At 43.9% G+C, this 105,948-nt stretch overlaps 2 protein-coding genes across 5 annotated transcripts; both read right to left on the bottom strand.

Moving 5' to 3' along the window:
* Positions 1–24,777: 24,777 nt before the first annotated feature.
* On the bottom strand, positions 24,778–33,092 carry si:ch211-218d20.15. 3 transcript variants are annotated; one of them, XM_041868138.2, is made up of 9 exons: positions 33,001–33,092; positions 32,499–32,616; positions 32,130–32,248; positions 31,859–31,919; positions 31,659–31,726; positions 29,298–29,400; positions 27,433–27,551; positions 27,102–27,247; positions 24,778–26,903 (listed from the first exon to the last, which is right to left on the bottom strand). In XM_041868138.2, exons 2-9 carry the CDS (start codon positions 32,560–32,562, stop codon positions 26,801–26,803), a joined length of 783 nt encoding a protein of 260 aa, XP_041724072.1. In that variant the 5' UTR covers positions 32,563–32,616; positions 33,001–33,092; the 3' UTR covers positions 24,778–26,800. The 3 variants fall into 3 exon arrangements, with proteins under 3 accessions (XP_041724072.1, XP_041724078.1, XP_041724066.1); XM_041868144.2 differs by having other exon boundaries at positions 31,859–31,913; positions 32,949–33,020; XM_041868132.2 differs by having other exon boundaries at positions 32,949–33,020.
* Positions 33,093–33,826: 734 nt separating this feature from the next.
* med14 (mediator complex subunit 14) lies at positions 33,827–93,156 on the bottom strand. Of its 2 annotated transcripts, XM_045210736.1 has the most exons (29): positions 92,743–93,156; positions 92,599–92,625; positions 92,372–92,477; positions 91,952–92,125; positions 91,428–91,557; positions 91,214–91,342; positions 87,103–87,210; positions 86,384–86,516; positions 86,047–86,197; positions 85,835–85,946; positions 85,568–85,693; positions 85,388–85,466; positions 83,160–83,319; positions 82,757–82,951; positions 80,777–80,911; positions 80,381–80,457; positions 75,447–75,607; positions 75,085–75,323; positions 60,721–60,873; positions 60,282–60,551; positions 59,946–60,192; positions 56,821–56,943; positions 56,024–56,203; positions 55,596–55,834; positions 50,624–50,803; positions 42,477–42,584; positions 34,891–35,016; positions 34,513–34,702; positions 33,827–34,344 (listed from the first exon to the last, which is right to left on the bottom strand). In XM_045210736.1, the coding sequence occupies exons 1-29, from the start codon at positions 92,913–92,915 to the stop codon at positions 34,271–34,273; spliced, it is 4,305 nt and encodes a 1,434-aa protein (XP_045066671.1). In that variant the 5' UTR covers positions 92,916–93,156; the 3' UTR covers positions 33,827–34,270. The 2 variants fall into 2 exon arrangements, with proteins under 2 accessions (XP_045066671.1, XP_045066672.1); XM_045210737.1 differs by lacking the exon at positions 56,821–56,943.
* Between the last annotated feature and the right edge of the window lie 12,792 nt (positions 93,157–105,948).

Consider the following 105,948-nt stretch of genomic DNA (forward strand, 5'->3'; position numbering starts at 1 on the left):
AAATACATTTGATTGATTGATTAACAATCCGCTATACAGTGCATTCGGAAAGTATTCAAACCCCTTGACTTTTTCCACTTTTTGTTATGTTACAGCCTTATTCTAAGATTGGTTAAAAAAAAAAATTCCCCACATCTCTCACACAATAGTGACGTCACCGATTGAAATGCTACTAGCGCGCACCGTTAACTAATGACAAAGCAAAAACAGATTTTTACATAAGTATTCAGACCCTTTACTCTGTACTTTGTTGAAGCACCTTTGGCAGCGATTACAGCCTCGCGTCTTCTTGGGTATGACGCTACAAGCTTGGCACACCTGTATTTGGGGAGTTTCTCCCATTCTTCTCTGCAGATCCTCTCAAGCTCTGTCAGGTTGGATGGAGAGCGTCACTGCACAGCTATTTTCAGGTCTCTCCAGAGATGTTCGATCGGGTTCAAGTCCGGGCTCTGGCTGGGCCACTCAAGGACATTCAGAGACTTGTCCCAAAGCCACTCCTCCATTGTCTTGGCTGTGTGCTTAGGGTCGTTGTCCTGTTGGAAGGTGAACCTTCGCCCCAGTCTGAGGTCCTGAGTGCTCTGGAGCAGATTTTCATCAAGGATCTCTCTGTACTTTGTTCCATTCATCTTTCCCTCGATCCTGACTAGTCTCCCAGTCCCTGCTGCTGAAAAACATCCCCACAGAATGATGCTGCCACCACCATGCTTCACCGTCGGGATGGTGCCAGGTTTCCTCCAGACGTGACGCTTGACATTCAGGCCAAAGAGTTCAATCTTGGTTTCATCAGACCAGACCTTTAGGTGCCTTGTGGCAAACTCCAAGCGGGCTGTCATGTGCCTTTTACTGAGGAGTGGCTTCCGTCTGGCCTCTCTATCATAAAGGCCTGATTGGTGCAGTGCTGCAGAGATGGTTGTCCTTCTGGAAGTTTCTCCATTCTCCACAGAGGAACTCTGGAGCTCTGTCAGAGTGACCATCGGATTCTTGGTCACCTCCCTGACCAAGGCCCTTCTCCCCCGATTGCTCAGTTTGGCCGGGCGGCCAGCTCTAGAAAGAGTCTTGGTGGTTCCAAACTTCTTCCATTTAAGATTGATGGAGGCCACTGTGTTCTTGGGGACCTTCAATGCTGCAGAAATGTAGAAAGGTGTGTGCCTTTCCAAATCATGTCCAATCAATTGAAATTACCACAGGTGGACTCCAATCAAGTTGTAGAAACAACAAGGATGATCAATGGAAACAGGATGTACCTGAGCTCAATTTCGAGTCTCATAGCAAATTTCCAAAAACCTGTTTTCGCTTTGTAATTATGGGGTAGTGTGTGTACATTGATGTGCAAAAAAATTTTTTTTTAAATCCATTTTAGAATAAGGCTGCAACGTCATTTTTTTTGTAAAAAAGGAAGGGGTCTGAATACCTTCCGAATGCACTGTAGATACTAATGGAGGAAGTTACTGTATTTCTCATTTCGGGTTGAGCAATCGGCCCGGGTATGGTAGGGCCTGAACTTTTCCAGCATGGGTAAGGCTCGCGCTAAAAGGTCATGCTCGTGCAGGACTAGCTAGAATGTAACATTGGTCGCATGTTGCGTTTGTCCATTAGCCCAGGGCTTTGGGATACAAGTGTGAATCCTTAGCCCAGGGCTAAAGCTTAGCCCAGGGTTAACAATTGCTTGTGTGAACACGGGATAAGCTAGCTCGGTGCCAGTCTTAAACTGATGATACACTAGCAATATTTTGAGGCAATGTTGCTGGCAACGGAGTGGGTTATGAGACACTGGAGCAATAATGATTTAATATGAAGCATATATGAACTTAACTCAATTTACCCATTTATTTACTCATCTCCTATAGCTTGTTGTTGCCTGTTGACTGCCACATCTGTACTGGAATTTATCAGCTAACAGAGGTGTTGCCCTTGACCTGGGCATCTACTCAACCTACTGCCAGTCAAGTCAATGGCAATGCAGATGTAAAGGACGTCACGCTGTTGGCTTAGCGAGTACCAGTTCCTCCTGTTTTGTCCCACACGAGGCTAGAACCCAGGACCTCTGCATTGCTAGCACAAGTGACTGCCCTCCTATAGCGTCTTACCTGTCGGAGCTACGCGAAAAGCTAGCTATTCGCTGGCACAAGTCGGGACACTTCAGGCTGAGGAGTATTTTTACATTTACATTTTAGTCATTTAGCAGACGCTCTTATCCAGAGCGACTTACAGTTAGTGAATACATATATATATATTTTTTTATTATATACTGGCCCCCCGTGGGAATCAAACCCACAACCCTGGCTTTGCGAACGCCATGCTCTATCAACTGAGCTACATCCCTGCCGGCCATTCCCTCCCCTACCCTGGACGACGCTGGGCCAATTGTGCGCCGCCCATGAGTCTCCCGGTCGCGGCCGGCTGCGACAGAGCCTGGATTCGAACCAGGATCTCTAGTGGCACAGTTAGCACTGCGATGCAGTGCCTTAGACCACTGCGCCACTCAGGAGCTCATTGGCGTAAGTTGGAGTAAGTTTCACACATCCCCATGTGTTATATTCATGCCTCAAACTTACTCAACAGCGACCCCAGCGCTGAGCTGAGCGCAACTGTAGCTCCAAGTCACTACTGTAAAGGACGTAACGCAGCCACTTCAGCTGAGGAGTAAGTTTCACACATCCCCATGTGCTACACAGACATAAGGATAACTACACTACCGTTCATAAGTTTGGGGTCACTTAGAAATGTCCTTGTTTTCGAAAGAAAAGCAATTTTTTTGTCCATTAAAATAACATCAAATTGATCAGAAATACAGTGTAGACATTGTTAATGTTGTAAATGGCTATTGTAGCTGGAAACGGCTGAATTTTAATGGAATATCTACATAGGCGTACAGAGGCCCATTATCAGCAACCATCAGTCTTGTGTTCCAATATGCAGGTTGTGTTTGCTAATCCAAGTTTATCATTTTAAAAGGCTAATTGATCATTAGAAAACCCTTTTGCAATTATGTTAGCACAGCTGAAAACTGTTGTGCTGATTAAATAAGCAATAAAACTGGCCTTCTTGAGACTAGTTGAGTTTCTGGAGCATCAGCAATTGTGGGTTCGATTACAGGCTCAAAATGGCCAGAAACAAAAAACGTTCTTCTGAAACTCGCCAGTCTATCCTTGTTCTGAGAAATGAAGGCTATTCCATGCGAGAAATTGCCAAGAAACTGAAGATCTCATACAATGCTGTGTACTACTCCCTTCAAAGAACAGCACAAACTGGCTCTAACCAAAATAGAAAGAGGAGTGGGAGGCCCCGGTGCACAACTGAGCAAGAGGACAAATACATTAGAGTGTCTAGTTTGAGAAACAGACACCTCACAGGTCCTCAACTGGCAGCTTCATTAAATAGTACCCGCAAAACACCAGTCTCAACGTCAACAGTGAAGAGGCGACTCCGGGATGCTGACCTTCTAGGCAGAGTTGCAAAGAAAAAGCCATATCTCAGACTGGCCAATAAAAAGAAAAGATTAAGATGGGCAAAAGAAGAAGAGGAAGATTGGAAAAAAGTGTTATGGACAGACGAATCGAAGTTTGAGGTGTTCGGATCACAAAGAAGAACATTTGTGAGACGCAGACCAAATGAAAAGATGCTGGAGGAGTGCTTGATGCCATCTGTCAAGCATGGTGGAGGCAATGTGATGGTCTGGGGGTGCTTTGGTGGTGGTAAATTGGGAGATGTGTACAGGGTAAAAGGGATCTTGAAGAAAGAAGGCTATCACTCCATTTTGCAACGCCATGCCATATCCTGTGGACGGCACTTGATTGGAGCCAATTTCCTCCTACAACAGGACAATGACCCAAAGCACAGCTCGAAACTATGCAAGAACTATTTAGGGAAGAAGCAGTCCACTGGTATTCTGTCTATAATGGAGTGGCCAGCACAGTCACCGGATCTCAACCCTATTGAGCTGTTGTGGGAGCAGCTTGACCATATGGTATGTAAGAAGTGCCCATCAAGCCAATCCAACTTGTGGGAGGTGCTTCAGGAAGCATGGGGTGAAATCTCTTCAGATTACCGCAACAAATTGACAACTAGAATGCCAAAGGTCTGCAAGGCTGTAATTGCTGCAAATGGAGGATTATTTGACGAAAGCAAAGTTTGAAGGACACAATTATTATTACTATTAAAAATCATTATTTCTAACCTTGTCAATGACTACATTTCCTATGCATTTGGCTATATTTCTTATTCAAACTCATTTAATGTATGTTTTCATGGAAAACAAGGACATTTCTAAGTGACCCCAAACTTTTGAACGGTAGTGTATATTTAGCAAACTTTTTACTTCACAATTCTAAGCTAGGAAGTGTAAATGGTATTCATCCAGCTAGCCATCTAGTTTAACATACAAAAACAATCAATTTAAAATGAAAAACGAAAAGTAAAATCTACATGGCTAGCTAACTAGCGAATTAGCCTGTTTGAACCATTGGTTAGCATGCTAATCAATTAGCATGCACCCCAGCATGTATATTTTTGTCAGTTAAACATGACAAACTGAACACAGTATGCATGTACTGTATGTATTATTGTGTGTGTATTAACTAGCTTGCTAGGGTGTACTAACTAGCAAGGTAGTGTGTACTAGCTAGCGTGCATGTAGTGACATAATTCTTGTAGTTACGTAATGCTAGTGGACGAGGCATGTAGTGACGTAATGCTAATGGTCGTCGTACTGTTACAAGTAACCTCAATGGCAGTGGGTGCGGCGTGTAGTGGGCGCAGCGTGTAGTTACTGCAGTCCGCAGATAGATATTAATGCTGAAAATTGCCTTCGAATGGATCATGTGACAAAAGTATTCATTTTGATTAGCTGTTGCTTGCGACTAGTTGCACAAAGTTAAAAAGTTTCGACTGGATGCAACCAAGTTGCAGATTAGTTGCTTATTAGTTGCAGGGGGGTGTTTCACGTAGCAATCAAGAAGCAACTCAGTTGCAAGCAACTAAAATTGCGTGCAAGTTGCGCCGTGTAACGGCAGCCTAAATTCTCAAAGTAAAACATACTGCAATTCCAACCACAAAACATCTTATACAACAACTTGCCAACTAACTGATAAATATTTTTTTTTTGACTATTTGTTCTAAATGTTCTATTTTTGAGGCTCCACATGTTGTCAAGAAGGCTCCACATGTTGTCATGAAAAATATGAATGTTACTTCCAACAACCAATTAGCAACTCTGTTGTAAATCCAGCACATATTGAACGTTGAACAATGATAAGGAGTGGCATGGGGTGACAGAGGGGCCACCTACTAATTACGTTTAGTAATTAGTAGGATTCTCTGTGTTTTCCCATGCAAAAGTGATTGCTTTGATAAAAATGCTTTATCTGCCCAATGAAAACTAGTTAGAAAATTCAAATATTTATTTCATTGAAAATAGATATGTTTATGGATGATGCACCATGCCTTGTCAACAAAATGACAGAGCGGTGCAGATTACTGTTTATTTGAGAAGGGCGTTCCTCCCTCTCCGTTTTCGCCCGATGGCGTGATGGGCTTTGTGGGCCTTTGAACAGGCACAACTCCGATATAAAGGGTTTTTTCTCAAAGTTGCCAGGATGTCATGTGTAGGGCTGTTACGGTGACAGTATTACCGCCACACCGGCGGTCATGAGTCATGAAGGCAGTCAAATTCCACGTGACTGTTTAGTCTCCAAGCTCCGATGCTGCTAATGGTCATTAGTAGCCTACCAAACTTGATAACTGCCTGGTACTTAGCACTCTATTGTCCCTCTAATCACTCTGACATCAATGCAAATGTCATCGTAAATCTAATCAAACACTTCATGAGAGCCCATGAGCTCATGTTGCACAACATTTATATAGGCTATGCATTTGCGTGAGAAAACAGAGTGATGGCCTCTATTAAAAAGAGGTGGATCCCATCAGCTTTCTATAGGCTAGGCCTACTATATTTATTTCATAACCGCCTAATATTAAGCACATTGCTTCTCTTTACAACAGGAGTATAACCTACCTGGCTGGCATGAAAATGAACCACAGGAAAAGCGTACTCCATTCGCTGTTTAAGTGCATACAGTGCATTCGGAAAGTATTCAGATCCCTTCCATTTTTCCACATTTTGTTACGTTACAGCCTTATTCTAAAATGTATTATATCGTTTCTACACACAATACCCCATAATAACAAAGTGAAAACAGGTTTTTCAACATTTTTGCACGTTTATTAAAAATAAAAAACAGAAATACCTTATTTACATAAGTATTCAGACCCTTTGCTATGAGACTCGAAATTGAGCTCAAGTGCATCTTGTTTCAATTGATCATCTCTGAGATGTTTCTACAACTTGATTGGAGTCCACCTGTGGTAAATTCAATTGATTGGTCATGATTTGGAAAGGCACACACCTGTCTATATAGGGTCCCACAGTTGACAGTGCATGTCAGAGCAAAAACCAAGCCATGAGGTCGAATAAATTGTCCGTAGAGCTCCGAGACAGGACTGTGTTGAGGCACAGATCTGGGGAATGATACCAAAAAATGTCTGCAGCATTGAAGCATTGAAAAGTTTGGAACCACAAAGACTCTTCCTAGAGCTGGCCGCCCGGCCAAACTGAGCAATCGGGGGAGAAGGGCCTTGGTCAGGGAGGTAGTCATGCTGACAGAGCTCCAGAGATCCTCTGTGGAGATGGGAGAACTTTCCAGAAGGACAACCATCTCTGCAGCACTCCACCAATCAGGCCTTTAGAGTAGAGTGGCCAGACGGAAGCCACTCCTCAGTAAAAGGCACATGACAGCCGACTTGGAGTTTGCCAAAAGGCAACTAAAGACTCTCAGACCATGAGAAACAAGATTCTCTGGTCTGATGAAACCAAGATTTAAATCTTTGGCCTGAATGCCAAGCATCACATCTGGACGAAACCTGGCACCATCCCTACGGTGAAGCATGTTAGTGGCAGCAACATGCTGTGGGGATGTTTTTCAGCGGCAGGGACTGAGAGACTAGTCAGGATTGAGGGAAAGATGAACGGAGCAAAGTACAGAGAGATCCTTGATGAAAACCTGCTCCAGAGCGCTCAGGACCTCAGACTGGGGTGAAGGTTCGTCTTCCAACAGGACAATGACCCTAAGCACACAGCCAAGACAATGCAGGAGTTGCTTTGGGACAAGTCTCTGAATGTTCTTGAGTTGCCCAGCCAGAGCTCGGACTTGAACCCGATCGAACATCTCTGGAGAGACCTGAAAATAGCTGTCCAGCGACGGGCCCCATCCAACCTGACAGAGCTTGAGAGGATCTGCAGAGAAGAATGGGAGAAACTCTCCAAATACAGGTGTGCCAAGCTTGTAGCGTCATACCCAATAAGACTCGAGGCTGTAATCACTGCCAAAGGTGCTTCAACAAAGTACTGAGTAAAGGGTCTGAATACTTATCTAAATGTAATATTTAAGTTTTGATTTTTTAAAATAAATTTGCTAAAATGTGCAAACTGTTTTTGCTTTGTCATTGTGGTGTATTGTGTGTGTATAATGATGAGGGGGAAAAACACAATGTAATCATTTTTAGAATAAGGTTGTACGTAACAAAATGTGGAAAAAGTCAAGGGGTCTGAATACTTTCCGAATGCACTGTAATACCCACCAACAATAATTATAACTTTTCATCTACCTACTTGTTCAACTATAACCAGTCACCACCATTAACTACTACTGCAGACACTACCACTACTATAACATATTTCAAAACCATACATACTTTAAAACAAGGTAGCAAACACACCTCTTTTTCTTCAGGAAATTTAATTTTTAGTGATCACTGTTAACCTAAAGAGTGTATTTATTAGATATAACTACAGCTAGCTATCAGTAGGTCTACATACAAACCTATTCTACATAGTTCTGCAACTATCACAACAAATCATTTTAAAGAGCTGTCATCACTAGATGCACCATCATATTTCTCTCCCAGCTAATAGCCTAAAACTTTCTAATCATGACATCATCATTCAACTAAAATCAATTTACACTGAACATATTACAAAGGTAACTCATGCATCGATTTATCTAAAACCCACAGCATGAATGATTCAGAGTTGCTTTGCTCTCCTAAGAGTGTTGTCCACAAGATTCTGCCTTTTATTCCTATCTTCTGACAGGAGATCTCTTTGTCCTATGTGTTTCTTCTTTCAGTTTTCACATGCAACAACTGTAGTTTAGAAATGTTTGTGCTCTAACTGCCCCACAATCCAAAGTAATAAGGTTGATATAGTAGTTTATCAAAGTTATTAGACCAATTATTTTACTAAATTTAACTTAGACTATATGTAACTGCTTTGCTTTAAATTGTAAAGTATTAAACTTCTCCCATTAATACAAAAATAAGTTTAAAAAGATTAAGCAAGCCCCACGACTGTATTTGTAAAGTTACCATCTAGTTATTATTTGATTTATTCCCCTCATGCTTAAACGACTTAAGCTATTAACACAAACCAACTTCCAAATGTGCAGAATGCCCCAACTTAGATTGCTTGAGAAAATATTTTTTATAGTATTTATACTTTTTGACTACAACAATACTTAAATGAGCTCCCAATGCATTTCAAATGGGAATAAAAGTGCCAGAAACCTACATGGGGAAATTTTGGGAGTGTATCTCCTTGTACACTATTTAAGCTATCAACGCCAAACCAACTTTGAGATGTTCAGAATGACCCAACTTAGATTGCTTGTATTCAGAATTTTTATTACATTTATACTTTTTTTAAATATAACCATTTTAATTATTAATAAAAGCTCCATAGGCAAGTATTTGGATTTGCCACTGCTCTTACACCGTTTAAGCTATCAATGCCAAGCTAACGTTGAGATGTTCAGACTGACCCAACTTAGATGGCTTGCATTCAGATTTTTTATACTATTTATACTTTTTGAACTATAACCATTTAAAATGTGCATACATGAACATGGGTTTGAATGAGTTTTTGAATCATAAAACAACCCACCAGGAGTAACTCTTGAATCGTTCAAGCTATAGACACCAAACCAACTTTCACATGTTCAAGCTATCCTAACTTCAAATTCTTTAAAACCTTTATAAACTATAAACAGTGGTAATTAGCATATCTTAGCATAAAACTTCATGGATTCAATGCCAAAAATAAGAACACAGTGGTAGACATTTTAAATGCTACCGCTCTTTAGTCATTTCAGCCATTTCAGCTACAAACAGCTAAAACAACATTAACATTTTCTAAACTTTTCTAAACCATAAATAATTTAAAACAAGCTAGCAAGCACATCACATTTTCTTCAGGAAATGTACTTTTCAAGTTCACATGTGTTTATGAACAACTATAAACATCATCAACAAATCATTGGTCTGTATCAGCTATACTAGGTCATGTGGACAACTGGAGATGGTTTTCTTGTGCTACATACTGATCATTTATGTTCATAATTTTGGATATCTAATTATATATATATATATATATATAATATCACTACTGCAATAATTTTTGTTTTTTTTAGAGAAGATGTTGATGAAATTAATTGCAATGGGCCTGCATCGTTGGCTTTGGCCTTGAAGTTGCCAAATGTTAACCAGTTTACAGACCAGATTGAAGCTTTGATTAGGGCCAGACGTTTTTCGAGGGCCAGGAGTTTTTCAGGTCTGGTCATGTGGTCAAGAACAACTGACGCTAATACAGTGAATTTAGAAAGTAGCCACATTGCACAATGTAAAAAATGTTTTTGCCTTACACTTCATAAACAAATTGCACACAAAACCTACACTGAAATGGCAAAAAATTATAATCTACACATAAAATAATAGGAAATGTCAATGATGGACTCCATCTGTGTGAAATGATTACCATCTAAATTCTGTACAGCATATAAATAACCCCCATCTGTAAGGTTTAGGTATGGTCCCTCAGCTGAAAATGAGAGCAATCTAAAAATATAAGGTTTATTTTTAAATGTACACATTTGCAGCTGAAAGCTGGATTGCAGAACAGCTAGCTAACTACGTTCATAGTCATGTAATTTTGAATTCAGTTACTGATACAGTGTTTTAACAATGGAGCCAGAAGTCGTCTAGTTGCACATTGTAGCGTCTCCTGTGGAGTAGTGTAATCTCTAGCCTTTCACCATATTGTGGCATCAAGCATAGCTAGCTAGCTACAATATGTGTTGCATTTTAACCAGCAAATATTAAGGTTAGCTAGTTATTTATTTTAATCAAATTGATCATCTAGACGAGAAACTCAATTTTATTAATCGGCTCCAGCTGAATTTCACACTAGCCTCAGCCTGCTAGCTTGTAAAATCGATCGAGAATGGCTAGCTAGCTAGTAACTGGCGAAGCCAAACCCTAGTCAGTAGTCGGACCATCATGTCTGAAAAACAATAAAAAAACTTCTAGGCACTTCAGAGTTGACCGGTGCGGTGAGTCAATTGTTTTACTTCATTAATAACCGTTTGGGGTTATAATGCGTTTGATTGTACTAAGTTGAAGATTGTTGCTTGTGTTGGTCAGTCAACCTGTCACCAGGCTGTGCCCCCCTCCCTCCAGGTTTCAGGTGGGCAATTTTGTCCAGATTACTAGAGGCAGTGTTGCATTATTTTATCACAATCGACAGCAAATGCAATTGCCTATGTATTGATACTGTATTTTGTTGAATTTGCTCAGTTGCTTAGGCATAGGAAAATAGATTTGAATGTCTGCATGAGAATGCATAACCAGAATATTTATTTTGCATAAATGAGGTATTTTGTGATTACAGCATATGCATTACATACAGTTACACTGCAAAGAGTAGGTTTCTCCTAGTTTTAAACTACTAGCTAATGTCTACCACTCAGGGTTTCCGTTAGAAAAATGTGGCGCAGGACAATTTGACCGGGAAATTTACAGAAATTTACAGAACCCAGAGCAATGAGTGCATAACCCATTAGGGCGCCCACCCACGGTGCTTAGAATGACAGAAATCACATTTAGAATATGGTAATTCTTCTTAACAGAAAATGCAACTCCTGTAATGAAGCAGCCAATAAAATATAATTTTCAAACATTTGCCAAAATGCAATTCGAGGGAAAACTCCATTCTAAAATCTTGATGACAGCTTTGCACACTCTTGGCATTCTCTCAACCAGCTTCATGAGGTAGTCACCTGGAATGGATTTCAATTAACAGGTGTGCCTTCTTAAAAGTTAATGTGTGGATATCTTTCCTTCTTAATGCATTTAAGCCAATCAGTTGTGTTGTGACAAGGTAGGGGGGATATGCAGAAGATAGCCCTATTTGGTAAAAGACCAAGTCCATATTATGTCAAGAACAGCTCAAATAAGCAAAGAGAAATGACAGTCCATCATTACTTTAAGACATGAAGGTCAGTCAATATGGAAAATTTGAAGAACTTTGAAAGTTTCTTCAAGTTCAGTCGCAAAAACCATCAAGCGATATGATGAAACCGGCTCTCATGAGGACCACCACAGGAATGGAAGACCAAGAGTTACCTCTGCTGCAGAGGATAAGTTCATTAGAGTTACCAGCCTCAGAAACTGCAGCCCAAATAAATGCTTCACAGAGTTCAAGTAACAGACACATCTCAACATCAACTGTTCAGAGGGGACTGTGTGAATCAGGCCTTCATGGTCGAATTGCTGCAAAGAAACCACTACTAAAGGACACCAGTAATAAGAAGAGACCTGCTTGGGCCAAGAAACACGAGCAATGGACATTAGACCGGTGGAAATGTGTCCTTTGGTCTGGAGTCCAAATTTGAGATTTTTGGTTCAAACCGCCGTGTCTTTGTGAGATGCGGTGTGGGTGAAGGGATGATCTCTGCATGTGTAGTTCACACCGTAAAGCATGGAGGAGGAGGTGTTATGGTGTGGGGGTGCTTTGCTGGTGACACTGTCTGTGATTTATTTAGTATTCAAGGCACACTTAACCAGCATGGCTACCACAGCATTCTGCAGCGATACGCCATCCCATCTGGTTTGGGCTTAGTGGGACTATCATTTGTTTTTCAACAGGACAATGACCCAACATACCTCCAGGCTGTGTAAGGGCTATTTTACCAATATTTACAGTGGGGGGAAAAAGTATTTAGTCAGCCACCAATTGTGCATGTTCTCCCACTTAAAAAGATGAGAGAGGCCTGTAATTTTCATCATAGGTACACGTCAACTATGACAGACAAAATGAGAAAAAAAATCCAGAAAATCACATTGTAGGATTTTATATGAATTTATTTGCAAATTATGGTGGAAAATAAGTATTTGGTCAATAACAAAAGTTTCTCAATACTTTTATATACCCTTTGTTGGCAATGACACAGGTCAAACATTTTCTGTAAGTCTTCACAAGGTTTTCACACACTGTTGCTGGTATTTTGGCCCATTCCTCCATGCAGATCTCCTCTAGAGCAGTGATGTTTTGGGGCTGTCGCTGGGCAACACGGACTTTACATTTACATTTAAGTCATTTAGCAGACGCTCTTATCCAGAGCGACTTACAAATTGGTGCATTCACCCTATAGCCAGTGGGTTAACCACTTTACAACAATGTTTTTTTTTGTTTTTTTTTGGGGGGCTAGAAGGATTACTTCATCCTATCCCAGGTATTCCTTAAAGAGGTGGGGTTTCAAATGTCTCCGGAAGGTGGTGAGTGACTCCGCTGTCCTGGCGTCGTGAGGGAGCTTGTTCCACCATTGGGGTGCCAGAGCAGCGAACAGTTTTGACTGGGCTGAGCGGGAACTATGCTTCCGCAGAGGAAGGGAGCCAGCAGGCCAGAGGTGGATGAACGCAATGCCCCTCGTTTGGGTGTAGGGACTGATCAGAGCCTGAAGGTACGGAGGTGCCGTTCCCCTCACTGCTCCATAGGCAAGCACCATGGTCTTGTAACGGATGCGAGCTTCAACTGGAAGCCAGTGGAGTGTGCGGAGGAGGGGGTGACGTGAGAGAACTTGGGAAGGTTGAACACCAGACGGGCTGCGGCATTCTGGATGAGTTGTAGGGGTTTAATGGCACAGGCAGGGAGCCCAGCCAACAGCGAGTTGCAGTAATCCAGACGGGAGATGACAAGTGCCTGGATTAGGACCTGTGCCGCTTCCTGTGTAAGGCAGGGTCGTACTCTCGAATGTTGTAGAGCATGAACCTGCAGGATCGGGTCACCGCCTTGATGTTAGCGGAGAACGACAGGGTGTTGTCCAGGGTCACGCCAAGGCTCTTCGCACTCTGGGAGGAGGACACAACGGAGTTGTCAACCGTGATGGCGAGATCATGGAACAGGCAGTCCTTCCCGGGAGGAAGAGCAGCTCCGTCTTGCCAGGGTTCAGCTTGAGGTGGTGATCCGTCATCCATACTGATATGTCGGCCAGACATGCAGAGATGCGATTCGCCACCTGGTTATCAGAAGGGGAAAGGAGAAGATTAGTTGTGTATCGTCAGCGTAGCAATGATAGGAGAGGCCATGTGAGGATATGACAGAGCCAAGTGACTTGGTGTATAGGGAGAAAAGGAGAGGGCCTAGAACTGAGCCCTGGGGGACACCAGTGGTGAGAGCACGTGGTGCGGAGACAGCTTCTCGCCACGCCACTTGGTAGGAGCGACCGGTCAGGTAGGACGCAATCCAGGAGTGAGCCGCGCCGGAGATGCCCAGCTCGGAGAGGGTGGAGAGGGAGGATCTGATGGTTCACAGTATCAAAGGCAGCAGACAGGTCTAGAAGGACAAGAGCAGAGGAGAGAGAGTTAGCTTTAGCAGTGCGGAGAGCCTCCGTGACACAGAGAAGAGCAGTCTCAGTTGAATGACCAGTCCTGAAACCTGACTGGTTTGGATCAAGAAGGTCATTCTGAGAGAGATAGCAAGAGAGTTGGCTAAAGACGGCACGCTCAATAGTTTTGGAAAGAAAAGAAAGAAGGGATACTGGTCTGTAGTTGTTGACATCAGTGGGATCGAGTGTTGGTTTTTTGAGAAGGGGTGCAACTCTCGCTCTCTTGAAGACGGAAGGGACATGGCCAGCGGTCAAGGATGAGTTGATCAGCGAGGTGAGGTAGGGGAGAAGGTCACCGGAGATGGTCTGGAGAAGAGAGGAGGGGATGGGGTCAAGCGGGCAGGTTGTTGGGCGGCCTGCAGTCACTAGTCGCAAGATTTTATCTGGAGAGAGAGGGGGAGAAAGAAGTCAAAGCATAGGGTAGGGCAGTGTGAGCAGGACCAGCAGTGTCATTAGACTTAACAAACGAGGATCGGATGTCGTCAACCTTCTTTTCAAAGTGGTTGACGAAGTCATCCACAGAGAGGGAGGAGGGGGTGGGGGGGAGGATTCAGCAGTGAGGAGAATGTGGCAAAGAGCTTCCTAGGGTTAGAGGCAGATGCTTGGAATTTAGAGTGGTAGAAAGTGGCCTTAGCAGCAGAAACAGATGAAGAAAATGTAGAGAGGAGGGAGTGAAAAGATGCCAGGTCGGCAGGGAGTTTAGTTTTCTTCCATTTCCGCTCCGCTGCCCGGAGCTCTGTTCTGTGAGCTCGCAATGAGTCATCAAGCCACGGAGCTGGAGGGGAGGACCGAGCCGGCCGGGAGGATAGGGGACACAGGGAGTCAAAGGATGCAGAAAAGGGAGGAGAGGAGGGTTGAGGAGGCAGAATCAGGAGATTGGAGGGAGAAGGATTGAGCAGAGGGAAGAGATGATAGGATGGAAGAGGAGAGAGTAGTGGGAGAGAGAGAGCGAAGGTTGCGGCGGCGCGTTACCATCTGTGTAGGGGCAGAGTGAGTAGTGTTGGAGGAGAGCGAGAGAGAAAAGGATACAAAGTAGTGGTCGGAGACATGGAGGGGAGTTGCAGTGAGATTAGTAGAAGAGCAACATCTAGTAAAGATTAAGTCAAGCGTATTGCCTGCCTTGTGAGTAGGGGGAGACGGTGAGAGGGTGAGGTCAAAAGAGGAGAGGAGTGGAAAGAAGGAGGCAGAGAGAAATGAGTCAAATGTAGACGTAGGGAGGTTGAAATCCCCCAAAACTGTGAAGGGTGAGCCATCCTCAGGAAAGGAACTTATCAAGGCGTCAAGCTCATTGATGAACTCTCCAAGGGAACCTGGAGGGCGATAGATGACAAGGATATTAAACTTAAATGGGCTAGTGACTGTGACAGCGTGGAATTCAAATGAGGAGATAGACAGATGGGTTAGGGGAAAAATTGAGAATGACCACTTGGGAGAGATGAGGATTCCTGTGCCACCACCCCTCTGACCAGATGCTCTCGGGGTATGCGAGAACACATGGTCAGACGAGGAGAGAGCAGTAGGAGTAGCAGTGTTTTCAGTGGTAATCCATGTTTCCGTCAGCGCCAGGAAGTCGAGGGACTGGAGGGTAGCATAGGCTGGGATGAAGTCAGCCTTGTTGGCGGCAGAACGGCAGTTCCAGAGGCTGCCTGAGACCTGGAACTCCAGGTGTGTGGTGCGTGCAGGGACCACCAGGTTAGAGAGGCAGCAGCCACGCGGTGTGAGGCATTTGTGTAGCCTGTGCGGAGAGGAGAGAACAGGGATAGGCAGAGGCATAGTTGACAGGCTGCAGCAGATGGCTACAATAATGCAGAGGAGATCGGAATGAAATGAACTAAACATCTGGGAAAGGAAAGAGCAGGCCTCCCTCACCAAAAAAAAATATATAACTCTCCCAACTTCCACCTCAGAAACTATAATTGTTTCACTGAACCACCCGAATAAAACTCTCCCAACTTCCACTTTAGAACTTAGAATTGTTGTAAACTACAGCAGACTGTTATCAGTAGCTGTAATTAAGTACAGCAGCTACCAACCACCTAACGTTAATGCCTCGGATAATGAGGTTAGAAAAACAGCTGAATGGTGGCAGCTAGCTGGCTCAATCACAGGTACTCTTAAGCATGAAATAACATTGGAAACAACTAACCACAGTTGCTAAAAGTTACCAGTAGCTACCCGCTAGCTAGCTAGCTAGCTTTGTTGGTCCAAGTAGTGGGTAAGCTAGCCTCGTGCTTCGCCGGGGTCCGCCGAATACAATACTTACCTACAATAATTATCTACAATATCCTACAATAACTTTCAACTCCCTCCAAAGATTTTCTATGGGGTTGAGATCTGGAGACTGGCTAGGCCACTCCAGGACCTTGAAATGCTTCTTACGAAGCCACTCCTTCGTTGCCCGGGCGGTGTGTTTGGGATCATTGTCATGCTGAAAGACCCAGCCACGTTTCAATCTTCAATGCCCTTGCTGATGGAAGGAGGTTTTCACTCAAAATCTCACGATACAAGGCCCCATTCATTCTTTCCTTTACACGGATCAGTCGTCCTGGTCCCTTTGCAGAAAAACAGCCCCAAAGCATGATGTTTCCACCCCCATGCTTCACAGTAGGTATAATGTTCTTTGGATGCAACTCAGCATTCTTTGTCCTCCAAACACGACGAGTTGAGTTTTTACCAAAAAGTTATATTTTGGTTTCATCTGACCATATGACATTCTCCCAATCCTCTTCTGGATCATCCAAATGCACTCTAGCAAACTTCAGACGGGCCTGGACATGTACTGGCTTAAGCAGGGGGACACGTCTTGCACTGCAGGATTTGAGTCCCTGGCGGCATAGTGTGTTACTGATGGTAGGCTTTGTTACTTTGGTCCCAGCTCTCTGCAGGTCATTCACTAGGTCCCCCCGTGTGGTTCTGGGATTTTTGCTCACCGTTCTTGTGATCATTTTGACCCCCACGGGGGTGAGATCTGGCGTGGAGCCCCAGATTGAGGGAGATTATCAGTGGTCTTGTATGTCTTCCATTTCCTAATAATTGCTCCCACAGTTGATTTCTTCAAACCAAGCTGCTTACCTATTGCAGATTCAGTCTTCCCAGCCTGGTGCAGGTCTACAATTTTGTTTCTGGTGTCCTTTGACAGCTCTTTGGTCTTGGCCATAGTGGAGTTTGGAGTGTGACTGTTTGAGGTTGTGGACAGGTGTCTTTTATACTGATAACAAGTTCAAATAGGTGCCATTAATACAGGTAACGAGTGGAGGACAGAGGAGCCTCTTAAAGAAGAAGTTACAGGTCTGTGAGAGCCAGAAATCTTGCTTGTTTGTAGGTGACCAAATACGTATTTTCCACCATAATTTGCAACTAAATTCATTAACAATCCTACAATGTGATTTTCTGGATTTTTTTCTCTCAATTTGTCTGTCATAGTTGACGTGTACCTATGATGAAAATTACAGGCCTCTCTCATCTTTTTAAGTGGGAGAACTTGCTCAATTGGTGGCTGACTATATACTTTTTCCCCCCACTGTACATACTAAAATTGCCACTGCTATTATATTCGGTTCTGTTATGTACAATACTGTGATCATGATGTGATCTTGCAGACACTGATTCAGCCAATGACTGTATATATGAATGGACAAAGCCATCGATCACGTGACACCATTCACTCCTATGAGAAGACTCAATAGCGCATTGAAGCCAAATGCAGTCGGTTAAGATGGCTTCTCATGGAGGGGTGAGGCTATACGGACACACCTGTTGCCCAAATGGATGACATATGTTGCGCAGCTGACCAAATAGATTATGTATGTCACGCAGCTGAGAGTCGAGTGTTTTGAGGAATGGATTTGGTTGAGTCAGTTGTCCTGAGAAGCCCTTTCCAGCTAGTTTGTGCTGGCTAGCTGGCAACAGCAGCAGCATGGCGCTAGTTAAAAGCTCTTGAGGATAGGACCCTTCATCTCAATTTCCGCCTAAAATGACATACCCAAATCTAACTGCCTGTAGCTCAGGACCTGAAGCAAGGATATGCATATTGTTGATACTATTTGAAAGGAAACACTTTGAAGTTTGTGGAGATGTGCAATTATTGTAGGAGAATATAACACAATAGATCTGGTAAAAGATAAAACAAACAAAAAAACATGCGTTTTTACTATTTTATTTTTGTTGCATCAACTTTGAAATGCTAAAGAACATACATACCATACATTGAGATAAGAAGCTGGGGATACTTTAGATGTGGTCCACAAGAGGGCAACAGTGTGTGTGCAAAGTTTCAGACTGATATGTTCAAGAATGAGAGAGCTACATAATTTTTTGTATGAAGTTTCCCAGGTGTCCCTCACGAGTTTGCCCAAATGTACCCAAGTGGCCGAATTGGTCAATTGATAAATGTTCAAGTACATAACTATAGAGAACATACAAAAATGCTATGGTAATAAACATTTTTAGTTTACACACTCCCAGGAAAGTCATACATGATTGATCATTAGCTTCCTTACATAAAAGTTACTTACCTCTACATAAAAGGTACTAACCTTCACACCTCTAGATGGCCGGGTTGGGGTGGGTGTGGAGCCAGAGACATCAGAGGGGTCAGACTGGAGGAACCAGTTCCTACGAAGAAGGATTACTTTATCCTATCCCAGGTATTCCTTAAAGAGGTGGGGTTTCAAATGTCTCCGGAAGGTGGTGAGTGACTCCGCTGTCCAGGCGTCGTGAGGGAGCTTGTTCCACCATTGGGGTGCCAGAGCAGCGAACAGTTTTGACTGGGCTGAGCGGGAACTATGCTTCCGCAGAGGTAGGGGAGCCAGCAGGCCAGAGGTGGATGAACGCAGTGCCCTCGTTTGGGTGTAGGGACTGATCAGAGCCTGAAGGTACGGAGGTGCCGTTCCCCTCACAGCTCCGTAGGCAAGCACCATGGTCTTGTAGCAGATGCGAGCTTCAACTGGAAGCCAGTGGAGTGTGCGGAGGAGCGGGGTGACGTGAGAGAACTTGGGAAGGTTGAACACCAGACGGACTGTGGCATTCTGGATGAATTGTAGGGGTTTAATGGCACAGGCAGGGAGCCCAGCCAACAGCGAGTTGCAGTAATCCAGACGGGAGATGACAAGTGCCTGGATTAGGACCTGTGCCGCTTCCTGTGTAAGGCAGGGTCGTACTCTCCGGATGTTGTAGAGCATGAACCTACAGGATCGGGTCACCGCCTTGATGTTAGCGGAGAACGACAGGGTGTTGTCCAGGGTCACGCCAAGGCTCTTCGCACTCTGGGAGGAGGACACAACGGAGTTGTCAACCGTGATGGCGAGATCATGGAACGGGCAGTCCTTCCCCGGGAGGAAGAGCAGCTCCGTCTTGCCGAGGTTCAGCTTGAGGTGGTGATCCGTCATCCATACTGATATGTCTGCCAGACATGCAGAGATGCGATTCGCCACCTGGTTATCAGAAGGTGGTCCCGGGGATCGAACCCACTACATTGGCGTTACAAGCGCCGTGCTCTACCAGCTGAGCTACAGAGGACCACATTTTAAATCAGTTAGAACTCATGTTCACTATTACTTATTTTATTTTACCTTTATTTTAGCAGGGGGTGAGCCCTGCATCAACACTTTTACAGATGAGCACTGCATCAATACATCAAATACACAACACATATCTATAAACATATATATTATATAGAGTATGGGGAACACAATAACTATAATGAAATATGTGGACCAATAGGCAATAAGACACTCAAAAACCACAACATGTCATAGCCAACATAACACATGCAAATGCATTAGCATGAGAAGCAAAAACCTATATTACTTTCTACTTTAAATGTATATGTTCTTTCCAAAAATCTTTATTGCGCGCTGGAATCAAAACTCCTCACTTAGACTCCTCATCCATTCATTCTGTGTCACTCTCCCGGTCAATTTCTGCAATAATCTCATCCAAATTTGTATACTTGGACTTTTCCACTCTTAGTAGCCATGTTGTACTTTTTCAGTTTTGAGAAAAGTTTGTGGAAGAAAGCGAATCGCTGCGTAACTTCCCTGCGTCCTGTTGATTTTCAACTGAGAATGAATCCTGTTACGCACAGCTCTAGCATAACAGCCGTTTGTCCTACAAAGAGCGATCACATACTCATGGAAAGCCCAGCTCATTGGCTATCTAGCTAGCTATTTTCAAAACGATAGGTGGTCATTGGACCAAGACACTGTCAATTAAGTGAACACCGCCCTTCTCATTGGTGCGTAATGATGGCTGACCTTCATAGGCTAATTGACGTGTTGTGTAGCCAATACGTAATGTAAAATGATGAAACAATGTTTGGTTGCCTTCTAGAGTGTCTGAGGATTGCACAAAAACCGAACTTGACCGGGTGAGACAAGGTTTAGCTGATTAGATTTCATTAATTGTTTTGTTGCAAGTTGAAAGAGTCGGAATTCATTCGAAACACTGTTTACAACATTGTACACACAGAGACGCTTACAAAGCTCTCCCTCGCCCTCCATTTGGCAAATCTGACCATAACTCTATCCTCCTGATTCCTGCTTACAAGCAAAAACTAAAGCAGGAAGCACCAGTGACTTGGTCAATAAAGAAGTGGTCAGATGAAGCAGATGCTAAGCTACAGGACTGTTTTGCTAGCACAGACTGGAATATGTTCCGGGATTCTTCCGATGGCATTGAGGAGTACACCACATCAGTCACTGGCTCCATCAATAAGTGCAACGATGACGTCGTCCCCACAGTGACCGTACATACATACCCCAACCAGAAGTCATGGATTACAGGCAACATCTGCACTGAGTTAAAGGGTAGCGCTGCTGATTTCAAGGAGCAGGACTCTAACCCGTACGCTTATAAGAAATCCCGCTATGCCCTCCGACGAACCATCAAACAGGCAAAGAGTCAATACAGGGCTAAGATTGAATCGTACTACACTGGCTCTGACGCTCGTCGGATGTGGCAGGGCTTGAAAACTATTACAGACTACAAAGGGAAGCACAGCCGCGAGCTGCCCAGTGACACAAGCCTACCAGACGAGCTAAACCACTTCTATGCTCGCTTCGAGGCAAGCAACACTGAAGCATGCATGAGAGCACCAGCTGTTCTGGATGACTATGTGATCACGCTCTCCATAGCCGATGTGAGTAAGACTTTTAAGCAGGTCAACATTCACAAGGCCGCAGGGCCAGACGGATTACCAGGACGTGTACTCCGAGCATGTGCTGACCAACTGGCAAGTGTCTTCACTGACATTTTCAACATGTCCCTGACTGAGTCTGTAATACCAACATGTTTCAAGCAGACCACCATAGCCCCCGTGCCCAAAGACTCTAAGATAACCTGCCTAAATGACTACCGACCCGTAGCACTGACGTCTGTAGCCATGAAGTGCTTTGAAAGGCTGGTCATGGCTCACATCAACAGCATTATCCCAGAAACCCTAGACCCACTCCAATTTGCATACCGCCCCAACAGATCCACAGATGATGCAATCTCTATTGCACTCCACACTGCCCTTTCCCACCTGGACAAGAGGAACACCTACGTGAGAATGCTATTCATTGACTACAGCTCAGCATTCAACACCATAGTGCCCTCTAAGCTCATCACTAAGCTAAGGATCCTGGGACTAAACACCACCCTCTGCAACTGGATCCTGGACTTCCTGACGGGCCGCCCCCAGGTGGTAAGGGTAGGTAACAACACATCTGCCACACTGATCCTCAACACGGGGGCCCCTCAGGGGTGCGTGCTCAGTCCCCTCCTGTACTCTCTGTTCACCCATGACTGCATGGCCAGGCACGACTCCAACATCATCATTAAGTTTGCCGACGACACAACAGTGGTAGGCCTGATCACCGACAACGATGAGACAGCCTATAGGGAGGAGGTCAGAGACCTGGCCGTGTGGTGCCAGGATAACAACCTCTCCCTCAACGTGACCAAGACAAAGGAGATGATTGTGGACTACAGGAAAAAAAAGAGGACTGAGCACGCCCCCATTCTCATCGACGGGGCTGTAGTGGAACAGGTTGAGAGCTTCAAGTTCCTTGGTGTCCACATCACCAACGAACTATCATGGTCCAAACACACCAAGACAGTCGTGAAGAGGGCACGACAAAGCCTATTCCCCCTCAGGAGACTGAAAAGATTTGGCATGGGTCATCAGATCCTCAAAAAATTCTACAGCTGCACCATCGAGAGCATCCTGACTGGTTGCATCACCGCCTGGTATGGCAACTGCTTGGCATCCGACCGCAAGGCACTACAGAGGGTAGTGCGTACGGCCCAGTACATCACTGGGGCCAAGCTTCCTGCCATCCTGGACCTCTATACCAGGCGGTGTCAGAGGAAGGCCCTCAATATTGTCAAAGACTCCAGCCACACTAGTCATAGACTGTTCTCCCTGCTACCGCACGGCAAGCGGTACCGGAGTGCCAAGTCTAGGTCCAAAAGACTTCTCAACAGCTTCTACCCCCAAGCCATAAGACTTCTGAACAGCTAATCATGGCTACCCGGACTATTTGCACTGCCCCCCCACCCCATCCTTTTTACGCTGCTGCTACTCTGTTAATTATTTATGCATAGTCACTTTAACTCTACCCACATGTACATATTACTTCAACTATCTCAACTAGCCGGTGCCCCCGCACATTGACTCTGCACCGGTACCCCCCTGTATATATAGCCTCCCTACTGTTATTTTATTTTACTTCTGCTCTTTTTTTTCTCAACACTTTTTTGTTGTTTTATTTTTACTTTTTTTGTTAAAAATAAATGCACTGTTGGTTAAGGGCTGTAAGTAAGCATTTCACTGTAATGTCTGCACCTGTTGTATTCGGCGCATGTGACCAATAAAATTTGATTTGATTTGATTTGATCAGCTGTTCCGGATGACTGTGTGATCACGCTCTCCATAGCCGATGTGAGTAAGACCTTTAAACAGGTCAACATTCACAAGGCCGCAGGGCCAGACGGATTACAATGACGTGTACTCCGAGCATGTGCTGACCAACTGGCAAGTGTCTTCACTGACATTTTCAACCTGTCCCTGACTGAGTCTGTAATACCAACATGTTTCAAGCAGACCACCATAGTCCCTGTGCCCAAGAACACTAAGATAACCTGCCTAAATGACTACCGACCCGTAGCACTCATGTCTGTAGCCATGAAGTGCTTTGAAAGGCTGGTCATGGCGCACATCAACACCATTATCCCAGAAACCCTAGACCCACTCCAATTTGCATACCGCCCCAACAGATCCACAGATGATGCAATCTCTATTGCACTCCACACTGCCCTTTCCCACCTGGACAAAAGGAACACATACGTGAGAATGCTATTCATTGACTACAGCTCAGTGTTCAACACCATAGTGCCCTCAAAGCTCATCACTAAGTTAAGGACCCTGGGACTAAACACCTCCCTCTGCAACTGGATCCTGGACTTCCTGCCCCCAGGTGGTAAGGGTAGGTAACAACACATCTGCCACGCTGATCCTCAACACGGGGGCCCCTCAGGGGTGCGTGCTCAGTCCCCTCCTGTACTCCCTGTTCACCCATTACTGCATGGCCAGGCACGACTCCAACACCATCATTATGTTTGCCGACGACACAACAGTGATAGGCCTGATCACCGACAACAATGAGACAGCCTATAGGGAGGAGGTCAGAGACCTGTCCGTGTGGTGCCAGGATAACAACCTCTCCCTCAACGTGATCAAGACAATGGAGATGATTGTGGACTACAGGAAAAGGAGGACCGAGCACGCCCCCATTCTCATCGACGGGGCTGTACTGGAGCAGGTTGAGGGAGTCAAGTTCCTTTGTGTCCACATTACCATCAAATTATCATGGTCCAAACACACCAAGAGAGTCGTGAAGAGGGCACGACAAAGCCTATTCCCCGTCAGGAGACTGAAAAGATTTGGCATGGGTGCTCAGAGCCTCAAAAAGTGCTACAGCTGCACCATCGAGAGCATGCTGACTGGTTGCATCGCTGCCTGGTGTGGCAACTGCTCGGCCTCCAACCGCAAGGCACTACAGAGGGTAGTGCGTATGGCCCAGTACATCACTGGGGCCAAGCTTCCTGCCATCCAGGACCTCTATACCAGGCGGTGTCAGAGGAAGGCCCTAAGTAAAATGCAAGATCCATTTATGGCCAGCTATGTAAACTCTAACAGGCGGTGTAAGAGGAAGGCCCTAACAATTGTCAAAGACTCCAGCCACCCTAGTCATAGACTGTTCTCTCTGCTACCGCACGGCAAGCGGTACCAGAGCGCCAAGTCTAGGTCCAAAAGGCTTCTTAACAGCTTCTACCCCAAAGCCATAAGACTCCTGAACAGCTAATCATGGCTACCCGGACTATTTGCATTGTCCCCCCCCCACCCCACCCCCTCTTTTACGCTGCTGCTACTCTCTGTTTATTATCTATGCATAGTCACTTTAACTCTACCTACATGTACATATTACCTAAATTACCTCGACTAACCTGTGCCCCCGCACATTGGCTTTGTGCCAGTACCCCCTGTATATAGCCTTGCTACTGTTATTATACTGCTGCTCTTTAATTATTTGTTATTGCTATTTTTTAGTTATCTATTTTTTACTCAACACTTATTTTTCTTAAAACTACATTGTTGGTTAAGGGCTTGTAAGTAAGCATTTCACTGTAAGGTCTACCGGCGCATGTGACAAATAACATTTGATTTGGATCGTGTCAGGACATAAAAATGGATTTTATCAAACAAAACTACGCTACATTTTATCTCTGGGACCCTCAGGACGACAAATCAGAGCAAGAATACTGAATGGAAGTACATTATTTACCGTCAGAGGTGAATGTATCAAACCAGTTGACTTGATAAAAGTGTTTTGTTGTTGTGAACTATCCTCAAACAATAGCATGGTATTTATTCGCTATAATAGCTACCGTAAATTGGACACTGCAGTTAGATTAACAATCGTTTAAGCTTTCTGACAATATAAGACATGTCTATGTCCCGGAAAGTTGGCTGTTGTTTACAACGCCATTCTAGTCAAATATCGCATATTGAGCAACAACTGTCCCGATTTCGGGACACTGATCCAGTAGAATGAATAAAACTTGTAAAATAAAGTGATGTTTATTTTGATCGGCAAGGGGGAAATAACTTATAGTATTTATTTTGAGTAGGAAAGCAGGCTTCACGATTGCCCAACCGGCCGCACATGGCACTATTATTCCTTGTACGTCATTTGTCATCTGTGTACAACTGGACTCTATGCAGCCAGTTATACACTTGTGTCCGGAGTTCCTCCTAAACTAGCTTTAAATGGTTAGCTGGCAGAAAAGACTGGGAAAATATGCGTACTGTCTAAATAAAACACAATTTTCCACCACCATGCTAGAGTGGCTAATGCTACTTCCTGATGTTCAGCCAACCACTATGCAGCAGTCTGTTGTTTACCCCTTGCTCATAAGCTTGTGCAACATCAGGAAGTAACCTGAATGGAGAATGTTTTATGTACAGGCCGGTCGCCGGGGGACACGAGTGTATACTCTTGGACGCAGACGAGAAAATATGTAAAATGCGTAATAGTGCCATCTGTGGCCGGTTGGGCTACATACATAAGAAATAACTTGGTATTTGTAGTAACCATCTGGATGTCCCCGTGATAGTATACACTGCTCGATGGGGAGCGTTTGCGCTGCAACCCGACAACACAACAACATGGTGCCCAGTATCCTTCGCTCCTGCTTGCCGCAGTAAGGAGAGGGAAGTAGCTAAATAGTGTAGCCAATATCAGAACAGGGTTCCAACTAAAGCACATTTATTGTAGTGATTTTCAACTAAAACGTCTAACTTTACATTTTTGTAAAAAATAAAGTTACTACGATAAAAATGGAATGATTCTGAACACTCCCAAATCCCAACTTCGGCAGACAAGTTTCAAATTCTCGCTGAAGTTTATAGCCACAAGCATAAACTAGCTAGCTCATCAGGACGACTGACTGAACCGAATCCGTTGGTCTCCACTCGACTCTCGCTGCTCGACAGACGTCATCAATTTGGGCACCATGCGTGTCCAGACAGCTCCTCACCTCAGGGATACATAACATGCGCAGTTTGAGGTACTCCAGGAAGAGACATTGCAGTGCTGAGTAACGCAAGTTGATAGCCAACTGGGGTACTTGCAGGCTGCCATTAGCAACTAAACTATCCTTATAACTTCTTCTGTCTGCGATTTTAAAATAATCGGTTCAATGACATACAGCTGGTGTATTAGAAGCAATTATTGGTACCATGATTGTCTTTCAAATGTGTATTTATTTAGACGAAGATTGACCATGAGGATTTCTATTTTTCCATACACTATAATGGGGGATCCTGTTTTTTTGCTAACAATGCCTGCTGTACCGCGGTCGGCCTTGAACTTCCGTGGCTTCAATGAGAGGGGGCAGTCGTTCTTCTCTGGATTCAGCTTCGATCTAACTTTATTAAACGACCACCATTCGCCTGGTTAGCCTGTTCTCTTTGCATAAAGTAGAGAATATACACATGCGTAGAACGTGATCCGCACATGCGCAGAAGCCCCAAAAAGTCGGATCCGCAGCCACATACTTATTTTTTTTTTTTTTTTTTTTTTTATAAAATCTATGACTCATGAGGTTGTCAATCTCTGTTATTGACATTCCGAATTCAGTAGATTTTCAGTCTATAGGCTTATCTCTCAATTTAATTTATTGGCCAATGTAAACATTAATTTGTTAAAATGCAATTTCATACAGTAACATTATTTAGCACCTCTTTTTAGACATTTGGCCTAACACATAACACATTAATCCGGTTAACCAATGAGCGCTCGGGACCCTATTCAATCAAATGACATTGATATGTCAAAACATCATTCTTGAATCACTGGGTGGGTCTGTCGGAAATTAATTTTTAAAAAAGTATAAAATGTTGACCCTCAGCTCCACGGGTTGGTAATAGTTAACACAGGCCCAATGTTAAGTGTTGTGAGGTCAGGTAGAGGTCAGGTCTGATGTCATAGCTGGGACACAAATGTCATGGCTGGACTCAGGTCTTCAGTGAGCTCCTCTGGTAGCGAGGAGACTGTCGACGTTATACTGCGAGTCAGCTCTAATATCCTGTAGGGACACACATTCCAAAAGAGTAGACTTTGATTATCACCGTAAAGTTATCACATTAAACCAATGAATAATAACTGGGTTTGGAGTTACGATTAGGTTGGCCTGATAGTGAAACATGGTGCACTCACTGCACTGCAAGCAAAGTGTGATAATTGAATGCAGTCCATAATGTAAAGCCCTAGCTCCTGCTCTCACCAGCTGATGTAGTATGCTGGGAGCTGAGGCTCCTGCCTGGAGCCCTCCTCTGTCACCAAAGACGTCTTCATCTGTCTGAAGTTGGCCTCAATCTCTTTCTTCAGGACTGACAGCGGCTGGATGCCTCGGAATGAGCTGAGCACTTGCTACAACACAGGTAAGATAAAGTGTCTAAATCACTGTGAAACCGTGTATGTGCAATGGGGGAAATTATTATTGTACTGTCGAGTTTGACCTATGAATATAATACACATAGAGAGCGGACTGATCGGCTACCAATAGAATATAATATACAGAATAGAAATGAGTAGAGTAGACCATATTCACTTACATATATGACTGACAGCTGGTGGGCGATGTATTTGTGGCTCCCGAGATGTTTCACATCCTCCTCTAGCTGCTGACTAAGTACTAGTAGCTGATTGAGCCTCCCGATGTGTGAGAAGTATTCTGCAACAGAGACACAATCTTAGGTATAAGCAGTTTATAAGGTGAAATGTCTGCTTATAAACTGCTTATAACCATTGCATACTACACTGAACAAAAATATAAACAATTTAAAATATTTTACTGAGTTACAGTTCATATAAGGAAATCAGTCAATTGAAATAAATACATTAGGTCCTAATCTATGGATTTCACATGACTGGGAATACAGATATGCATATGTTGGTCGCAGATACCTTTTAAAAAAAGGGTAGGGGCGTGGATCAGAAAACCAGTCAGTATCTGGTGTGACCACCATTTGCCTCATGCAGCGCGACACATCTCCTTCAAATAGAGTTGATCAGGCTGTTGATTGTGGCCGGTGGAATGTTGTCCCACTCCTCTTCAATGACTGTGTGAAGTTGCTGGATATTGGCGGGAAATGGAACACAGCATCCTGAACAGAGCATCCCAAACATGCTCAATGGGTGACATGTCTGTTGAGTATGCAGGCCATGGAAGAACTGGGACATTTTTAATGAATGGCATGACAATGGGCCTCAGGATCTCGTCACGGTATCTCTGTGCATTCAAATTGCCAACGATAAATTGCAATTGTGTTCATAGCTTATGCCTGCCCATACCATAACCCCACCGCCACCATGGGTCACTCTGTTCACAACGTTGACATCAGCAAACCGCTCGCCCACACAACGGCATACACACTGTCTGCCATCTGCCCGGTACAATTGAAACCGGGATTCATCCGTGAAGAGTACACTTCTCCAGCGTGCCAGTGGCCATCGAAGGTGAGCATTTGCCCACTGAAGTCGGTTATGACGCCGAACTGCAGTTAGGTCAAGACCCTGGTGAGGACGACTAGCATGCAGATTTCTGACAGTTTGTGCAGAAATTATTTGGTTGTGCAAACCCAAAGTTTCATCAGCTGTCCTGGAGGTGAAGAAGCCTGATGTGGAGGTCCTGGGATGGGGTGGTAACATGTGGCCTGCGGTTGTGAGGCCGGTTGGACGAACTATCAAATTCTGTAAAATGTTGTTGGAGGCGGCTTATGGTAGAGAAATTAACATTTACATTCTCTGGCAACAGCTCTGGTGGACATTCCTGCAATCAGCATGCCAACTGCACGCTGCCTCAAAACTTGAGACATCTGTGGCATTGTGTTGTGTGACAAAACTGCACATTTTAGAGTAGCCTTTCATTATCCCCAGCACAAGAGGCACCTGTGTAATGATCATTACGTTGAATCAGTTTCTTGAAATGCCACACCTGTCAATTGGATGGATTATCTTGGAAAAGGAGAAATGCTCACTAACGGATGTAAACAAATTTGTGCACAACATTTGAGGGAAATACACTTTTTGTGCGTATGGAACATTTCTGGGATCTTTTATTTAAGTTCATGAAACATGAGACCAACACTTTACATATTGCGTTTATATTTTTGTTCAGTGTAGATATAGTGTGGGCAATTCTAGTCCTGAAGGGCAGGTTTTTGTTCAAGACCAGTTTTTACACACCTGGTTCAAATAACTGTAGTTTAAATTCAAGACCATGATAAGTTGAATCAGGTGTCACTGCTTGATCTACTGCTTGATCTGTTAGGGCTCCCTAACCCCTGACTGGGACAATAATTATTGCTGAGTGGACTATCTTGTCAAAATAAAGATGAACTGAACTGACCCCTTAAACCCTGACTCAATACCATCAATAGGGGTGTCTCCACTGGGCTGCTCTAACCCCTGATCCTACCGTCCATTGGGGGTTTCTCCAGCATGTCTACTGGACTGCCCTGGATGAGGAAGACCTCCACGCGAGGGTACATGGTCGACAGACCCACCATGTCCAGATAGTCCTGAGAAAACCACACATCATTCACAATTCTGACAAATCACATTCATAATTTTTTTTAACATATCCTTAAAAATAATTGAGAATATCTATGGCATAGAAGATCAACAGATGAATTACATACTTATTAGGGGTTCAAGCAGCGAAGCTGGGTCAAACCCAATTAAATTTGTTAGCGTTCATTATTCCGGTTCTCCACAGATTTGGTGAAAAAAAGACAGAGGATGTAACCTTGCATGATGGTAAAGGGCCAAGGGCCACACCCTCTAATGCAATGCCATGCCAATTGGTCACATGGTGGGGCTATAACAAGTGACTGAAAATGCTAACTTTTAAAGCTCACACCCCTGACCCTGTGTGACCTAGAGTCATGGAATTCAGTATATAAGTTTCTCTCCTCACAAAGAACACATTTGCCTCAAGGAACCATAAGGTCCGCTACTCTGGCACCGAATGACCGATTGTCATGAAACTTGATATATAGTATCTATGAACCAAGGTCTCGCAATGTAATATTTTCCAGGCTAGTATCTTAAACAACATGGACCAATAAATATTCAAGTGGGCGTGATTTAAGACATAAATGCATGTAAATCATACACGGTTATTCATATCATAACTTGATGTACATGTTCTAAACACTGTAAAGACTAAACATATGCAAGCGCAGTCAGATCGACCACATTGTGGCGCTATAATGGGCACATATTTATCTCTTGATCTGTTTGACCCAGAGTCATGAAAATATGTTTTTTTTTTTTACATCATTATTTCTCAATTAAAATGTGTACAGACAGATGTAGCCTATTGAATATTAGTATAGAATGTGCATAAAATGCATCCTCCAATTTCAATGTCTGCCTATGCCCACACATATTATCTCAAGAAATGTTATATTTTAGATACCTTCAAACACCAAGTTAGCCATACCTCATTTCAAAAATAGGCTATCATCACTGACAATCGTGAATGATAATTCTTCACATTTTACCGGTGAAATGTCCAAACTGTGTCTGCATGCCAATCACTTGGTCTTAAGCGGTTTCATGGGAATATGGGAATATGCATTTAGATCTTCAATTACTGTTTCGTGAGCGAACTAGAGCAGATGGTGTTAACAAACTATTAGCCTTTCTTGTATTTTGTTTCAATCAAAGCATATATTCTGCCTAGTGGCGTGTGCTGTTGAGTTTTGGCCACATGAGAAAAGCAATGTGACTATTTAGCTTCAGCTCTTAAAATCTCAATAATAATAATAAATAATAATAATAATATGCCATTTAGCAGACGCTTTTATCCAAAGCGACTTACAGTCATACATTTTTGTGTATGGGTGGTCCCGGGGATCGAACCCACTACCTTGGCGTTACAAGCGCCATGCTCTACCAGCTGAGCTACAGAGGACCACCCATACAGCTGAGCTACAGAGGACCTACTCAATAGAAATGAGGAGGCGTTTTTGGTGCAACATTAACGTTATAGGCCTACTATGCTATGTTATTATATTCGGTTCTGTTATGTAAAATACTCATTCATCTATATGTGATCTTGCGGGACATTGATTCAGCTTCAGAAATAATTGTCCAGAAATATTTTTACCAGCTTCATGTATTCTCAAATCCAAAAAAGTTGCGCTCCGGCAGCACTACATCCCTGATGCCCAGGGATGTGAGTCTAGCTAACCTGTATAGTATGGTTCTGTTTGGCCGCATGGGGGCGCTGTTGGATAGGAAAAGCCATTCATAGAAGCTTATTGGCTTATAACGGCCATATTAATTGAGCTAGAGTCTTGCCGATTGGTCTAGACATTTAAAGTCGACATAATTTTTTTCTCCAAAATATATTAAAAGCATATTGCACAATCTGTTTGATTTTGAGTTCTGATATTTGGCAAGCGTGGTAAGGAGTACAGAAGTAGCTAATCCTAGGGCGATGTGTCCAATTTGTCCTGATGGTGGCACTGTATGGCCATAGCTTGAACCCCGCCCTTCCCCAAAACAAGTGTAAATATTGGACTATAAAATGTGCCTTCCTGTATTATACTTACGCTAAAATGTTTATTCTACGGAGCCATTTACTTCATGTTTGTATTCTTATCTTTAATTAGTTCTAATTGTTGTTTCATTGTCGAGAAGGAACCTGCAAGTAAGCATTTAGTTGGACGGTGTATACCATGTGTATCCCTTACATACGACTAATAAAACGTGAAACTTGCTGCCTCCCGCTATATTTATATGTTGTTATAGGTAGATGTGGTACTACCTCCAGGTGCGGCATAGGTTTTGGCAGGTGTTCTAAGCATTGGAGCATCTGGTCAATAATCTCTGCCCCTGGATAAATACAAAGGGGCATTAGACACTAGTAGGAATCACAGGTCTGTGGTACAGTAGGCAAGGTGACAAGAGCTGCAGTTAGTGTTAGGCCTACTTTAGAGCATCTGTTCTGTTCTGATTGAGACTCACCTTGCTCCTGGAAAGTGTTCGACTCCTCAGGGCTACAGTCCTGTCTCAGCTGCTCCTGGAACTGTTTTACAGGGGAATGGGAGTGAAAATACATTTCAAAAGAGGATGTGCACATCTACATAGAGTAGGTCTACTAAACATAATACAGTTTATCTCCAAATACACAATATCAAAATGTCTCAAGTTATCCATGACAGTACTCTCATACTCAAGTGTATCAGTAAGTTCTGGTGAGGAAGGGTATACTCAGATGGGGTGCATGAGTTCTCACCTGGTGTACCTGTGCCCTGATGAGAAGGTCCAGTTGTCCACAGAGATACAGCATCTCCAGGCCCACCTGCTCTGGACTCAGGTGGACAGGCATCAGGGGTCTCTTCACATTCAGCTCAACTGACCACAGGGGTTTCAGCACAGGTAAGGTTTATTTTTTTGAGGATTGCAACGTTTAGAATAGTACAGATAGCTAGGAATGTACTGTGTAGAACAGAGGAAACCTTATTGTACGCGAGAATATGTGTACAATGCGAAAATAAAATAAATCAAAGCAGTACGCCATTGTACGTCGTGTGATAACCTGTTAAATCGCACATGCAATACATTTAGAAAATAATGATGAATGGGTCAATGATGCTCGACTTACCTCTGAATTTCTCGTGATAAACGCACGGCTGACAGAGCGCCTCGGAGAAGCTGACTGCTGCCATATCTCGATTAGCGTTATCAACCTATTATCGATCTGACACACCGACCTTTATCATCTAGAAAAAAAAGATAATGAAAACATATAACGTTGGTGTGTGTTAGTGGCCGTGTATCGCTGCGGAGAACATTTGCCTTTCCCCTCATCACGGATCATTATTATATTTGTCGAACACAAGGGGTGCATTCAAGATCACGGAGGTATATTTGAACGGTTCAAAATCAATTAATCGTTCAGATCCAATCCATCAAAACATTCAGCAATGTGAAATATAGTACATCATGAGAAATGAAAACTAGCAAAAGCAAGTATGCATCGGAAATACATCACACACACATTACTAGAGAAAAGCTTGATATAATATACATCAGATTAGTAGATATTGCCTACCATTTTCACACCCATTTTCGATCGAGCAGCAGCTTTGATGTTTTGGACCTACCTCTATTTAAGACCAGTCGGCTTTCTGGATGATGTCATCATAAATCGATACACAGCGAGGCGAAAGTGACTGTTTTTATTTAGTCTCATTGTGAATCACCACAGAGACTGGACAAAACAGACAAATTGACACAAAACTCACGTTTTTGACTGGTTTATTAAATAGTAATCAAATACAGACAATGGGTCTTCGATTCTTCATTCAGTACTCAAAAGCAGTCATAATAAAATACAGCTGGCTTATGAAGTTTGTCACAGTTTCACAGTATTCAAACTGCACAGGAGGTTGGTGGCACCTTAATTTCGGAGAACGGGCTCGTGGTAATGACTGGAGCAGAATCGGTGGAATGGTATCAAATACATCAAACATGGTTTCCAGGTGTTTAATGCCATTTCATTTGCGCAGTTCCGGCCATTATTATGAGCCATTCTCCCCTCAGCAGCCTCCTGTGATTCAAAGTGACATATTTGAACTAAAAAGGGCCTAGGTCTTGACATCAATCAGGGAAAATGACATTTAAATAGTGTACTAAGAAATAATACATCCCCAATACCACAACAGTATTGATATCTTGCATTATAAAAAAAGAAAGAATGTGAAGTCACACTCTAGCAAAAGTCCTACTCATCCAACTGGCTTATTATTCTTTTCAATACTGAAATATACAACAATGTACATCTTTAGGTAAACACCCATATTCTTAATTTGTGAATCCTTTGATAAGAAGTGCATCTGGAGAAAGACATTTTTGGCTGCATTTACACAGGCAGCCCAATCATTAAAATATTTTTCACTAATTGGTCTTTTGATCAATCAGATCAGCTCTGAAAATGATCTGATGTGAAAAGCTCTGATGCAATTGGTCAAAAGACCAATTACTGGAAAAAATATCAGAATTGGGCAGCCTGTGTAAAAGCAGCCTTTTAAGTTCTTTTTACACTGAATACTTGTCTCTCTTTCAAGATACACTCCCACACCTGCAGTTGCTCATTAATTTGAGTCATATGTTCTTTATCAAGAATAAACCAACGTTCTGCATAATTCTGCTCCCTTTTTTCGACATTAAAAAAATTAGTTTTAAGTCGGTTGGCTGAGGCAGAGAGGAGATATGTTGCATTAGGAAATCCAGTGGGCACACTTCGTCTTCAGTTCACTAGACTCCAGAAAGGAACCTTGCCCTGTTCCAGAATGGAACCGCATTGAGGTGGGTTCTGGTTCTAGTTCCGTTTCTGACCAGGAAGTTCCGTTTCTGACCATGGAGGTGCGGTTGCTACTGGCGACCACCGGGGGGCAGGTTGAGGTTGGCCATGAGCTCGTGAACTGAGGCAAAGATTGTGCACTCACCTGTAAGGAGACAAAAACACACCCAATATTAGTATAATACCAACAAAAAAACAAAACAATATTGTTTTTCTTGCTTTTCTATCCAAGTGTTCCAATCAAATATTTCACTGTGCATCTTATTTCCTATGTTTCATATTCTCTTTTTTGTGTGTGGACAATCCCACTGACCCTGTCGTGCGGGGTGCAGCTCATTGAACCGCTTGAGGATGTTGGAGACCATGAGCGCTGCAGCCCCAGAGGAGGAGTGTTGTCTCGGGATGTCAGCCTGCTGGGTCAGGCCCATGGCCATGTCGTATACGATGGGAACAATGATGTTGACCGGCTCCTGGGGCACCGGCAGCCTCTGGGTCAACTGGAGCTTGGGGGGGGGGGGGATACAAGGAGAGAACAGGGTTAGCTATACTTTACACAACTTCAGTACACGTCACTGGAATTCAATTGTAAGGCATTAAAACAAATATATGGTAACACAAACCCTCTGTTATAAGACTTATGTAACAACACTTGTCAAAAGGTCATGGCAGGTGAGAATGGACCAGTACTTACGAAGAAGAGCATCTTGGACTTGAGCACCACTGCGATAGTTCCTGGGGGAGCAATGGGAGGGGCGCTGGGGGGGATGGTCAGACAGAACTGGACATTCCACTTCAACTGGGTGGCCTGGTCAGGGAACTGGACAGGAAAGGAGGAAGATAAGTTAGAGAGAGAGACCTACACAACCATAACCAGGGTTGGGGAGTAACGGATTACATGTAATGGATTACAAAAAAACTAACTGTTGTAATCAGATTACCGATACTTTTGAAAAAGTAGATAATTACTTCTAGGATTACCTTCAAATGTAGAAGGGATGTTTGCAGTTTTTTTTCTTTTTTAGATGAAACAATTGCCTGATTTCATAATAACGTCAGTCATTAACCAAAAAAGTTCAGCTTTGAGAAACATACACGGTCACAAAAGAAAAAAAGGTATGGCGCGCCAATGCAGTGCATTTCTTTGGATGGCGTTTCAAAGAACAATTTATGTTCAAAGATGAAATGGGCAGGAATGTAACAGTTCAATGCAAATTATATTTGGCCACGGTAAAGCGGCTGTCGACATCCAGAGACTTCGAACCTGAAGAAACACTTGACGGTAAGGATGACGATTGGCAGGTGTGGCACGTTAGCTTGCTTAGCTAGCTAGTCTCTAGAGACAGACAGGTTGTCTTCACAATGTTACCAATGTTCCAGCATAGGTCGGAGATGTCAGAGACTACTAGCTAGTTAGTCAGTCAGATTTCTAGCTAGCTATCCTGTTTAGTTTGCTAATTTGCTTGCCAACTCTCCTAAACTATGCGCTAGGCTGCTCACTTAAAGGTGTTCTGTCGGTCTACTGTAGTTAGCAAGATATAATAGCAAGTATGCTATTGTGCTAATTTGTTAACAATTTCGCTAATTAAATCTATTTTAACTAAGATAAATCAGTTGTAGATTGTTGGGTGCGATTTACTGGGCTACATAGCCTAGCTAGCTAGCTAAATCAAAAGTTTAAAAAAAGTTTTGAAAGCTAGTTGCACTCTGTAACCCAACATAACAAGATGCTCATTGTCAGGGTTGTTGCTAACAGAGTTAGCTAGCTAGCTATGGTTTCAGAGTAATGTGCTTTTCAACCCAAATAAATGCCTGTATTATTCAATCATAACTCAAAGTATAATACTCTATTAGTCCATCGTTTTTTGGGGGGTATTTCTAGACAAACAATATAAAGCACCATAGACATCCTTGCATCCACAGCTTTGTCCATGTGTAAGTGGTTACATGTTCCAACCCCAGCCCTGTGGTTATCAGACAGGGGCAGACTATACAAAGTGAAACATATGTTTCAAAAGGTGGACAAAAGTTGGGTAAAGCTACAATCCTTAATTGAAACAATAACAAGGTGCTCACTCCACTGTTATTTTACTTATCTTGTAGTGTCATAGTTAAGTAATTACATTTTGTTTTTTCAGAGGATGCATAACAATCAATGGAAGACCCTGAGCAGGAAAAGGGAGCCAGATGACATGGAGGAGAGCAGAGATGCACAGCCATCTACAGATGGCCAAAAAGGGACATCTTGTACACCATTGAAACAAGCAAAACTATAACCAGGAGAACCACACACCTCACAAAGCCAGGTTAGTCACCTGGTATTTGACTTCATCATAGAGGATGTGCAACCCTTTTCACTAGTAGAGGGGCCTTCATTCTGCAAGCTAGTAGAAGGAATCAGTGGTGGGAGAATGGTCATGTGTAGAAAGACTGATGCAGGAATTTGAGGTATGAAAGAAGCTCTCTCCACCAAACTCCAGAGCGTAAAGTCAGTCTGCACCACAGCAGACATCTGGTCTGCCCATAACAGAAGCTTATTCGGCATGACATGCCACTGGATCGAGGAGGACACCTTAGAGAGGAAGTCAGCTGCTTTGGCTTGTGCGAGACTGAGAGGGCGTCATACCTACGATGTGATTGCTGCCAAGTTAAGTGAAATACATGGACTTTAAAATTCAGTGCAAAGTGAGGGCCACAGTGACAGATAATGGAAGCAACTTTGTAAAGGCATTCCGGGAGTTCAGTGGAAATGAAGAAGAGCAAGATGAGACAGATGAAGGAGTGAGGTTTGCTGATGTGGGTGTGATTCTTGAGGAGGTTGAGCAAGAATTGAACTTCTTTCTCCCTCCACATCAACGTTGTGTGGCACACACCCTCAACCTCATCGCCACCAATGAGGTGGACAAAGCTGCATCCCAAGGTCCATCACAAAAATTGTACAGAAGTGCAATGTCAAAATGCTCCAGCATTTGGAACAAAGCACACAGGTCCACATTAGCTTAAGAGGCAATAGAGGACATTGCAAGCAAGATGGAGCTAAGAGTACCATGCCATCTCCAAACTCATAGCCCTCACAGATGACCAGCTGGGGCAAATCTGGGAGATTGCTTTTCTCAAGGAGTACAGTACAGTCCTACAGCCACTCGAATTCTCTATTGATCTTCTTCAGGGAGAGAATAAGTGTTTTCTTGGCTTTCTTATCCCAACAATCCTAAGCTTGAAGTCTAAACTCTGAGAAAATACCTCTTGCGACATTCTCTGCACAACCCTGGAAAGAGAGGAGATGCGGAGCACATTAGTTCAAGAAGTAGCTTCTATGGAGAACACATACTCTGAAGAGGTTGATGAGGGAGCACAGAACGAGTCTGATGAGTCAGAAGACAATTTGTTTGTGTTCGGAGGTGCAACAACAAGGGCCAGTGGCACTGCAGAGGAACCATCAAACAGCCAAAGCATCAGCTGTCCCGGACGACTGTGTGATCACGCTCTCCATAGCCGATGTGAGTAAGACCTTTAAACAGGTCAACATTCACAAGGCCGCAGGGCCAGACGGATTACAATGACATGTACTCCGAGCATGCGCTGACCAACTGGCAAGTGTCTTCACTGACATTTTCAACCTGTCCCTGACTGAGTCTGTAATACCAACATGTTTCAAGCAGACCACCATAGTCCCTGTGCTCAAGAACACTAAGATAACCTGCCTAAATGACTACCGACCCGTAGCACTCATGTCTGTAGCCATGAAGTGCTTTGAAAGGCTAGTCATGGCTCACATCAACACCATTATCCCAGAAATCCTAGACTCACTCCAATTTGCATACCGCCCCAACAGATCCACAGATGATGCACTCTATTGCACTCCACACTGCCCTTTCCCACCTGGACAAGAGGAACACCTATGTGAGAATGCTATTCATTGACTACAGCTCAGCGTTCAACACCATAGTGCCCTCAAAGCTCATCACTAAGCTAAGGACCCTGGGACTAAACACCTCCCTCTGCAACTGGATCCTGGACTTCCTGACAGGCCGCCCCCAGGTGGTAAGGGTAGGTAACAACACATCTGCCACGCTGATCCTCAAAATGGGGGCCCCTCAGGGGTGCGTGCTCAGTCCCCTCCTGTACTCCCTGTTCACCCATGACTGCATGGCCAGGCACGACTCCAACACCATCATTAAGTTTGCTGACAACACAACAGTGGTAGGCCTGATCACCGACAACGATGAGACAGCCTATAGGAAGGAGGTCAGAGACCTGGCCGTGTGGTGCCAGGATAACAACCTCTCCCTCAACGTGATCAAGACAAAGGAGATGATTGTGGACTACAAAAAAAAGAGGACTGAGCACGCCCCCATTCTCATCGACGGGGCTGTAGTGGAACAGGTTGAGAGCTTCAAGTTCCTTGGTGTCCACATCACCAACAAACTATCATGGTCCAAACACACCAAGACAGTCGTGAAGAGGGCACGACAAAGCCTATTCCCCCTCAGGAGACTGAAAAGATTTGGCATGGGTCCTCAGATCCTCAAAAAGTTATACAGCTGCACCATCGAGAGCATCCTGACTGGTTGCATCACCGCCTGGTATGGCAACTGCTCGGCCTCCGACTGCAAGACACTACAGAGGGTACTGCGTACGGCCCAGTACATCACTGGGGCCAAGCTTCCTGCCATCCAGGACCTCTATACCAGGCGGTGTTAGAGGAAGGTCCTAAAAATTATCAAAGACTCCAGCCACCCTAGTCATAGACTACTCTCTCTGCTACCGCACGGCAAGCGGTCCCGGAGCGCCAAGTCTAGGTCCAAAAGGCTTCTTAACAGCTTCTACCCCCAAGCCATAAGACTCCTGAACAGCTAATCATGGCTACCCGGACTATTTGCATTGCCCCCCTACCCCACCCCATCCCCCTCTTTTACGCTGCTGCTACTCTGTTTATTATTTATGCATAGTCACCTTAACTCTACCCACATGTACATATTACCTCAATTACTTGACTAACCAGTGCCCCCGCACATTGACTCTCTGTCCCGGTACCCCCCTGTATATATCCTCCCTACTGTTATTTAATTTTACTGCTTCTCTTTAATTATTATTATATATTTATTTTTTTACTTATCTATTTTTTACTTAACATTTTTTTTCTTCTTAAAAAACTGCATTGTTGGTTAAGGGCTTGTAAGTAAGCATTTCACTGTAATGTCTACACCTGTTGTATTCGGCGCATGTGGCAAATAATATATGATTTGATTTGATTTGATGAGGTGAGGAAGTACCTCGAAGACAAAGACAAGTCTTTGGACTCCTTGAAATCGTTCCCCATAGTCTGGAACTTGTTTCTGAAGTACAACACTACACTGCCCTCCAGTACCCCAGTTGAGCGCCTTTTCAGCTATGGTGGAAACTTGTTTACCCCTCAGCGAAACAGGATGTCTGACGCTCATCTAGAGCATGTCCTCTTGCTGTGATACAACAGCAATTTCTGCCTTCAATCATCTGTGTAGGCTAGCTTCAGAATAGGCCTACTGCAATGCCATGTCTGATATGTGGGTTTATTGCACCTAGCTGCACTTTTTTTTGCTTAAACTTAAAAAACTACTTGGTGGACTAAAAGTATGATTACACTCTTCATATTTATATTTCTCATTTTAGTCATTTAGCAGACGCTCTTATCCAGAGCGACTTACAGTAGTGAGTGCTTACATTTTCATAAATCTTTGTACTGGTGTCCCGTGTTTAGCGCCATCCATGTTGCTGTGTTACTTAAGCCCTTACTTATACCTGGTTTTAACATGTGCCCACATTTTTAGACAGGTGTACATGATTAAAAGACGCATTGTGGTCTGACTGTGATCAGATCTTATCAGTGGTGTAAAGTACTTAAGTAAAAATACTTTAAAGTACTACTTAAGTCGTTTTTTTGGGGTATCTGTACTTTACTATTTATATTTTGGGGAACTTTCACTTTTACTTCACTACATTCCTAAAGAAAATAATGTACTGTTTACTCCATACATTTTCCCTGACATCCAAAAGTATTTACATTTTGACAGGAAAATGGTCCAATTCACACACTTATCAAGAGAACATCCCTGGTCATCCCTACTGCCTCTGATCTGGCGGACTCACTAAATACAAATGCTTTGTTTGTAAATTATGTCGGAGTATGCCCCTGGTTAAAAAAACAAGAAAATTGTGCCATCTGGTTTGCTTAATATAAGGAAGTTGAAATGATTTATACTTTTACTTTTGATACTTAAATACATTTTAGCAATTCCATTTACTTTTGATATTTAAAACCAAATACTTTTAGACTTTTACTCAAGTAGTATTTTACTGGGTGACATTCACTTTTACTTCAGTCATTTTCTATTAAGGTATCTTTACTTTTACTCAAGTATGACAATTTAGTACTTTTTCCACCACTGGATCTTATAGGTGTAAATTTTAGACAGGTCACTAGCAACTAACAAATTACATTTAAAAAGTAACTTACCCAACGCTGACCATAACACGTGTGACTCATTTCAGGAAACTAGGCGTATGTCGCATGTCACTACTTCACAGGAGCGGTATTTGAACGTAAACATTTCTTTTTTATCAAAATGCGTTTTATTGGCAGAAATGCCTTCTGGAACATGTTAACTTTTATGTGCCTTTATAACAAACTTGTATTCCATCCAAAAATAAGAATACAATTGTTAAATTACGAGCCTAGTTGGTTTAGCCACGGAAAAAGACAGGAACCTTCCCGCAAGCCATGATTGGCTGAGATAATGGATGGGCTGGACATGCCGGGAGATTAGTTTGGATTGGTCTGCCATGTAGCATGCTTCTGTCTATAACGTGAGCTGTTCAGTGTGTGTTGACAGTCCTTTCTACCGAAAGAAAGATATAACGTCAGCCATCGACAACTACAAAAGTTTTGCTACTTTTCAACAACATTGATGCCCTGAATTTAACAGGCGCTATCGACAGATCAGTTGGAAAAAGTGATGGGCTACTTTCTGCACACGCCACGGTCAGTGTGAACCGCGGAGTGACTTGACACACCACTGGCCAACAAGATGTAGCTACAAACAAAACAGAGTTAAATGGTTCCAGTCTGCCGTGAAGCGTTCATCCATGTATATGGGTAAGAGTCTAGCTACATTTTCAGATATACGTTTCTAATTTTGTCAGAAAGTTATTTTTATTGCAAGTTAAAGTGTACTGTTAGTTAGCTAGCAAACATTAGCTTGCTGGCTCGATAGCTAACGTTACGTGTATGATCTGTGTAGTAATATTATTCTAATCAGAAAACCATTTGCATTGTTGGTTATAGCCTAATGTTAGCTAGCTAACATTGAACCTAGTCTGTTAGCTTACAGCTAGCTATGACAATGTTTGTATTGGTAGTAGTACGAGTTGGGATTATACCGGTTCATTGTTTAGCTAGCTAGCTAGCTACCTAGCTAGCTACATGTCTAAACAAAGACTCCACTACGGCCGGATTACTACATGACCCATCAAATTACCCATGTGTGTCTGGGGGTGATTACGGCCATCTATTGTATTTCATGAACATGTGTACATGTCTAGACAATAGTGACCCATCCACTTAGCTAGATGTGGTTATAGCATCTCCTTCACATGACCCATCAATTTTGACAAGTGTGTTGGGTAAGCGTCATCTAATAATGATAAAATATTTATAAAATATTTTTATCTGGACACCATCTCTTTTTGATATTGCTACTATGCAAGTAACCACTTCACTGTAGCGTTTACACCTTCTGTATCCTGTGCAAGTGACAAATAAACTTAGATTTTATTTGATATAGCGTCTATTTACCACATGGCCTCACATGTGAATCCTTAAAGAGATGGGTGGGGCTAAGGCTTAAGAGGGTGTGAACGATGCTGAATGGGTGTGGACAAAGAAGTGCTCTCCAGTAGGTGTACCAAAACATTCAAGGGCCATCTTCTCAAAAGTGGGGTTACAAGTTTATCAACTTTCAAAGCAGAATTACTTTCCCATTGTTCCTCAACTGCAGTGTATGATATACCATTTTCTAGCTCTGAGTCTACTTTTTTCAAATGTAAAAAACACAATTTCAAATTTTGCTACATACGACCGAATCGAGGCGGTCACTCATATATTTGTCTCTCACATACACAGGCAGAAACACAGCCAAACATATCACCTGCCCCTCACATTCATAATAGACACAAAGTTATCTATGGAGCAGCACCACCCACCCACCCAGCGACACCCACAGCCAGAGGAAAAGGCCTCACCAGTTCGAGCTTCATGATGCGGACACAGTCCCTGAGGATGTTGGTGGGGGCCCCAAGCAGCTTGGTGAAGGCATTCAACGTGTTGTACTTGAAGGGAGGGCCGGCCACCTGGAGTAAAGATGGGGGAGAGGGAGGAGAGGGGAGGATAAAGGGACAGGGCGAGGAAAAGTACATGAAGAGGAGAGAGACTTGACTTAGTAATTTTACTTTTTAGTCAAAGCCTACCACTACACGTGTATATTCTTGCACTTTATGAAGATAAAGAGAGAAATTCAAACAAATTACAGGTTCTGTTGTCCCACAGCCTTTTCCAGCTTCAGATTCAGATGACCTGCTATGAGGTCAGTTCCTCCAGTGTTTCTCTTTATCAGATCCTTGGCTTTAGTTCCACATTTTCTGTCAGAGACATATGTTATATTCCCATGCACTGGCTCACTTGGTTGTGTATGTGTGTATAAAGAAGGGGACTGAGCCTCATAGACCACATCATTTCTGAAGAGGTGTCATTTCAGAATGAGGTGTGCTGTAGCTCTGCTGGTGTTGCTGTTCTGTCTTTCTGGGGCATGGGCTTAGGGAGAGAGTGGAGGGGTCAAAGACAATGACATCATTCAACAGGGTTACAGTGAAGGGGGAGAGAGCAGTGTGAGCCAGACCACCACCCCTGACATCTGGGATGAGCTGAAACAGCTGAGAGAAATGGTGCACAACCTGGGAAACATCGTGATGGAACAGAGAGTGGAGCTGAGGAACATGGAGGCCAGAGTGGAGAGTGAGAGTGCAGGTATTCTACCACTACGCATGAATTACAGAAGTTAATCTGTTTTGTTTAGTGTTAAAAGGTTTGATAATGGATTTGTTCATATACAGTGCATTCGGAAAATATTCAGAACCCTTGAGTTTTTCCACATTTTGTTAAGTTACAGCCTTATTCTAAAATTGATTAAATAAATAAAATTCCTCAATCAATCTACACACAATACCCCATAATGGCAAAGCAAAAACAGGTTAAGACATTTTTCCTAATGTGTAAAAAGCAAAAAACAGAAATACCTTATTTACATAAGTATTCAGACCCTTTGCTATGAGACTCAAAAATGAGCTCAGGTGCATCCTGTTTCCATTGATCATCCTTGAGATGTTTCTACAACTTGATTGGAGTCCACCTGTGGTAAATTCAGTTGATTGGACATGATTTGGAAAGGCACATACATGTCTATATAAGGTCCCACAGTTGACAGTGCATGTCAGAGCAAAAACCAAGTCATGAGGTCGAAGGAATTGTCTGCAGAGCTCCGAGACAGGATTGTGTCGAGGCACATATTTGGGGAAAGGTACCAAAAAATGTCTGCAGCATTGAAGGTCCCCAAGAACACAGTGGCCTCCATCATTCTTAAATGGAAGAAGTTTGGTACCACCAAGACTCCTGCTAGAGCTGGCCACCCGGCCAAACTGAGCAATCGGGGGAGAAGGGCCTTATTCAGGGAGGTGACCAAGAACCAGATGGTCTCTCTGACAGAGCTCCAGAGTTCCTCTGTGGAGATGGGAGAACCTTCCAGAAGGACAACAATCTCTGCAGCACTCCACCAATCAGGTCTTTATGGTAGTGGCCAGACAGAAACCACTCCTCAGTAAAAAGGCACATGACAGCCCGCTTGGAGTTTACCAAAAGGCACGTAAAGGACTCTCAGACCATGAGAAACAAGATTTTCTGGTCTGATGAAACCAACATTGAATTCTTTGGTCTGAATGCCATGCGTCACGTCAAATCAAATCAAATGTTATTTGCCACATGCGCCGAATACATCAGGTATTTACAACAGAAAAATAGCAAATAATGAAAGAACAGCAGTAAAATAAAATAACAGTAGGGAGGTTGTATACAGGGGGTACCGGTACGGAGTCAATGTGCGGGGGCACCGGTTAGTCGAGGTAATTGAGGTAATATGTACATGTGGGTAGAGTTAAAGTGACTATGCATAAATAATAAACAGATTAGCAGCAGCATAAAAGAGGGGGTTGGGATGGGGTGGGGTGAGGGGGCAATGCAAATAGTCTGGGTAGCCATGATTAGCTGTTCAGGAGTCTTATGGCTTGAGGGTAGAAGTTGTTAAGAAGCCTTTTGGACCTAGACTTGGCGCTCCGGTACCGCTTGCCATGCGGTAGCAGAGAGAATAGTCTATGACTAGGGTGGCTGGAGTCTTTGGTAATTTTTAGGGCCTTCCTCTGACACCGCCTGGTAAAGAGGTCCTCGATGGCAGGAAGCTTGGCCCCAGTGATGTACTGGGCCGTACGAACTACCCTCTGTAGTGCCTTGCGGTCGGAGGCCGAGCAGTTGACATACCAGGCGGCGATGCAACCAGTCAGGATGCTCTCGATGGTGCAGCTGTAGAACTTTGAGGATCTGAGGACCCATGCCAAATCTTTTCAGTCTCCTGAGGGGGAATAGGCTTTGTCGTGCCCTCTTCACGACTGTCTTGGTGTGTTTGGACCATGATAGTTTGTTGGTGATGTGGACACCAAGGAACTTGAAGCTCTCAACTTGTTCCACTACAGCCCCGTCGATGAGAATGGGGGCGTGCTCAGTCCTCTTTTTTTTCCTGTAGTCCACAATCATCTCCTTTGTCTTGATCACGCTGAGGGAGAGATTGTTATCCTGGCACCACACGGCCAGGTCTCTAACCTCCCCCCTATAGGCTGTCTCATCACTATTGGTGATCAGGCCTACCACTGTTGTTGTCAGCAAACTTAATGATGGTGTTGGAGTCGTGCCTGGCCATGCAATCATGGGTGAACAGGGAGTACAGGAGGGGACTAAGCACGCACCCCTGAGGGGCCCCTGTGTTGTGGATCAGCGTGGCAGATGTGTTGTTACCTACCCTTACCACCTGGGGGCGAACCCGTCAGGAAGTCCAGGATCCAGTTGCAGAGGGAGGTGTTTAGTCCCAGGGTCCTTAGCTTAGTGATGAGCTTTGAAGCCACTATGGTGTTGAACGCTGAGCTGTAGTCAATGAATAGCATTCTCACGTAGGTGTTCCTCTTGTCCAGGTGGGAAAGGGCAGTGTGGAGTGCAATAGAGAATGCATAATCTGTGGATCTGTTGGAGTGGTATGCAAATTGGAGTGGGTCTAGGGTTTCTGGGATAATGGTGTTGATGTGAGCCATGACCAGCCTTTCAAAGCACTTCATGGCTACAGACGTGAGTGCTACGGGTCGGTAGTCATTTAGGCAGGTTACCTTAGTGTTCTTGGGCACAGGGACTATGGTGGTCTGCTTGAAACATGTTGGTATTACAGACTCAGTCAGGGACATGTTGAAAATGTCAGTGAAGACACTTGCCAGTTGGTCAGTGCATGCTCGGAGTACATGTCAAGGTAATCCGCCTGGCCCTGTGGCCTTGTGAATGTTGACCTGCTTAAAAGTCTTACTCACATCGGCTACAGAGAGCTTGGTCATCACATAGTCATCCGGAACAGCTGATGCTCTCATGCATGCTTCAGTGTTGCGTGCCTCGAAGCGAGCATAGAAGTGATTTAGCTCGTCTGGTAGGCTTGTATCACTGGGCAGCTCGCGGCTGTGCTTCCCTTTGTAGTCTGTAATAGTTTTCAAGCCCTGCCACATCCGACAAGCATCAGAGCCGGTGTAGTACGATTCAATCTTAGTCCTGTATTGACGCTTTGCCTGTTTGATGGTTCGTCGGAAGGAATAGGGGATTTCTTATAAGCGTCCGGGTTAGAGTCCCGTTCCTTGAAAGCGGCAGCTCTACCCTTTAGCTCAGTGTGGATGTTGCCAGTAATCCATGGCTTCTGGTTGGGGTATGTATGTACGGTCACTGTGGGGACGACGTCATCGATGCACTTATTGGTGGAGCCAGTGACTGATGTGGTGTACTCCTCAATGCCATCAGAAGAATCCCGGAACATATTCCAGTCTGTGCTAGCAAAACAGTCCTGTAGCTTAGCATCTGTGTCATCTGACCACTTCCTTATTAACCGAGTCACTGGTGCTTCCTGCTTAGTTTTGGCTTATAAGCAGGAATCAGGAGGATAGAGTTTGGTCAGATTTACCAAATGGAGGGCGAGGGAGAGCTTTGTACACGTCTCTGTGTGTGGAGTAAATGTGGTCTAGAGTTTTTTCCCCCTCTGGTTGCACATTTAACATGCTAGTAGAAATGAGGTAGAACAGATTTAAGTTTCCCTGCATTAAAGTCCCCGGCCACTAGGAGTGCTGCCTCTGGATGAGCGTTTTCCTGTTTACTTATGGCCTTATACAGCTCATTGAGTGCAATCTTAGTGCCAGCATCGGTTTGTGGTGGTAAATTGACAGCTACGAAAAATATAGATGAAAACTCTCTTGGTAAATAGTGTGGTCTACAGCTTATCATGAGATACTCTACCTCAGGCGAGCAAAACCTCGAGACTTCCTTAGTATTAGATTTTATGCACCAGCTGTTGTTTACAAATATACACAGACCGCCACCCCTTGTCTTACCGGAGTCAGCCGTTCTATCCTGGCGATGTAGCGTGTATCCCGCCAGCTGTATGTTATCCATGTTGTCGTTCAGCCACGACTCGGTGAAACATAAGATATTACAGTTTTTAATGTCCCGTTGGTAGGATAACCGTAATCTTAGGTCGTCTAATTTATTTTCAAATTATTGAACATTGGCTAATAGGATTGATGGAAGAGGCAGTTTACTCGCTCGCCGTCGGATCCTAACAAGGCACCCCGACCTACGTCCACGATATCTCTGTCTCTTTCTCATGCGAGTTACAGGGATTTGGGCCTTGTCGGGTGTCTGTAGGATATCCTTCACGTCCGACTCGTTGAAGAAAAAATCTTCGCCCAATACGAGGTGAGTAATCGCTGTCCTGATATCCAGAAGTTATTTTTGGTCAAGGTCGAGGTTATTGAATAAGGGTTTGTGCGTGCGTGTGTATACGGTCATTTCCATGTAAAAAGACCCATGAGCACCAACATGTGAAGTTTATAGGAGCATATGAAATTTGGTGTCAAATGAAAGCTAAGAGTCTATATTTTTGCAAAATGAAGGCATAGATATGGTTTTTCAACCATTTTCCATCTTAAAAATCCATCTTTGATTGCTGGTCACAAAGATGGAAAAGGGGTCTTAAAAAACATATACTAGACAAAGTCTTAAGATAATAGAAATGCATCACAACACAATAATGTTGAAGTAAAGGCCCCTGCCAACAAATATTAACATTTATATTTAGTTTTGCAGAAATTATTTGCTTTCTGTAAGTTTAAGAAATATAGCCTAGTGTCTTGTCATTCTGTTACCAAAAACTCACATATCTTTAATATATTTTCTAATTTCTCTCTTTAATATATTTTCTAATTTCTCTCCTTCATGAGGGAGGATTATGAAAGTTCACAGAAGTAACAAGTAAATGTAGACTGTACTCTACTTTTCTTTACTGAACTGTGCTGTACTCTACTGTGCTGTATTTTGATATCCAAACTTGTGAAACATTGACATCTATGATTGGTACAGATTTGGTCTAGTCTGGACCAACCAGATTTGGTCTTGATTGGGGGCGGAGCTCATTAGAATAATATGCAAAGGAGGATATTACATTTTTCTACCTTTGAGTACCTATTCAGGATACATCACCATGAAGAGTCCCCTGTAGGTCAGTAGAGCATGGCGCTTGCAACGCCAGGGTTGTGGGGGTTCGTTTCCCACGGGGGGCCAGTATGAAAAATGTATGCACTCACTAACTGTAAGTCACTCTGGATAAGAGCGTCTGCTAAATGACTAAAATGTAAGAGAATAACATTCATAATTATGCATTTCTGTATAGTACAGATCAAGGACCCATGATGTCATTCTGTTACCGGGTGTTAATCCACCTCACTTACTGTAGTTCAATAAAGTAGTAGTTTTTCTGAGTAGTAGTTTTTGGAAAACTGATTTTACTGTCATTCTGTTACTGAACTTTGCATCTGCACTGTTCTTCAACTAAACCTGTTTCAGTAAAATGTTCAGAGGCAATAGTTAAAAGTAGACATACATATAGGTGTATGGCTTCTTAAACTTTGCAATCAATTATTTTTGTTTGGCATACATTTTAAAGTGAAAAGGTGAGTCTCAGCGTCACTCTTTTACTGTGGAATTGCCCATACAATAATAATACATGGGTTTTAAATAGCAATCTTAAAGGACCCAAATATGCTAGTCACTAGTCTAGTCCAAATCAATAGTTTCATCTAAAATTCATCTAGATGGTTGTAAAGTCGTCTCAAATAAAACTGTGAAGGACCTCGGTGTTACTCTTGACCCTGATCTCTCTTTTGACGAACATATCAAGACTGTTTCAAGGACAGCTTTTTTCCATCTACGTAACATTGCAAAAATCAGAAATTTTCTGTCCAAAAATGATGCAGAAAAATTAATCCATGCATTTGTTACTTCTAGGTTAGACTACTGCAATGCTCTATTTTCCGGCTACCCGGATAAAGCACTAAATAAACTTCAGTTAGTGCTAAATACGGCTGCTAGAATCCTGACTAGAACCAAGAAATTTGATCATATTACTCCAGTGCTAGCTTCCCTACACTGGCTTCCTGTTAAGGCAAGGGCTGATTTCAAGGTTTTACTGTTAACCTATAAAGCGTTACATGGGCTTGCTCCTACCTATCTTTCCGAGTTGGTCCTGCCGTACATACCAATACGTACGCTACGGTCACAAGACGCAGGCCTCCTAATTGTCCCTAGAATTTCTAAGCAAACAGCGGGAGGCAGGGCTTTCTCCTATAGATCTCCATTTTTATGGAACAGTCTGCCTACCCATGTGAGAGACGCAGACTCGGTCTCAACCTTTAAGTCTTTACTGAAGACTTATCTCTTCAGTAGGTCATATGATTGAGTGTAGTCTGGCCCAGGAGTGTGAAGGTGAACGGAAAGGCTGGAGCAACGAACAGCCCTTGCTGTCTCTGCCGGGCCGGTTCCCCTCTCCACTGGGGTTCTCTGCCTCTAACCCTGTTGCAGGGGCTGAGTCACTGGCTTGCTGGTGCTCTTTCATGCCGTCCCTGGGAGGGGTGCGTCACTTGAGTGGGTTGAGTTACTGACGTGATCTTCCTGTCTGGGTTGGCGCCCCCCTTGGTTTGTGCTGTGGTGGAGACCTCTGTGGGCTATACTCGGCCTTGTCTCAGGATTGTAAGTTGGTGGTTGGGGATATCCCTCTAGTGGTGCGGGGGCTGTGCTTTGGCGGAGTGGGTGGGGTTATATCCTTCCTGTTTGGCCCTGTCCGGGGTTTCTTCGGATGGGGCCACAGTGTCTCCGGACCGCTCCTGTCTCAGCCTCCAGTATTTATGCTGCAGTAGTTTATGTGTCGGGGGGCTGGGGTTAGTTGGTTATACCTGGAGTACTTCTCCTGTCTTATCCAGTGTCCTGTGTGAATTTAAGTATGCTCTCTCTAATTCTCTCGTTCTCTCTTTCTCTCTGAGAACCTGAGCCCTAGGACCATACGTCAGGACTACCGGGCATGATGACACCTTGCTGTCCCCAGTCCGCCTGGCCTTGCTGCTATTCCAGTTTCAACTGTTCTGCCTGCGGCTACGAAACCCCTACCTGTCCCAGACCTGCTGTTTTCAACTCTTTAATGATCGGCTATGAAAAGCCAACTGAGAGACCTGAGCCCTAGGACCATACGTCGGGACTACCGGCCGTGGTGACTCCTTGCTGTCCCCAGTCCGCCTGGCCTTGCTGCTATTCCAGTTTCAACTGTTCTGCCTGCGGTTATGGAACCCCTACCTGTCCCAGACCTGCTGTTTTCAACTCTTAATGATCGGCTATGAAAAGCCAACTGAGATTTATTCCTGATTATTATTTGACCATGCTTGTCACTTATGAACATTTTTGAACATCTTGGCATGGTTCTGTTATAATCTCCACCCGGCACAGCCAGAAGAGGACTGGCCACCCCTCATAGCCTGGTTCCTCTCTAGGTTTCTTCCTAGGCTTTCGCCTTTCTAGGGAGTTTTTCCTAGCCACCGTGCTTCTACACCTGCATTACTAGCTGTTTGGGGTTTTAGGCTGGGTTTCTGTACAGCACTTCGAGATATTAGCTGATGTAAGAAGGGCTATATAAAATAAAATTGATTGATTGATTGAATAGTCTTACCCGGGTCTCGAAGAACTTCTCCAGGACCTGTAGCTCCTCCTGTGACCAGGGCCCGGCATTCTCGGGGGTGACTTTGAGCTGCAAGGTCTGGTAGGACTTTGGGTTGAGCGCCACGCGACACTTCAACACCTCTGTCTTGAACATGATCACACCCGGCTCATTAGAGTTCACGATGGACAGCTGAAGAAAAAGAGAGAGAGTGAGAGGAGAGAGAGAAGGGAGAGGAGAGAAAAGGGAGAAGAGAGAGAAAGGATTATTATAATATAGAAAAATGACTGACAAAAAACCAAAGGTAAATACAAGGGAGAGTTTGTTCCACATTAGTTCTATAAAGTAACATAATCTTCAGAGCGATATGGACCTTTTCAAAGGGTCCAATTTTAATGGGGGTAGGATATTAGCCTCTATCTACTCAAGACTAGGGTTTAATATGTTCCCTGTATTTTACAAACGTTCCATCCCGAGAATAAATCTATTTTCTCCCGGGTAACCCGATATTTCCCGCCAAAACCGGAAATGTCATTCAAAAGCATTATAAAGCATATAAAAAGCCCTATGTCTGGATTTGATTAGAGCTTTGATCGAATTTTCAAGCCTGATGCTACCTGAGCCTGATGAGCCATACATTTAAAGAGCCCAAGTCCAAAAAAGCCCAAATGATTGTGCCGTTATCCAATACATACACTACCGGTCAAAAGTTTTAGAACACCTACTCATTCAAGGGGTTTTTCTTTATTTTACCATTTTCTATATTGTAGAATAATAGTGAAATCATCAAAACTATGAAATAACACATATGGAATCATGTAGTAACCAAAAAAGTGTTCAATCAAAATGTTATATTTGAGATTCTTCAAATAGCCACCCTTTGCCTTGATGACAGCTTTGCACACTCTTGGCATTCTCTCAACCAGCTTCACCTGGATTGCTTTTCCAACAGTCTTGAAGGAGTTCCCACATATGCTGAGCACTTGTTGGCTGCTTTTTCTTCACTCTGCGGTCCGACTCATCCCAAACCATCTCAATTTGGTTGAGGTCAGGGGACTGTGGAGGCCAGGTCATCTGATGCAGCACTCCATCACTCTCCTTCTTGGTAAAATAGCCCTTACACAGCCTGGAGGTGTGTTGGGTCATTGTCCTGTTGAAAAACAAATGATAGTCCCACTAAGCCCAAACCAGATGGGATGGCATATCGCTGCAGAATGCTGTGGTAGCCAAGCTGGCTAAGTGTGCCTTGAATCACAGTTTCAACAGCAGAGCACCCCCACACCATAACACCACCTCCTCGATGCTTTACGGTGGGAAATACACATACAGAGATTATCCGTTCACCCACACCGCGTCTCACGGCAGTTGGAACCAAAAATCTCAAATTTGGACTCATCAGATCGAAGGACACATTTCCACCGGTCTAACGTCTATTGCTCGAGTTTCTTGGCCCAAGCAGGTCTCTTCTTCTTATTACTGGTGTCCTTTAGTAGTGGTTTCTTTGCAGCAATTCGACCATGAAGGCCTGATTCACACAGTCTCCTCTGAACAGTTGATGTTGAGATGTGTCTGTTACTTGAACTCTGTGAACTTATCCTCTGCAGCAGAGGTAACTCTGGGTCTTCCATTCCTGTGGCGGTCCTCATGAGAGCCAGTTTCATCATAGCGCTTGATGGTTTTTGCGACTGCACTTGAAGAAACTTTCAAAGTTCTTGAAAATGTCCATATTGACTGATCTTCATGTCTTAAAGTAATGATGGACTGTCATTTCTCTTTGCTTATTTCAGTTGTTCTTGCCATAATATGGACGTGGTCTTTTACCAAATAGGGCTATCTTCTGTATACCACCCCTACCTTGTCACAACACAACTGATTGGCTCAAACGCATTAAGAAGGAAAGAAATTCCACAAAATAACTTTTAAGAAGGCACACCTGTTAATTGAAATGCATTCCAGGTGACTACCTCATGAAGCTGGTTGAGAGAATGCCAAAAGTGTGCAAAGCAGTCATCAAGGCAAAGGCTGGCTATTTGAAGAATTGTTTAACACTTTTTTGGTTACTACATGATTCCATATGTGTCATTTCATAGTTTTGATGTCTTCACTATTATTCTACAATGTAGAAAATTGTAAGAATAAAATAAAACCCTTGAATGAGTAGGTGTTCTAAAACTTTTGACCAGTAGTGTATATAATATAGGCTACTGCACATTATGCACAACAGAAAAACATAAAAGCCCATTGATGTAGCTAGCTATATGCTCTCTTGGGTAAATAAATGCAACTAGTTCCAGTAGGCTAATCTTTTTGAGTGTGAACTGTATTACTGTACTATACCGTAGCCTATTATATAGACCAGATTTACGTTCAAACCATGATAAAGCAGGGAGAGAACATGCGATTCTGGTGCAGCACATGCAGCCTAAAAAGTTACAAGTATAGGCTAGCATATATAATTTTTTGATTTAAATATAATAGGGCCTATTTGTATAATTAGTAGATTGACGCATATACACTACATGACCAAAAGTATGTGAACACCTGCTCGTCGAACATCTCATTCCAAAATCATGGGCATTAATATGGAGTTGGTCCCCCCTTTGCTGCAATAACAGCCTCCACTCTTCTGGGAAGGCTTTCCACTAGATGTTGGAACATTGCGTCGGTGACCGACTTCTATTCAGCCACAAGAGCATTAGTGAGGTCAGGTATTGATGTTGGGCGATTAGGCCTGGCTCGCAGTCGGCGTTCCAATTCATCCCAAAAGTGTTTGATGGGGTTGACGTCAGGGCTCTGTGAAGGCAAGTCAAGTTCTTCCACACCGATCTCAACAAACCATTTCTGTATGGACCTTGCTTTGTGCATGGGGGCATTGTCATGCTGAAACAGGAAAGGGCCTTCACCAAACTGTTGCCACAAAGTTGGAAGGACAAAATAGACTAGAATGTCACTATGCTGTAGTGTTAAGATTTCCCTTCACTGGAACTAAGGGGCCTAGCCCAAACCATGAAAAACAGCCCCAGACCATTATTCCTCCTCCACCAAACTTTACAGTTGGTACTATGCATTCGGGCAAGTAGCGTTGTTCTGGCATCCGCCAAACCTAGATTCGTCCGTCGGACTGCCAGATGTTGAAGTGTGATTCATCACTCCAGAGAATGCGTTTCCACTGCTCCAGAGTCCAATGGCGGAGAGCTTTACACCACTCCAGCCGACGCTTGGCATTGTGATCTTAGGCTGCTCTGCCATGGAAACCCATTTCATGAAGCTCCCGACGAACAGATCTTGTGCTGACGTTGCTTCGAGAGGCAGTTTGGAACTCGGTAATGAGTGTTGCAACCGAGGACAGACCATTTTTATGCGCTACGCGCTTCAGCACACGGCGGTCCCGTTCTGTGAGCTTGTGTGGCCTACCACTTCGCGGCTGAGCCGTTGTTGCGCCTAGATATTTCCACTTCACAACAACAGAACTTACAGTTGACCGGGGCAGCTCTAGCAGGGCAGAAAGTTTACTAACTGACTTGTTGGAAAGGTGGCATCCTATGACGGTGCCACGTTGAAAGTCACTGAGCTCTTCAGTAAGGCCATTCTACTGCCAATGTTTGTCTATGGAGATTGCATGGCTGTGTGCTCGATTTTATACACCTGTCAGCAACGGATGTGGTTGAAATAGCCGAATCCACTAATTTGAAGGGGTGTCCACATACTTTGGTATACATAGTGTATACCTTTCATAATATTTCCCCTAATGTTATTAGCCTACCTCCTCTTTCTCTCTCTATTGTTGCTTAATTCCTTCCTCACTTTCAACAGTTAAATGAAATAGCTTTTCCTGCATGAGACTCCAAAAGCTAAGGAGCGTTTTTTAAGGAGAGAGGCCAGCGGAGCACAGGTGCGTGCGTATTGCGCAAGAGACAGAGGCTATAAGTTAGAAGCTTATTATGCATAACCCATAATTAATTAGCTAAATATAAGGCTAATACTGCATTGAATGTATTACCTGAAAGAGGTAGGAAAGGTAATCTATAAATAGGGCTATATATCATTCTAGAACAGGACTATCTATTCTGGATGCAATTTGAATGGAGTTGGAGAGAGAAAGACTGCGAGAGTGCTCGCGTGTGCACCGATAAGGTGACCCCGAAAGCGAGATTGAGATGGGTAAATTAGACGTGGATTCGGTCTTTGTATTACTGTAGCATAGACTGCTGCAGCAAATGCAGGCCTACTTGTCACAACAAAACAAGTTTCCATGATGAGATGATAGGTCTACATGCATTGTGAACTGCGCTCCATACTGAGATGGGCTGTCTGTCCCCACCCTGAGCAGTGATGATTCATCATGCAGAGGCTGTAGAGAAGCCAGATTTACACATTACATATAATTTAACAGTTCCATTTCACGCCATGCTGTTTATGTAAATAATGTATTATAATTTACCGGTTTCTCGCAGTTATTTATCCCGGGAAAAGTGAATGGTTTTGGACAGTAAATCCCGGTAAATGTGTTCCCCCATTCAAACCTAACTCAGACAGCTTGGGCTGAAGGTTCAAGAGATTCAAGGTTGGAAAAAAGCTGTGGAATAAGGGACAGCCCTGCTGAGAGCCTCTACGGAGGAATTTGACTGAGAGATTAATTAGAGCAGGCTAAATTGCGGTTGATTTGACAGTGAAATGAAGAAATTGGATGAGAGAGATAGCTGGTTAAGCTGAAGAGAGATGGAGTATGAACAAACATTTGATGACAGAGGTAACTCACGTTAGCCTCCAGCTGGATGGGATGGAGAGACAGAGAGATGGAAGGATGAAGAGGGAGAGAAGTGTGAGAAGGCCAGAAATATGTTAAAAACAAAAGCCAGAGAGTGAGTGAGTGAGTGAGAGAGAGACACACAGAGAAAGAGAGAGAGACACACACAGAGAGACTGAACAAGAAAGACAGATGGACTAAACCAAGATGAGTCAACTTCAGATCTCCACCACTCACGTTGGGTTCTAGCTGGATGATCCTCTGCAGGTGGCGTCTCATGATGACCGAGCCCAGGAAGCGCTCCAGCGGCGAGCAGAGGTAACTTCCTGCCAGGCCCGGCACCAGGCAGGGTGTGGGCGAGGGCAGCAGCAATACATGCAAGGCATTGTGGGTGAGGATGGTGGGGATGGAGGCGGCCCAGGAACGCTGAGGTAGCTTACGGGGCGGGGGCATACTGCTGGGCATGGCCCCGGAACCTGGAGAGAGGAAAGGACAGTACAGTTAGCCTAGGGAATGAGGAGACTGAACACATCTTTTAAGATTTCTTTTTTATATACATTCATGCAAAGGTCTTAACAGCCCTTACATTTTAGTAAAAACATTAGATTTTCAGTGGAGTGGATTGTCAGTCAGTCAGGTGTTGTGTATGTGTGTGTGGTACTCACTCGAGCCAGCGCGTGGGGAGTGTGAGGCGTCGGGGATGGGTGAGTGGAGTGAGGGGTTTCCAGGGGACATGCCGTGGATACGAGCCCCAGGAGAGGGCCCTGAGACCTGGGGAGAGCCTGGCCACTGGCCCCTCTGGCTGGGAGACACCATGGCATAAGGGGAGCTGGGGTCCAGAGCACCTGGGAAACATAGACACACGTAGCCAGACACACACACACACCACCATCATCATCAGTACAGTGTCCACTGATATTATCATCCTTATAATCTTCATCATCATCTTATTAATGCAAGTGGCCAGCTACATTGTCTTGAACCCATTACAGTGTACTCAGACAGACAATCACAGACATTTAGACGCACACTGATTGACACAACTTTATCTCTCCCATTCTCTCTCCAATACAAACTCTCCACAGTTAAACCACCACTGTGACCCACTCAACCTGGGGTTCTCAACCACTTGAGAACGGACTAAACAGGTGTCAGAGAACTATCAGAGGGACCGGTGAACAACATCCTATGCACCAGTCCCGGTCCATGGGCCGGAGGTTGGTCTACAGCTCTGCCCAGTCCCATCCTCAGTCTACCCAGGCACAGTGTTTTCTCAACCTGCATTAGGGTCTGGCTATGGTTATACTCCTTGGAGGACCCATCCATTCAGCCCAGCCTGCTACAGCCCAGCCCCCTCCTCTACCACAGCCCAGCCTCATCCTTACCATCCTCTACTCCAGCCCAGTCCCATCCTCTACCCCAGCCCGGCTGGTACCTGTGGTCAGTGCGTTGCGCCACTTACCATGCGGGCTGGCAAAGCTGGTTGGGCCCATAGCTATGCCCAGAGAGGAGGGAGAAGGGGTGGGCCCAAAGGGAGAGGGAGCCCTCAATGCTCCGCTAGGGGAGCCCGACGCATGGATGGTCCCTGCGCACACACACAAACACACACCACACCGACCAATAAGGCTCGTCAGACACGGGCCAATAGGATCAGCTCACACACACACACTCACTCACTCACATACCAGGGTTTCCATTAGCCGGCAATTGTCGATAAAAAAATGTAAAAGCCGATAAATAAAACTGTTGCCGGCCAAAATGACCAATTGCAAAATAATGTTTTTTATTCATTGATGGAAATAACAGTAGATGTAAATACATTTTACCATCATTCTTATTGGTCTATAGGTTCATTTGCATAATGTAGCGGAATTAAATTGGCCTGTGTGTATTTTTGTTTGTCATCATGTACAGTGAGGGAAAAAAGTATTTGATCCCCTGCTGATTTTGTACGTTTGCCCACTGACAAAGACATGATCAGTCTATAACTTTAATGGTAGATTTATTTGAACAGTGAGAGACAGAATAACAACAAAAAAATCCAGAAAGACGCATGTCAGAAATGTTATAAATTGATTTGCATTTTAATGAGGGAAATAAGTATTTGACCCCTCTGCAAAACATGACTTAGTACTTGGTGGATAAACCCTTGTTGGCAATCACAGAGGTTAGACGTTTCTTGTAGTTGGCCACCAGGTTTGCACACATCTCAGGATGGATTTTGTCCCACTCCTCTTTGCAGATCTTCTCCAAGTCATTAAGGTTTCGAGGCTGACGTTTGGCAACTCGAACCTTCAGCTCCCTCCACAGATTTTCTATGGGATTAAGGTCTGGAGACTGGCTAGGCCACTCCAGGACCTTAATGTGCTTCTTCTTGAGCCACTCATTTGTTAACTTGGCCGTGTGTTTTGGGTCATTGTCATGCTGGAATACCCATCCACGACCCATGTTCAATGCCCTGGCAGAGGGAAGGAGGTTCTCACCCAAGATTTGACGGTACATGGCCCAGTCCATCGTCCCTTTGATACGGTGAAGTTGTCCTGTTCGCTTAGCAGAAAAACAGGATCTCTCTGTACTTTGTTCCGTTCATCTTTCCCTCGATCATGACTAGTCTCCCTGTCCCTGAAAAACATCTCCACAGCATGATGCTGCCACCACCATGCTTCACCGTAGGGATGGTGCCAGGTTTCCACCAGACGTGACGCTTGTCATTCAAGCCAAAGAGTTCAATATTGGTTTCATCAGACCAGAGAATCTTGTTTCTCATGGTCAGAGTCCTTTAGGTGCCTTGTGGCAAACTCCAAGCGGGCTGTCATGTGCCTTTTACTGAGGAGTGGCTTCCGTCTGGCCACTCTACCATAAAGGCCTGATTGGTGGAGTGCTGCAGAGATGGTTGTCCTTCTGGAAGGTTCTCCCATCTCCACAGAGGTAATCTGGAGCTCTGTCAGAGTGACCATCGTGTTCTTGGTCACCTTCCTGACCAAGGCCCTTCTCCCCGATTGCTCAGTTTGGCCGGGCGGCCAGCTCTAGGAAGAGTCTTGGTGGTTTCAAACTTCTTCCATTTAAGAATGATGGAGGCAACTGTGTTCTTGGGGACCTTCAATGCTGCAGACATTTTTTGGTAACCTTCCCCAGATCTATGCCTCAACACAATCCTGTCTCGGAGCGCCAAGGAAAACTCCTTCGACCTCATGGCTTGGTTTTTGCTCTGACATGCACTGTCAACTGTGGGACCTTATATAGCCAGGTGTGTGCCTTTCCAAAACATGTCCAATCAACTGAATTTACCACAGGTGGACTCCAATCAAGTTGTAGAAACATCTGAAGGATGATCAATGGAAACAGGATGCACCTGAGCTCAATTCTGAGTCTCATAGCAAAGGGGTTGAATACTTATGCAAATAAACTTGTTTTTGCTTTGTCATTATGGGGAATTGTGTGTAGAATGATGAGGATTTTTATTTATTTAATCAATTTTAGAATAAGGCTGTAACATAACAAAATGTGGAAAAAGGGAAGGGGTCTGAATACTTTCCACGGACTGTATGTAATCAAAGGGCAAACAATTCACACAATGAATGCGCAAGAATTGGCGGGAGACAGCTAAGCCATTCTGGAGAGAGACTCGCCTATATCTTCGCCACACACCCCTCCCCTTCGTCTCAACCTTTTAAATTATACTCAAGACACATCTTGACATATTTTAGATGCTTTTCACTGACAGCCTCAACTCAATAATCAGCTAGGCCTACTGCCACGCGCGCTGCTGAAATTGCGGCCTTCCAAAATAGGCATAGGCCTACGAGCTTGTGATATGAAACAATCCACGGCTATTTTTTACAATAAGCTAATGATCCTTGATTTCTCTGTGGCTAAGTCATGCTTTCTGGTGAAGTATTATGAATAATTGTATTTATTTCTGGAGTAAAAATAATAAGTAATAATTTCGGCAAATTGATTTCCATTTACTTCCCTATTGGACCCACCGCTACAGCATTACTCTCCTTTTCATTCACTTTCTTTCATTACATTTAGTTCATTTTAAGATGCATTACCATATTCTAAATGTGATTTCTGTCATTCTAAGCACCGTGGGTGGACGCCCTAATGGGTTATGCACCCAATGCATACAGGATTTTTTATTTTTTTATGGCTGGTAAATAAAAATCTTCCCGGCCACGTTGTCTGGCGGCACATTTTCCTAACGGAAACCCTGTCACATACATCCATTCATACACACACTCACACACAGACCTGTACACACACACACACACACCCACAAACACACAGGCTAAAGCTGGGCAGCGGACAAAGGCTCTAGGGCTGAGATGAGTGAGCAGGACTGGATGCATGCTTTCTCCCTTCTGGACTCAACTTTCGCACACACACAGTTTGCCATTCAGCATGCGCATGACAGCAGTGGCAGGGTGAACACACACACAGAGAGAGAGAGTGATATCACTTAGCGGGTGGATGATGGGTGAGGAGAGGACCAGATAGCATTTGGTCTCTTTCCTCTGCTCCATGGTGGGCTGCCAAGCACGCGTGGCACAAATAGGGAACACACAGGACACACAACCCTCTCACCTGGGGACTGTGTGGGCATCATGGATGGCGAGGGTGCCACGTTGGGATGGTAAGGGGTGGGCGGGGAGGTGAGGGGAGGGTACACCCCCACAGGACCCCCTCTCATTGGCTGCTGCTGCTGGGCCTGAAATTGGCTCATGAGGGTGTCCATCATGTCGCCGCCAACCGGCGAGGGCGGGTTGTCATCTTCATTGATGGAGCGTCGCCGAGCATCCTGGTTACTGTCAACAAACATGTTGAGGAACGTCTGGTAGAGAGGGAGAGAATCCTTGAGGGGCACTTTCAAATTCCTGATACAATCACACAAACCCACCCAAGCCCTCTCCTCCCTCGTACCTTGAGTCCCGGGGCGGGGTAAAAGCCCTCCACGATCTTGGTGTTGTCAAAGAGGCTGTAGGCCCCGTCTCGTATGGCCACCACCCCGCGGCTGCGGCAGTAGATGTCGATGCAGTACATGTTGCGGAAGGCCAAGCGGATGTGTGTGGGTGACTGGGGCAGGATGGAGAAACACTGGTAGGCTGTGTTGGTGCGCTGCGTCAGCCCCAGCATGGGCACTGTGGGCAGCTTGTTGATGGCATTCAGAGGGGCCTGGGTGTCCGACAGCACCTTGGAGGGGAGAGAAGGAAGTTAGACAATGAACAGAAAATAAATGTAATAGAATTTGTGCCCTTTGATGGAGGGTGTACAAGTACCAGTGTATGTAAGAGTGTGTGCGTGCCCGGACCTGCCCCTGTATAGTTAGGCTCAACCCCAGGTATGTGTGTGCGTGCAGTACCTGTAGTAGCTGGACCACAGTAGGGGTCTTGTTGAACATCTCCTGTAGTTGATGCAGTATAATGTTGTGACAGTTACTACAGCCTGAGTTGGGTCCTACTGTCCCTAGAGAGAGATGAAACCTCTGGGTGCTACTGTTCCACTGGATGGTCACCTAGAGGGGAGAGACAGAAAGAGAGTCTCAATCAATCACATGTATTTATATAGTACTTTTTACAAACAGCAAGGAAACGAAGAAACATACAAGGCAGGTGTTGACATTAAGCTCTCAAAGGCACTTGCACATCAGGCAAGTACATGTAATGTTTTACTTGCCCAAAGGTCATGGTCACTCGCCCCAAAAATCTAATGGTCTGTTACATACATTTTAACATTGTTTGAATGAGTCATCATGACAATATTCTAACCCCTTTTTTACATAACTTGCATGCTAATTCGGTAAGGAAGTTCCCTTACTCAGACAGACTACTGTTGAAAATGTGTGTTAAATAGGGGTGTGACGTTTAAACTAAATTGGGATCGTTAACGTTAAGAACAAATCCCTCACTGAAAAAGCACAGTGAGGTTATCACAACACTACCACTAACAGGTCCCGATCATCATCATAAAGGGAACATTTTTAATTAAACAAACAGCTAACGCAACAATGCCGTAACGTTAGTAGGAGATATGCAACTTTCAAATGATTTTCCACAGATATAAAGCGCCCCGCACGTCATCCTCGTTAACAGTTGAAAAAATGTCAGAGTGAGACAGGGAAGTGACAGCAGCGAAGTCCTGTATGGCAATACTTTGAGAAGTTAAATGAGAAGGTTGTGAAATTCAAACTTTGCGAGGTGGCAGTACATGTGCAATGCTGAAAGGGAGGCCCCCGTGAGACCCAACCTGTTTCTGCCAGCAGTGTGATAAGGGACGGAGTGAGAAAATCACAGCGCTGATTACAGAAATGATTGCAGTTGATATGTAGCCATTGTCAATGGTAGAGGATGTCGGCTTCAGTGTTGCCCTACTGGCATGTCTAGAAAAAGACTACAAGATGCCATGTTGAAAAACTGTTGACGGCCCGGATGGAGAAATTGAACAATGATTGCTCTGCAAGTAGGCCTACAAAGCGTGAGCTCTCAAACACCATACGTGACGCAATAGATGGTTGGACGTCTATGAACACGCTGTCACATCACTGCAACGAGCCATCACATTGATGAGAAGTGGGATATGAAGTCCCATGTACTTCTGACAACTGAGAACATGAAGGAAAGGCACACAGCAGAGAACCTAAAACGGCATTAACTACCATCGTTGCTGAGTGGATGGGGGACAGAAGTAAGGTGAGCGCCATCTGGAATGGTTTCCACTAGATAATACAGTAAACACTTATTAGCATAATGTTAGCAGTGTGGTTAAGGTTAGGTTTAAAACCACATTTTAAGAAGATAAATTGTAGGCAGGGTTTATGACTTTGTGGCTGTGGTAATTAGTGACGACAGTCTGGTAAGTAGTCAAGTCTGTGGTAGATTGAACTGCATTGCCGCTTAGCGGTCATATGCAGGACCATATCCGAATTATGAACTCACGTCATAAAAAAAAAAATTGTATTGTTTAAACTATTTTAAAAATTGCAGTTCAAACGTTAACCTTACGAAAAAAGATTGCAGTCAGAGTGCTGTATAACTGCAGTACAGTACAGTGCAGAATCCTACTACACCGGCTCTGACGCTCGTCGGATGTGGCAAGGCTTGCAAACTATTACGGACTACAAAGGGAAACCCAGCCGCGAGCTGCCCAGTGACGCGAGCCTACCAGACGAGCTAAATGCCCTTTATGCTCGCTTCGAGGTAAGCAACACTGAAGCATGCATGAGAGCATCAGCTGTTCGGGATAACTGTGTGATCACGCTCTCCGTAGCCGATGTGAGCAAGACCTTTAAACAGGTCAACATTCACAAGGCCGTGGGGCCAGAAGGATTACCAGGACGTGTACTCCGAGCATGCACGGACCAACTGGCAAGTGTCTTCACTGACATTTTCAACCTCTCCCTGACCGAATCTGTAATACCTACGTTTCAAGCAGACAACCATAGTCCCTGTGCCCAAGAAAGTGAAGGTAACCTGCCTAAATGACTACCGCCCCGTAGTACTCTCGTCGGTAGCCATGAAGTGCTTTGAAAGGCTGGTCAAAGCACTTCAAAGTGAGTGTGGAAGAGGTGAACAAATTACTGTTGTCTATTAACAATGACAAGCCACCGGGGTCTGACAACTTGGATGGAAAATTGCTGAGGATAATAGCGGACGATATTGCCACTCCTATTTGCCATATCTTCAATCTCAGCCTAGTAGAAAGTGTGTGCCCTCAGGCCTGGAGGGAAGCAAAAGTCATTCCGCTACCTAAGAATAGTAAAGCCCCCTTTACTGGCTCAAACAGCCGACCAATTAGCCTGTTACCAACCCTTAGTAAACTATTGGAAAAAATTGTGTTTGACTAGATACAATGCTATTTTACTGTAAACAAATTGACAACAAACTTTCAGCATGCTTATAAAAAAGGACATTCAACAAGCACAGCACTTACACAAATGACTGGCTGAGAGAAATTGATGATAAAAAGATTGTGGGGGCTGTTTTGTTAGACTTCAGTGCGGCTTTCGACATTATCGATCATAGTCTGCTGCTGGAAAAACGTATGTGTTATGGCTTTACACCCCCTGCTATAATGTGGATAAAGAGTTACTTGTCTAACAGAACACAGAGGGTGTTCTTTAATGGAAGCCTCTCAAACATAATCCAGGTAGAATCAGGAATTCCCCAGGGCAGCTGTCTAAGCCCCTTGCTTTTTTCCATCTTTACGACATGCCACTGGCTTTGAGTAAAGCCAGTGTGTCTATGTATGCGGATGACTCAACACTATACACGTCAGCTACTACAGCAACTGAAATAACTGCAACACTTAAAGAGTTGCAGTTAGTTTTGGAATGGGTGGCAAGGAATAAGTTAGTCCTGAATATTTCCAAAACTAAAAGCATTGTATTTGGGTCAAATCATTCACTAAACCCTAAACCTCAACTAAACTACAATTACAAGTTAAGGTGACTAAACTGCTTGGAGTAACCCTGGATTGTAGACTGTCATGGTCAAAGCATATTGATACAACAGTAGCTAAGATGGGGAACAGTATGTCCATAATTAAGCGCTGCTCTGCCTTAACACTATCAACAAGGCAGGTCCTACAGGCCCTAGTTTTGTCGTACCTAGACTACTCTTCAGTAGTGTGGTCAGGTGCCACAAAGAGGGACTTGGGAAAATTGCAGTTGGCTCAGAACAGGGCAGCACGGCTGGCCCTTAAAAGTACACGGAGAGCTAACATTGATGACATGCATGTCAGTCTCTCCTGGCTCAGAGTGGAAGAGAGATTGACTTCATCACTGCTTGTTTTTATGAGAGGTGTCGACGAGCTGAATGTCCCGAGCTGTCTGTTTGGAATACTGGCACAGAGCTCGGACACCCATGCATACCCCACAAGACATGCAACCAGAGGTCTCTTCACAGTCCCCAAGTCCAGAACGGACTATGGGAGGCGCACAGTACTACATAGAGCCATGACTACACAGAACTCTATTCCACATCAGGTAACTTATGCAAGCAGTAGAATCAGATTTAAAAAACAGGTTAAAATACACCTTGTGGAACAGCGGGAACTGTGAAGAGACACACACACACACACACACACACACACAGGTACATACACAAATACATATAGACACTCACTCTACACACACGTACACATGGATGTTGTATTGTAAATATGTGATAGTGGAGTAGTGGCCTGAGGGAATACACTAAATGTATTGGGTAAAATGTTATGAAATATAATGTCATGTAATATTTTAAATTGTATATAACTCAATCGCACTCCACACTGCCCTTTCCCACCTGGACAAAAGGAACACCTATGTGAGAATGCTGTTCATTGACTACAGCTCAGTGTTCAACACCATAGTGCCCTCAAAGCTCATCACTAAGCGAAGGACCCTGGAACTAAACACCTCCCTCTGCAACTGGATCCTGGACTTCCTGGGCCGCCCCCAGGTGGTAAGGGTAGGCAACAACACAACTGCCACGCTGATCCTCAACACGGAGGCCCCTCAGGGGTGTGTGCTTAGTCCCCTCCTGTACTACCTGTTCACCCTCGACTGCGTGGCCATGCACGACTCCAACATCATTAGGTTTGCTGAAGACACAACAGTGGTAGGCTTGATCACCGACAACAAAGTTCTACAGCTGCACCAGAGAGCATCCTGACCGGTTGCATCACCGCCTGGTATGGCAACTGCTCGGCATCTGACCGTAAGGCACTACAAAGGATAGTGTGTACGGCCCAGTTTCCTACCATCCAGGACCTATATACTAGGTGGTGTCAGAAAAAGGCCCAAAAAATTGTCACCCAAGTCATAGACTGTTCTCTCTGCTACCACATGGCAAGTGGTACCGGAGCACCAAGTCTAGGTCCAAAAGGCTCCTTAACAGCCTCTACCCCCAAGCCAGAAGACTGCTGAACAATTAATCAAATGGCCACCCGGACTATTTACATTCCCCCCCCTTTGTTTTTACACTGCTGCTACTCGCTGTTTATTATCTATGCATAGTCACTTTACCCCTACTTTATTTAATTTTTTACTTCAGTTTATTTAGTAAATATTTTCTTAACTCTATTTCTTGAACTGCATTGTTGGTTAAGGGCTTGTAAGTAAGCATTTCACTTTAAGGTCTACACCTGTTGTATTCGGCGCATGTGACAAGTTAAATTTGATTTGATTTATAACAGCAATTAGAGTGCATTATAACTGCAGTATGCTGCAAATACCAAAATAAATAAATATTACTGCAATAATTTTGCAGTGTAACTGCAGTTCAACTGCAGTTATTCTGCAAATACTGTGTCCAAAATACCACAGTTGACTGTAGTTACTGCACTTTTACTGCAGTTTCAAAACTGCAATCTTTCTTTGTAAGTTTAAGATTATTTATTTTGTACATGTCACATCCCTAGTTATAAGTATTAAAGAAAGTAATGATCACAGATGTAAAACACTAACAGAGGGGCATGAAATTACTTTTTGGGGTACCAGCCATGTCTGGTGATAACAAAGATTACATTTTATTTTTGGCAAACTATCCCTTTAATGATGAGGCGCGCAAGGGAGTAGCATTTTCCACAAGCCTTTTTCTCATGGCAAATTAATGAAACTGTAAACACATTGGCTACACTCTGGACAACTAAATCAAATGTTTAGGCCCATTTTCTCGGTCTAAACTGAAAAACACTTAGGCCTACTTGAGTTGCGAGGTAATTTTCTAAATGAAGGACTGCAAGTGCCATTTGAGCCGCAACTCGTGCTACTGAAACAGGTGTCTTTCTCATCAATATCACGGTTCACCGTTTACTCCCATTCTAAAAGGGTGTAATTTGCTTAATATTTGTAGTTGAGAAATAGTTAACCCTTTACACTCGTGGGAATTGGCCAATATGGATAGGGTTACATTTAAAAAATTGTTACAGAATAAATATAAAAAGCATATGCATAAGCATGGTAGCAATTGAAAGAGAACAGTTGGGAGATTAAGGGGAAATTATTAGACCAAAGTTGAGAACACAACAGTTCACCTGACACAAGACTGAATCCAAACATTACACTGTTGATTTGATGTGCATTTCACATTTACTGTACATTTCTGTACATACTGTACTAACTGGTTTATCCAAGTGGCACACACCTCTCCAATGTGTGCACAGTTCCTAAGTAATTCCAATGCACTTTTAAGACTCAAAGAAGAGACTTCAACTATAAGGTGCTTTTTTGAGCTGTCCTAGCTGTGCCCTTGAGGAACTACAACAAGCACACTGGTAGTTGTTTTGTTTGGAACACAACCCTGTATCCCCACCATCACACAATTACTATTGTTGTTTACGCAATACAAAAACGGCCTATTATAAATCACAATCTGGGTCAGGTGGGCACCATTTGAAAGCTTGTTCTATTGCAAACATGACTAGCTAAATTATAAAATATGATCTTACAGTGTTAGGCTTTCACAAGGCAATTCAGAGAAACAGATCGTAATTTTGGTGCGCATAGAAAGAAGTCATTAGTGCATTCAGGTGCGTGTTCCACGTCAAATGTTCTTCACAATAGACAAACATATGCTCATTATGTTCAGAACAACCAAGGGTATGACGCCATGTCATCTTGTACAGTGGCTTGCGAAAGTATTCACCCGCTTGGCATTTTTCCTATTTTGTTGCCTTACAACCTGGAATTAAAATTGATTTTTGGGGGGGGTTTGTATCATTTGATTTACACAACATGCCTACCACTTTGAAGATGCAAAATATTTTTGGGGGTGAAACAAACAAAAAAAACTGAAAACTTGAGCGTGCATAACTATTCAACCCCCAAAGTCAATACTTTGTAGAGCCACCTTTTGCAGCAATTACAGCTGCAAGTCTCTTGGGGTATGTCTCTATAAGCTTGGCACATCTAGCCACTGGGATTTTTGCCCATTCTTCAAGGCAAAACTGCTCCAGCTCCTTCAAGTTGGATGGGTTCCGATGGTGTACAGCAATCTCAATTTGATTGAGGTCTGGGCTTTGACTAGGCCATTCCAAGACATTTAAATGTTTCCCCTTAAACCACTCGAGTGTTGCTTTAGCAGTATGCTTAGGGTCATTGTCCTGCTGGAAGGTGAACCTCCGTCCCAGTCTCAAATCTCTGGAAGACTGAAACAGGTTTCCCCTCAAGAATTCCCCTGTATTTAGCGCCATCCATCATTCGTTAATTCTGACCAGTTTCCCAGTCCCTGCCGATGAAAGACATCCCCACAGCATGATGCTGCCACCACATGCTTCACTTTGGGGATGGTGTTCTCGGTGTGATGAGAGGTGTTGGGTTTGCGCCAGACATAGCGTTTTCCTTGATGGCCAAAAAGCTCAATTTTATTCTCATCTGACCAGAGTACCTTCTTCCATATGTTTGGGGAGTCTCCCACATGCCTTTTAGCGAACACCAAACGTGTTTGCTTATTTTTTTCTTTACGCAATGGCTTTTTTCTGGCCACTCTTCCGTAAAGCCCAGCTCTGTGGAGTGTACGGCTTAAAATGGTCCTATGGACAGATACTCCAATCTCCGCTGTGGAGCTTTGCAGCTCCTTCAGGGTTATCTTTGGTCTCTTTGTTGCCTCTCTGTTTAATGGCCTCCTTGCCTGGTCCGTGAATTTTGGTGGGCGGCCCTCTCTTGGCAGGTTCGCTGTGGTGCCATATTCTTTCCATTTTTAATAATGGAGCTAAATGGTGCTCCATGTGATATTCCAAGTTTCTGATATTTTTTTATAACCCAACCCTAATCTGTACTTCTCCACAACTTTCTCCCTGACCTGTTTGGAGAGCTCCTTGGTCTTCATGGTACCGCTTGCTTGGTGGTACCGCTTGCTTAGTGGTGTTGCAGACTCTGGGGCCTTTCAGAACAGGTGTATATATACACTGAGATCATGTGACAGATCATGTGACACTTAGATTGCACACAGGTGGACTTTATTTAACTAATTATGTGACTTCTGAAGGTAATTGGTTGCACCAGATCTTATTTAGGGGCTTCATGGCAAAGGGGGTGAATACATATGTGCGCACCACTTTTCCGTTATTTATTTATATTAATTTTTTGAAACAAGTTTTAAAAAATTCACTTCACCAATTTTGACTATTTTGTGTATATCCATTACATGAAATCCAAATAAAAATAAATTTAAATTACAGGTTGTAATGCAACAAAATAGGAAAAATGCCAAGGGGGATGAATACTTTTGCAAGGCACTGTAACTGTACATCAAACAGAGTTCATAAACGTTGACACTGTATATGACATGATATGGAAACTTGAAGTGCACAATTAGACTCACGGGTGTTTGGCTTGCTTGTCTGACATCAAAGCACATTTATCCAATAAACCCTTTTCCCATAACGTTATCAAGCGAATTAAGAAGGATTATCAACGTAATTTTTAACGACGTAGGCTAAGAAGCAAAATGTGGTTTTCCATAAAAATAATAATTATTGCGAGTTAAAGAACATGTTGCAAGAGAAAAGATATATCACCCTTATTAAACTCTGCAGATCATTTTCCATCAATGGATGTCGATTTAACTTGTTTTGACTGCTATGATTAAGCAATAAAGCCCAATGAGGTGTGGTATTTGGCCAATATACCAGGGCTAAGGACTGTTCTTAGGACATATCCTTTAGCCGTGGTATATTAGCCATATACCGCAAAGAACAGCCCTTAGCCGTGGTATATTGGCCATATACCACATCTCCTTGGGCTTTATTGCTTAATCATAGAAGTCAAAACAAGTTATTTGTCATTCCTGTGGTACACATCTGATATGCCGTTATTATGTGCCAGACGTTAAGACTGAAAAACATTATAAATGGCCTATTCGCGAGATTGACATATTTCAATAGGCATAGGCTACTGACTAAAATATGGGTTTATAATTGCAATTCAACTTTGCCATGTTTTACTGAGCTAGATGCAGGTAGCCTATAGGCCCTGATAGGCCAACATCTCATTTCAGGGAAAAGTTCACAATGTGGAGAATGTTACATTTGCGATAGAGCTGTGACCATGATCACACCTGATAACTTCCAATTTAATTAACTAAAAATGGCCATTAATAATTGCATAATAACACAAGGCTACAACAACAAACTGAGTTATATGCTATTTATTAAATCCGTTTGCCAGCTCCAGGTAGACTACACAAGTGGCACAAATTGATTTGCAATGACTCCAGTGATAGTCATTTCAACATATTTATTGTGTCAAATGGAAGGCTACAGTAGCCTACAATGGCATATAAATTAATAGCCTACTTGATGGCCAACAGATGCAAATGTAGCCTATCATTCTCCACTTAATGTCATTTTCATTGTGGACATTTTCCCATAACACAAGCACGCGAGGGTGTTCTATAACATCCATTTCTACAATGTAGAATAATAGTGAAAACATCAAAACTATGAAATAACAAATATGGAATCATGTAGTAACCAAAATTGTGTTAAACAAATCAAAATATAGCCACCCTTTGCACACTCTTGGCATTATTTCAACCAGCTTCATGAGGTAGTCACATGGAATGCATTTCAATTAACAGGTGTGCCTTGTTAAAAGTTCATTTGTGTAAGTTCTTTCAGTTGTGTTGTGAAAAGGTAGGGGTGGTATACAGAAGATAGCCCTATTTCATAAAAGACCAAATCCATATTATGGCAAGAACAGCTTAAATAAGCAAAGAGAAATGACAGTCCATCAAGTACAGTCACAAAAACCATCAAGCGCTATGATGAAACTGGCTCTCATGAGGACCGCCACAGTAAAGGAAGACCCAGAGTTACCTCTAGTGCAGAGGATAAGTTCATTAGGAGTTAACTGCACCTCAGATTGCAGCCCAAATAAATGCTTCAGAGTTCAAGTAACAGACACATCTCAACATCAACTGTTCAGAGGAGACTGTGTGAAGCAGGCCTTCATGGTCGAATTGCAGCAAAGAAACCACTACTAAAGGACACTAATAATAAGAAGAGACTTGCTTGGGTCAAGAAACACAAGAAATTGACATTAGACTGGTGGAAATCTGTCCTTTTATCTGATGAGTCGGATGATGAATGATTAGATGAACGGATGATCTCCGCATGTGTGGTTCCCACCGTGAAGCATGGAGGAGGTGGTGTGATGGTTCTTTGCTGGTGACACTGTCAGTGATTTATTTAGAATTCAAGGCACACTTAACCAGCATGGCTACCACAGCATTCTGCAGCGATATGCCATCCCATCTGGTTTGCGCTTAGTGGGACTATCATTTGTTTTTCAACAGGACAATGACCCAAAACACACCTCCAGGCTGTGTAAGGGCTATTTGACCAAGAAGGAGAGTGATGGAGTGCTGCATCAGATGACCTGGCCTCCACAATCACACAAACTCCTTCAAGACTGTTGGAAAAGCATTCCTCATGAAGCTGGTTGAGAGAGTGCCAAGAGTGTGCAAAGCTGTCATCAAGGTAAAGGGTGGCTACTTTGAAGAATCTCAAATATAAAATATATTTTGATTTGTTTAACACTTTTTTGGTTACTACATGATTCCATATATGTGATTTCATAGAGTTGATGTCTTCACTGTTATTCTACAATGTTTTTTACAATAGTAAAAAAAAAAAAAAACTTGAATGAGTAGGTGTGTCCAAACTTTTGACTGGTACTGTATGTGTCTTTTTTCTATTAGTTTTTTAAGAGAAATGCCATGGCAGCAGCGGTGCAATTTAGATGTAGCCCAAAAACCCGCCACCAATACATTTCCACCCGCAACATCGTTTTCAAAGTAGCCCAATTTGGCGGGAAAACCGCAAACATGGCAACACTGCGTGCGGTGCTCAAGTTCAGCATGGCTGTCAGCCCATACATGCTGTGTAGCGCAGAGCCTGAGCTCTGACATTTATAGCATGTTACTGTACAGCCACTGAGTTCCAATTTAGGCACTTAGTGTCCAAATATGCCATTTCCAAACATATACGGGTAACAGTGTAAAGGGCTACCAGCATTAGAGAGCTAAAATTCACCCCTTTTTAACCAGTAGATAACCCCACATTTGGCGGGTGTTTTCCTTTTTCCTGTGTTTGAGTTGTGAGCTTAAACTTGGTGGGCAAGCTAAAACAAAAGTTGACTAATTAATACATGATTTGCCGTCATCAAAACAATACTCCCTTTAAAAAAGGACTGGATTAGTTACACCATTCCTGGAGAACAAGCAAACCATTAGGCTACAGCAGTTCTAATGGTTTCAATGTTATGGTCCTTAAATGGTAAAAGTCCAAAGACACACTGTATAGTGTTTTACAATAGTAATGGTATTGGGTTTAATGTTAAATGTCACTAATCACACTACATAGAGATGTTTTCTAATAATTTAATTGAGAAACATATGACTGCCATGAAATGGTTTACAATTGTATGATTTTATTAGGGTTGTCACAACATTGGAGTCACTAGCCCACTTCCCCATCAAAGTTTAGGGCTTCGTAGGAAGTCTTCACATGAGAAATGCACCCTACGGACAGCCCTCAGAGCTGCCATTTGTTGGACTATTCAAGGAGAGTTGCGTTGAAGCATTAAGTTGCTAAGAGAAGGATAAACTGATTTGCTTTCTTTCAGGACTGGCTTGACCACACAATTTATTTTCATATGAGCAAAACCTATTTTGTTAGACTTCAGTGCGGCTTTTGACATTATAATAATAATAATAACAATATGCCATTTAGCAGACGCTTTTATCCAAAGCGACTTACAGTCATGCGTGCATACATTTTTGTGTATGGGTGGTCCCGGGGATCGAACCCACTACCTTGGCGTTACAAGCGCCGTGCTCTACCAGCTGAGCTACAGAGGACCACATATTATTGATCATAGTCTGCTGATGGAAAAAACGTATGTGTTAAGGCTTTACACTCCCTGCTATTTTGTGGATAAAGAGTTACCGGTCTAACAGAACAAAGAGGGTGTTCTTTAATGGAAGCCTCTCCAACATAATCCAGGTAGAATCAGGAATTCCCCAGGGCAGCTGTCTAGGCCGCTTACTTTTTTCAATCTTTACTAACGACATGCCACTGGCTCTGAATAAAGCCAGTGTGTATGTATGAGGATTACTCAACACTATACACGTCAGCTACTACAGCGACTGAAATGACTGCAACACTTAACAAAGAGCTTCAGTTAGTTTCAGAATGCGTGGCAAGGAATAAGTTAGTCCTAAATATTTTAAAAACTAAAAGCATTGTATTGGGAGAAATCATTCACTAAACCCTAAACCTCAAATAAATCTTGTAATGAATAAGAACACAGTTGAGATGACTAAACTGCTTGGAGTAACCCTGGATTGTAAACTGTCATGGTCAAAACATATTGATACAACAGTAGCTAAGATGGGGAGAAGTCTTCCCATAATAAAGCACTGCTCTGCCTTCTTAACAGCACTATCAACAAGGCAGGTCCTACAGGCCCTAGTTTTGTCGCACCTGGACTTCTGTTCAGTCGTGTGGTCAGGTGCCACAAAGAGGGACTTTGCAATTGGCTCAGAAAAAGGGCAGCACAGCTGGCCCTTGGATATACACAGAGCGCTAACATTAATAATATGCATGTCAATCTCTCCTGGCTCAAAGTGGAGGAGAGATTGACTTCATCACTACTTGTATTTGTGAGATGTATTCAAATGTTTAATGCACCGAGCTGTCTGTTTGAACTACTGGCACACAGCTCGGACCTCATGCATACCCCACAAGACATGCCACCAGAGGTCTCTTTACAGTCCCCAAGTCCAGAACAGACTATGGGAGGCGCACAGTACTACATAGAGCCATGACTACATGAAACTATTACACATCAAGTAACTCGTGCAAGCAGTAAAATTAGATTTCAAAAACAGATAAAAATACACCTTATGGAACAGTGGGGACTGTGAAGCAACACAAACATAGGCACAGACACATGCATATACAAGCACGATAACATACGCACTATACACACGTACACATTGATTTTGTATTGTAGATATGTGGTAGTGGTGGAGTAGGGGCCTGAGGGCACACACTTAATGTGTTGTGAAAACTGTTGTGAATGTATTGTAATGTTTTTAAAATTGTATAACTGCATTAATTTTGCTGGACCCCAGGAAGAGTAGCTGCTGCCTTGCCAGGAACTAATGGGGATCCATAATAAATACAAATACCTATTAGTTTTCTACCCAAAGTTGCAAAGAAAACTTTACTTTACTTTCTAAATGTAATCCGTTACAGTTACTAGTTACCTGTCCAAAGTTGTAATCAGAAAAGTATCTTTTGGACTACCCAAACGCAGTAACATAATCTGATTTCTTTCAGTTACTTCTCCTTAAAGGATAAGTTATTTTTTACAACCAAATCTCTATTTTTGATGGAAATGGCATGTTATAGAATAGCCAAGACACCTTTTGTGTGATTTCCCATGTTTTCGAGAAACTTACCCCAAATTACTTCCTAATCGCGTAGTATGGGGGCCCCGAAAATACATGAACAAAGGCTCCAAAAACACCCAAATACGTCATTCTAGAAACGGCAAAGCTCTCAGTATAGTGATGCATTACTCCGATTCTTGATGGTAAAGAAAATAAAAGCCCCACTCGTGGTGTTCTTAAATTAAACTCATTTTTGACAGTATGGAGGACAATACCACAGGGGAGATTAGAAGGGAGTAACTCAAACTTTTATTCCATAGGCTGGGGATCCTCACTATGCAGCTGTTGCAAGAACACATTTTCCCCTGGCTGTCCATTAGGGAGGGAGTATTCATTACTCCGATTCTGTTACAAAACGTTTCATAAACAGAACAAAACTGGGAGGGACCTACCTGAATTTTGTCCAATAAATTTGCTCTGTTTGCTTCAGTTTGGTTCTTAAACGGTAAACTGTTTCTGTAATGAATACACCCCTGGTCACAAAAACAATGATTGATAGGCAGCTTAAACTTCTTCAATTCAACCATTATTGGGTTAAAATACACATATACATTTGTAAACAGCCACCCACAACAAACACAATCCGTAAGATGCAAATAAATGAGAGCAGCAGCAGTGTGATTCAATCACACGTGATATCAGCATCGCCTGTAGTCTAAATACCACTGCTGTCGTCCTTACCTTCAAGTGTTTATTCAAGTTGGATAATCTTTGGATGCCAAAAGCAGTCACACCATTGGAAGACATAGCTTTGACTGTAGCCTACAAAAGACTACTCCTGCTCTTTTCCCGCAATCCATTAAACGCATTTGGTGTGTCATCATAGTGGTCTCTGATTTGTGGTCAGACTTGCTTAGGCAGAACAAAATTTAAATTGTGCCTTTTTTCAATGCTGATTTGAATGTCATTGAGAAAACAGAAGGTGTCAAATAATCTTGGTGAAATTGAGTCAAAGACACGTAACGGAGGGAAAAGAGAATGTAGGGAGAAGAACTGTGATCACTTGGATAAGTTTCTTTTTTTGTTGCGAGTCGCTTTTGCACATTAACAAATGGAACACTAGAGTCAATTTGACTTAATGGTTGTCTTTGGGACAGAATGTCATCTGCCTGTTCGGGAAGCCACAAAGCAGATTCCACCTGCCCGACTGTTCAGTTTACCTGCCCCCGGCAATCGGGCAACCGTTAATGTCAACCCCTGCAAGGGATCAAACACTCCCTATGTGGAAAGGAATGTTTAGAGAGGAAATAGACGCAGGTTAGATTTCAGACGTTACTCACCGAGCTACCCTTGGTGCTGCCGTAGCACAGGACCAATTTGCGGTAGTTATACAGCCGGATCTCACTGAACAGACTCAGGTAGGACGGCATCTCTGGTAGTGATCGTGAGAACACCAGGACACACTGGTAAAGTTGGCTGATGGAGCTCCAGTCGTTGAGGAACATCTCCACCACCTTCCTCCCTCCCACAGGCTCAGAAAGAGGGTTCTCGTAGGTTAGGTACACATGGCGCGTAGAAGCTGGACACACACAGAGATAAGGGCACATTAGACTCAGTTTGGGTAGTGTGTGTGTGTGAGAACGTGCATTTCTGTGTGTGTTTTTGTATGTGCTCATGCGTGTGTTTATATTAGTGTGTTTACCTTGCTCCTTGCTGTGTGTGCTGTTGAGCGGGTAGTTCCCTAGAACCAGCTCCGCGACCCAGGTACGGTTGTTCCGGCCCTGCAGACGGAAGGTGCAGTCCAGCAGAGAGCGCTCCAGAACCTGCCTCGTCTCCTCCCCTACACCCTTACTGGGAGGGATCCTAGGTAAAGGGAGGGGAACAGGACCACAAAGGGTTAGGTACATGGTACCTAGTACATATGTCTATCACTGAAATTACGGGTATAAACCATCATTAAAAATATATATATACAGTAATGTTTAAAAGTAAGTACACCCCCTGGAAAGTTGTATTTTTTAAACATATTTGAATAGATGGATATGTAATCTTCACTTCAACACTATTGACAGATAAAGGTAATCTAATTTAACAAATGACACTGACATTTGTCATTTATTCATCAAAGATCAACAGAATTGCAATTCCATAGTTCGGGAAAAATAAGTACACCCCTAGCTTCAATAGCTTGTGTTGCCCCCTTTGGCTGAAATAACTTAAATGTAGACTTTTCTTGTAACTGTCTATCAGTCTCTTACATCGACTGGGAGGAATTTTTCACCACTCTTCTTTACAGTACTGCTTCAACTGTGTCATGTTCGAGGGCTTTCTTGCATGCACGGCCCGCTTCAAGTCCTCCCACAGCATTTCGATAGGATTGAGATCTGGCCTTTGACTCGGCCATTCCATAACCCTCCATTTCTTCTATTTGAGCCATTCTGTTGTAGCTTTGCTTTTGTCTTTTGGATCATTGTCCTGTTGCAACATCTATGTTCAGCTCAGCTTCAGCTTTTTGACAGATGGCCTCACATTCTCCTCAAGAATTCTCTGGTACAATATAGAATTCATGGTTGACTCAATGATGGCAAGTTGGCCAGGCCCTGAGGCAGCAAAGCAGCCCCAAACCATAATGCCACCGCCTCCATGCTTTACGGAGGTTCATCTGTTCAAAGGCAGTGTTTCGTTTTCGCCAAACATGGCGTCTGGCATTGCGGCCAAACAACTTCACCTTTGACTCATCTGTCCAGAGCACATTGTTCCAGTAGTTTTGGTCTTTACCCAGGTGTTGTCTGGCAAACGTCAGTCATGTCTTGATATAATTTTTTGAGAGCAGAGGCTTCTTCCTTCCTGACCTCCTATGTAGGACAAGTTTGTGCAGTCTCTTTCTGACAGTTGACTCATGCACATCGACATTGATTGTGGCAAGAGAGGCCGGTAGATCCCTTGATGTTACCCTGGCGTTCTTAGAGACTTCCATAAGCATCTTTCGGACGATCTGTCCTAGGTAGATTGCCAGTGGTCTGGAATTTTCTCAATTTGTAGATGAGCCGTCGGACAGTGGAATGATGTACTTTGAATTGCTTGGAAATGGATTTGTAACCCCTCCCAGACTAAAGGGCATCAATAATATTTCTTTTGAGGGCCTCGGGTAGGTATTTTGATCTTGGCATGATGTGTTACCACACACCCATATGGTTAAGACAAAACCAGCCCACATTTCTAATCTTTATGGAAGGCTGGACCCTCCTAAGTTTCTCTCTAATGATTTTCTAATAATTTGGATCTGTTCTGGTGCACCTGACTAATATTAGCCATTTTATGTGACGGTAAAGGTAGGGGTGTACTAACTTTTTCCGCATAAGGAAAAGGCATTTTTGTTTATTTTAATTGCAAAACATTTTCAAAGTAATTTTTGTTGTTGTGGTGATTTGTTAAATTGGGTTAATTTATCAATGAATGTGGTGAGAATTCAGCTCAAATATCCATGTGTCCAAAATATGTAAAAAAACAACTAAAAAAAAGATTTAAAAAAAAACAAACGACCACTTTCCAGGGGGTGTACTTACTTTTTCACATGACTGTATACATGTTTTGTGGGTATGTGTCTAAGTGCGCTGCGAGAAAGCTTCAGTTCAAATCAGTAGAACCGAAATCACAATCATAGACACTTTCTGACTTCAGCATTATCTTTAAAGCCCACATGCAGTCTTCTTCATTTCATTTTTTAATTATCAATGTATGTCTAATAAATCACTCCAAATATATTTTTTATCATTTATTTCCCTGAGCTTCCCTTTGCCAACGAAATGCTCAGTCTGTTCGGGTGGGTGTGTTGATAAAATGTTAATATATTACAAACACAGCCCTACTTTGTGGATAGGACCGTCTAGACCAGGGGTGTCTGCGGGTTTTGTTTTTTTCCGTTCAATTAAGCCCTAGACAATCAGGTGAGGGGAGTTCCTTACTAATTAGTGACCTTAATTTATCAATCAAGTACAAGGGAGGAGCGAAAACCCGCAGACCCTCGGCCATCCGTGGAATGAGTTTGACACGTGTGGTATACAGTAATCCCTCGTTTATCGCGGGGGTTACGTTCCGAAAATGACCCGCGATAAGTGAAATCCGCGAAATAGAAAACTTTTTTTTTTTTTACAATTAGCAACTATTACATGTATACAAATACAGTGACTCACGTGTAGGCCGTTTCACTGCTCTTCAGACTGGGCCGCTGCATCCTGACTGCGCTCTGCAGTGTTCTCTTCTTCTGAAGCCCGCGGTGCAGGTGTGTTTGTTCGGGAGAAGAACATAGTGATAGGCAGCTGTTGTCGCTCTTTTTCTTCTTTGCAAGAAGATCCTTGTACACCGACATGCCACCATCGATTACGTTGGAGAACTGTAACGAACGGCTCATCAAAGGGTCCCATTCCTCAGCTACTCGCTTAAGTTCAGTGGCCATTCGCACCATGGTTGCTAAGCGACCAAGCGTTAGTCCTTCCTCCTCATCTCTCGTGTCCTCTTCTCCCTCTTCTCTTTCATCGTCGCTTTGTGGCTTTGTCATTTCTGCCAGCTCTGCATCGGTCAGCGGCTGTGCGTCTCCATCAATCAGGGCGTTTATGTCATCCGGACTCATGTCATTAAAGCCGTCTCCTCCAATCTGTTTAGCCAGATTCACAGCTGTTTCTACGGCAGAGTGGTGGACCTCGTCAAGCGAGCCTCCGGTTGCGTTTTGCACTGCCTCTGGCCATAGTTTTTTCCAGCAGGCCTTCAGAGTTTCCGTTTTCATTTCCTGAATGGCCCTCTGAATGTTTTGGAGACACGATGCGATGGTGTATCCACGCCAGTAGTCCTTCAGTGAGAAATCTTGATCCGAGTCCATAGCGTCAACAAGATGTTGCAGGGTGTTGCGCGTATAGAGAGCCTTGAAAGCACGGATGACTCCTTGGTCCATGGGCTGAATCAGGGATGTAGTGTTTGGCGGCAGAAATTCGATTTGCACACCATCATATGCCAAATCATTACCGTGACCTCCGGCGTTGTCAAGGAGCAGAAGCACTTTAAAGTCCAGTCCCTTTCCTCTCAAATAACACTTGACCTCCGGGATGAAACAGTTTTTGAACCAATCCAGATTGAGCGCTTTTGTCATCCAAGCCTTTGCATTGTACATCCAGTAAACAGGCAAATCATCCTTATTTTTGTTTTTCAGCGCCCTGGGATTTTTAGACCTGTAAATCAGCCCCGGTTTAATCATGAAACCTGCGGCATTTCCGCACATAGCCAGGGTCAAACGGTCTTTGTGAACTTTAAATCCTGGGGCTTTGGCTTCTTCCTGCATGATGAAGGTGCGGGAGGGCATTCGTTTCCAAAATAAGGCAGTCTCATCCATGTTAAAAACTTGTTCGGGCTTATATCCCCCCTCCTCAATGATCGCCTTGAATTTATTGTTCACGAAGGCTTCTGCCTCAGCGGTATCCGCAGACGCCATCTCACCGTGCAGACAAACATTTTTAAGTCCAAAGCGTTTCTTAAACTTTTCAAACCAGCCCTTGCTTGCATTAAATGCGCTTGGCACTTTGTCAGCAGCACTTGCTGGGGGCCTGGCATCCTCTCCCTCTTCCCCGTCACTGACAGCAAAGTTTTCATACAGCATTCTCGCTTTTGTGCAGATAACGTTTGTATCCAGGGTTATGTTTTTTTTCCTGCAGTCATTAGTCCACAGAGCTAATGCCGTCTCCATCCGTACCATGGTCTTGTTGCGGACAGTTACAACCCTTTTTGCATTCGTATTAAAATTGACTGCTGCTGTCGTCCTTATGTTTTTTTCCTCCTTCTTTATGTAACGAACGGAAGATTCATTGATTCCGTAATGGCGAGCAACGGCTGCATAGCTTTTACCTTCCCTTAGCATGTCCAGAAGTTTAACTTTATCTGAGATAGGTAGCATCTTCCGCCGTTTGGGCCCATCCGCAGGTGCTTTTGTCGGTCCAGGCCGTTTCAGTCGACATTATGGGTTTAGGAGATGTTCGAAATTACAAGATAATTTGGCCAACTTAATGTAAATTTGCCAAGCTGTTTTATGTACGTACACATAACTGCACGAGACGACAAAATGATAGCACAATTCGTAGCATGTTTTGATACAAGAAGCGGGAGTGAGTTTTTAGCGAATCAGAATGCAGAGCACAATGCACCAAAAAAAAAAAAATGCATTATGAAAATCCGCGAAATAGCGAATCCGCGATAAGTGAACCGCGAAGTGGCGAGGGATCACTGTAGACTCTAAAGCAAACCCTGCTTATCCCTTCAAAGTAGGAGGATACATATGCAAATAAAAGATGACTGGTCATTGGTAATAATCAGATCAGATTGTGATGTCATGCTGTGGGCCAAAAACCCCATCCCACCTGAACAGGCTGAAATTCCAGGTGTATTTTATTGTATTTTTTAAAGCTCTTACATTAAAAAGTGCATTTTCATCATTTTCACAATTTCACAGTGTTATTTCGATCTCAGTGTGAAAATATCCACACAAAAAAACAAAAAAAACACATTTGACTGCACTGCCCCTTTAACATTCCCATTGACTTCCATATTATTAGACAGTGCCACTAACATCAACTGCATGATGGGGAGTCTTACTTGAGGATGCGGATGGCATGACTGCAGCAGTCTCCCTCCACCTGCACACCCTGGTGAGGAATCTCCATCTGAGATAACTAGAGAGAAGAGAGACATGTTAGAAGGAGTAGGAATGGAGGGAAGAAAGGGAGGGATGAGGAGAGGACGAAAGAGAGGAGAGGTGAGGAATCTCCATGTGCGACAGCTGGATAGAGAGGAGAGACAGACAGAGAGGAGGAAGGATTGATGAGGAGAGGAAAGGAGGAAGAGAGGGATGGAGAGGAAGAGGAATGATGAAGAGAGATATGAATAGTAGAATGGGAAGTGGTGGAGAGGGAGGAGGTGGAAAAGTAAAGAGTGAGGAAGAGTTGTAAGATCTAGAGAGAGAATAAAAGTGGTTCCTCCCTCCATCCATACCTCCACTCTGAGGCCTAAGAAGGGCATGTTAGTGTCACACATGGCCACTAGGTGAGCCAGCTCCTTGTTGAAGGCAGACATCTCCCCTGAGCGCTTTGGCTTCTTGGACTCCAGAACACCCTGGTCACCTGACAACTGGAAGACAGAGAAGAGAGAGAGGAGATATACAGTGAGATAACCGAACATCTAATGATTATAAATAATAATACATTTACTTTATAACACACTTTTTATTTATAGTTCAGGAAAATATCAGGGTTTATATGTATTTTGTAAGTATTTTTCCTTCGATTAATCCTTTTAGGACATGGTTTCAGATCATTTACAGTGGGGAAAAAAAGTATTTAGTCAGCCACCAATTGTGCAAGTTCTCCCACTTAAAAAGATGAGAGAGGCCTGTAATTTTCATCATAGGTACACGTCAACTATGACAGACAAATTGAGATTTTTTTTTCCAGAAAATCACATTGTAGGATTTTTAATGAATTTATTTGCAAATTATGGTGGAAAATAAGTATTTGGTCAATAACAAAAGTTTCTCAATACTTTGTTATATACCCTTTGTTGGCAATGACACGGGTCAAATGTTTTCTGTAAGTCTTCACAAGGTTTTCACACACCATTGCTGGTATTTTGGCCCATTCATCCATGCAGATCTCCTCTAGAGCAGTGATGTTTTGGGGTTGTCGCTGGGCAACACGGACTTTCAACTCCCTCCAAAGATTTTCTATGGGATTGAGATCTGGAGACTGGCTAGGCCACTCCAGGACCTTGAAATGCTTCTTACGAAGCCACTCCTTCGTTGCCCGGGCGGTGTGTTTGGGATCATTGTCATGCTGAAAGACCCAGCCACGTTTCATCTTCAATGCCCTTGCTGATGGAAGGAGGTTTTCACTCAAAATCTCACGATACATGGCCCCATTCATTCTTTCCTTTACACGGATCAGTCGTCCTGGTCCCTTTGCAGAAAAACAGCCCCAAAGCATGATGTTTCCACCCCCTTGCTTCACAGTAGGTATGGTGTTCTTTGGATGCAACTCAGCATTCTTTGTCCTCCAAACACGACGAGTTGAGTTTTTACCAAAAAGTTATATTTTGGTTTCATCTGACCATATGACATTCTCCCAATCCTCTTCTGGATCATCCAAATGCACTCTAGCAAACTTCAGACGGGCCTGGACATGTACTGGCTTAAGCAGGGGGACATGTCTGGCACTGCAGGATTTGAGTCCCTGGCGGCGTAGTGTGTTACTGATGGTAGGCTTTGTTACTTTAATCCCAGCTCTCTGCAGGTCATTCACTAGGTCCCCCCGTGTGGTTCTGGGATTTTTGCTCACCGTTCTTGTGATCATTTTGACCCCACGGGGTGAGATCTTGCATGGAGCCCCAGATCGAGGTAGATTATCAGTGGTCTTGTATGTCTTCCATTTCCTAATAATTGCTTCCACAGTTGATTTCTTCAAACCAAGCTGCTTACCTATTGCAGATTCAGTCTTCCCAGCCTGGTGCAGGTCTACAATTTTGTTTCTGGTGTCCTTTGACAGCTCTTTGGTCTTGGCCATAGTGGAGTTTGGAGTGTGACTGTTTGAGGTTGTGGACAGGTGTCTTTTATACTGATAACAAGTTCAAACAGGTGCCATTAATACAGGTAACGAGTGGAGGACAGAGGAGCCTCTTAAAGAAGAAGTTACAGGTCTGTGAAAGCCAGAAATCTTGCTTGTTTGTAGGTGACCAAATACTTATTTTCCACCATAATTTGCAAATAAATTCATAAAAAATCCTACAATGTGATTTTCTGGATTTTTCCTCCTCAATTTGTCTGTCATAGTTGACGTGTACCTGTGATGAAAATTACAGGCCTCTCTCATCTTTTTAAGTGGGAGAACTTGCACAATTGGTGGCTGACTAAATACTTTTTTTCGCCACTGTATATTTTAATTAATTGTAACCCATACAAGCAGTTCTGTAATCCAGTCCTACTTTTCTCTTAGCTCCATGGCGGGCCCTTCGGCCGGCGCTATTGTCCAGGACGAGCTGCTCCAGGTTGGGCTTGAAGTGCTGAAGGAGCTGGGCGCATGGAGGTCCCTCCTCACCCTCCAACTGAGACACGGAAAGGAAGGAGTACTTGTACTGGAGCTCCGTGGGACAGCCAGGCACGTCAAGCATCTCCACCACCTAGAGAGACAGGGAAGGGGAGGGAAGGGAAGGGTGAGGGAGGGAGAGAGAGAGGAATGGGATAAAATAGGAATGAGGAGGGGTTAAGAAAAGAGTGGGAAAGTTGTGCATGGTTAATGTACAGTATATTGTTCTAAATGTTTTGTGTTTACAATAAACTTACTGTATTTTGGGGACAAATAATTGGGATAAGGTGGGAGGCACTTACAATATAATACTGTGGTAGCCGGGTTAGCCGGATGAAGATCCTGTGTTTTGATAGGCTGCCGGCAGGGTGGGAGGCGGAGTTGGAGAGGTGTAGTATGTCTGTGCAGACAGTGGGGAGGTGTTTCACTGACTGTCTACACCTCTGCTCCCCTAACCAAAACCTGGAGGGAGGGAGAAGAGTGGTGAGGAAAGAGACAGCGAGGGGGGTGTGAGAGCGAAATAAACATTAGTGAACTGAAATACGACATTCTCCAAATAGACCAGACTCTGCCAACGAGCAGCTATTTCACAGTTCAACATTCACACATCAGTGAGACATCATTATCACTCTACTAACACTCTTTCCCAAACTGATAAACAAGCCATTTCTGGCCAGATCATATCATATAAATAAAACCACAGAACATTGACTTAAATCCGTTCCAGTAATTATATTTCTATGCATATCACAAAATGACAGACTCAACCTCACAGAGTAGAGTGCTGGTCTACGTAATTTATACAAACACCCTAAGTCATTTCAGAAATTCTTCCCCTGCATAGAAGCACATTTCCATGGAAGGGCGCAATATCTGGTCTTATATCCATATGGGCATACTACACTGAACAAAAATATAAACGCAACATGCAACGATTTCATAGAGTTTACTGAGTTACAGCTCATATAAGGAAATCAGTCAATTGAAATTAATTAATTAGGCCCTAATCTATGGAGTTCACATGACTGGGAATACAGATATGCATCTATTGGTCACAGATACCTTAAAGAAAAAAGGTAGGAGCGTGGATCAGAAAACCAGTCAGTATCTGGTGTGACCACCATTTGCCTCATGCAGCGCGACATCTCCTTCTCGCATAGAGTTGATCAGGCTGTTGATTGTGGCCTTTGGAATGTTGTCTCACTGCTCTTCAATGGCTGTGCGAAATTGCTGGATATTGGCGGGAACTGGAACACGCTGTCATACACGTCGATCCAGAGCATCCCAAACATGCTCAATGGGTGACATGTCTGGTGAGTATGCAGGTCATGGAAGAACTGGGACAGTTTCAGCCTCCAGGAATTGTGTACAGATCCTTGCGACATGCAGCTATGCATTATCATGCTGAAACATGAGGTGATGGTGGAAGATGAATGGCACGACAATGGGTCTCAGGATCTCGTCATGGTATCTCTGCGCATTCAAATTGCCATTGATAAAATTGTGTTCGTTGTCCGTAGCTTATGCCTGCCCATACCATAACCCTACCGCCACCATGTGGCACTCTGTTCACAACATTGACATCAGCAAACCACTCGCCCACACAATGCCATACGTCTGCCATCTGCCCGATACAGTTGAAACCGGGATTCCTCTGTGAAGAGCACACTTCTCCAGCATGCCAGTGACCATCGAAGGTGAGCATTTGCCCACTGAAGTCGGTTACAACATCGAACTGCAGTCAGGTCAAGACCCTGGTGAGGACGACGAGCCCGCAGATGAGCTTCCCGGAGACAGTTTGACAGTTTGTGCAGAAATTCTTCGGTTGTGCAAACCCATAGTTTCATCAGCTGTCCGGGTGGCTGATCTCAGACGATACTGCAGGTGAGGAAGATGGATGTGGAGGTCCTGGGCTGGCGAGGTTACACGTGGTCTGTGGTTGAGGCCGGTTGGACGTACTGCCAAATTGTCTAAAACAACGTTGGAGGCAGCTTATGGTAGAGAAAGGAACATTACATTCTCTGGCAACAGCGCTGGTGGACATTCCTGCAGTCAGCATGCCAATTGCACGCTCCCTCAAAACTTGAGACATCTGTAGCATTGTGTTGTGTGACAAAACTGCACATTTTAGAGTAGCCTTTTATTGTCCCCAGCACAAGGAGCACCTGTGGAATGATCATGCTGTTCTTGAGATGCCACACCTGTCAGGTGGATGGATTATCTTGGCAAAGGAGAAATGCTCACTAACATGGATGTAAACAAATTTGTGCACAACATTTTAGAGAAATAACCTTTTTGTGCGTATGGAACATTTCTGGGAACTTTTATTTCAGCTCATGAAACATGGGACCAACACTTTACATGTTGCGTTTATATTTTTGTTCAGTATACACTACTAAGGTACTAGGGTGAAGCACTTTGCATACTAAAGTGTGCTAGTGTGGATATGGAGGTATGAAGGCCTTCTGAGGAGTAGTGATATGACACATGACAGGCAGTTGTCACAAAGAGAGACAGGAAGTGGATTTACTTGAGCTGCTGCAGCCAGGATATGATGCGCTTCATGTCGTCGTTGATGGTCTTCTCAATGTCGTCCAGTATGGACTGATCTGGAGACAGACAGACACAGTGGAAGTGAGTACAGTGTATGTGTGTGTGTGTCCCAGCTTACCGATGTGGTGTGTGTGTGTATGTGCCCCTCCCTGCTTACGAATTCCATACAGCATTGGCTGGAACATCCCTGAGTGCAGGTCTACAAAGATATGCAGGCACTCGGAGCGTCCGCAGGGCTCCAGAATGGGAATGACCAGGGTGGGCAGAGCTGTCTCTATGAACGCTGAAACACAGGCAGGCAGGGACAATAACATCACACATTGACGACATAGTTGTTTCTCTCCACAACATTGTTCATTTCATTCTGGGTCGATGTGGTTGGATTAGTCAGTGTATAGCTACGTCAGAGAGGACAGAGACTCACAGCTGTCGCTGGGGTTGCTGCTCTTCAGGATGGCTTTCAGCTCCTGCAGCTTCTGATGGGAGCGGGCGTGCACGCTGTCAATCAAAAGCTTCTCCACTGACAAGTGGTCAATCTTCAGGAGGGGGCGGGTATAAAGACAGGAAATGAGGTCATCATCACAACAACAAAAATTGTACAGCACCATATCTGCGAGGAACGAGGCGTTAGCTCACCTTCATGGCTCTCTCCATCAGTCTAGAGTCACAGGCAGGGAGCGGAGGATCATGGGAGATCTGCAGAGGCTTGGAGCCGTCTGAATCGTCAATCTTGATGGTGACTTTGTGGACCGACGCAGTGCCCGTCTTCCTTCCCAGGACCTGTTGGCTGGAGAGGGGGCGAGATAGAGGGGGAGAGAGAGAGAAAGAAAGAGAGGTCAAATTATGGTGGACCAATTTCCCTGTGATGAATGATAAAAGTATATGCATTCAACGAACCAATCAATCATTGAACCATCAGGCCTGTTAACGTATAACTTCTCAGTGAGTAGTTGAGTGTGTGTGTGTTTCTTACTTCCAGACGGCCAGCGTGAGGCACTTGGCAGGCATGTAGCGCTCCACCTGCACCAGGTCTCCCCAGCGCTCTCGGACCAGCATGAGGGTCTGGGAGTGGAGCACCTCCAGCTGAAGAGACAGGCAGAATGAGTCTAGACGGGACGGGGTTAAGGAAGGGCTGGTCCAGGATGATGGCATACACACTTACTCACAATACACACAGATAAAGAAATGCAGACACACATGATACACACACACCCAGGCTGTGTGTGTGTGGTGACAGACTTCAGTTATGAAACCAGACTGCGACTGGCAGTTATACTTGCTATGAAGTCATGATAAGGTTCATACAAAAACTGACTGATAGAAACAAATCCTTCGCCATATCTAATTATTGGCGGTCTATTGAGCATAACAGTATTTAAATATATGTAGCATTATTCATTTCCCACTAAAGAGTATTTGAAATGTTGTAAATATTTCTGCTTGGTTCATGGAAACAAACTGATGAACTGAAAGACATTGTGTGACTGTTGGCTTTGGCACTCATTGGAATGCTGTTGGTGCCCTGGGCCTGCTGTACGCATGGTCACTGTCGGTCAATATTGTATGTGTGCACACACACACACACACCCACACAGACACAATTACATTCACTGCAGCAGCTCAAGCCAGACTTGACCCTGAGCCCACTGTCTGCACAGAAACAGTACACACACACACACAGTGAAAGGATACGCAGGCAGCTGTACATATCCTGCAGTGGTTTCTCATCTGCAAACAGGCGTGACTGCACCAGCTCATGGATGAAGTTCACTTGCATACTGTGGACCAGAGCTCTGCCATCTGGAAGGAGGGGCGGGGGTAATATTGAAAAAGGAGTTAGCAACAAACAAAAAAAGAAAGCAATCTTAAGATTGTTTTTTTCAAGTACTGGATGTGTTTTTCATTCAAGTTGGATTACTCCTGAGCATCAGGACCAGAAAAATTATCATTTACTGGACATATTGTGAGAGTTGAACACTCTGGACTCTTTCATTTTCATTTCTGTATTATAATAAGAGTTTGTGTATCTTGCTCTTTGCAAAACGCGAGTTAGTTAGTCCAAGGAAGCTGGCCTAAAGCTAATTGCTAACTAGCTAGCTAAACACCCTTTGGCTAAATGCACTAGCTAGGCTAAAGCAAACGTTATCTCTAATACAGGTTGGCTACTAGTGGTGGTGTATATCAGTACGTTGCAGTGTTTCCTCTGGAACAATTTGAAGCAGTGAGGGGGAAAGGTTGTGTGTAGAAGGACTAAGAAGCTCAGTTCTGGTGACTTTTTTTAAAAGGACATTACACTTCAAAATAAAATTATGCTGACACCATTTTTCTCAAATTATTTGTTAATTATTTAAACATATTGGACAATGCAAATAGCCTATGCATGGTCCATATTATCAGGTATGCTATTGGCAGCATAGTGACTATAAATAAATAGGCTGAAGTATGGGGTTGCCTATCTGCATTTACCCTATTGGGCTAATCATTTAACTAGTTAGCATCCTATTGATGTATTTTATGTCTAAATAAACTTGCATAAACACAGTGAATATAATGTAGGCCTACCTGTTAGGGTAACTTGGGGTAAACCGCCACCCCGGTTTAAACTGCCTGTACTTCTCACAGAAACCACTTCATGTCATATTTTTCCCCCCAACACGTTCCCTGGTTACCACTACTCTTGTTCAACTAAAAATGTAATCTGTCTCATCAAAAAAATGTAAGTCACTGTATTTTACCCCAAGTTACCCTACAATTGACCCGTGTTACATTTATCTCCACTCTCCCCTATGCACTCACAGCAAATTGCAGAGCGGTAAAGCTGCTAAAAACTCTGGGTTTAAAAAGATGCAGTTCGCACATATTTAGGAGTTGAGAAATAAATAAAGTAGGAATCGAAAGCTCTATCTGGGATCCCCCACTTTTTTAAAAAGGCCATCAAAACTGCTTTTTTCTCCACGATTGCAATACTTGTTGTGCATTGACTGTTTGTCAGAATGCATGTTTCACCTTCCTATGGCACTCGTAACTTGAATGCGCATCGAGAGGAATATTTATCTCGCATAAAACACACAATGCAATCCGGTTTCCGAGCTGGTCATGGGTGCACCTCAGCCACGCTCAAGGTCCTAAAACGATATTATAACCGCGATCGATAAAAGACAGTACTGCGCAGCCGTCTTCATCGACCTGGCCAAGGCTTTCGACTCTGTCAACCACCGCATTCTTATTGGCAGACTAAATTGCCTTGGTTTCTCAAATGACTGCCTCGCCTGGTTCACCAACTACTTCTCAGATAGAGTTCAATGTGTCAAATCGGAGGGCCTGTTGTCTGGACCTCTGGCAGTCTCTATGGGGGTGCCACAGGGTTCAATTCTCGGGCTGACTCTATTCTCTGTGTATATCAATGATGTTGCTCTTGCTGCTGGTGACGCTCGGATCCACCTCTATGCGGACGACACCATTTTCTATACATCTGGCCCTTCATTGGATACTGTGTTAACAAACCTCCAAACGAGCTTCAACGCCATACAACACTCCTTCCGTAGCCTCCAACTGCTCTTAAACACTAGTAAAACTAAATACATGCTCTTCAATCGAACGCTGCTGGCACCCGCCCACCCGACTAGAATCACTACTCTCGGCGGGTCTGACCTAGAGTATGTGGACAACTACAAATACCTAGGTGTCTGGTTAGACTGTAAACTCTCCTTCCAGACTCACATTAAGCATCTCCAATCCAAAGTTAAATCTAGAATCGGCTTCCTATTTCGCAACAAAGCCTCCTTCACTCATGCTGCCAAACATGCCCTCGTAAAACTGACTATCCTACCGATCCTTGACTTCGGCGATGTCATTTACAAAATAGCCTCCAACACTCTACTCAGCAAATTGGATGTAGTCTATCACAGTGCCATCCATTTTGTCACCAAAGCCCCATATACTACCCACCATTGTGACCTGTACGCTCTTGTTGGCTGGCCCTCACTACATATTCGTCGCCAAACCCACTGGCTCCAGGTCATCTATAAATAATAATATGCCATTTATTTATAAATTTATTTATAAATCACTGCTAGGCAAATCCCAGTCTTATCTTAGCTCACTGGTCACCATAGCAACACCCACCCCTAGTCTGCGCTCCAGCAGGTATATCTCACTGGTCATCCCCAAAGCCAACACCTCCTTTGGCCGCCATTCCTTCCAGTTCTCTGCTGCCAATGACTGGAACGAACTGCAAAAATCTCTGAAGCTGGAGACTGTTATCTCCCTCACTAACTTTAGGCGTCAGTTGTCAAAGCAGCTTACCGATCACTGCACCTGTACACAGCCCATCTGTAATTAGCCCATCCAACTACCTCATCCCCATATTGTTATTTATTTTGCTCATTTGCACCCCAGTATCTCTATTTGCACATTATCTTTTGCACATCTATCATTCCAGTGTTAATACTAAATTGTAATTATTTTGCACTATGGCCTATTTATTGCCTTACCTCCATAACTTGCTACATTTGCACACACTGTATATATATTTTCTGTTGTATTTTTGACTTTATGTTTTGTTTACCCCATATGTAACTCTGTGTTGTTGTTTTTAATCGCACTGCTTTGCTTTATCTTGGCCAGGTCGCAGTTGTAAATGAGAACTTGTTCTCAACTGGCTTACCTGGTTAAATAAAGGTGAAATAGAAAAATAAAATAAAAAAACAACAAGCCGACTAGGTATATAGATAAACTATTCTACTATGTGTTGGTCTGATTTTTCTATTCATTACTTGTTTTGTTTGCAGAAGATTCTAGCATCTTCAAAGTGCGCCTCAGCATAATTGTATTTTCATGTAAAAAAAAAATTGCCATGGCGGCAATAAATGTTGCTGTGGCGCAGCGCTACATATAAATTACTGCAGAAGAAACACTGGCATGTTGTTTGTTCAAATGTAACATCTATCCATCTATTCAAATGCCATTAGGGTCCCATGGGAAACACTGACCAGCACTTTGGTTCCTACCATGTCATAACTCTCACCTGGCTTGTCAAACAACACCAACCATAGAATTAGAATAATCATTATATTTCTATGATTCCAACAGTTGACCCAAGTGTTTTGATCTATATCGCAAGTTAAATCACAATATTTGGTTGAAAAATCCCAATCTATATCGCCCAACCAACCTGGTAACTTTACCATTTTGCAAATATTTGGTGGCAAAGAAAGAAATGAAAAAGGATATATTCTTCAGGAGATGTGCTTCAAAAGTAAGTAAGATTCATATAGGCTATATCTCAATCAATTAAAAATATATATATTTTTCTGGTGCTACTAAATGTTATGTGGTGCTCCTAACTTTTTAAAGTTAGTAGCATCAGTGCTACCAATTTTTTTATTTTATTGGGTGCGTTAGTAGTGGGTTCTGTGCGTTTGGTGCCTTAGTAGTGGGTTCTATGTGTCTGGTGCGTTAGTAGTGGGTTCTGTGTGTTTGGTTTGTTAGTAGTGGGTTCTGTGTGTTTGGTTTGTTAGTAGTGGGTTCTGTGTGTTTGGTTTGTTAGTAGTGGGTTCTGTGTGTTTGGTTTGTTAGTAGTGGGTTCTGTGTGTTTGGTTTGTTAGTAGTGGGTTCTGTGTGTTTGGTTTGTTAGTAGTGGGTTCTGTGTGTTTGGTTTGTTAGTAGTGGGTTCTGTGTGTTTGGTTTGTTAGTAGTGGGTTCTGTGTGTTTGGTTTGTTAGTAGTGGGTTCTGTGTGTTTGGTTTGTTAGTAGTGGGTTCTGTGTGTTTGGTGCTTGGTCAAGCAGGTGTTGTGTATCTTACCTCCAGTCTCCTTGTCCTCCACCAGTATCTCCAGCTTCAACAGTCTCCAGGGAATATCTGGGTCGTCCCCCATCACTGTCAGCGTGGCCTCAAACTCCCCCTCCACACGGAACTTCACACGCCCATTAGCTACGAGACACACATAGTGAGGGTGGCCAGCTTTGTGTGTGTGTGTGTGTGTGTGTGTGTGTGTGTGTGTGTGTGTGATCCTTACCAACGGTGAGATTGGCTAGCTGAGGTGGTAGGTCTGTCGTGACAAGACGATGTCGCAGGATTTGATTGAGCTGGTTCAGGGTTGTCTGCTTCTCCACCTTAGTGATGGGGTCTGGAGGAATGATCTTATCCTACACACACACGGCTGTCAATGCACTGGCCCAAACAGGGCTTCAGATTTCTCCGTCCCTATTCCACACTCCAGTCCAGTTGGTGGCGGTAACGCACCACTAAAGATATCTGTGTTTGTGCACATAATGTACATCACACACAACTGACAGAGTACATACGTGAACGACATCATTTCTGGCTAAGCCAGACAGGCACCCAGGCTACTTCAACCATAGTGGCTTATGAACACAGAGGCATCAGGTGTCTTATTTTATTTGACCACTATTTAACCAGGCATGTCAACTGAGAACCAGCTCTCAGGCCAGGTCAAGAGGTCAAAACAATGCAATAGACTACAAGAAAAAAATTAACACAGTAGTGGACACACACACAGACCAGTTAGGGGTGTCTTACCCGTATGCAGGTGGGCAGGCGAGGGTATGACCCGGTGGTGAGCACGTCGATGGCGAACGGGATGGCAAAGCTGGGCAGGCGGGCGTGCACCAGGGCGTCCCTCGCCAGTGATGCCAGCCTATCAGCCGTGTCCACAAATAGGAAGGCCTGCTGGTCCAGGAAGCTGGAGATCATCTGTTACAGTGAAAACAGGAGGTTAGGGGTTAAAGGTCTGGTTAGCTTATGACTGTACTCAGTATTATCTTCAATTATGTGCAAGTCGACCTAACTCAAAGTTAAACATAAACAATGCATTGATGTCAGTGGGGAAATGTATGAAAAGGTGAGAGTTTTATGTGCATAACTCAAGATAGTATCTGGTTGTGTATGCCCACTTTGAGAGTATGTTTGGTGTAGAGTACTGTAGTCTAGCATACATACCGCACACTTCTCCACCTTCCCAGCGTTGCTGGCCCATTTCACCAGGGCAAGGAGACGCACAAACAGCTGCCTGGTCCGACTGGAAAACTGGACAATCTCGATTTTTCTGTAAGAAACAGTAGAAAAGGCAAAAGAAGAGGATTGTGTATGTCACATACAACACATTCCCAATTTGACAAGTCAATTTCATCAGTGAACACACCCAGTGAAACAAGAGACACACATACCTTTCCATGTCTGTTTTTCTGGGAAGACTGCAAGAAAGACAGAAACAGTATGGGTAACTTTCAGATATTACTACTCATTTTTAAATGAAGGAATCTCAATTAATAAAGACCCATTACGTTGAACGGGGTCTCGTCATTACTTACAGTTCACCCAACAGGGTGATTTCATGGTAGGTCCTCTGCAGGAGAAACTCAATCAGCAGGCTCAGTCGGACTCCTTGGGTGGCCGGGGGTCCGGGGGGTGGCGGCTGGATGGCCGAGGTGGGACCACCGATAGGGACCAGTTGCCCATCTGATCCAATCTGCACCGGAGCCATTTTAAAATAACAACGCAAGCTTCACCGATGGAGACCGAAAAAATAGAAAACGATCGACTCGCAAATACTTTGAACTGGAACCAATCTTACACGTATTCTACACCATTTCGCGCAAAATAGTTATTAAGTAGGGGCTCGGCGACTTCGCCCCATAGAAAAGTCGGCAAATACCCGAGTTTTAATTGCTTATTACAGAAAAGATTCAACGCTGTTCAACCGCCATCTTTGCTGTCTGACGGGAAGTGATCACGGTTCGGTGGAAATGAAGACCCGGATACGTTTTTTACAGAAACAATGGAAGAAGTCGCTCGTGAGAGTTTACTCTGCTGTTCCAGGATCAGTATTCATTCACTAGATTATTGTCAATTAGTTCAGACCATAAACAATCAAACTGGCCCCTGATCAGCGCCAGTTGTTCTGTGCGTGATACTTAAGGTATTTAAACTGTTTATACGACTTGTATAATATGCCCTGCCATTTCGTATGGGATGTTGTGCATTACATTTTAGTAAGATAGATCATATGACAGATACACCTTATTTGTCCCTGAGGAGAGCACATAGACACAACAAAATACAGGACAAAACAAATAGACACACACTGGTATAAATGTTATACTGTATATTTGAGGATTGATGTGTATTGTCCCTATCAAATAAATGTAATAAATGAAACATTTATTAAATTAAAGTTCTGTATATGCGATTCGATACGTTTCAATTCCTCATGGACCTGAAACTGGCCGGTGATAAAGAACAGCTTAACAAGCCATAGATTATGTTGGCAGCGGCAGGGGTCAGTGGTAAAGGTATTAGGGTGGAATTCTGATTTAAATAACTGCTGACTCCTCAATTCCCAGAGGCAGGTAATAGGAATGACTTTTCCATTCCCTTCCTTTTCATTTTCACAGGATGATACATAACTTTATGTCAATATGACATGGCTGCAAAATAACATGACAATCAAAACATTAACACATAATCTGACAAGATCATTATTAAAAAATGAAGAGTTTATTTCCAAAACACTATATCCACCAATTTTTAAATGTGGTGTGTTTTTTTCCATGATTGTTTATGGGTACCTTCATGTGTGTGTAAAATAGTACTGTTCTCAGATTTTTTATTCATAGATTTTAGATGTGAATTAAAATGTGTTTTTTTGCAAAACGCTATATATATGTATATATGGCTACTTAGAAGAATCTCAAATATATTTTGATTTGTTTAACACTTTTTTGGTTACTACATGATTCCATATGTGTTGTTTCATAGTTTTGATGTCTTCACTATTATTCTACAATGTAGAAAATAGTAAAAATAAAGAAAAACCCTTGAATGAGTAGGTGTGTCCAAACTTTTGACTGGTACTGTATATAAACTCAGCAAAAAAAGAAACGTCCCTTTTTCAGGACCCTGTCTTTCAAAGATAATTCGTAAAAATCCAAATAACTTTACAGTTCTTAATTGTAAAGGGTTTAAACACTGTTTCCCATGCTTGTTCAATGAACCATAAACAATTAATGAACATGCACCTGTGGAACGGTCGTTAAGACACTAACAGCTTACAGACGGTAGACAATTAAGGTCACAGTTATGAAAACTTAGGATACTAAAGAAGCCTTTCTACTGACTCTGAAAAACACCAAAAGAAAGATGCCTAGGGTCCCTGCTCATCTGCATGAACGTGCCTTAGGCATGCTGCAAGGAGGCATGAGGACTGCATATGTGGCCAGGGCAATAAATTGCAATGTCCATACTGTGGACATACTCCTAAGACAGCGATACAGGGAGAAGGGCGGACAGCTGATTGTCCTCGCAGTGGCAGACCACGTGTAACAACACCTGCACAGGATCGGTACATCCGAACATCACACCTGCGGGACAGGTACAGGATGGCAACAACAACTGCCCGAGTTACACCAGGAACGCACAATCCCTCCATCAGTGCTCAGACTGTCCGCAATAGGCTGAGAGAGGCTGCACTGAGGGCTTGTAGGCCTGTTGTAAGGCAGGTCCTCACCAGACATCACCGGCAACAACGTTGCCTATGGGCACAAACCCACCGTCGCTGGACCAGACAGGACTGGCAAAAAGTGCTCTTCACTGACAAGTCGCGGTTTTGTCTCACCAGGGGTGATGGTAAGATTCGTGTTTATTGTCGAAGGAATGAGCGTTACACCGAGGCCTGTACTCTGGAGCGGGACCGATTTGGAGGTGGAGGGTCCGTCATGGTTTGGGGCGGTGTGTCACAGCATCATCGGACTGAGCTTGTTGTCATTGCAGGCAATCTCAATGCTGTGCGTTACAGGGAAGACATCCTCCTCCCTCATGTGTTACCCTTCCTGCAGGCTCATCCTGACATGACCCTCCAGAATGACAATGCCACCAGCCATACTGCTCGTTCTGTGCGTGATTTCCTGCAAGACAGGAATGTCAGTGTTCTGCCATGGCCAGCGTAGAGCCCGGATCTCAATCCCATTGAGCACGTCTGGGACCTGTTGGATCGGAGGCTGAGGGCTAGGGCCATTCCCCTCAGAAATGTCCGGGAACTTGCAGGTGCCTTGGTGGAAGAGTGGGGTAACATCTCACAGCAAGAACTGGCAAATCTGGTGCAGTCCATGAGGAGGAGATGCACTGCATTACTTAATGCAGCTGGTGGTCACACCAGATACTGACTGTTACTTTTGATTTTGACACCCCCCCCTTTGTTCAGGGACACATTATTCAATTTCTGTTAGTCACATGTCTGTGGAACTTGTTCAGTTTATGTCTCAGTTGTTGAATCTTGTTATGTTCATACAAATATTTACACATGTTAAGTTTGCTGAAAATAAAAGCAGTTGACAGTGAGAGGACGTTTATTTTTTTGCTGAGTTTTTGTATATGTGTATATATATATATATAGCTAGAATGGAATGTTCATATCCTGTATACTTGACTCTGATTTGTGGTTGTCTCACCTAGCTATCTTAAGATGAATGCACCAACTGTAAGTCACTCTGGATAAGAGCATCTGCTAAATTACTAAAATGTCAAATGTAAATGTTTTACATACAGATCTCATATTACGGTATTGAATTAGTATTTTAAAACATTTAATAAAATATTTTGTAATTTATTTTTTGTACTTTTTACACCCTTTTCTCCCCAATTTCATGATATCCAATTGGTAGTTACAGTCTTGTCCCATCGCTGCAACTCCCGTACGGACTCGGGAGAGGCGAAGGTTGAGAGCCATGTGTCCTCTGAAACACGACCCTGCCAAGCCGCACTGCTTCTTGACACACTGCTCGCTTAACCAGGAAGCCAGCCGCACCAATGTGTCGGAGGAAACACCGTACAACTGGCAACCGAAGTCAGCGTGCATGCGCCCGGCCAGCCACAAGGAGTAGCTATAGTGCAATGGGACAAGGACATCCCAGCCGGCCAAACCCTCCCCTAACCCGGACAACGCTGGGCCAATTGTGCGCCGCCTTATGGGTCTCCCGGTCGTGGCCGGCTGCGACACAGCCTGGGATCGAACCTGGGTCTGTGGTGACGCCTCAAGCACTGCGATGCAGTTTTTAAATTTTTTTTAAATATAATTTGTACAGTTCTTTATTACAAACTGAACTGAACAGCGCCGGAGAAGATGGCTGCCGTTTTACAGCCCTCTAACCAATTGTACTATTATGTGTGTTTTTCCGCGTTATTTGTAATTTATTTTGTACATAATGTTTCTGCCATCGTCTCTTATAACCAAAAAGAGCTTCTGGATATCAGGACAGCGATTACTCACTTCGTATTGGACGAAGATTTTTTCTTCAACGAGGCGGCCGCGAAGGATATCATACAGACACCCGACAAGGCCCAAATCCCCATCATTCGCGTGAGGAAGAGACGGAGATATCGCGGACGGAGATCGGGGTGCCTTGTAAGGATCCGACGGCGAGCGAGTAAACTGCCTCTTCCATCAATCCTATTAGCCAACGTTCAATCTTTTGAAAATAAAGTGGACGACTTAAGATTACGGTTATCCTACCAACGGGACATTAAAAACTGTAATATATTATGTTTCACCGAGTCGTGGCTGAACGACGACAATGATAACATTCAGCTAGCAGGCTATACGCTACATCGGCAGGACAGAACGGCTGACTCCGGTAAAACAAGGGGTGGCGGTCTGTGTATATTTGTAAACAACAGCTGGTGCACAAAATCAAATACTAAGGAAGTCTCGAGGTTTTGCTCGCCTGAGGTAGAGTATCTTATGATAAGCTGTAGACCACACTATTTACCAAGAGAGTTTTCATCTATATTTTTCATAGCTGTCTATTTACCACCACAAACCAATGCTGGCATTAAGATTGCACTGAATGAGTTGTACAAGGCCATTAATCAACAGGAAAACGCTCATCCAGATGCAGCGCTCCTAGTGGCCGGGGACTTTAATGCAGGGAAACTTAAATCCGTTCTACCTCATTTCTACCAGCATGTTAAATGTGCAACCAGAGGGAAAAAACTCTAGACCACCTTTACTCCACACACAGAGACGCATACAAAGCTCTCCCTCGCCCTCCATTTGGCAAATCTGACCATAACTCTATCCTCCTGATTCCTGCTTATAAGCAAAAACTAAAGCAGGAAGCACCAGTGACTCGGTTAATAAAAAAGTGTTCAGATGACGCAGATGCTAAGCTACAGGACTGTTTTGCTAGCACAGACTGGAACATGTTCCGGGATTCTTCAGACAGCATTGAGGAGTACACCACATCAGTCACTGGCTTCATCAATAAGTGCATCGATGATGTCGTCCCCACAGTGACCGTACGTACATACCCCAACCAGAAGCCATGGATTACAGGAAACATCCGCACTGAGCTAAAGGGTAGAGCTGCCGCTTTCAAGGAACGGGACTCTAACCCGGACGCTTATAAGAAATCCCGCTATGCCCTCCGACGAACCATCAAACAGGCAAAGAGTCAATACAGGTCTAAGATTGAATCGTACTACACTGGCTCTGACGCTCGTCGGATGTGGCAGGGCTTGAAAACTATTACAGACTACAAAGGGAAGCACAGCCGCGAGCTGCCCAGTGACACAAGCCTACCAGACGAGCTAAACCACTTCTATGCTCGCTTCGAGGCAAGCAACACTGAAGCATGCATGAGAGCACGAGCTGTTCCGGATGACTATGTGATCACGCTCTCTGTCGCCGATGTGAGTAAGACTTTTAAGCAGGTCAACATTCACAAGGCCGCAGGGCCAGACGGATTACCAGGACGTGTACTCCGAGCATGTGCTGACCAACTGGCAAGTGTCTTCACTGACATTTTCAACATGTCCCTGACTGAGTCTGTAATACCAACATGTTTCAAGCAGACCACCATAGTCCCCGTGCCCAAGGACTCTAAGATAACCTGCCTAAATGACTACCGACCCGTAGCACTGACGTCTGTAGCCATGAAGTGATTTGAAAGGCTGGTCATGGCTCACATCAACAGCATTATCCCAGAAACCCTAGACCCACTCCAATTTGCATACCGCCCCAACAGATCCACAGATGATGCAATCTCTATTGCACTCCACACTGCCCTTTCCCACCTGGACAAGAGGAACACCTACGTGAGAATGCTATTCATTGACTACAGCTCAGCATTCAACACCATAGTGCCCTCTAAGCTCATCACTAAGCTAAGGATCCTGGGACTAAACACCTCCCTCTGCAACTGGATCCTGGACTTCCTGACGGGCCGCCCCCAGGTGGTAAGGGTAGGTAACAACACATCTGCCACACTGATCCTCAACACGGGGGCCCCTCAGGGGTGCGTGCTCAGTCCCCTCCTGTACTCTCTGTTCACCCATGACTGCATGGCCAGGCACGACTCCAACACCATCATTAAGTTTGCCGACGACACAACAGTGGTATGCCTGATCACCGACAACGATGAGACAGCCTATAGGGAGGAGGTCAGAGATCTGGCCATGTGGTGCCAGGACAACAACCTCTCCCTCAACGTGACCAAGACAAAGGAGATGATTGTGGACTACAGGAAAAAAAAGAGGACTGAGCACGCCCCCATTCTCATCGACGGGGCTGTAGTGGAACAGGTTGAGAGCTTCAAGTTCCTTGGTGTCCACATCACCAACGAACTATCATGGTCCAAACACACCAAGACAGTCGTGAAGAGGGCACGACAAAGCCTATTCCCCCTCAGGAGACTAAAAAGATTTGGCATGGGTCCTCAGATCCTCAAAAAATTATACAGCTGCACCATCGAGAGCATCCTGACTGGTTGCATCACCGCCTGGTATGGCAACTGCTTGGCCTCCGACCGCAAGGCACTACAGAGGGTAGTGCGTACGGCCCAGTACATCACTGGGGCAAAGCTTCCTGCCATCCAGGACCTCTATACCAGGCGGTGTCAGAGGAAGGCCCTCAAAATTGTCAAAGACTCCAGCCACCCTAGTCATAGACTGTTCTCTCTGCTACCGCACGGCAAGCGGTACCGGAGTGCCAAGTCTAGGTCCAAAAGACTTCTCAACAGCTTCTAACCCCAAGCCATAAGACTCCTGAACAGTTAATCATGGCTACCCGGACTATTTGCACTGCCCCCCCACCCCATCCTTTTTACGCTGCTGCTACTCTGTTAAGTATTTATGCATAGTCACTTTAACTCTACCCACATGTACATATTACCTCAACTACCTCAACTAGCCGGTGCCCCCGCACATTGACTCTGCAACGGTACCCCCCTGTATATATAGCCTCCCTACTGTCACTTTATTTTTACTTCTGCTCTTTTTTTTCTCAACACTTTTTGTTGTTGTTTTATTTTTACTTTTTTTGTTTAAAATAAATGCACTGTTGGTTAAGGGCTGTAAGTAAGCATTTCACTGTAATGTCTGCACCTGTTGTATTCGGCGCATGTGACCAATAAAATTTGATTTGATTTGATTTGAAATGTAGTTATTTGTTACATCTGACTTGGTAAAACCTAGCAGTACTACTGATTTCTCTAAGAGTGAGGCGCATATATAGCGTTTTGCAAAAAAACATGATTATTTGTCTCTCTGAAATGAAACAATCAAGTCTGATTTTAATACATGTCTGTCATTGAACCATATCATGGTTAGTTAGTGAAAAAACACACTAATCTCTTTCAGAAATTCTTTAAACAATGAAAGCTAATTCACCAACATTTCTGAAAATTGACATATCGTGTTTTGGAAATAAACTCTTCAAATAATTGTCAAAGTCTCTTATTGCATTACATGGTTGCCTTGTCTGGAATAGTGACATAGCTATCGGGAGAACAGAGAAAGCAGATTATGGTCAGATTATGGATTTAACAGACTGCTTCACCTACTTGTAGATTTCAAGAACAGCTGTGCCCTGGCTGTCATTTCAAACCACTGACAGGACAGAGGAAGGGCATGAGGGTTGATGCACAAAAGATGAGATAAAGGGAAAGTGCTGGAACACACACAAACAAGTACCCACACACATGCACCCACAAACAGGCATGCACATACACACCTACACACACACACAGCTGTAGAGGGAAAATGTGTGTGCAGGGATTAATCCCGCTCTAGCCGCTGGACTATGGCTGTCCAGTGAGTCAGCAGTTGAGTGCTCTCTCTCGCTGTTGTCTCCCAACAGTAGTTCATAGTTCATTCATTCATACTGTGCAGGTCTCTGATCCTAACCAAAGGTAATTGTACGCTGGATTTTAAGCCTTTGAGTATTTCATTTCATCTTCTTCTACACTGAACAAAAACATAAACGCAACATGTAAAGTGTTGGTCCCATGTTTCATGAGCTGAAATAAAAGATCCCAGAAATTTTCCATACGCACCAAAAGCTTATTTATCGCAAATGTTGTGCACAAATTTGTTTACATCCCTGTTAGTGAGCATTTCTCCTTTGCCAAGATAATCCATCCACCTGACAAGTGTAGCATATCAAGAAGCTGGTGCTGGGGATAATAAAAGGCCACTCTAAAATGTGCAGTTTTGTCACACAACAAAATGCCACAGATGTCTCAAGTTTTGAGGGAGTGTGCAATTGGCATGCTGACTGCAGGAATGTCCACCAGAGATGTTGCCAGAGAATTGAATGTTAATTTCTCTATCATAAGCCGCCTCCAATGTCATTTTAGAGAATTTGGCAGTACGTCCAACCGGCCTTACAACCGCAAACCACGTGTATGCCGTCGTGTGGACGAGCGGTTTGTTGATGTCAACGTTGTGAACAGAGTGCCCCATGGTGGTGGTGGTGTTATGGTATGGGCAGGCATAAGCTACGGACAACGAACACAATTGCATTTTATCAATGGCAATTTGAATGCACAAAGATACCGTGACGAGATCCTGAGGCCCATTGTCGTGCCATTCATCCACCACCATCACCTCATGTTTCAGCATGATAATGGACGGCCCCATGTCGCAAGGATCTGTACACAATTCCTGGAAGCAGAAAATGTCCCAGTTCTTTCATGGCCTGCATACTTACCAGACATGTCACCCATTCAGCATGTTTGGGATGTTCTGGATCGACGTGTACGACAGAGTGTTCCAGTTGCCGCCAATATCCCGCAACCTCACACAGCAATTGAAGAAGAGTGGGACAACATTCCACAGGCCACAATTAACAGCCTGATCAATTATATGCGAAGGAGATGTGTTGCGCTGCATGAGGCAAATGGTGGTCACACCAGATACTGACTGGTTTTCTGATCTACGCCTCTACTTTTTTTTTTTTAAGGTATCTATGACCAACAGATGCATATCTGTATTCCCAGTCATGTGAAATCCATAGATTAGGGCCTAATTTATTTATTTCAATTGACTGATTTCATTATATGAACTGTAACCTAGGGATTTTCTGCAATTTAGAGGGGCTCAATACATCAAGCAAATGAGGTGAACACTGTCTAAACCTTTGCCTTTTTCACACAGACACACACACACACAGAGAGAGAGAGTGAGAGACAAAGTTTAGTAACCTGACCCCTCGTCATCTGTCTATGAGCTGATGTACCAGCATCCTCCTCACAGTTCTACAGAGACGTGTTGGGAAGGGCTAGCCCTCTTGTTGCCAGAAGATTCCAGGGCAGCAGGTCCCCTTGGCCCTTCCCAAGAGTGGTTGCCAGAAGATACCGAACCTACCTTTACGATTGTTTACACTGAGCTGCACTGAGATCGGAACGCAATCATGGTTACATTAAGACACCGTGGTGCTGGAACGAGATATGGGTCAGAAAATGTACCTCAGTGCAGGGGTGGGATATGCCACTGTACTCCAAATGTTACCTTTATCCAAACTTTTCCATCGAGAAGATTGAAATACTGCTAGTTTGCCCAGAAAACGGCCCTTTTCACCCTCACGCTAACTAGCAGTTGCCACAGCAGCCATTATGGAATTGTTTTTTAATTTTTTTTATTTCACCTTTATTTAACCAGGTAAGCCAGTTGAGAACAAGTTCTCATTTACAACTGCGACCTGGCCAAGATAAAGCAAATCAGTGCGATAAAAACAACAACACAGAGTTACAATTGAGCAAAATAAATAACAATATGGGGATGAGGTAGTTGGGTGGGCTAATTTCAGATGGGCTGTGTACAGGTGCAGTGATCGGTAAGGTGCTCTGACAACTGACGCTTAAAGTTAGTGAGGGAGATAAGAGTCTCCAGCTTCAGAGATTTTTGCAGTTCGTTCCAGTCATTGGCAGCAGAGAACTGGAAGGAATGGCGGCCAAAGGAGGTGTTGGCTTTGGGGATGACCAGTGAGATATACCTGCTGGAGCGCATACTACGGGTGGATGTTGCTATAGTGAACAATGAGCTAAGATAAGGCGAGGATTTTCCTAGCAGTGATTTATAGATGACCTGGAGCCAGTGGGTTTGGAGACTAATATGTAGTGAGGACCAGCCAACAAGAGCGTACAGGTCACAGAGGTGGGTAGTATATGGGGCTTTGGTGACAAAACGGATGGCACTGTGATAGACTACATCCAATTTGCTGAGTAGAGTGTTGGAGGCTATTTTGTAAATGACATCGCCGAAGTCAAGGATCGGTAGGATAGTCAGTTTTACGAGGGCATGTTTGGGGGGCATGGGCAAGTTGCAGCGGAGGGTGCAGAGCTGGTGGCCGGGGTAGTGGTAGCCAGGTGGAAAGCATGGCCAGCCGTAGCAAAATGCTTGTTGAAATTCTCGATTATTGTAGATTTATCGGTGGTGATAGTGTTTCCTAGCCTCAGTGCAGTGGGCAGCTGGGAGGAGGTGCTCTTATTCTCCATGGACTTTACAGTGTCCCAAAACTTTTTGGAGTTATTGCTACAGGATGCACATTTCTGTTTGAAAAAGCTAGCCTTTGCTTTCCTAACTGCTTGTGTATATTGGTTCCTAACTTCCCTGAAAAGTTGCATATCGCTGGGGCTATTCGATGCTAATGCAGTACACCACAGGATGTTTTTGTGCTGGTCAAGGGCAGTCAAGTCTGAGGAGAACCAGGGGCTATATCTGTTCTTAGTTCTGAATTTTTTGAATGGGGCATGCTTATTTAAGATTGAGAGGAAAGCACTTTTAAAGAACAACCAGGCATCCTCTACTGACGGAATGAGATCGATATTTATCCAGGATACCTGGGCCAGGTCAATTAGGAAGACCTGCTCGCTAAATTGTTTTAGGGAGTGTTTGACAGTGATGAGGGGTGGTCATTTGACCGCGGACCCGTTACGGATGCAGGCAATAAGCAGTGATCGCTGAGATCCTGGTTGAAGACAGCAGAGGTATATTTAGAGGGTAAGTTAGTCAGGATGATATCTATGAGGGTGCCCATTATTGCGGATTTAGGGTTGTACCTGGTAGGTTCCTTGATAATTTGTGTGAGATTGAGGGCATCTAGTTTGGATTGTAGGATGGCCGGGGTGTTAAGCATATCCCAGTTTAGGTCACCAAGCAGTACGAACTCTGAGGATAGATGGGGGCAATCAATTCACATATGGTGTCCAGGGCACAGCTGGGGGCTGAGGGGGGTCTGTAGCAAGCGGCAACAGTGAGAGACTTATTTCTGGAAAGGTGGATTTTTAGAAGTAGGAGCTCAAACTGTTTGGGCACAGACCTGGATAGTATGATAGAGCTCTGCAGGCTATCTCTACAGTAGATTGCAACTCCACCCCCTTTGGCAGTTCTATCTAGACGGAAAATGTTGTAGTTGGGGATGGAAATGTCTGAATTTTTGGTGGCCTTCCTAAGCCAGGATTCATACACTGCTAGAACATCAGGGTTGGTGGAGTGTGCTAATGCAGTGAACAACTCAAACTTAGGGAGGAGGCTCCTGATGTTAACATGCAAAAAAACAAGGCTTTTACGGTTACAGAAGTCAACAAATGATAGCGCCTGGGGAGTAGGAGTGATACTGGGGGCTGCAGGGCCTGGGTTAACCTCTACATCACCAGAGGAACAGAGGAGGCCTAGAATAAGGATACGGCTAAAGGCTTTAAGAACTGGTCTTCTAGTGCGTTGGGTACAGAGAATAAAAGGGGCAGATTTCCGGGCGTTGTAGAATAGATTCAGGGCATTATGTACAGACAAGGATATGGAAGGATATGAGTACAGTGGAGGTAAACCTAAGCGTTGGGTAACAATGAAAGAGATAGCATCACTGGAGGCACTGATTGAGCCTGTCTCCGCGTGTATGGGGGATGGAACAAAGGAGCTATTTGAGGCAGTTTGAGAGGGACTTGGGGCTCTACAGTGAAATTGTATAATAAGAACTAACTGGAACAGCATTAGGCAAGGCATATTGACATGGGAGAGAGGCATAAAGCAATCACAGGTGTTATTCGAGAGAGCTAAGACAACAACTGGTAATGGCGATGAAAGTTTGGGCTGAGGCTAAACAGATAAACAGGACAGGGTACCATGTAAAGGAACAGTCCAGCAGGCATCAGCTGTGCAGCTGAGTGATCATAAGGTCCAGTGAACAGCAATATGTGAGTCTGAGAGCAGTTCGAATTGGTGCTACAGCACAGGCGAGCAGGAAGCACGGCTGTTGATTGCGTGTGCTAGCGGGCCGGGGCTAGCAGATGGATCTTCGTGGTCGTCGCAACGGGAAGCCTGTTGAAACCACAGACGATTACGTCAGCAGACCAGTCGTGATGGATCGGCGGGGCTCCGTGTCGACACTAGGAGGTCCCGTCCGGTTGACAGAGAGGTAGATAGCCGGGAGATGGGCCTGACTCGTGGCTAGCTCAAGGCTGATTAGCCAACAACAACATCCATTCGGTTGCAGCTAGCTAGTTGCGATGATCCGGTGTTAAAGGTCCAGTGATTCAGTGATTCCGGCAGAAAATCCGATATGTTCTGGGTCGATAACGCGCTGTGCAGACAGTGCAGACTGGCCGATAATAGTCCAGGCTAGAGCTGGCTGGTAAGTAGTGCAGGCCACGGACAATGGTGAAAAACCGCTAACGGTGGCAAATCTAGAGATTTTAGATAAAAGGTAAGTAAATAATATAATACGTTCCACATTGAGTGAGGCGGGTTGCAGGAAAGTATATTTAGTAGAAGGATGAAAAGTGTGATAGGGAAATAAATATGAAAAAGACACACACAAAAAAAAACAGGCTATTTCCTGGAGGGCCGAAACACCTCTGTTTTTCATTCTCTCCTTCTAATCAGGGGCTAATTCAGACCTGGGACACCAGGTGAGTGCAATTAACTACCAGGTAGAAATAAAAAACAGAAGTGTTTCGGACCTCCAGGACCGGAATTGAAGAACCCTGCACTACAGAGTACACGACTGTACTGCTACGCCATCTTGGAATGGCACGTCACGTTGAACAACAAAGGAGGATATTGGCTGACACTGCCATTCCAAACGGTGTCTTAATGGAACCATGATTGCGTTCCGACCTCAGTGCAGCTCAGTGTAAAAATCGTAAAGGTAGGTTCAGTATCTTCTGGCAACCACTCTTGGGAAGGGCCAAGGGGACCTGCTGTCCATGGAAGGGGACACATTTTAAGGGCCTTGTTCAATTTAA

Source organism: Coregonus clupeaformis, chromosome 4, assembly GCF_020615455.1.
Source record: "Coregonus clupeaformis isolate EN_2021a chromosome 4, ASM2061545v1, whole genome shotgun sequence".
Lineage (NCBI taxonomy): Eukaryota > Metazoa > Chordata > Actinopteri > Salmoniformes > Salmonidae > Coregonus > Coregonus clupeaformis.

Coding starts and splice junctions, on each gene's coding strand:
- si:ch211-218d20.15 (XM_041868138.2), bottom strand. CDS start 32,562: ATGGCAGCAGTCAGCTTCTCCGAGGCGCTCTGTCAGCCGTGCGTTTAT. Junction 31,727..31,858: donor GAACACTTTCCAGGAGCAAG/GTGAGTCTCAAT, acceptor GTATTTATCCAG/GGGCAGAGATTATTGACCAG. Junction 29,401..31,658: donor AACCTATGCCGCACCTGGAG/GTAGTACCACAT, acceptor TGGTTTTCTCAG/GACTATCTGGACATGGTGGG.
- med14 (XM_045210736.1), bottom strand. CDS start 92,915: ATGGCTCCGGTGCAGATTGGATCAGATGGGCAACTGGTCCCTATCGGT. Junction 92,478..92,598: donor AGAAAAACAGACATGGAAAG/GTATGTGTGTCT, acceptor TGTTTCTTACAG/AAAAATCGAGATTGTCCAGT. Junction 60,552..60,720: donor CTGTGGTCCAGCTACTACAG/GTACTGCACGCA, acceptor CTCCCCTCCAAG/GTGCTGTCGGACACCCAGGC.